General features: G+C 32.3%; 3 protein-coding genes and 1 long non-coding RNA gene across 6 annotated transcripts; 3 read left to right on the forward strand and 1 right to left on the reverse strand.

Moving 5' to 3' along the window:
- Positions 1 to 12,052: 12,052 nt before the first annotated feature.
- LOC118180128 (uncharacterized) lies at positions 12,053 to 19,563 on the forward strand. The gene is made up of 2 exons (XR_015043771.1): positions 12,053 to 12,425; positions 18,700 to 19,563. It is a non-coding gene; the product is annotated as an uncharacterized LOC118180128 (long non-coding RNA).
- An 8,097-nt stretch (positions 19,564 to 27,660) lies between these two features.
- LOC118180126 (uncharacterized) lies at positions 27,661 to 32,395 on the reverse strand. The gene is made up of 4 exons (XM_035349266.2): positions 32,256 to 32,395; positions 31,029 to 31,186; positions 29,987 to 30,559; positions 27,661 to 29,943 (listed from the first exon to the last, which is right to left on the reverse strand). Exons 2-4 carry the CDS (start codon positions 31,179 to 31,181, stop codon positions 29,614 to 29,616), a joined length of 1,056 nt encoding a protein of 351 aa, XP_035205157.2. The 5' UTR covers positions 31,182 to 31,186; positions 32,256 to 32,395; the 3' UTR covers positions 27,661 to 29,613.
- A 12,068-nt stretch (positions 32,396 to 44,463) lies between these two features.
- Cluap1 (clusterin associated protein 1) lies at positions 44,464 to 86,975 on the forward strand. Of its 2 annotated transcripts, none has more exons than XM_085826169.1 (11): positions 44,464 to 44,482; positions 45,702 to 45,813; positions 45,892 to 45,976; positions 50,293 to 50,475; positions 59,278 to 59,373; positions 68,255 to 68,338; positions 68,467 to 68,600; positions 74,254 to 74,395; positions 79,294 to 79,456; positions 79,915 to 79,979; positions 85,596 to 86,975. In XM_085826169.1, the coding sequence occupies exons 2-11, from the start codon at positions 45,713 to 45,715 to the stop codon at positions 85,746 to 85,748; spliced, it is 1,206 nt and encodes a 401-aa protein (XP_085682295.1). In that variant the 5' UTR covers positions 44,464 to 44,482; positions 45,702 to 45,712; the 3' UTR covers positions 85,749 to 86,975. The 2 variants fall into 2 exon arrangements, with proteins under 2 accessions (XP_085682295.1, XP_035223218.1); XM_035367327.2 differs by lacking the exon at positions 44,464 to 44,482 and adding an exon at positions 44,841 to 45,119.
- A 15,312-nt stretch (positions 86,976 to 102,287) lies between these two features.
- On the forward strand, positions 102,288 to 106,376 carry LOC146994464 (uncharacterized). 2 transcript variants are annotated; one of them, XM_085826170.1, is made up of 3 exons: positions 102,288 to 102,765; positions 102,957 to 103,309; positions 105,222 to 106,376. In XM_085826170.1, the coding sequence occupies exon 3, from the start codon at positions 105,307 to 105,309 to the stop codon at positions 106,249 to 106,251; it is 945 nt and encodes a 314-aa protein (XP_085682296.1). In that variant the 5' UTR covers positions 102,288 to 102,765; positions 102,957 to 103,309; positions 105,222 to 105,306; the 3' UTR covers positions 106,252 to 106,376. The 2 variants fall into 2 exon arrangements, with proteins under 2 accessions (XP_085682296.1, XP_085682297.1); XM_085826171.1 differs by having other exon boundaries at positions 103,066 to 103,309.
- Positions 106,377 to 144,179: the final 37,803 nt, after the last annotated feature.

Below are 144,179 nucleotides of genomic sequence, written 5' to 3' on the forward strand. Positions count from 1 at the left end.
AGCGCCAAAGGTGGGCTAAAAGGGAGTGTACTGAATCGGATAATTTCTCGCTTGGTAATTATTTTTTAATTATTTAAAATAAAAAGATAAGTTTAAAATGAGCAACTATAAAGGCTCTCCGCTAAAAATTTTAAATAGTACATGTTACAATAATATGTGGCTAACAAACAAAAAAAAATATTTTATTTAAAGCATTTTGGCGTTTGGAACCTAAACTAAAAGTAACAAATATTCTACCAAGGGTATCGAAACGCGTATACAATTTTAAAGTTACCGTAAAGTATTTTTAAATCTTTAAGTATAACATTTTCCCTAAAAATCTATATTTTTGTAGTTCAACAGCATAGAATTTTACAAAACAAATTTATAACCAAAATTGCTGTTATTAGTTATCGAAAAATAATCAAGATGGGATTTTTGCGTAAATGTCACTAAACTATACGAATTGCTATTATCCATCACGCAATGAATGGCTTTTTCATGTGGAAGTGTCCCTTTTCCTGTGTCGGAATACTATCAAAGCGCTGTCAAAAGAGCTTCTGAATGTAACCAAAAACACCCCATCTGGAGACCGAAGCCTCGGAGCAGTGCTTCACTTGTAAGTGCGGGTTTAGCCCCTCGCTCCTTGAACTAAACAGATTTTCTTTCGTTGAATGGAATAACCGGAGCGAAACTCCTTTTACTGCGTATGTTCCTACTCCCCGAGGTCGACGTAGAGAACTCTGCAAAGCTACTGGTTAGGATTTGTACCTAGGCAGTCTTGGCCACGGGGGGATAAAATTTATGAACTTGGTGGTTCTGAAGGCCTTGGGAAAGATCCCTTATTGGCCGGCCTCGGTGTCTGGCACGTCCTAGTGCGTCGTGGTACTAGTAGCTCGGGGGCTCCCTGAGTAATGTCCCGCTGCGACGGGCAGCCCGAACTACTGGCAGGTAGCAAATCAACGAACGACCAGTGCCCCGGCGCTGCCATGGGGTGCGCACCGCCTTCCAAGGGACGACAATGGAGGTTGAACTTCGCCCCGTCGGTGTGAGGGGGCGGAAACTGTAAAATCCGGTTAAGTCACGCGAGGCAGAGAGCCTTTAATTGTTGTTGTTACTCCGTATGTGTACAATATATGTTTTAAAAAATCACCGGTTGAAGAGGAAGAATGCATTCCAGAGAAATGTCAGCCAAAAAACTAGAAACGTATTAGAGACTGTGGACCCGAAGTCAGCAAAAGTAGCGCAGTGGATAATCGCACCGACGGTGCGAATAACTAACAGGCTATTCACATCACCTACTTTCACGCATTGTACAATCAGCCCAGCATTTGACGGTTCCAGCATTTGACGCCGATTTCCGTAAGGCAGGTGGTAGCGAAAGCGAAGGTTGTTAACCCTAACTCAGCAATAGAAAGAGTTGCGAATAGTTCATCAGCAAGAAAATAATTTGCAAGTATTAATTATCAGTTACAATGACGAGGTCAATCTATGTACATAATAATGTTCAGGAAATAATTAGATAAAATAGGGATTTAATGATGGTTCTAATTGAAAGCGAATGCATGTAATTAGTTAAAAAATCTTTAATGTATTGGCAAAAAGTCTACGGAAATTACTTAAATTCTTTTATTTAACAGAGAAATTTTTAGGCAAACTTAGACCCTAGTCTTATAGCATAGATTTGTCAGAATTTATTATTCAATAAGAAAACTTACTGAAAATTACAATATTCTTATATATTCATCACTTTTTCAGTATCCACACATGTTTATAGGTTCAAATGCCATATTTCAAAATCAAGTTATTTATGAAATAAAACCTTATAAAATCTGATAAATCATTTGTCTGTGCAAATTTTTAAATCTAAATTATTTCTCTTTTTTAAATTACATCCCATTATTATTTCAATTTAATTTATTAATGTGTTTGTACTAATATTTCAAAGTTTTTAAAGTACTTTTTGTGTGCTAAAAATGCCAAGTATTTCAATAAAAAAATAAGCAGGCATACAGGATTGTTAATAACCAGTATTACATGATTAAGTATTCATTTAATAGTTGATATAATCGTTTTAACTTATTTCATGTTTAAATTTTCTACACAGAAATCCTCTGTCTAATTTTTATTATCTTTTCTCGGACGAAATTTTTCAAAGAGGAATGAATTAGTCTTGATTGCGGAAAAAACATCTTTGAAGCTAACTGTATTCTAAGCAGTACAAAAAATGTAAACAAGATTTTACCCCCCCCCCCCAATCAGTCTTTAAACTATTCCAACCGTTCGAGAAAACGATAAACATTGCGAACATAAAAAATCTGCCCTTTTTACTACCTTGTACGAAGTAAAAAGGAAGTATTGTAATCACGAAAAGCTTCAGGCAGAATATTTCAACGAAAATATCCACTTTGACCGCTTTCGAATGCAATTTAACGATGTTTTTGCGTGATATCTGTACGTAAGGACAGAATAAAAGACTCTTTTTCTCCAAAAAAAAAACTAAAAAACTGCTTTAAAATAAATTCTGAAGAGAATTTTTCGTGGCATCTGTACGAACGTATGTACGTACGTGCGTACGTACGTATCTCGCATAATTGAAAACGAGTAGCCTCAGAACGTTGAAATTTTGTATATAAGACTACTATAAGATGTAGATGTGCACCTCGTATTTTGGTTTCAATCGGCCGCGCCAAACGTATATAAATATATTTATAAATATATCCACTCTGTTACCCGGCTCAGTAATCTCAGTTTCTTTACTCTTATATGTTTGTAAATTGTACATTTTTTGCTTTAAAAATGATTGAATTATGTTGTTTTTATCTTCCGGTTAAGGGTTTTATGCCTTTAGTAAATGTGTATGCAATATTTTTAGAATTATCAACAATTTTACAATTGTTTAATTGCCGCTAAGCTTAATTTGATGGCGGCCATTGCTCTTGTTTGCATTTGAAACAGCTGAGTAGCGGATTTGTTGCCAATCTAGAGAAACTTAGCTTCGCAACAACAAAGATAACTCCTTCATTTATTAGTTAAATCATGCTTAATCCTTTCTGGAATTTTTTCGAGGAAATAAGTGTTTAAGATTTATTTCGTAATTTTTAATATAGATATTTTGAGTTTTTATGTATTTTTGCCTTATCGCAAGGTGAGAACTGAATTAATTGAATGAGAAATACTCAATCGTCTGTGAAAAACTGTTACCTTTTTGTTTTGTTTGCTTAATTTCTTTTATACATAGTTCTAGCTTTATTATAGTATTTGAATAGAACATGTGGCAACGATTAGATAATTCTTTAAATGATATAAATTTTGTGCATTCTGAGTTATAATATGAACGAAATATAATACTGTTAAGTAAACCTAGGGCCAGAGTGTCGCTATGGTAAACAAAGTGAATTTTAAAGAATGCATTTATTCTATTGTGGTTTATGCGGTGTCAGCGAAGTAGGTTTAATTCAATCTAATAAGTTTAAATGAAATTCAAGAAAAAATGCGGATAATTTAATATTCCGTACAAGGAAGTCATGTGGTGTACACATCAGATTCTTTTATATATACTTTAATAAAAGGAAATGTGTTCATTCTTTTTATAAGAAACGGAACCCATTTTCCTTTCTAAACTTTAGAAAGTCGCCAACACTTAAAAAATGATAAACTACGCCAAGGTAGTAATTCGCCTTTTTTTTTAAAAAAAAAAAAGATTCACTACAACCCTTAGGCAGCTGGCGTGCATAGAATCCGTTCTTTTCGATTGGGTTCAAATGACACACACACACACACACACACAGATCGTATTTTATTCTCGAGTGTCAAGATGTAGAAACATCTTTTTACTCGACTTCTTATAAAGATCGGGTGGGGGAGAAAGAGAATGGTGAAAGGAGTTTTAGGAGGCGGATGAAAGAGAGTGAGGTCCGCACTAGCGGCGGCGAAATAAGGGAAGGTGTCAAGTTCAGTGTCGTTATAAGATGTAGCCGCGGGTGGTAAAACCGCAGAGTCAGTTTTGCGCGTGAATGAGTCAATTAAAGTTGTGATTTTTATGTGGAAAGGATGTCATAAGGGTAACGATGTTTTTCTCTGGGACGCAGGGAGTGCCTGAGAGTGCTGATAAGGCTATTACTGTGGGTTTGTACTGAATAAAAGAAGTTGACCGCTATCGTTTAATATACTCTTGAATAAGTTTGATTCGAAGGTCTCTGTGAATATAGATGTTGGGAATATACCAAGGAGAATTGATCATTTCTCGTAGAATTTTATTTTGTAGAATTTGTAATTGTTTAATATTGGTTTTAGCTGCATGTCCCCAGATCGGTGCTGCATAAAGAAGAGCTGGGCGCAGTATGGAGCGATATAGAATTAATTTGTTTGTAGTAGATAAGTTGCTTTTTTCTACCAAGAAGAGGTCGCATAGTAGCTGTGGTGATTTTAAATTTTTGTACTACGGACCGGAAATGGGTTCTGAAGGTAAGTTTTGGTCAAGGGTGACTCCAAGGTATTTGGTTTCCTTAATCCAGTCTATTTCTTCGTCAAATATTTCAGGGGGTGGAGGATAGTATTTCATGTTTCCTTTACGGAAAATTATTGCCTTAGTTTTATCAGTGTTAATTTTAATCCTCCAAAGGGTAAGCCATTTTTCCAGTTTAATGAGATAGCTTTGGAGTTGGTTTCTTACGGCGATAACTGTGCAGGCTTTAGTAAGTATGGCGATGTCATCGGCAAAGAGTGCAAGATGAACAGAAGGGTCTTTAGGGATGTCTTGTGTATAAATATTAAAAAGTGCCGACCCCTGTGGGACACTTGATTACTCTGGTGGTAGAGTAAGCAGTACCGATTTTGATTCTGAATGTTCTGTTGCTGATAAAAGAGGCTATTAAGCGAATAAAATGATCTGCAAAACTGAGAGTGATTAGTTTGTAAATAAGGCCTCGATGCCATACCCTGTCAAAAGCTTTCGCGATATCGAGAAATATAGCACCGGTCGGAAGCTTGCAGTTGTAGCCTTCAGTAATAATGTTGATAACTCTAAAAAGTTGATGGCAAGTGCTATGATGATTACGAAAACCGAATTGTTCTTCTGGGAGAAAATTCATGGAAGGATGAATTTTTTGGATGTGGAAAAGTAGGATTTTCTCAGTAACTTTAGACAGGTGGCTAAGTAAACTGATAGGGCGACAGTTCTGTGGGAGAGTTGGATTTTGTTGCGGTTTAGCAAAAACAATTATAATAGGTTGCTTCCATGAGTTAGGAAAATGAGTGAATTTGATAATGTTGATTATGTTAGTTAGGCAGGTAAGAGCGTTGATCGGAAGATGCTTCAGTGCTTTGGTGGAGATGCCATCGTGCCCTGGGGCTTTCTTCGTTTGTAAGGCGCTGATGGTGTTGGCAACGATTGTTGGGGTAGTCAGGAAAGTGAAGTTGTGCGGAGCAGGGGTATTAAGGAAGTTATTGACCACCTGGTTGGCCCGTTCAATATGGTTATCGTCGTACGGAGTGAGATTAAGAGTGAATGTATCTTCCATATAGTCCGCAAAAGATTTAGCTTTATCTTCTTCTGTATATGAAGTTCCACTAGGTCCATGGATAGGTGGAATAGGTTTATAAGGTTTCTTGAATTAGCGGGAAATTTCAAATAGGGAATTGTTCTCTATAGCTAGGTTATTTAGGAAATTGGTCCATTTTTGGTTTTTGAAGTTCTTGATTCTTCTGTTGATTTCTTTTTGCATAGAGTTTAGTTCGTGTTTGAGTTGTGGATCCCTGGTGGTTTGCCATCTTTTACGGATCCGGTTTTTCTCTTTAGTCCTATTTCTTATATCGGCAAGCAGGGGAAGGAAAGGCTTGTTCACATAAAAAGTATTGGTGGCTTCCTTTAAAGCAGAATTGATGCTGTTGGTAAATTTTGAGACTTCGTGTTCTAAATCTTCTGTATTGTTGATGCATGGGTTACCTTGTATGGAGTTATTCAGAATTTCAGAGTATTTGATCCAATTTGTAACTCCTATACTTCTGTCAAGTGAGGGGAGGTGAGGTATTTATTAATGGGGATTTCAAATACAATGGGGTTGTGATCGGAAGACAGGGCTGAAATTACAGAGATATTGCATCTGTTAGTAATGTTATTTGAGATGAAGAAGTCAATTGTGGTGGCGCTATTGTACCCGTAATGGGTGGGCTCGTCTGGAGCATGAATGTTATAATTACTTGATTGAATGAGTTTAAATATGTCATTTCCTTTTTTGTTAGTAGGTGCTCGGTTCCGACAGGGGTGTTTGGCGTTGAAGTCCCCTCCGACATTGGTAGAAGTATTAGAATTAAGGAGGTGAATCAATTCTTGTGCGCTGGAATTATTATTTGGTGGGATGTATATATTCGAAATTTTGAATTTTTTATGTTCTATTACAATTTCTATTGTGTTACTTTCGAAAGTGGTGCTGGGATTAGGAATTTGAGCGTGTTTTATGCTCCTTTTAACAAATGTGATGATGCCACCGCCTCTTCCTGTCTCACGATCCGTACGGTAGGTGTTATAATTAGCATAAAGTACTTTGAGTGCTGGTTTAAGGTCAGTCTCTTGTATGAGCATTACGTCAGGTTCAGTTTCAATAATGAGGTTGGATAATTCATCATTTTTTATGGTAAAGACCGTTAGCGTTCCAAGAGAGGATTTTTATGTTGCATCTGTTCTTGAATTTATTAGCATTAAAGATGATTTCATATTTTTTCAATGATTTCGACTACTGCGATTATTTTATCAAGAGGTGATTTCTTGATTTAATGTTTTTGAGTCCTTGTATCACTATTGTCCAGATTGTTTTTAGCGAAGAGAAGTCAAAGAGATCTGACAGGGAGGATTCTGCGGTAGTTTCTTCTGTTAGAATTTCGTTTTGAATGGAGGTTTGAGCGATATTTTCGTTACTGTTTGATGTTAGAGGAGGAAAGTCTTGTCTTCTGTTAGTCCAGGGATTGGTTGCTGGGAACTTGTTTGTATTTTGTTCTGGCCGGGCAATTTCAGAAATTGGCTGGGTGAGGACCTTTGCAGTGATAACATATGGCAGGCTGGTCGCGACTACGGGTGCATTCTATAGGTTTGTGATTGCCTCCGCAACGGATGCATACCCAGTCTCTGGTGCAGAGCAGGGAACTGTGAAAAAATCCCTGGCATTGTGGAGGGCCAGGTTTCTTGCGTAATGATTCTATTGTTATGTTCATATAACCTATGCGTTTGATTTTGAATACTTCCTTATTTTCTTCTGACTTTGGTATATGTACTAAGAAAAGCTGCATTGGTTTATTTTCTTTTCTGTTTCTTAATAGTGTAATAAAGTTAGCCTTAAATCCTTTGTCAAGAAGTTCTTGAGTGATGGTTTGGGGATCTGTGGTGATGGGTAAGCCTCTTATTATGACTTTTAAAACTTTATCTTCGGGCAATAAGTAGGTGTAAGCTTTAAGCTTTGTTTCTTCGACTATTTTGCGAATGAATCGATGTGAGTCAGAGTCTGCAGGCTGTATTTCAAGGCGGCGTCCTTTTAAGGTGCCAGTTATCACTTTTCCGGTTTGCTTGTTTAAGTTTTTTAAGAATTCATCCGCTTTTGGTACGTCATCTACGACAATAATTAGCACTTTATCAATTCTGCTTGTTTTGGGGGAGTTTGGTTTTCTATTTGCGGGAATGGTGTCACTTTTGTTTGATTGGTCTTTTGGGGTGGTAGTGAGCTGAGTGGCTGATTCATCTTCGTTGTCCAAATGCATGTCGTCTATTTGGTTCTCTAATTGTTTATATCGATTGCTGGTTTTGAGGAAAGGCTCCTCATGGGAGTCAGAATCCGTTTGTCTATGGCGCAATTTTCTTTTTCTTTGTTCTTTGAAACCACTAGTGGATGGAAGTATGTCGCAGAAGTTTTTTATCTCTTCAAATTGTTTTGCGAGCTTTTCGTTAGAGGTTCACTAGCGGACATAATCACATTTGGGTCGTTACGGATATCTTGGATATCTTCCACCAAGGATCTGGTAGTTTCGACGTCATTGGATAAAGTAATTTTGTGACTTAATATTTGGAGAACGTTGGGTTCATCATTGAGATGTCTCATGTGAGGATTTTCTGAGTTTGGAGGTGAATTTTCCATGTGTGTTATTATTAGTTACAGTTATATTTGTTGTGTACTATTGATTAATCATGTGAGGCAAATAAGTGGGAAAAAAGGCCTAACTAGAGGCCGTACCCGAAGGTACCCTTATCAGCACGGTGAATAAAAAAAATCAGAAGAAAGAATGAAATACGACTTGTTTTATCCAGCGAAGGGTGCAGCAGTGAAGTTAAGGCGACGCTTCTGCGAGGCGAAAGCCTAAGAGAAAAATGACCCAGAGCCCGTGTGGCGAGGTCGATGAACTCGGTACAGTAGCGGGGTTGGTAGCAACGCAAGGAAACGGAGAGCGAAGCGATAAGACGCCTATCTCGAATGCTGTCCCACCTCGGAATGTTCAAATGACGTATCTGAGAACTCAATGCGCATGCGTAGTTAATGTTGGTGCGAATAGCATCGGCGCAAAAGTAGAAGGGATAAACCTAAGCTTAATTTTTCGCCGTCGGGCAGAGAGACTTAGTGAGTGCAAAAGAAGACATATGTCAACTTTGGCAGTCTAGAATTTTTCAAGAGTATTCTTCCCGTAAAAGTGACAAACGTCATTTGGACCATTATCATCACTTAATACGGATTTCCAAAATCACGTGGCATTTGATCTGGATAACAGAATGATTTCCCCAAGAGCCCGGCCACAGTTTATGCGCACATTAAAATGCCCATAACGCCGGAAGATTTGATTATGATCCTAAGAGTTTTATACATGCTGTGAAGCTAGTTTGCGAAATAATTGGGGTGTACTTTTTTATATCTTGTTATGTACATATTGAAGCAAGGGAAAATACTAAGACTTCTTTCTCTACAATAAAATACTTTGCATATTGTGTACAGTGAAATGTCGAAACTGTTTAGAAATTTCAGATAACTAACTTTGTGGAACTGTAACTCGTCGGTTAAAAAGGTTCTCAAAAATTTGAATTCATGTAATCGCTATCTAGTATATGACATAACTGCATAAATTCGTTGTCAAAGGTGTCTCGAGTAACAAATCATATTTTTACTGAACGTAAAAAAAATTAATTTTAAATAATAAAATGTTCCCGGAAACGATAGCATATGTTCGTAATTAACTAATATTGTACTAAAAATGTATATTTCGGCAATATACCAAACGCATTTAAGATTACTTTGAATAAAATTTCTTTGCACATTTTACAGTACCTGAACAACATTGTAAGGTGTGTAGCTAGTTATATCTAGGTTGTCAGCAAACAGTTATTTATACAGGGAAGAAATTTAATGTCTGTGAGTTGTGTAGCAAATCATTTTGAAAAAAAAAAAACCCTGAAAGAGTGCATGAGAGAAGCCATGTGTGTGACATTAGTAATCAATTAAGGATAACAAACATTAAAATAATATATACAATATAAACAAACATGTTTATTCATACAGATCAGGAACCTCATGTGTATGAAGTATATAACAAATCACTTACAGTAAAGAATGAAGTAAACAATAATTTGCTTCTTCACAATGAAGAAAAACCTCGTACTGGAGAGAAACCTCATATATGTGATGTATGTAAAATGTCATTTACAGGAAAGGGTGTTGTAGTTGACTGTTGTAGTCGTGCCGAGACAGATAAGCATCGTTGTGTTAAACCGTAGCGTAGGGTTCAGTTGCTTCACACATGTCATCGTAGATCGACACATAGATGACACCCATTTTTTGTTTGTTTAACAATAAACTTTAATAAGTAAACAATTCTTGATTATTATACATTATATGTACAAGCATGAATAGGTAAGTCCGGCATGGTCTCCGCCGGATGAGAAAAACAATCTCTGCATCACGAAAGAAAATGGCGACTCTCATCCGCCCAAAAAAACCCCGACCGTCCCGTCCGACAACCAGGGTGCAAAGTCCTCTTCGCCCCCCTCGTCTTTTTGTTCGTCCTTTCTCCTTCCGTCCAACCAAGGCCAACTTATACTCAAGGCCTGCCAGACTGAACGAAATTCCGGTTCCCAGTTTTCAGTGGCTTTCGCAAAATTAATCACTAGGTGGCGCTCGCATTCTGCTACAATTTTGCTATACGCTCACTATTTGTAACGTGGTTCGTTATTAACAAAAAGTGTATTTTATGGCTAGCTGCTGTATATTTAATGGCTATACTTAACGAGCTTGGGTTTTTTGCGTAACTTTATATGCATATAGGTTTAAAATTGTGTATATACATCATTGAACTCAGTTCTGAAATTCCTCATTCTGCTTATTTAATTATGAAATCTTTCTGCATCTAATGCTGTTATTTTCAAAACTTTGTGTGGAATTTATTATTATCTTATTATTGTACTATTAATCATCTTCTGATTAATCTGGAATGGGAATGCTACACATGGATTTATGTCATGTAGGTAATGTATCAAGATGGCACTTATGTGTATGTGTGCTTAATAGTGATAATATTGTTTTGTGAAATTCAGTAATTTTATTTCATGTATACATTATTCTTGATAATGAACTGTATCAGTATCTCACGCTGCCAGCGTGTAAATAAATAAATTTTGTAAATAAAATTTTGTACACATGTCATTCTGATAAATGTTGTATGTGTGTAAAAATGTCTACCTGCTGTATATTTAAGTGATGCATTTAATAAGCTTGTTTTTTTGCCTAACTTTAAATGCATATATATCTAAAATTGTGTATATACCTCATTCTACTTAGCATTGTGGGCATGTGTGATGGATATATTATTTATATTCAGCCATTCCAAGTTTTCAAATTTTATCCTTGATATACAGAACTGAACTTTTCTTAAGTATATATTGTGATTATGAGAGTTATTATTTTTTTGTGTGCTGTTAAAATATATTTTATAATGCCTGTGTCTCTTTTATTTATAACAAACAGATTGATTTGATCAATAGCTTTATCAAAAATGTCATTATTTTCATTTGAAAAATTGAAGTTTCTCTAACACTGAAAATGTAAATTGATGCAGTGCACTTAATTCAGTTACTAGTTTCTTAATGTTAACATCAATGAAATTTAGAATACAAATGAAAGTGAAGAGAAACACAGCTGTGTAATATTAAAATTAGTCAAAAAAGCAACTTTGGCTTTGAGTTTCATTCAAAATCTATGCCACAGTAAGACCCCCCCCTTTTTTTTTTTTTTTTGACTAATAATTTTATAATGTCTTTGAATATCTGCAATGCAAATACTGCACAGAGATAAAAATCTGCATTATTTAAACTTTTATTGTTTAAGATTTCCTAAAAACAGGTATTTAATAATTAAAAAAAATTCTTCAGTATGTAAAATTTAATCTCTTTAAGTAATATTCTTACTTTAATCTCTTTAAGTAATATTTTTACTCCAATGTCGTGGAAACAGATATACAAATTTTAGATCACGGTGTATTAATATGTTAATTACATCTTTGATAGGGGATACTAAATTAATTTTTGGCCCAGTACAGCCGATAGAATTATTTTGAAAATTTTTCACTGAAATAGTACATGATCTGAAGCTATCTGTTAACTTCTTACTATATACATAATTAAAAAATAAGGTGTATACTCTGAATTACCTTTAAATTAGAATAAGTAGTTGTAATGCGTACAATTCAGAATAGCGCATGTCTAGATCAAAGCAGGAATTAAAACCGAGATTAAAATCGAGCTGGTGTTTATGTGTGAAAAAAAAAGGTGAGATAGCTTCAAATTCTATGCTTTCCTTCTAATTAAAATATTTTTACTAATAAGAAATCAACAATTTCTGACTACTATGGATTAATCGTTTTTAAACTTTGCATATAACAAGACAGAATTCGTTTTTGGTACTTTTCCGATCTTTGTAAACATCGCAAAATGTAGCAGAATTGCAGCGCCATCTTACGATCAGTAGGAATATCACTCAGGCAACCGAAAACACAAAAGAATATTTTCACACTGGCAGGCCTTGAGTATAAGTTGGCCTTGGTCCAACGAACCACCTCCTCCGTCGGACTAATTATTTCGCTGGCTAGGCTTTTCCTTCTCCTTCTCGGGTTATGGGCATTACAGGTATTTTAAAGGAACATATGCACACAGGAGAGAAACTATATTTATGTCAAGTGTGTGAAAAATCAGAGGAAACCATGCTTTAAAGAGACATATGCTTATTCACACAGGAGAGAAATCTCATGTATGTAATATATGTGAAGTCTCATTTAGAGAAAAGTTTGATTTAAAAAATCATATGTTTATCCATACTGGAGAGAAACTTCATGAGTGCAATGTATGTCAAAAGTCATTTGCACAAAAGGGTGTATTAAACATTCATATGTTTCTTCACAGAGAAGCGAATTCGCACATATGTGAGGTATGTAAAAAGTCATTTATTGAAAAAGTTAACTTAAACAAGCATATGCTTATTCATACAGGTGAAACACCATATGTATGTGAGTTATGTAACAAGTCATTTAGAGATAGTTATGTTTTAAAGAAGCATATTCTTATCCACACTGGAGAAAAACCTCATATGTGTGAGGTATGTAACAAATCGTTTAGAGTAAAGAGTCACTTAAACAAACATATGCTTATTCACACTGGAGAGAAACCTCATGTTTGTGAGGTATGTAAAAAGTCATTTACTGAAAAGGGTAATTTAAACAAGCATATGCTTATTCATACAGGTGAAAAACCATATGTGTGTGAGTTATGTAACAAGTCATTTAGAGATAAATGTGTTTTAAACAAGCATATTCTTATCCACACTGGAGAAAAACCTCATATGTGTGAGGTATGTAACAAATCGTTTAGAGAAAAGAGCCAGTTGAACAAACATATGTTTATTCATGTTGGAGAGAAACCTCATGTTTGTGAAGTATGTAAAATGTCATTTACAGAAAAGCGGGGTTTAAACAAGCATATGGAGGGAACTTCCCACACTGGAGGGAAGCTTCATGTGTGTGAAGTATGTGACAAGTCATTTAGACAGAGGTGCCAGTTAAGCAACCATATGTTTATTCATACTGGAGAGAAACTTAATGCCTGTGAAGTATGTAAAATGTCATTTAATGAAAAGGGTGTTTTAAATGAACATATGCTTACCCACATTGAAGAGAAACTGTATTTATGTCTAGTGTGTAAAAAATCATTTAGACAAAGGCGTGCTTTAAAGAGACATATGTTTGTTCACACAGGAGATAAACCTCGTGTACTTCATGAGTGTAAGGTATGTCACAAGTCATTTGGACAAAAGGGTGTGTTAAACAGGCATATGCTTCTTCACAAAGGAGAGAAACCACATGTATGTGAGATATGTAAAAAGTCATTCAGAGAAAAGGGTAATTTAAACAAGCATGTGCTTATTCATACTGGTGAAAAACCATATCAATGTGAGTTATGTAACAAGTCATTTAGGTATAAAGGTATTTTAAAGAGACACTTACTTACTCACACTGGAGAAAAACCTCATGTGTGTGATATATGTAGTAAGGCATTTAGAGACAAGGGTAGTTTAAGAAAACATGTACTTTTTCACACTGATAATTTGATGTAAATACCAGTTAGCTGTTTATTTGTTTCTACAAGAAAAATTCATGTATGTAATAGAAATCAGAAGTCATTTTTATTGCTGCTGTGTGAGTGCCATGCAATTTTACATCTGCACATTAAGAGTTATATTCAAGCAGCATTAATTAGATAAATTTATACAGTAAGTTATTTTACTCTTTATTTTCATAAACTTTCTTTTATTAAGACGATACAGTACAAAGTCCAAAATCTGGAATGATCTAAAATTCAAACCTCAAAGGCGCCATGGGTTTTTTTTTTTTTTTTTTCTGTATGCTTTACGTATATGCATTTCATTTTTCCTTCCATAATTAAACATGTGGAGATTTTCAGTTAAAAATTCCGATTCTTAATTTCACTTAGGCACTAAATAAAATACCTTGTTATGGAAAAACAATCATGTAAGCATAAATTTCTGAGATTAATAATTTTCCTCCATAGCTGAGTATCTACATCTCTAACCAAAACATTCACATATTTTATTTCTCTGACGCCAACCTGGCCAGTCATTATTTATTATATTTTGCTTTCAATACCACATGTTTATTAATACATGACAGCTTCAGTAATAACTCATGCAATGATGTCTAAACTTTTTTATATGTTAGTAATTGAATAACAAGAGTATGGCAACCTTTTATGCTAACATTGTGCTTGGCTATGATTATAGATTTTTAAATTCTCTAAGAAATGTTGACGAGGAAAAATTCAACAAAAATTTCTTTTTGTAAAATAGATTTTGTTAATGAAACTCATAGGCCAAAAGATTACATTTAGTGCTATTTTAATTAAAAATAACTGATATGTTATTCACCATAAAACCAGAAGCGGCGGCAGAATATGTTGGCACCGGAGAGCAGAATTAAGTTAAGATGAAATTTTTGGGATTTGGAGAAGCATCAAGCAGCAAAATTAAGGGATGAGAAGTTTTTGTATGATTTAGGGAAACCACTGGGATCCAAAGTTTAGGCACGGTGAAAACTTAGAACTTAGGAAGGTGCTTTGTAGCAGAATTTAGGACTCGTAGACACTGCACCAGGTGGTATCTAAACACCGGCCCTAGGTATATGTGGGATATATTATATGTGTGTATAAGTATATGTGGGAATTAATTTATTCAGGACTCAGTTTTAAGCATGCGCAAGAAATAAACATAGGTATAGTAAATAACTAAACTAATACAATTCAGGTTTAATTCAGTATGCAATAGGAGAAAGACAAAATTTAGGTAAACAACTTGGCTTTCATCGCCAATCTTGTGATACACGGCCAATAACATATAACGGATGCAATTAAGCTAAGCTAAAAATTATCTTTACTGATTCTAAAGCATTTCAGTTAATGTAGCAGACTGCACTGCTCCCTAATCTTTCAATTTGATCCAACTTATTATTTTTTGCAGATTGTTATTTTTACGGCTATTTTATAAAAACTAAGCTTGAACTTTCAATTATGTCGAAAAGAATTTCCAATTCTGGAGCTGCCAAAGGATCTACAAAGCGAAACCATGTTTCGATGTCCTTTAAACAAAAAGGGAAATTGCTCAAAAAAAATGGATAAAGCATATCTGTCTCAAAATTATGCAAGGAAGTATCAAATTGGAAAGTCAACTGTATATGACATAAGAAAAAGGAACTTTTTGAATTTTTTATGGAAGCAACTTAAACAACTTACATTGAAAGAAATGTTTAATAAAGTAAACAGACGAATATTAAGTTTTTTTTTTTTTTTTTTTTTGTAAATTTTGATATCATTTATATCATAATTGTTCTTTATTTCATAAATTATGATTTTATATTTTTGATTGTATAATTTCTGCATGCTATCTTACCAGATTTAAATTGATGATCTAATATCTGGAAAAATTCCAAATCCGGAATCACCGAAGTCCCGATGAGTCTGGATTTCGGACTTTGTACTGTATTTATATCATTAAAGAAAGTAGAAGGCAAAATATTTTAAATTAGAAGTTAATATGTACCAAATAACAAAAAATATTGTGACCTAAAATATGGCCATGCTACACACTCAAATTGTAATACACACTCAAAGTAACATTATTCATGGTATGTGAAAAGACTTCCTGTGAGAGGAAAACTTAAAAGTAGCATATATCTAGTCTAACTAAACAATTTTGACACTGGTTGTCGTAGTCATAATAAGATGGCCATAGAGAAAGGAACAGGAGTAGGTACCTTTCTGCTACTATGACTGACACAATGCTTCTGAGCTTTGGAAGCCGAAAGGGAGGTGTCACTTTTGTTTACATCCAGAGCATGTTACCTTGAGAGTAGTTTGGTAGTACTTCCAAACATGGCAATTCTTCAGAAATTGAAAAGCAGGGAGACTTCCTCATGAAAGAAACATTCATGGCTTGATGGGTAATAGCAGTTTGCATAGTGGCCTTTTCACACATTTTATTTACCATTAAGTAACCTGGATGAGCAATTTTGATTATGAATTTGTTTTATAAATTTCTAACCTGTAAAGAAGAATATGTTTTGAAGTTGAATGGTGGAATAATTATTAAGCAGAAAATATAACACTTTAAAAGTAGAAATACAAATATTGGAAGAGCAAAAACTGTTCTTATCTTTAAATGAAAATCTGGTTGAAACTTATCCAGTGCATAACAACATTTTCCATGAGAGAAAACGTCAAAAAATATTTGCACATAAGATATACTAATTTTTGAAAAATATTGTAAGTACAGTCAAAAGTCGTTAATTCAGTCACCCATAATCCGGAATGATCTATAATCCGGACCTCAAAGCTACAAACTTTCTGCGCATGCGTCGCTTTGACGCATGCGCGTAAGAACTTTACGGCTGCGAATATGTGTGTGCGCGTGCCCAAAATACGTTTACGCATGCGCGTTTAATGTATAACGGAAGGTATAAGCTAAGCTAAAATTATCTAATTCAGTTAATGTTGCAGATTGCGTTGTTCCTTAATCTTTGAATTGGATCCGGCTTATTATTTTTTTGCAGACTATTAGACCAATTTTATAAAAGTAAGCTTGAACTTTCGATTATGTCAAATAGAATTTTCGATATATATTTACTAATATGTAAAGGATCTACAAAGCGAAAGTATGTTTCGAAGTCCATTAAACAAAAAGTGGAATTGCCGCAAAAAATGGTTAAAGGCATATCCTTTGTTTATCTAACCATTCCGAAATCTGTTTATCAATTTCGCATCTGCTGCGGAGGGACGCCGCGGCGCGCAATGAATTGGAAGTTGATCTGTCAGCACTATTCTTATCTTCAGGCAGATGTTTTTACTTTATTTGGCTTATAATTCTTACTAAACGTAGTATTTCATCTCGATGTATTCCGTCTTTGATATAATTTAAATCAAATTCCTCGTCATTATAATTCGCTTCGGATAGCGAAGAAAGTAAAGCAAAGAAATAAATATTAAGCTTGTTTTTTGTAAATTTTGATACTTTTTAGATCATAATTGTTCTTTATTTCATAAATTACGGTTTCATATTTTTAATTTTATAATTTTTGCATGCCATCTTACCAGATTTAAACTGATGATCTATAATCCGAAAAAATCGGTAATCCGGAATTGCCGAAGTCCTGACGAGTCTGGATTAACGACTTTTGACTGTAATTCATTATGTATCCTTCAGCTGTATATGAAACATATCTTATTTCTTGATCAGTAATTAACAGAGTTGAAAGGAAAAAATATAAAACTAAAGTTCTCTCTCTCTTTTCTTAAATTTTATTTAGCAACATGTTTAATTGATAAATGGCCTAATCTTTGGAATATGGTAACAGGTAGTTTGGCGACATTCTGGTAAGGCAATAAAGGTTACTAGCTAGGACTTTAGCAGTGTACATGGATAAAGTCAAGAATGTGCGCAATGCCATTTTTGTGTAATTCTGTGATTTGTTTTAAGTGAAAATAGGTCGACGTGTACATGGATGATACCGTGTATGTGGAATTCTTAAAAACGCGATAAGCAGTGGACGATTCTTCACTTTGTCCCAATTTTACACCTAATCTTCGTCATTATTAAGCACTTTTGTTCCATTAAAGTTCTAGCATAAGCGTTACTCGGCTAGCAGATTGTTGGAAAAAAATGTTAAGTAAAAAAAAAAAAAAAAAAAATGCCTTTACTTCGTGAAAACAAAATGGCGTCCAAACAAAAACTAGCAGGTTGCTGTAGCAGGGTTGGTCGCCAAATAATCACCAAGTTACCATAATCCAAAGATTAACCGATGAATGAACATAATACAAAATTATGAATGAAAAGTCTATTTTATCCAGTAAATATACTGTTGAATGAAATAGAACCAATTTTTATTTCTTTATCTTATCTCTAATAAAATGAGTAGTGATCTGTTAATATTAAAACAGTTTCAAGGCCAAAAAAAAAAAAAAATTCATTGATATTATTAAATGGTATTTCAATATGGTTTTCATATTGTTACATTTTGGATTTCTTTGCAATGTGTAAATTTCAGAATGTTTGTGAATTTAGAGAAGTTAGTTGTTTTAACTGTTTCAAAAAATGGTGGAAAGTGCAGAATCACCCACTGCTTGGCGCGTTTTTAAGAATTGCACAGACTCGGTATCCATGTACACATTGACTTATTTTCGCTTAAAAAAACATCCCAGAATTGCATAAAAATGGCTTTGCGCACTCCCTTGACTTTGTACACATCGACCTATTTTCATTTAAAAAGTCAAAGAAAATTGACAAAAATCTGATTCTTCTTACTCTTGTAAAAAGCACCAAACAAATAAGTGGGTGATTCTTCTGCACTTCATCAAAAAATGATGCAATCTTGGTATGCAGACTAAGGCAATTAAGATTGCTGCCTAATTACAGTGAGGTTAATATTTAAATGTGAAATACATAATTATTATTCAGAGAACTAGTAAATTGGATAAAATTTCTGAGAGAAGTACTGAATATGCTGCCAAAACATATTTATTGGAAAATTAAGTTTGATAATAAATGTATCTAAAAATGTGTTTTGAGTCAAAATTGTGCTACTTAATGGCTAAATGTAAATATAAAATTATGCATATTAAAATATTTGTAATTCAACACATAGATCTGGCTAAGTATTTTCAATATGGTAAATCATGCAAGGGCCAAAGGGAAGAGATGTCTTTGTGGAAGACTTTTGATTGAAAACTGACTTTTTGGATGTGTATTAAAAATAATGCATCCAATTTTCAATTTAGTTTGTATTTATACCTTTTCTTATGTAAATATTCTGGGTACTTTTCCGTTTCGCCGGTGCAAATCTTTCCAAGCGGACTTTATTGGCGACAACATACAGTATACACATAAAAAATGTTAACAAATTAACATTTGAATGGTAATGTTTCTAAGAATTTTTTATTTTGAAGGTATAAACATTTTAATATTGTTTAAAATTTTGTAAAAAGCCAATAAATAAAGACGTTAATTTAAGAATCTACTATGCTTTCATGGTTCAACATCCTTATTCGCCAGTTTATATCACGTGACCCCAAGTGATCTCATCTCACGTAAACTACATTACAAAAAGTTAATTCTTTCAGTAATTATTTACATTAAATTTCAAGTTAAATCTGAATTTTGAATATATAAGTTTAAATGCAAGAATTATTTCGATTCGTATGAATAGCTTACTCAAAAATTATGTAAAACCGCAGTGCTTTACTTCGCTAGTGCATTCTCATTAGAATTGATGAATGACTTTGCCTCTTCTATATTTTTGCCTTCGGGTGAGCGGTGCGATTGTATCCTAATTGACTTAATTACCTGGAATGGCCTTAGGGTATAAAATTGAAAAATTCTATGTAATTCTTTGCCAGTACTGAAAGACAATCAGTTTGATAAAAAATGGCTGTGACTTGTTTTGAAAATGAGGCGTAAAAGATTAACAGCTAGGATATTCCGTTTGGCATCAGTTTTACCATTATTGGCGAAATTATCGCCTGCGCCGGCAAAACGGAAAAGTACCATATTCTGATATATGCTAAATTATAGAATTTCTTTCTTCAAAAAATGTAATAAATACACAAAAAATAAAGATTTGTGCTTGCCGAAAATGAAAATGAGTACATATGAGTACTTATACATATCTTTTGTAAAAAAACATGCTTGTGCCTTTAATTAAATATATAAGTATTTTAAAAATTATTTATAAATATATTTGGAAATAAAGACTTATTCATTCATAAACTCCTGTGAGTGTTACTGTGAAGAAATCTATTTATTTTATATATATAAATGCATAAAGATTATGAATGTAATATGTATAAATTTATAATGATTACGTGTATTATTTTAACTTTTATAATTGTTAACCAAATAAAATCAAATTACCTTAAAATTTCTTTCTGATGTAATAACAATAACTTATGAAAGCATTTCACTCAAATAAAAGCTGTTCAGAGCACAGGAAAAATATAGCATTTTATTCTGTTCAGAATGAAACGTTATTTAAAAAATGTATTCTTTCACATACTTTAAGCTCTGAAATATTGTAGAAACAGAAAATATATACATTTATGCTTATATTTATAAGGCAGTCCAAAGAGATGCTACCAATTTTGATGGTGAAGTTAAGTTTGTTTATTGCTCTGAATTCAAATAAGTACTCATAAGAGTAATTTCCCTTGGGCTGTTATTTTGTCTTTGTAGGCTATCTCCAACAATAAAATTTCACTTCCAAATGAATTTATGAATATAGGAAGATTCTCAACAGTCTTGCTGACACAATTGTCTTGCATTAGATTCCTGCTGACTGTATTGAGGAAATGAAAGATCCAATTTCCTGGCAAAGAAAGGAACGACTATTCTACAAACCACTAATAAGCATAAGACTCTTAATTCTGTAAAACTCCTAATTGAATTAGGATTAAAAGAAAGTTTGCCTTCTACCTATCAAATGAAGCCAAGGGAAAGGCCTTGGAGTTTCTTACTAGCTCAAAGCCAGTTGTTCCATATTTTCCTCTTCCTGTAGCCATGGCGTTATTTTATTTTTTGACTGGGCACGATTATCTGAATGCCCATCTTTTTAAAATTCGACTTAAGGACTCTTCAGTCAGCACTCTTAGTAACTCTGGACAGTCCATGGATAAGGAGAACGAATTAAAGAATATATTGCACTATTATCTTTTAATTCTATTGTAAAGTATTGGGAACCAAGATCAAGACTAATGGCTTAGTGGCCAAATATCGAGCATCTGTATAAATAAATGCTTATATTTACAATGTAGGTACAAAGTGTTTACCTCTAAACATGTCAAAACATTTTGATCTTAATGGCAAGTTGCTGAATGTTTTGGTAATTAAGAGAGGTGTATCACTATTTCAAGGGTATGTATGGGAAAAACCAGTTCGAGCCTCTCTTTTCCTTCCTTTCTCCATGCAGATAAATTTGTGTGTGTCGCTCCCCTCCACATCCCTAAATTTCAGTTTTGCACTGCATTTTGTAGAAGATACAGAGATGCACACTATTCTCAGTTTAAAAGATCATTAACTGTGCTGCTAATGCCACAATAACAATATATACCTTGAATATATATATATTTTTTTCTTCTTTCTTGCTTCATGCAAATATTTTAACCTTTTGACGTTCATCAATGAGCTGAACTAACACTCCAGTTATGCACCACAGTGGGCACAAATGAACACGTTATAAATTTCTGAAGTGCTAACAAGTGAGTCCCACTTGCAAAGTAGATTTTTGCCATAATGCACATAGATGAGATGGGGATTCTTCAAAATAATCCAATGTCTTTTATCATTATGAGGGAATTGAACTTGCAATTTAGTTCATTATATTTGGTATAGATTTAGTAGGAGTATTTGCTAATTTTCTACATAAAGGGGGGAATTTTTTGGGGCATAATTGGAATGCACATTAGAGCTAGAAATGGTATCAGAGAGAAAGCTGAAGCATTTTTTGAATGAATTCTCACAATTTTTTGATTGATCTAATTTTTCCTTGATCCATCATTTTATCAGGTTTGTTCCCACTGAATATATGTAGACTATTATTATAGAAAACTAGCACGCCACAAGCTACCCATGCCTCAGTTAACACGTTGAGCACCACATCAGCCATCTGTGACTGACACTTGACCTTTTTGTTTAGTCCTCGTCAGGGCACTAGACTTTTCGTTTAGGCCACGTCGACTGCCGCTGGCTGACAGCATGTAACATGATATATAACTATAAAATTTACTCCGTTTTATGGATGTACAGAAAATTTATTTAAAATTTACTTAATTTTGAATCATTACACTACTAATGGATTTCACTGAAACATGGTAAATATAAAAAGAGTTCTCCATTACAGCTATTACAAAATGTGACAACTCTCTTAGTCTTTTTTCTGGCCATTACTCTACCAACTTCTGCTGCATTTTTATCATAACATAATTTACAATATTTCCTTACTTCAGATGCTTTTCCCAGTTTTCTTTGGAGTTTATGTTGTCGTTTTTTAGATATTCTTGCATTTCTGTTTGATCGAATGTCTTCATTTTCACAACTTGTAAGGGATAGCACTAATTCTTTCCGGAATTCAGAAATGCTGATTTTCTGCTTCGTAATATCTTCCATAAATCGGCTATGAATCCATTTCGATAAAATCTTATCTTATTGGTCAAGTGGTAAAGAAAACAAAACAGGCTTGGCGCATAACATGTTGGATGAATTCCTATAGGAATCGCATTCCAAACATAAACTACCTTCTACTGCAAAAAGTATCACTGGCCCTACAATACCAGCACTTTTAAGCGGTGCTGTGTGTCCTGAATGGGATTGCCTAAGAAATATGTGTGGTGCTCAACATGTTAAACGCTGATAATACTTTGAAATCTCATTTCCTCACATATCCCAAGTGTACATGCAGTGTCTGTTTATCTTTACACAGCCGTTTTATGCAATAAGTGTATGAGGTAGTATATTCCAAGATTTTTTAAACCATATACTCCAAGTCTAACTGATTTGTTTACTCGTGTACAGTTTGCCCATTTATTAAAAGTTATCTGTGTAATAAATTTGGCTCTACTCTCTTTTGTGATATCACACTTTAAATGACCACAGTGTTTTATGATTACAACTGTTATCAATATTAATGTTAACTGAAAAAAAAAAAAAACTGAAAGTCCTGTGATAACTTTTACCACTGTGTGCGAGAGAGGAAAAATCACTTGTTTATTTATTTTTGTGCAGCTCAAAATTCAATACTTTATGTGATTATGGAATCAAATATTTTTTCTTGTTTTATATATAACCGTCACATAATTTATCAGAAATATAAATTGAAGTGTTACTGAGTTGTTTGTCCTCATACCAGATTTGTTTAGTTTTCTACATACTTACTCCAGATGTTGGATCTAGAAGTTGTACAGTTATCCCTTCAATTTACACAATACAAATTTACAGGTACCTACATGCACAAAAGCCTAACCATTCAAACTGGAACTTATTAATTAGAAATAAGGACTCCTCCAATTAGAAAACTTTTCTGACTCTCAATTCTTGCTTCAAACTATGTTCTCATAGTTAATTTATAAAATTATATTTTGGATTGAGTCGTAGCTAGGGTTTTCAGCGCCCAGGGACAACTGAAAATTTCGTGCCCTATACTGCTTGCCAAGGATGGAAAACATTTAATTCTAAAATGTCGTAACATCAGTTTGGCGCCCCTTGGATTCTGCGCCCGGGGACAGATGCTCCCCCTTGCCCCCCTCTAGCTACGCCTCTGGATTGAGTATTAATTGTACTTATGGTTTGAATCTAGCATTGATGGTAGTTTGGTTTATCCCCTTGATAAGTCGATTAATCTGCACTCAATGACAATAGCTGCTTATTCAATATTTAAAATTTACTTTTGGTTTTGGATTTTCGCGATTTAAGATTTTCTTAGCCGATTTATAAACAATAGTTGAAATTACTATTTAAAATGCTAATTACATTCTAAAAAATGTTTTCTTTCATGGTTTTGAATTTAATTTGTGTTCCTTTGAGATGGTATATGGAAAGATTTCCTATTATAAACTAATATAAATATAATAACTATTGCAGTTTCTCATGAAGTCATGCTTAAGTAATTTAAGTATTTTCTTGCATAAAATTCAAGTTACGTAGACATTTACAGAATGCATTATTTAATGTAACTTCAGTGAATGTATGTATGATTTCTCGTAAAATGTTGAACACTGGCTTTTCTAATTCCTTACTTTGCTAGAATCCAGATATATTTGCAAAAAAGTAGATCACGGTAATTTTGATCATGGCACATTTTAGGAAACATGTAAGAATTTTAAATTTACACGTGGGTCCTTAGCAAAGAAAAAACAAAGAGTTTACCTCATGCTACTAAAAGTATGTTTTTTTTGGGGGGAGTAAAGTTTATAATATGTAGAGTTAACATTTAAAAAAATCTCAAGTATCATATGATGTAGCATTAAAAGCATCAATCTTAACAATTTAGTTTGGGCTTTTTTAAAGATATTTTAAATGTTTTGTTTTTACAGTGCGCTTTCCTAACACAAAGGTAACTTTAGGAAAAATTTGCAATTTATCATAACCCACAGGTATTTACTTTCTGAAAATAATTTAAGTCTGTAGTGTAGAATTGGTGCTCCTTCGATTGGAGACAACTTTTGTTCCATTTTGGTGATGAAACCCCATTTCTGGTTACCATGATACTTTTAACTGTTTTAGCTTCCTGATTTTTTTTAAAGTGAAAATAAATCGATGTATACATGGACAAAAATAAGGCACTGCGTAATGCCTAGTTTGTGCAATTCTCTGATGATTTTTTAAGTGAAAATAGATTGATATGTACATGGACACCGAATTTATGCAATTCTTTGACTTCTTATTTTGGTTTTGTGTAGCGGCCATCTTGAAATGTTCCATTCCTAGCACCGACTTTTGCGTCAAAAAAAGAATCGCCAAAAAACAAGGGGCACCCAATTATAAACTTTTACCAAATTTAAAATAATCTTTACCTATAATAAAAGGATGAGTCTGTCTGTGTGTCTCGTGCATATTCACAAAGCCTACAGACCATTTCCCTACGGTCTGCTCTCATTGGATGAAACGTCTGTTTGGCGGTCATATTTGGAATGGCGAGTTATTGCCTTGTAGGCGTGGTTATTAACGCCAAGCAAACGGAAACAGCGTTAATTTCATTCGATATTTTTTAGTTTATGAATGAAAGCTTGGAAGAATTGTGTGGAATATATTTTAAATAACTTACTGATCTTATTAATAGTTTATTTGTATTTGAATTTAAACTTACGTAAAAAGTACGTAATTGTTTTACAAGAAAAAAGGTGCTTACATGGAGATAGCATATGCACTTTTTCATCATTTCTGTTAGAAAGAGTCTGATGTGTAAATTTCCATAGCGCATTCATTTATACAAATAAAATAAACCAAATGAAGATATTCAGTAAACATTTAAGGGCGTCTGATATCTATTCTTTTTTACCTAAATTAAGTATAACTAAAACTATATTTTATTCCATTCTGCGCTATTTCTATTGAAACGCTTTTCGGGATCTTGGATCGTAATCTTGCTACTGGTATCTACTACAGAGTACAAACCCGTAAATAAAAATAAGAAAAATTAACAAAAATAGAGAAAATAAATTCGTTTAATTTTTAACACCGCACCCGAAGGCGAAAAGACAAATAATGACAAAGTCATTCAATAAAGTTAAAATAAATATGTGTAGAGTAGAATTTATGAAAGCTAAGAACAGGCGATCTGGAAGTCTGAGAATTTTTTCCGCGCTCGTTACCACTGAGCTGTGGTTTCTCTGGTGGGTTATGCCAGTGCCTCCTAGATATAAAGCCGTCGGACTGGTCTGTGACGTCACGAGCACTAGGCCGTATAATATGAAACGGCGGAACTTCCGATAGCGATTTCTCCGTGCATACGAGTATGAATTTGCGTTAAATAATGAACTCTCAGAACAATCCAGAAACTATATTTCCGCAATAAAAAATTTATTTTACTATCGGAATATCTTTGAACATTACAATGCAAGAGCAATAAAACTCATTAAAGATGAATTAAAATTTCATATGTAATGTAATAAGATTTGATACTTAGTCCAGCAAAACTTGATCTTGAATATCGAATTTGGCTTTATAAAACGATTAGTAGATGCTGAATTTTCAAATCATTCAATTAAAAATTAGTTCTGAAAACCAAAACTCCTCAATATCTTAAAAATTTCTGATATGTTGTTTTTATCTCATCTATAGACATAATATCATGTTTTCATAAAATCATATTCCTTGAAAATCAGAATTTAAAATTTCATCAAGGAAAATTTACATTTATTAGTCTTAAATATACTCTCAAATGTGTGGAAATTATAACATATATATATATATATATATATATATGATATAATTAAATACTCTGGCTATGTTAAGAAAGGATTGGTGGACAGACTTCTTGATTTTCAAGTAGAGGATCATAAGGCAATTTTCCATACATTAAATAAGATTGCGGAATTTTGCAACACAATGAGGTGTATTATTACATTATTCAGTAACTTGAGGTAACAATTTTGTCCATGCAATATTAGCCTGATAAGAATTTAATTTACAGTTTAATTATATTTGTTTGAGTAACTCGTTCAACTTTACCATTAGTTTGAGGCCCGTTAGTAGTTGATAATTGTTTTACATTATGATTTCTTAAAAAGTGCTTAAATTTGGAAGAAGCAGCATTTCTATCACTTAAAATTTTCTTTGGTACTTGAATTTGAAAAATTTGTCTTAAACTATTTATGTAACTATCTGTAGTTACACTTTTAGAAGCAAAAAATCCATATTTAATGAGTAGCATGATCAATAATTAAGTGAATATACATTTTAATATAATTATAATAGTTTAAACCACCAACAGTATCAATAGATAATAATTCAAAAGGTTCACATTAAACCAAATCTCTTTTGTTTACTTTTCTTATTAAACTGACATACTTCGCAATGTTTACAAAAAATTTTAGCATTTTGGGCAGACAATTCCTGACCAATAATATTGACAAGATTAATATGAGCCTTTTAAAGTAATTTAGTACAAAGAGAGATTGCTATTATGATTTTGTATAATCCTTGCTTTTTAATAGTTAACACATCATTAATTTCTTTATACTTAGGATTATATTCATTATCTAAATTTTGATGCTCTTTAATTTCTTCTAATGAAAATAAATTAACTTCCAAACTTAAATGTTGACAAATAGGATTTCTAGTTAACATATCAGCTTCAATATTAGTAGAACTATTTTCATATTTTATATCAAAATCATGCATAGATAATTTTAAAGACCATCTAAATAACCTACCTGTAAGATCTTTAATGTTCTTAAGCCAAACTAAAGCAGCGTGATCAGTGTGTACAGTAAAATAATTACTGAGTAAGTATTAATAAAATTTATCTGCATCACCAATACAAAACATTCTAATTCAGTAATTGCATAATTTTGCTCATAAGACCTTAATTTTCTAGAATGAAAACCAATTTGGATGTAGGTTCCCATCCTGGTGCTTCCAACAGCTTCTTCAGATACATCTACAAACACATAATTACATATGTAAGATATAATAAAATATGATGGCTATGTTAAGAAATAATTGGCGACCTTAAAATTGACTATCCTAAATTTTATTTTCTCCCCCCTCCCCAAGTTCATCTGTTCTCCCAAATTCAAGATCTTTCCAAATTATTCAATTATATTTCCGAATTTCTGGGTTTACGCATTCATATTTCTAACCCTGTGATTAAAATATCATGCATGTAAATATATACACATAGTACCTACTAAGTTTTCTCATCGTACAAACTTCTAATATATCACATATATATAATAATATACAGAGATTACTTAAAAGTAACATACAAGCATACAGTTTATATTTTAAATGAAAAAATATTTTGATGTAAAAAACATTAACATAAATCTAAATTAATTGCTGGTATGTAATGGACAACTATTGCTGTTACCTATATAAAATAATACAGTACAACAAATGAAGTCTTTAAAATTATTTATTTATATAACATATTTAAATACAATTCCATAATTTTTAATATTTTAATACAGAAACAAGAAATTAAATTACAAAAATAATAAAATTACACATATATTTACTAATGCATGTTTAGAGAGCAATTAAAATTAAAAAAGTTAAATGCACTAAAATTATTTTCAGGCCAAAAAATTATATTGGTACATTTCTAATATATTCTTTGTTTGTTATGCTTACATAGCAAGTGTTTTTAGTTTTCTTTTATCTGAATATTTAGAAAAGCTATCATTTTTGAATTTACAATAATTGTTTAAAAGAGTATTTGTGCATGAGTATATAAGCAGTTGCATAATTTTACGTGACAAATGGTTTTTACAGGAAATAATTTTAATTTCCTTACACATAAGAATTTCTAATGTCATAGTGGATATTAAATTACGTTGGTTACATACTTGGAGGAAACTATTTTCATATTCAGGGCTTATGAGCTACTGTATGACAAAATTATGCAGTATTACATTAATGACATCAGCAGATGGGTACTTTAACCCACCTCTATCACAATTATGAATATATTTGAAATTGGGAGAAATTATTAGTGGTTTTTCAATAACTAAATTACCTCCACAGTCATCACATTTTAGCCTATTCATAACTGAGTGGCAACAATATCCAGCCAAGTATGCAATTAAAGGTAATTTATCAACCATAGTTTCAAGATCATTATCTGTGACATTAATATGCTTGAAATTATGAAAATATTTTACAACAGATTCATGGGAACTATCATTAATCAAATCAAAAAGAGTTAGAAAAGTCATCGATAACAATTGTCCCTTTACTTTTCAATATCATAGTTAGATTTAATACAGAACATGCACATAGTTTGTTTTTTACTTCAAAAACCTGTCGAAGTGATATATGATAATTTGTTCCAGCCATCCTGCGATATAAACTAAAACGATATTCGAATTTATCTGTCTGAATTTTACCGGGCAAAAAATACGACATGTTGAGTTCACCTAGACAATACCTACACATTTCTATCATACACGTTGTTGTTAATATAAGAGCAGAAAGTGTCTCTTTTGTCAACCTACCCATATCACTCTTCATTTCTTTCCATTTCATCAACCAATCAAGAAAATTATTTAAAAATACAAACTTCTTGTCTGATTCATTCCATACTAATGGTTTACAGAATTCATCACAAGAATGTACCCCCTTGTTTGGTGTTTTAACATACATTATTGAAAACCACGACGAAAATATTTTAATATATGCAGATGTTTCGTGAAAATTTAACAAATTATGCTTTACTCCTAATTCTTTCAGGCCTTGTGATGTTTGATCGTTGAAAATTTGTAAAGCCAGTTTCACACTTTGACGTTCTAAATTTGTAGGCCACAGAGCTTTACGAGATATTGTATATCCATATTTTAACAAATTACCACTTTCAGCTTCATACATATTTTTTAAATTAAGAAATGAAGAGGTACATACATTATTTGAAGACGAGTCAAAATTTGGAAAATACATAGCTTGTTCAGGGTTTTTCTGGTTTAACCAGTTGTTACGAACACTTTTAATAATATGAACAGAATCAACTGTATAAAACAATGGACGAGTTGCATCAACAGGATGAGGAAATACAAAATTTGATAATGGATTATTAAACAGAGATATACATCTTCTATTAATGGAATTATTGTCACTAACAACAACAATTACTTTGAAACCTATTGCTTCAAGACTAACAATTATTTTTTTCAAAACAGTGAACAAAACTTCAGCTGTCATTTTCTTCGATGGTAATATATGGACAACATCTTTAAAGCAGCACAAAATACTCTGTATCATAAATACATGTGCACTAGAAGCTAAGTTATCAACTTCCTGGCCAATTCCAACAATATCTCCACTTTTGTAGTCAAGAAAAGGTCTGATGTGAATTTCATCCATCATTAATGAAACATAATTCATGCTCTTTCAGATAGCAAGCTTTTTGCTTAGCATATGCCAAAAACAACATATCATCTGTTTCCTTTTGAGGATTTACATTTAATTTAGAACTTATTTTATGTATAGTACTTGGATGAGGCAAAATTAAATTACCAGATTGTCGGACAAATTTATATGCTTGGGGCGATAACAAATAAAACATAGAAGCTAAAATTAAGGCACTAGATGAATATTGACGATTTTGGGGCTTACATTTTACAAGAGAAAGTTGTTCAATCATGAACTCAAATAAAATTTTATCACCTTCATTTGTGAAACTTAAAAGATTTCATCAGGTTGATTATAATTTATATCGAATTCATTAAGTCTTTAGTTTCTAACATTTCAATATGATCAAGTATTTCATGAATTTCATTAATATTACTTACTTTTATAGGTAACTCATTATACTTACTACTGATATGAGTCAATAACTTATTTTGAAACGATACAGATAATAAAAGATCTGCAGTAATAAGGACTGCATAAAGCAATTTTACACATCTATCAGTGCATTTTAAATTCAAAAACATCAAGATATTGTCTTTGTGCACAAAGTTCCAAAATGTAGAAAATTTATATTGCATACAACAGGTTAAAAGTTCATTAAAGTCTGAAAATGTCCTCGATTTATAATACTCAGCAGCTGATAATTTACTATGAGCAATAGCTTTCATCATGAGGTTTGCTTCTCGTTCCATTTTTTTCTCATTCGGACTTTTTCTCGAACTACCAGCTCGTGAAGATAAATACGATGGACAGCCATCAAATATGCTAGGAAAAGCGCCTTCTTTTAGTTTTGGTCTCTGCAGTGAAGCTTTAATGATTTTCCCATTTTTTTCATCGGAAGCTGATGTTTCCCAGATGAGGTCATCAGGTTGAAAATGTTTATGGCACACCTATTAAGTAAAAGGAAGACATTGGTTATGCACAACTGTAACTAACTTCTTAAAACAACCAACTGTAAAGCAAGATTGAATCACTTTCCTTATAAATAAAAACATTCAAGCTTTGGCAATGCTTTGGGCAGGTTAAATTTTAAATGCATATATGCAAATTAATTTTTTTTTTCAAATATTTAAGGATCAGTTAACACTACATATAAAAAATCTGATCATGACAGCATAGTACCTCCTGCCTATTCTATGGCTTATACAGCAACGAGCTTCGAAGTATCATTAGCCCTTCATTGTTTGTAAATTAAATGTAATTTGTTGATTCATCAAATAGAAAACTATACACTGAAACCTATTTATACATGTTGGCGGGAGGTAAAAATTATAGCTTGCAGAAAGTTTTCATAGCAGGCTAAGAATATTCTACCAACAATTTATTGAATCTTAATAAATTAATTAGGATTACACCTACCCGAGAATATGGAGTTGCTGAGAAGTCCTTCCTAGGTATATTTCTTAGCCACCTCTCTCTAAGAGCATCATTTTTGGGAAAGGAAAATGTATGCACCTTTTCAGTACCTTTATAATTTCCCCGACAACCAGTTACACAGCATTTAAATGGCATATTTTCTGTAAAAACAGTACAAAAATCAGTTATATAAATACTAAATGTTATAACAATTTAAATTTGCATAATTATACATTGAAATTCGATACACCATAAACCAACGGTGGAGAATTTCAAATGTCATTCAAACATTTGAATAAATGAGACTTCAAGAAATTCGTATCTGAAGAACACTTAAGCTTCTATTAAGATATCTATTATTATACTGAAATTATTACTTGCATCAATGATGATAATTTTGATATTTAAAACATGCTGAAACAGTCAAATGAAAATAATATCAAACTTCAGGCGAATCATGTTTAGAATATTTAGAATATTGAACAGTAAAATATATACGTGAAATCTGAAGAAAGACTTTGTTTGGTAAACTAAACACTATTTATGGAATGTTAAGATGAATTTACTGCTTTAATATTTAAATACATTGTATGCAAATACACAGTATAAATTTAGAAACCACATAAAATACATCTTTCAATAGTGATAAGTTAATACATAATTAAACTCACAATAAAACAAACGTTTTTACTAGACTGTTCTTCAAATACTGAACGCTTTGATCACATAACTTTAAAAGTTTGCCATTCTCACTTATACTTACACTCATTATACAATGCACTCACATATTAGCTATTATATTTATTCTACACACTCACATATTAGCGTACATACGTTTGTTAACTGATATACATAATTATTAATTTAACTAGATTTATTGTATAGGTTTACTTTCAATTACATTTTTAAAAACTGTTAAGCTTTGTATAAATGATTAGGTTAAAAATTCGTAAAACAGTAATGAAATAATAAAAAAAACTTTTATAAAAGAAAATACGTAACATTAGATACTGCACACATAAAATTAAAACTTCGGTGATGCACTTAAACAAAATATATTAAGTAAATTCAGAAATAAGATTAATAATAATAATAATGGCTAATCAATACGGAGATAAACATAATAAGTATACGTGTGTTACTAATAATTAAGCAATTAATACTTGTAATAGCAAGCGTTTATTTCAATGAACAAAATATAAAGTTACATTTCAATAAATACGAACTTACCAAGTATTTCTTCTCCCCGACAGCACGTGCTAACATTCCAGTCTATGTACACCGCAAAGCAATGGCTTCCCAAACCTCGAGAACATCACGTGGGCCTACTAACTTTGACGTCACACTTGTTTCTACAACCTGTCCATTGGCTTTATAATCTAGGAGGCACTGGTTATGCACAACTTTTGGTACACCACGCTGAAATACAAATTGTACAGGCGATGAATCAAAAGTCGCCAAGCACTAGGTTCTGTAACCCTACGTTTCCAGTTTTAACCAATCGGAGCAAACAGCAGTAGAACGGTCTGTAGGCTTTGTGAATAAGCGTGTCTCGTTCGTGGTGCGCCCAAGCTAATAGACCCAGGGCTACGATATTTGGTACATAGGTGCATATAGACAACAGCCAGTGCACCTCGAAGCGATTTTATTTAAAATTTGAATGAGATTTTTATTTTTTAAATTTTATGTTCTTTAATGAAATCCCATCATTTTGAGACATAATATACACGAACAATGGCATATCAAGCATGAATATACAAGGCCAACTAGATATCTACAGGCCTGCTCCAATCTGATGATCACATGATCTGACGTCATAATCTTAGTCCTTCAATTTTGTAAGTTGACATTGCTTCGTCGTAGGACTAGTGCTAGTTATAAAATTATGAGGGTATACTTTTAATTTTTAGAAACTATTTATTTACAATCTTAGAATGTATAATCACAGAGAACTGCAATACCAGCATAGTTCTATTTTTCAATCCCTCTCCAAAGTGTTGCCAATTACAAGTTACTAAATATTAAATGTTACCATTTACTAATTATTAAATATTACATCTTCCGTTTTTTTAAAAAGTTCAAAAGTTTTAACAGTCTAAAATCAGTCCAAATACCTGGCCGGCTTTCTAATCAGTCTCCCACTTCTAGTTCTTAGCTCACCGTTCCTTGTTTCTGAGTTAGCAGAGTTTGGTAGTTGATCTTCTAAACTTTGCCCTTGAGAATATCTGGAATCATATCCTTTTACATCTGTTTTCTGTGTATTAACTCCTTGTTCTGTTCCTCTGATATTCTCATCAACAGCTAAACTGTTTCCTCTAATATCTTTTCTATTTCTTCTCAATACTGATCCACCTGATCTAAGTATATATGATCTAGGCGTCTTATGCACTTCTTCTACAACTGCTGGTTTCCAGTGATTATCTTGATATACCCGAACACAATCTCCTTTATTTAGCAATGGTAATGTTTTTGTATGACGATCATAATATGACTTCTGTTTAGTTCTTTCTTGGTTGATTTTTTCTTTTACATTTCTCACAACTTGAGGTTTAAGTAATTCTTCAGATGTAGGAAGAATCGTTCTTGTTCTTCTACTCATAAGTCGTTGAGCTGGTGATCCTAGCATCTCATTAGTTGGAGTGTTCCTATGAGCTAACAATGCTAAATAAGGATCAGCATGATCTGCTTGAGCTTTCTTTAACAATTTCTTCGCCGTTTGTACTGAACGCTCTGCTAATCCGTTCGCTATGGGCTGCTTGTTATATGTTTAAATTGGTATTTCTTTTCAAATTCTGAAAATTCTTTACTTGCAAACTGAGGTCCATTATCAGATATCACTATCAATGGTATACCGTATCTTGCAAAATGAGATTTCATGTAACTGATCACTGTCTGACTTCGAGTATCCGGTAGTTTTCAGATTTCAAAAAAGTTGGAATAGTAATCTACAATTAATAAATATACATCTTTGTTAATCTCAAATAAATCTGTCGCAACTTTATACCAAGGTAAATTGGGAATTTCATGTGGTATCATAGGCTCTCTTATGTTTTTGTTCTGGTATTCATTACATATAGAACATTTTGAAATTTTATCTTCTATCTGCTTGTTCATAAATGGCCAAAACAAAACATCTCTAGCTCTTTTCTTACATTTTTCTATACCAAAATGACCCTCATGAATTAAATTTAACATTTCCTTTTGCATAGATAAAGGAATAATTACCCTTCCTCCTTTAAAAAATAAATCATTTTCCATTGTCAACTCATCTCTGTAGTCCCAAAATACTTTGACTTGAGGTTCTACCTGATGTTTCCTTTCTGGCCAGCCTCTCAGAATATATTTCTTTAAGCACTGTAGTGTAGCATCACATTCACTTTCTTTCTTTAATTCATAAATTTTGTCATCAGATGCTGGAATCAGTGTACAAATTTTTGTATCTTCATCATTATCTTCTTCTGTTGTATTCAAATATGCTCTACTCAAAGTGTCTGCTATTAATAAGTGTTTCCCCTTTTTGTATCGTACATCTAGATCATATTTCTGTAAATTTAACAGCATTCTTTGCAATCGCTGTGGTGCTTTAAAAAGAGGTTTCTTAGTTATGCTTTCTAATGGTCGATGATCAGTTTCAACTGTAATACGTTTGCCATATATATATTGATGAAATTTAGAACATCCAAAAGTAATAGCTAAAAGCTCTTTTTCTATCTGAGCATAATTTTTTTGATTTTTTGTTAGAGCTCTGGAAGCATAAGCAATTGGTTGGTTTTCTTGTAGTAAAACAGCACCTAATCCTTCAGAACTTGCATCTACTGAAAGAGTTACATCCTTATTAACATCATAGAATTTTAATACGGGTGCTTTTGCAATCAGTTCTTTAAGTGTTTCGAAAGCTTTTTGATGCTTTTCAGTCCAGTGCCAGAGGACATTTTTCTCAAGTAACTGTCTTAATGGTGCAGTAATAGTAGTTAAGTTAGGAATAAATTTGGCTAAATAATTAATCATTCCCAAAAATCTTTGTAGCGAAGGCACATCTGTAGGTTCTGGCATTTTAACAATTGCTTCCACTTTAGAAAAATCAGGTTTTAGTCCATTTTCACTTAACTCGTGTCCTATATAATTCACACGATTAACTTTTATTTTACATTTAGCCTTATTGAACTTCAAATTATTTTCTCGTGCTCTCTGGAGTACTTTTTTAAGTCGTAGCTCATGTTCCTTTTCATTAGATCCCCATATTAAGATATCATCTATAATACATTCAACACCATCTAGACCTTCTATTATTTGGCTTAATTTTCTTTGGCAAATTTCTGGAGCTGAACATATGCCAAAAGGTAATCTTTTAAATTTGTATCTGCCAAAAGGTGTATTGAATGTACACAAATTACTACTTTCTTCGTCAAGCTGGATTTGCCAAAAAGCACTATTAGCATCTAAAACAGAAAATATTTTTGCGTTAGGCATTCTAGTGACAACTTCGTCAATGGTTGACATCGGATAATGTTCTCGTTTTATAGCTTTATTTAAATCTCTAGGATCTAAACATATTCTTATTTTGTTCGGTTTGACAACTGTAACCATTGAATTTACCCATTCAGTTGGTTCTTTTACTTTCTCAATAACATTTAAATTTTCCATTCTTTGTAATTCTTTCTTAACTTTATCACGTATAGCTATGGGTATTTTTCTTGGAGGATGAATGACTGGCGTTACATCTTGTTTTAACTGGATTTTATATTCTCCATTCAAACAACCTAAGCCTTCAAATACATCTTTGTATTCCTCCAGTAAGTCTTCAGTGTAAACAGACATTACTTTCTGAATCAAACCTAGTTGCAAACATGATTTTAATCCTAATATAGAAGGTACTTCTTTGTCAATAACTTGGAATTCCACAACATAATTATTTTTTCCATATTGGCAGTTAAGTACTACTTTTCCTAAAGTATCCATTTTATTCCCAGAGAATGTAACTAATCTTTTAATTTCAGACTTCTGTATCGGAACATTTAGCAATTTCAGTTTGCTTTTAGAAATAACATTGCACATTGCTCCAGTATCTAACTGCAAATTTAGTTTACTTTTATTTACATTAACGTCAACAGTCCATTTCTCTTCCTTGTTATCTGAATTAAGGTTTAATGTGCCAACATAAAATTCTAACTCTTTCTCAGAGTCATGATTTATTAATTTAATTTGTCTATCTTTTTTGTTTACCTTGACTGCTTCATTTTTTATTATATAGCTTTTACACTGACTCGCGAAATGATTTGCCTTTTTACATTTATGACAGATTTTTCCATATGCTGGACACATTCGATACTCATGAGATGTTCCACATTTAGAACAAACTTTTGTCTTTTGTTTATTGGTATTTACCTCTTTGTAGGTATTCTTATTATATTTACTTAGTTTCTTTTTCACTAAGTTTACAGCAGTTTCCTCATCCTTTATGATTTTCATTTGATGTGCACTTATTTCAGCAGATCTGCATATATCAAGAGCTTTTTCTAATGTTAATTCTGTTTCATGTAACAATCTTGCTCTCACTATATCATCTTTAATACCACAAACAATTTTATCCTTTATTAAACTATCCGTTAATTGTGCAAACTCGCATGTTCTAGCTTTATTTCGAAGATCAGTTACGTATTCATCTATGGTTTCTGAAGCGGTTTGATTTCTAGTAAAGAATAAATGTCTTTCATATGTAATATTTTTCTTAGGAATACAATATTCTGTAAATTTTGTTTTAATTTCACATAATTTAATTTCTTTACCCTCTTCTATGGGAAATGTATTATATATTTCAAGACCACGAATTCCTATTACATGAAGAAAAGTATTAACTCTTACCTTCTCTTCTTTATTATGTAATCCACTAGCTACTTCATATATTTCAAATGATTGCAGCCATCTCTGCCAATTCGAAGCCAGATTTCCATCAAATTTCATCGGCTCTGGTGGTTTTAAACTTTCCATTTTGAAAGCAAAACACTTCTGACACCATATAAAATTATGAGGGTACACTTTTAATTTTTAGAAACTATTTATTTACAATCTTAGAATGTATAATCACAGAGAACTGCAATACCAGCATAGTTCTATTTTTTAATCCCTCTCCAAAGTGTTGCCAATTACAAGTTACTAAATATTAAATGTTACCATTTACTAATTATTAAATATTACACTAGTGAGATAATTGTTTACATGTGTTTTTTCTTCTGAAAAATTTTGTATTTTACCGGAAAGTAAAATATTATATTGTGAGTTCGAATTTATAAGAAAAAATGTGTTTTAGAATGCCAAGAACGTGTAGTGTACCTAAATGCCGATCAAATTACGATAGCAGTAATAAACATGTGTCGACTTTCAAATTTCCTTCGTATCCTGTACTCTCTCAGAAATGGATAAAAAATATTAATTGCAAAGATTTTGTAGCTGGCAAACACAGTAGTGTATGCATTAAGCATTTTGAAGAAAAAATTTCTCGTTCGAGAAGATAAAGCTGTTCGTGATGATGGAACGGCATTAGTAATGGTTTTGCAAGAAAAATGGATCTTCCCTCTTCATGGATATTCATAACCAAAGGTAAGATCTTTTGGCTATCGAAATTAGAATTTTTAAACTGTTCAAAAGTGCTTGTATCTTTAAAAATATTGGACGATTTAAATGTAAGAGTTTTTTTCAATGAAAATGAAATTCCCATTGAAAAGTTCAAATGGATATTTGGAGAAGAAAAACTATGTGATAAATGGTTTAAACTTGAGACAGTGATTAGCCATTTGGATGGTTTTTCTGCTTCTGATATTCATGATGACTGCAATTTAAATTTAGATAAAATATCAGAACTACTGTTGAAATGTGCAGAAACAGAAAATAATCCACATTCTGAGAAATTTAAGTTTTTGTATGAACAGATTCAATTAATGCAAATGAAACAGCATTCGTATAGTGCAGAATTCTTTGCCTGGTCTTGTTATATATTTTATTGTAATCCAAACAGCTACAATATTATACGTAACAGTAAGTATTTTATATTGCCTCATCCGTCATACTTAAGAAAGTTATCTCTGAAAATTGGCCGAGCAGATTCTGGATTACAAACAAGTCACTGGATGTATTTGAAAAAAAAAAAATGTGAAATTTTAAATGATTCTGAAAAAATTGTCAATTTGTTATTAGATGTGATATATATAAAACCACAAGTTTCGTATAAAAGTGGTCGTGTTTAGGTTTTTCGGATAATTCGCAGATGGAGGCCACAACTCTGCAAACATTTATGATAAGCTATATTAGCAAAAAACAGAAATATTGTAGCAATGTTTCCCGTAAAAAACTTATCATCACATCAATTATTAATATTTACAAAACAAGTAATTGACCATGTACAGTCTTGTGGTTATCGAATCATAACTCTAATATAAGACAATAATAGAATTAACAGAAATATGTTCAAAATGCTTTGTGGTGGTGCATTAAAATCCTCATTTATAAACCTTACCATGCATAATCTTCCTATATTTACATTATTTGATACAGTTCATTGGTAAAAGTTTACAATTGGGTGCCCCTCGTTTATTGGCAATTCTTTCTTGACGCCAAGATCGGCGCCAGGAAGTCACAATTTCAAGATGGCCGCTACACAAAACCAAAATAAGAAGTCGAAGAATTGCATAAGATCTGTGTCCATGTACACATCAATCTGTTTTTACTTAAAAAAACATCCTAGAATTGCACAAACTAGGCATTGCGCCTTAAATATGTCCATGTACACATCAATCTATTTTCATTTAAATAAAATCGGGAAGCTAAAACAAATTTAAAACTATTGTGGTAACCAGAAGTGAGGTTTCATCTCCAAAATTTTTTTTAAAATGTCGCCAATCGAAGGGGCACCTAAAGCCAGTTCATTTATCGAAATCTATACGAAACAACTGGTTCAATCAGAACGATTCAAACCAAACATTTTTTATACCGTCATTTGAAAACTCAAATATTGTTTCCAATTCCAGTGTTCTACATTTAAAAAAATTGTATAAAATAGAAAAAAACGATAATATTAAAATGGCTCCAACTTTATCAAGGAAAGTTTTATTTCCGTCTTCTATAGAGGAACAGAATGTAAGTACTGCTATTAAACTTTTTGATGAAAAGACTTTAGCTGCTCTGCAAATTGAATCGCAGAATAATAGAATTCGGTATGGAAAAGATGTCTTAAGAACTAAACATTTTATTGATGTAATTTTAAAGTGGTGGAAAATTGTGAATGTTAAACACTCTAAAAAGGCCTTACAGTTTCGAGATGTATTTATGCAGCTTATAAGGACAACAGAAGATAAAAGCTTAGAATGTTTATCACAGTTTTGTTCGTGGCTTATATCATGGAACGATTTTTGCCCAACAACAAATAATTGTAAGTCACAAATTGGGTAAACTATCAAAAGAAGCCCAAGTTGCTCTTCTCCATACAACAGCAACATTGAATGAACTTTCAAAGTATTTGTTAAAAGAATTTAAATTACCTTTTATTCCTTCAGGAAAATTTCAGACAGATAACCTTGAGGTACGTTTTGGTCAATTTCAACAAATGAGTGGCTGTAATTATAATGTATCCTTACAGCAGATTATAAAGTCGGAAAGAAAACTAAAATTAATTAGTTTGCTTAAAATGCAATTTCTGAGAAAGGTTCATTTATTTTACAACATTTTTCTTGTAATGATATTGAAGATTTTAATGATGATCAACTTATTGATAAGGAATTTGGTGATGTTTTGCATCAATCCAACGATGTTAATGTTACAGAAAAAGATACAATGTGTCTAATTTACATTTCTGGATATGTTTGTAGATCTGTATTGAAGCATATAAATCGTAATCTCTCCAGGAAAAAATTAATTCTTGACGAAGACATGATAGATGAACATTGGGAAGATTTTGCATACTTAGCTGCTATTGATCGAGGTGGTTTATTTTGGCCAACAGAATTCGTGCTTTTCATTCCTCTGCATTTAAAATATTTTCAATCCTAATATCTGAAATGTATGAGAAATTATATATTTCATCAAAAAATCAACATTCTATATTAATAAGTCTCATCACAGAGAAAGTTGAAAACAAGATTATTTGGAATGATAGTATTTGTGAATGTGGCAAATCATTGCATGATTTGTTGAAAAGTTGTGTCACACGCATTTCCAATATATTGCAGAATATTTACTGTAAGGTTAAAAATAACAATTTAAAGGAAACCAATGATCAAAAAAGAAAAATGGGTAAATTAAGTAAATAATTCTGGAATTTAGGTGAATTTTTTATGTAATTTTAAAGTTAAATAATTAGTATTTGCAAACCGTGCATAACTGAGCCATAGAAACTTGCTGCTGCCTACTAGTGGCTGAGTGGTAAAATAGCTGAAAACTGATAGTTTGGTCTGGAGTTCCAATCTCGGCGAATGGGCTGGCTGATAATTACCTTATACGGGCAAATAGAATTGATAATTACCTTATATGATCAAATAGAATCAAAAGTTAATTAAGTTTGAAAATATTGACAAGTGTGATAGAAGCTGATGAACCAACAAAAAGGAAGATGTTAATTTTAAAAGTGAAATAAAAACTTGGGAAATATGGGATGATAATGCGATAGCAAGAAATCTAATGAATTGGACTGTGACAGCTCCATAAGCGTTAAAATAAGTGAATGAACAGAATACAAAGAAATGATGGGAGAAAATAAAAAATGAAATGGCGGCAAGAACAGAAGATATTCATATCAAATGTAGAAAGAATTAGGTCAACTGAAAATGAGTCAAAACGAATCTGTAGATGCTTACATGAATACAGCTGTAATTCTGAAAAGTAAAAGCATTCAAGTTGGGATGAAATAAGAGATAAAAAATTAATTTACCTCATACTAGAAGGACGTTAAAGTTGATTGTTGTTAAAATTATCAAAAGTAATAAAGAGAAAGATATAGCTTCAATTATACAAGCTTTAAGATAAACAAATTGTAGATCATGATTTAAAAGCAATTTTTACCAAAACTAAAGCAGAAGAAAAGACGAGCGAGAACAATGAAAAAAGGGTTGATCTTTACATTATGGTAACTTGGTGATTTTTTGGCGAAAATTTGGCAACCAACTCTCCTACAGCAACCCTCTGTTTTTTTTCCCCCGCCGCCATTTTGTCTTCACGAAGTAAAGACATGTTTCTTTTCTTTTTATCTACTGAACACTTCTTCCAACAATCTACTAGCCGAATTACACTTATGCTAGAAATTTTATCAAACAAAACTGCTTAATCATGACAAATATTCACTGCAAAATTGGGAAAAAGTGCACAATACAATACTCCTTACGCGTTTTTCAAAATAACACATACACATAAACCATGTACACGCCGACTTATTTTTACTTAAAAAAACATCCCAGAATTGCACAAAAATGGCATTGCGCACACTCTTCACTATATCCATGTACACTGCTTTTTTCTCATAAATTAGAAAAATTTCACGAAAATACATGACAATTTTCTCAATCTTTAAACCCGGTAAAAAGAACATATATGAAATTACCTGATCGCGAAAAAGTATTTACCCTTTCCAAATATGAACATTTCCACATATAAAATAAATAAAATATCCAAAAACTTTTACCTCTAAATCATCTATTATATTATAAACGTCACCAACGAATTCATACCACAACCGTCCATTAATATCACATGACATATCCCATGATCTCTCATTTCCCTCACGCAAAATAATGCGTAATCGGAACTGAGTACTGCTCACATTATTACCAAAGTCCCAGGTAGTAACCTTTATCGCCTCCAAAATGTCGCCAAACTACCAGTTACCATATTGTAAAGATCAACCGAAAAAAGATTATGTAGTATGATGTATGAAATGATAGAAGAACTAAGTTCAATGGAGGCTCATGAAGTCTGGAAATTAGTTGAAAGATCTATCAATAAGAAAATTACGATGTTTACGAAAACTACAAAATAAGATTTTTGATGTAAAAACTGCATATTTAAATGGATACTTGAATAAACCAATTTATATGAACAACCACCTGGATTTAAATCAGATTCAGACTGTCAAGCATTAATAGATTGGATTAAAAAAACAAAACAAAGTAGTAGTTCAAGGCACATTAATCGAAATCCTTTGAAGTAAGCCAAATCAACTAGCTAAATCATGTTTATTTTTGTAGACCTCAAATCAGGGGCTACAATGATAAGCCTGTTTTGGCATTCATATTTCAAAAATTTGAATGGCAAACTTTTTGTTGATGTGAATTAATGACGTTTAACTTAATAATTAATATTGTAATGATATGCTGGATTTTTCAATGCTTAATACTGCATGCATCTTTTACTATTTGTCTATTATTAAATAAATTTACAGTGTATATTTAATCAGATGTTCTTTCATAAGAATTTTTTATAGCATGATATGGTGCTCATTGGAGTAGATTGCATAGTTATGATCTCACTTTGTTTTCAGGGAATTTTATAATATATTTTTGGATATGCTACAAGATTTCTCGGATAATGTTCATGCTTTAAAACATCTTTAAAATAAAACTTTTTTTGTCATATATTTCCCAAAATGTTCACTTGTATGTTTATAATTAAAAAGTACTTTAAGATATTGGATTAAATGTTGAAATGTTTTTATGAGAAAGAAAAAAAAAATGGCTTTTGCTTCAATAGAATTGCATGTAAAATCATAAATGTAAATCAAAATTTTATTTAAATTAATATGTTTATGAATTTTGTTATGAAATATCACATATCTTTTTAATATTTAAGCAGTATAAATCAATCTAATTAATTTAAGCAATACAAATTAATGTAGTAGTATGTGGTGTATAAAGAGTTTAAATATTTTTAAAAGAAAAAAAAAAAGAATGTCTAAATTAATTGAATACTAAGCATCTGTAAACTATATCCATTTTGGTATATAGAATGATATAGATGATATATTGTAATATCAGTGAGTCGTAGAAACTTATTCAAGTTTATGAAGTTTATTTTTGTGGACCTCGCATCAGAGTCTGCAATAATAATGTTCCATTATTAATATTTAAAAAATTCAAATGACAACTTATTGCAGATGTGAAATGATAATTTCAACTGGCTAATCAGTATCTTATACTATCGTAATGACTCGCAGGATTTTTCATTGCTTAATATTGTGTATTTTTAATGAGATGTATTAAGAGTGTATTTTTAATAAGATTTTCTTTCATAAGAATTTTTTGGAGCATGATATGATGCTCATTGGGATTGATTGCATAGTTATGATCTTGCTTTTTTTAAGAGAACTTGAAATATATTTTTGAATATTCTGTGTAATGTTTTTGCTATAAAACATCTTTAGAATGAATCTTTTTTCAATATGTAGACTAAACTTCAGATATACTTTTAATATATTAATGTATTAATAAGATTTATGTATTTCACTTAATGTCCACATGTGTATTTATTATTAAAAAGCATCTTAGGATCTCTGATTGAATCTTGAAAAATCTTTATGGGAATAAAGAAAAGAAAGAGTTCATTTTGCTTCAATATCATTGCACCAAAAACAATTATAAAGCAATATTATATTAGAATTAATGAATTGATATTAATTTTATTATGAAATACTATATGTGTTTGTTTAGTATTCAAGCAGTATAAATCAGTCTTCATAATTTAAGCAATATAAAATCATCTGAGAGCTTTGACATATTTTTTCTTTTTATTACAAAATGAAAACATCTCATGTTTAGTTCATTACATATGTTATATTTTCATTGATATTATCATACCGTATAATTTTTATAAATAATTTTTGTGTCCATTTTATTTCCGTATAAAAGTTCAGATATGTTTCAGTTTAATTTAAATCAGCTCTGCTAAATTTACAATATGACTCAAATCTTATTTTTATTTTCTGTTTAATAAATCGGTATTTAGTATTTAAATATTATTACGATATAACATAGTACGTTATTATTCCTAAAATTCGAAATATTAGTTGTAAAAATTAATTTGACTTGACTTTTGTGTTGGAAATAAAACGCTGCGCACTACATAAATGAAACAGTCGGCTGCGTCTACCGTGGGAACGATCGCCTTCGATTGTGACGTCACAAATCAGTGGAGCAGGCCTGTAGATATCTAGTTGGCCTTGGAATATATCACTGTTGTCACTCAGAAAAATGAGAGTGAAAATTGGCGTTTTAAGAGTTTTTAATTAATATTTAGATTTGTAGGGGTTTTTTTTTTTTTTTTTTTTTAAGTGGACGTCGATTTTTTCCAAGACCCAGAGAAGAATTGTAGAAAGTTTGATGACGATAACTATAGTAGTGAGAGTTATTAGCGAACAAACGAACATACTTTCTTGCTATGCTGTGCATACTGGGCTGCTGACTGTGTTCTCTTAAACATATGAGGTAAAATATTATTAGTTATACTTTCCTTTTCAGAATTTTTTTTGAGTTTCTTTCATATCATTTATTACTTATTTCCCTGTTTTTGCAAAACTTTGCAGTATCTACTGCAAAGTTTTGCATGATTTTTTTTTTTTTCAGTTCTTAACTTCCTTTATACCATTTGAGTTCTTAAGATTTCGCAACGGGATGTTGGTGAATTTATTTATTAGGAAAATTAATATTTGTACTAAGGGATATTGCTTATTTCATTGGAATTATTTATATTATGTTTTAACTATATATAATTTATTTCACCTCTTTCTTACTACTATAATTACTTTGTATTGTTGAACTGCGGTGCTTAACCACCAGGGTGCCTGGGCGCCATAGCCCTACCCCTCATCGAATAACATGATAAAAGTTTCCAATTATGAGAAATATAACTGAATGTGTTAAATAATTAAATAATTACTTTGTATTTTATACTTAGACTCGAATCCTCACGGGCATAACGACTTCCTGTTGGAGTGCACCAGACTTTTATTTTGAGTAATTTGTGAATTTGTCAAACAAATGTGAACAATTTGTATTTTTTTGCTGTATTAAAGAAAATTAGAGCATCTCTGGGAAGCTGATATGTCATTCAAGGATCTCAGATGTTAGTGCAATTTTGTAAAATATTTACGTTTCCATAGCCCGATTTTCGTTAGGAAATTAAAAATTATATGTGTTATTTGATTTGATGAATCTCCCATTCCTAGTATAATTGTTCATGGAATTATCCTTATTAAGTATAGATTTACAAAAGCACTTATTGTATCTTTTGTAAACTTTTCGTGTAGGTAATAGAGTTTATCAAATAAAGTCTTCGTCTGTATTTCTGGTGGCTAAAGTGCAGAATCACCCACTTATTTCTTTGGCGCTTTTTACAAGAGTAAGAAGAATTGGATTTTTGTCAATTTTCTTTGAATTTTTAAGCGAAAATAGGTCGATGTGTACATGGATAAAGTCAAGGGAGTGCACAATGCCATTTTTTGTGCAATTCTGGGATTTTTTTTTTAAGTGAAAATAGGTCGATGTGTACATGGATACCGAGTATGTGCAATTCTTAAAAACGCGTCAAGCAGTGGGCGATTCTGCACATTCCCCATTTCTGGTTTTGGAAATAATTTCATTATGCAATAAAATCATGTTTCGTTTTCTTCCTTTGAAGTTTTTGATAAATTTGTTTATGTTCCAGCATTTACTGAAATGATGAGAGCTTTGGGGTATCCAAGATTAATATCTTTGGAAAATTTTAGATATTCGAATTTCTCTTTGGTAGCTGAAATACTTCAATGGCTCGTGAAAAGGTAATATTCTGTTTGTTTTCACATTCTGGTAACAAATTAGGATGGTTACTTTATATTTATAAAACCTGTTATTGACAGATATGATCCTAATGCCGAGTTGCCAGATGATATAGATACGGAGCAAGATAGAGTGATTTTTATTAAATCTATTGTCCAGTTCATGGTAAGTTTAAACATGACTTTTGATTATTTTTGATTCAGCTATGCAAGGAATTTCGTCTTGCATAGCTGAACCAAAGAATTGTTTCAAAACAAGTTTTCAAGTTTTTATTATTAAACTTTCAATCCATTAAATCTGAAGTATATCATTAATAATTACTTATTAACAGTACTGTATCTTTTAATTATCTTAAATATAAAATTTTGGTTAAATTATGGGGTAAATAAATCTCCTTTAAATGCTGAAATATTTTCCCAGAAACTGTATTAAGAGTCAAATTGTTATGCTAAATAATGGATTAATGCCATTAAGCTAGTTCTTTGACACATTTTATTACATGTTTCAATTAATTTTTAAATAATGTTAAAATGAATAATATTTTGAGTAAATTTACAGTTCATTTTCTTTAAGAACTGGCAAAATTTAAATTACATTTGTTGTAGACTTATATCTATTTTGCCTGATTTATGCTTTATCAAGAATGGGAAATATTTGCAAGTTTCAAGCAAAATTAATGAATACTAATAGTTTCACTAAGTTCAGATCCTGGTGAATAAGCTAGTTGCATGGAAGTTTTTCTATTTTTCCTCCCTAGAAATAAAAATAGAAAAAAGGACCCCTTTTCCCTCTTCAATTGAAGCTTTCCTTTATAGTCTGTGTAGGTGTAGCATTTTGTTTGCATTTATTATTATAGTGCAGCCTTTTAAAATGCTTAGCATTATGATATGTTTTTTTTTTCTTTTTATTATAATGGTCAATGATTAAATCTAGTTTTATCATCCGTATCTTGTAAAAGTTTTAAATACATCCAGGACTTAATTGCAAAAAATAGAAGTGACAGAGTTCTGTGGAAGGCCATCAGTAATAAGGAGCAAAAATAAACATGCAAAAAAGGTCTGAAAATTGAATAATAATAATAATTTTCAATTTAAAAGTGGTCTGAGTCTAAAAACATGTAAAACAGAAGTAATCCAACATATGCCAAAAATAAAGAAAAGAAAAACTTTAAAAACATTTCAAAGCTTTCAAGATTTTATATTATGCCTAAGGGGATTTTTTTTTTTTTTTTTTTTCCTTCTTCTTCTTTTTTTTTTTTTTTTTTTTTTTTTTTTTTATTATTTATGCACGCATACATGTTTTAAGAGCATTTGTACTAACGCCCCTTTGAGTTAAATATATTTGAAAATAGCATATCTTTAGAATTTCCAATAGATAGTCTTGCACATTGGAGATGAAAATGTTTTCTTTCGTACAGTTTTGCTACTGCTCGCTTTGAAATTGTTGAGTTTTTTTAATAAAGAATCCATTAAAATTTTACAAAATATACGGTATGATAATAAAGCAGACTTAAAATTCGAGCTTCCAGATGCCTAATATTTGAGTAGAGGACTACGTTATTCAATATTTGATGGCTCTAGGTACCATTTTTTCTCGCAGTATGAGAAACATACATATGTTCATGCAGGTTTTTCATTATTTAATTTCTTTAAATATAGTACAGGGCAATAATATTTCGTGATAACAATTTGAAAAGTGATTTAATGTTTTTAGTGATTCAGTGCAAAATGATGTTTCAAGACTAATAGCCCTTCTGGGCTAATAAATGAAATAATTAATAATTAAATTTTAGATTTTATAAAATGTAAAAGAGACACATAAAAATTCAATAAATTATTAAATGAATGAGAAATAGTGAAATAATAAAATAAATTACCAGACCGTGTATTAGGCTATGGCTGGAATAACAGTTTCATTCTAAAACTAAGAAATAGCTTAGCTATGCTTCAGCTGAATTTAAAGCAACCAACAAAAAAATATTAAAGTGTAACTCATTAAATTTAAATGCTGGAAACATGCAGGTATAGGAAGAAATTTTAATGGAGATGTCCAGGAAATAAAACAAAAAGGAGTCAAACATTTTCTGACCCCATTCTCCTGTTGTTTCTAGCTGCAAAGCAGAATGTGATGGGAAAAAATTTTCCAAATCCAAGGGTTGATCTGTAAGCTGAAAATAAACATAAGGTTCTGTTCAAGTGACAACTGCCATCCCTTTTGTTTGGTTACATCACTCCAAACAGCCTTCAGATGCTCTTTTCCATGGGAAGTCATTAACAGTGATGTGAGCAATGGCTTCTGGGAATGAAAAATTTATCAACTATCAACTATTATTTACAAATTTATCAACTATTATTTATCATAAATTCATTCCATTTCCTGAAGACAACCCTTTGACTACTAATGGGACATGCATGTCCCAGTTTAAACATTAATGCTGTGTTAAAAAGTACTTAGAATCTCCTGAATTTTGGGGATTATCTTCCAATAGTTGGGAAATCAAGATGCCACTGTGCTCATTGTAAACAAATGGACATAGAGAAAAGAGTAAATATGAGTTGCCAAATGTGTAATATTGGGTTATGCAAAGATTGCATTACCCTGTACCATGCAATGTAAAATATATTTCATATAATAAAGTTTTCCGGAATAATAGGTATGCTTATAGCAAGTCGATCGCTACAGCTGGGAAATATGTGTCCTAGCCTTTCGTTTAACAGTTTAAGCTGAGGGCTGTGTAATTTGATCTGCATGTAGTTCCACACCAATGAATGGACACACTGCATATACTTATTATAGTTTCCCTGTTTAATTACAGTAAAAGCTCAACTATCCAGAAGGCTCGTGAAATGACAGATTCTGGTTAATTCAGCATATAAAAATGCAATCCTTGGTAGAAAAATCAAATGAATGAAAGAAAACTTTTTTTTTTTTTTTTTTTTTTTTCTAAAATGATAAAACGTCCTTTCATTTAACAGTTTAAGCTGAGGGCTGTGTAATTTGATCTGAGTGTAGTTCCAAACCAATGAATGGACACACTGCATATACTTATTATAGTTTCCCTGTTTAATTACAGTAAAAGCTCAACTATCCAGAAGACTCGTGAAATGACAGATTCTGGTTAATTCAGCATATAAAAATGCAATCCTTGGTAGAAAAATCAAATGAATGAAAGAAAACATTTTTTTTTTTTTTTTTTTTTTTTTTTTTTTTCTAAAATGATAAAAACATGCATTTTGTTTGTTATTGATTTGAATATCTAACATCTACATTTAAATTATATGAGATTTCAAAAGAAAAAAAGACATTTCAGACTTAAATGGTGAAGTAAAACATCATATTGGGATACAAAATTCTGTTGACCACGAAAATTAGTAGAGATGTCGCCAAACTTGCACCAGTCATTCCAACAGAAATTTGAATGAACACATTGCTCTTCATTTAGTCAGATAATAAACATATAGAAATTACAGATGTAACATATAAAAAACTAAGTTGCTTGTCATAATTCTTCATGTTGCGCTGCCAGCGTTTATCCATTTTCACAAAAGTAGCACTTTTCTTGATGCCAGCAAATATTTTACTGCTTCATGTTCTGTTGAAATCAAACCCCAAATTTTAATCAGCTTTTCAAAATGCAATTGAAAAACAGATAAATAGCAGTTAACATTTTTTTATGAAATATATTTTTTATTATGAAAATTAATCTGACTTTTTGAGAATTAATTGGGTTTACATAAAACAAGGCAAAGATCTTGTGATAAATTGTTATGTCATGCTTATTCATTATTGGTGCTAAATCCAAATGCTTGATGACAGTTTTTTTTTATTCATGTTTTCTAACAGAGTTACAAATCACTTATTTGCATAGATTTTCATAGAAAGGCTCATTTGAAAATTTTCCAATTAATTGAATGCTGGATAATTGGGCTTTCATTGTAAATGCAGACTTAAATGCTCATCCATTAAGGTTTCTATCCTTCAGACAAGTAGATCCCAAATACTTTACTGTAATTAATTTGTTAGTTTGTTTCATTGAATTCACATACTTCAAATTTTAATTGCTGAAAGTTGAAGCTTAACTTGTAAGTCAGCTGTTATCATGAAGCAGTAAAATATTTGCTGGCATCAAGAAAAGTGCTACTTTTGTGAAAATGGATAAACGCTGGCAGCGCAACATGAAGAATTATGACAAGCAACTTAGTTTTTTATACGTTACATCTGTAATTTCTATATGTTTATTACCTGACTAAATGAAGTGCAATGTGTTCATTCAAATTTCTGTTGGAATGATTGGTGCAAGTTTGGCGACATCTCTACTAATTTTCGTGGTCAACAGAATTTTGTATCCCAATATGATGTTTAGGATTGTGATCAGGTTCAGAATGATTTTTCTCTGTAACAATCTTTCATGATTTTCTTATGTAATTTTATATTATGAGGTATTAAACTCTCTGTAAATATTTTGAATCTATGTCTTGCAGGCTACTAAAGCGTATATAAAATTGAATGCAAGGAAGTTGTATATGGCTGATGGTTATGCTGTTAAAGAAATGTTGAAATTGACATCTTTACTCTATGAAGCAATGAAGACAAAGGTGGAAAATGATCTGGAATCATTAGATGAAGATTCCCATATGAATTTTAATTTTGACATATCTTCAAAAGTAAATTCCTTATTATTTTTAATTTTTAAAAAAAATGTATCTGAAATTTCATTCTGTTATCCGTTTACTTTAATAGGGAAGCAAATTAAAAATTGTTTGTTATGCCTGGAATTGACTCAAAATGGATGAAACTATAGAAGTATTTTAATACGTAAATTATAAAGAAGTGTCACTTTAATTTACTTTTCAATGGCAGAGTTTTGCATTCTGCTTATTATAACTGTGTATGAAACTTTGTTGTAAAATAACTAGCCTGCAGGGTGAATGAAATGTAGCAAAATGGGAATCAATGAAAAAAACTAATGACATGGTTTTTGGGAGGGAGGCATAGACTGATAAAAATGTGTTTGCACCACATTATGTACCAGTTATGGTTTTAGAAGAATGAAAGTAATACACTAGCGTATTCAAACTACATTTTATCTAACTTTATTATTTGATCACCTAGAGATATGTTAAATGTCGGAAATTCCTTGTTTGTTTTGTGAAAGTGGAAGGGCTGAAACTATTGATTAATGTAATTTCTTTGAGTAAAGCGAATGTAATTTCACAGAAATATTTAATGATTTGGTACTATTCGGTTTCGAGGGCCGTAAAAAATCGCCAAACTATTGTTGATGCCAGTGCTACCAAAAGTAATTGCGGCAACCCTAACGCAAGAAAGGAAGTATAATAGTAAATAACTATCTAAATATTGATGTTTTAATTTAGACGAAAGGTTAATTTCATATAATATTTCGCTACTGAGTTATTGCTAAAGCATAATGTCATTTCGTTGGTTGTTCAAACATAATTTTCTGTAATGAATGATCCCTGTTCTTTGAAAAAATTTTCGGTAAAGTGCTGAATCGTCTGCTTATTTCTTTGCCGCTTTTTACAAGGGTAAAAACAATTCGAATTGTGCCAGTTTTCTTTTACTTTTTAAGTGACAATAGGTTAATGTGTACATAGATAAAGTAAAGGGTTTGCACAGTGCCATTTTTGCGTTCTAGGATTTTTTTTGAAGTGAAAATAGGTCGATGTGCACATGGATACCGAGTATGTGCAATTGTTAAAAACGCGTCAAGCAGTGGGTGATTCTGCACTTTACCCAAAATTCTATCGCAGACTTTTCATCATAGGCAATTCCCAAATTCTTAAATACATGGGATATCAAAAAAGGAATTAAAAATTAAACTAGTATTTCAATGGCATCTTAAGAAATATAGAACTATATAAACTTACGCAATCTGAAATCAGGGCGTACGCGAGATTTGGCACGCTGTTAAATGGGCATGTTTGCTAGATTTGGCGCTACCAATAGTACCAATGATTTTAATTACAGACTAAGTATTACTCAAGACAGAAAGGGAACACACCAAAATGAAACAAAATTAGCAAAGCAATAAGTTTCACCTTGTGTGTGGCATAGATTTTAGTCAAGACTCTGCCATTTTTATGAAGAACTTTTATCAAAATATGAGGGTCACTCTGCAGTTTTTGAGAAACACATAGGTTATTAAATTTACAATTAGGAAATTTTAGGAGAGTTTAGGTGGCCTCTTCGAGCATCAGTGCACTTCTGCGGGCAAATTTTTCAAAAATCAAGTGCCTTAATCCAGCAGTTCCCAACCTTTTGATTAACACAACCATCTAAACAAAAACTTAAAAAAATTAGTACCACCACTACATTTTACAAAGTTTCATTTTCAGTTTCTTAATAGAAATATTAAAAAAAGTATATTTTGTCATTTCCACAACGTATTGGCTATTTATATTAAATATGCGCACATAAAAAATTGAGATTAAAAATTTGTTACCATTTTAATTATCAAAATTTAAGTTATAATACTTTAATAAGAGATCAGTTTCTTTATGTCTCATCTTATATAACTTAGCATAAATTAGTATCCACTTTTAATTTTGTTCTGTATTTATTTTTCAAATATATCATGGAAGAAAATCCTTGTTCACACAAATAGGTTGTGCAAAGAGGCATTAAAAATTTAATAGCTTTATTTGAAATGCCTTTAAATTTTTTTGGGGGGTTCGGCCAAAAGTTAACAAGTGTGTTATTTTTTAAATCTTCAATTAGTGTTCGATCACAGGAAATTTCTATCAGTTGTTCTTTTTTTTCGTAAAATTTCAGGTATGTTTGAACAAAATAGATTTCTAATCCAATTTTCTTTTCATAATCCTCCTGAAAATGTATATTGAAATTATTTATGAATGAAAAACAAGTATTTTTAATGTTGGATGCATATAATTCTTTTATTTTCAAGTTATTTTGAGTTAGAAAACTTCCTAAAGTCGTAAAATGCTTAAAAGATTATTATCCAATTCTTTGATTATCAGCTTGAGTTTTTTTTTTATCATTGCATTTATTTTATCTCTAATGATAAACAAATTAATTGTTCGTCCTTGTTATCCAAATTTAATTCCTTTCTAAAAATACCTTAATACTTTCCAAAAATATCGGCTAAATATGCTAAATGCGCCAACCATAATTCATTAAATAATCATTTTTGCAGTTCAGATTTTGAATCACAGAGAAAAAATTTGAATTTCTGATTGAAGTTCAAAAAGATGATTTAAAACTTTGCCTCTGAATAACCACCTTACTTCGGAATGTAACAAAAGCGTTTCATATTCATTCCTATCTCTTGGCATAAAATTGTAAATATTCTTGAAATTAAAGCTCAGCTTTTAAGAAAATTTACAGTTTCACACACCATGATTCAAAATGATTTTCAGGTTTTTGGGGATTGTTTTTACAACTAAAGCTTCATGATAAATGAAGCAGTGCATAAATTTAGTTTCAAGTGCAATTTTCTGTATTTGAGAAGTAACACCGGAATGTTTTCCTGATAAAGCCCAAGCTCTGTCACTCCATACAGCAACAACAATGCACTTATTCCAAGGAATATCTTTTTCATACATAAAATTGTCAATTACCTCGAAAAGTTCATTTGAAGTTGCTCTACCATGAAGATATTCACAAAACAGCAGTTCGTTTATCTTCTTCGAAATGTATGTAAACTAATAATTGAACAAAGTTCATTATATCAGTACTTTCATCCAGTTTCAGTGCAAAATACACACTGTGTTTTACTTTTTGAATAAGTGTCTGTTTTTATGGAATTTGCCACTTCATGAATTCATCGACTTACTGCATCATTTGATAACAGAATATTATTAAGTTCATTAGCTACTTTTTGATTGAATAATGTTAAAATAATATTTTTACTGCTGGTAATATAAGGTTTTCTCCAATAGTATAGCCTGCCCAGTCTTGGGAATTCTTAGGCTTACTAGATAACTAGCTTCCAAAGCTCTTTCGCTTGAAGTCACAAAACCTTTCATTACTTGTTTACTATTTATTATATAATAGTTCATTGCAAACAACACATTGAGTTTGAGGGTCCATTTCATCTCCATTCCAAGTAAACCCAAATGATAAATAGCTTTAATTATATTTTGTATAAACAGTTTTTCTTTTCAATATTATTAGTGCTGGTAGATTGTCCTGGATCGACCACCTGTGAATCATCACATTTCTGCTTAGTCAATCCTTCCCATTTTCCCACAATATATTACGAGCTCTTGAAAAACAAATGACGATATTCTCAAATCACGTAGAAAAATAAGGAATACAAAGCAACAAGAAGGTCAAATATCTGCTTTTAGAGACAGCAAATTAACATAAAAAAATTATTCTAATTGAAAATAGAGCAATATGAGCCTAGAAATGGTGGGGACATAAAGTGTAGACATACTAATAAATTGATTAACTATAAAAGAATAACTTAGATACTGTTATCTTTTTAAAAGAACTTATTTTTATTTCCTATTAAATATATCATCCATTTCTATCACGCCCCTTGAAAACATCATTTTTGACAAATTTTGCTATATCTATGGCTAATACTCTATGGCTATAATACTTGTGAAAATAAAAATAGATAATTTTGCTAAAAATTTAAGCAGCTATTGACCTTGAACATAGCTCAGATCCCATAAGTTTAAGAGTGTTAGAGAAAATTAATGAAATAGGATGTTGACCTTGAACATAGCTCAGATCCCATAAATTTAAGAGTGTTAGAGAAAATTAATGAAATAGGATGTTGAGATATTTAATTTTTGAATTTAACTTCTTTGCGTACCTCTTTTTTGTTTTTCTGTTGTGTACCACCAGTAGTACATGTACCACCGGTTGAGAATCGCTGCCTTAAACCATTAATTTCTTGGAATCAAGGAAAAAAGTGCATTTATGGCCTCGTCAATCTCAGCTTCAGAATGAAAATTACATCCACATAAGTTTTTTTTTTTTTTTTTAAGATTAAAAAATAGCCTAAAGTCACAAATAGCTAGGTTGGGTGAATAGGATGGATATTCTATCACTTTGATATGTTTTTGTTCGAGAAACTCAGCTGTCAATGCTAAATGAGAAGATGCATTGTCCTGGTGAAGCATGAGTCGTCTAACATTTACTTCTTAAAGAATGTCTAGAAGACACTTAGTGGTGTACCAGTTAGCTGTGACTATCTTCTGTCCTTGCACCTTGATAACTTTGACCAGTCCTGTACTTCTTAAGAAAATGGCATACGTTACTTTTTTCATGATTTGTCTTTTCACCATTGTGAGCATGGGAAATCTCCCATGCTCACATGACTTGCTTTTTCTCTTTACTTTCTTTTCTCACTCCTTAAGGGAAGGACAGTGATCTAACTCTCCTTTTGATATGTATTAGGAAAACTAACAAATTGTAATCTATTATTATGTATAAATAAATGTATTTGTAATTTTGCAATTTTTTGTCTACAACCTCTTTTTTGGATTACATCACTCACTAAACTATGATGATGCTGTGGTGGATATAAGGTAAGAAAAATTATTCTACACTCTACTTTGGCAATTTGTTGTGAAAATGTTTATTATGAAAAATATTTACAACAATTCTGACATCCTTTTATGACACGCTCAATTAACATATTCTGTATAGCAGAAACATATCTGGGATTAATGCTGACAACACCCTTTCTGTGTGTTCTTCATCTTGATGACAATTGCGATCTCTTTGAAATTCTGTAAACCATCTGAATACAGAAGTACAAGATGGATTTTCATTTTCAAATGTTAATTGTAGACATTAAGTGCATTCTTCTTGATTTAATCTCACTTTGAAAGTACAGAAAATTCTAAGAGAACAATGTTCTCATGTCAACTCCATTTATCCCTTCTGCCTAAAATTTATTCTGTGCTAATGTAGTTGCAAATGGCCAGTGAAAAATCATCTGCTACGCTAATATTAAATAACTGAAAATTTAGGTGTTTTATACTTTTTAAACTTTGAACTTTGACTCAACTTATGGTTACGGACAAATTAACTAAAAAAAAAAAATAAATAAATAAATAATAATCAAAACAAATCTAATTCATAATATATCAAAAGATCAATCGAATAAACAATCGTATAGTGGTATTGGTTTAGTACCATAGGGTGCGTTGTGAAGCCCACTAGGGAAAAATCAATAACCCCAACTCAATAAAACTCCTTGTTTCTTAAAAGCTTTCCGGCTCAAACAAATGGAGGGACATGACAGACCACAGTAAATTACACACAAGATAAATACACAAATGCAATTAAAGTTTAAACACACATTTATTAAATTCTTGAATATATTGTATTATTAGTAAATACTTGGGTAACTGATCAGTATCCCCTACCACATATTTTTCTATGCAAAATAACACATAATACCACACCGAATTACAGCTTACATTAATTAAGATTAACATTATCAAATCATACTGTATCATAAGTGTAACACTAGTATTTCTCCCATTTCATCTTCTAACTTTAAGTATTTATCATGGTAATTCCCTTTAAGAACACTGATAATTTCCACATCGATTAATTAATTTAAGTAATTACTCAAATTTCAACAAACATTAAAATGACGACTCTTGCGTGAGTATTAAGATAATTATTAAAGTAAAACAAAAAAAAAAAAAAAAAAATCACTCACGGGGTGAAGTCCATACCGCACACTCCCATTACTCGGGAATACCTTCATATACTGATTAATAAGGCGATTTGACAGCTCCACAGATCGTTCAGCGTCCAAAGTCTACTCGAGCATCACATTATTCCTGCTGTCTTTTATTCACAAAATCCTCGTTAATGGCGACAGACAGTTCTTCCGAATTTTAAAGATGACTTGGTTGAAACACCACTGAAGCTGTCCTTACAATTAATAAATTCCAGAGAACGGAAGGATGAAAAAATCGACGCAGCTGACACAGGCAGAATAAACAGCATCACACACCTTAGACGAATCCTACACGAGTCTCTTTCATTCCGGAAGCCTCGAAACCCACCAAAAACATAGAGCACCTTTGGAACAAAATCTAATTAGGAAGTAAAAGTCGGGAAAAACAGGAATACTGCATCAGGATCACCACAAGAATCTGCATTACAATTCTTGGAAAGAGAGAATCGAAATTCTATGCTGAGCTCTACGCCTTATGCCAACGCAAATTCTCGCGAGCTAAACGCTGAGAGAAAATCATATCCGCTGCTCTCTGGTTCACGCCGCCCGCAGGGCAAACATCCCGATCTTTTTTTTCCAGCTTAACTTCACATCCAGGACTCAAATCAGACTCTAAATCCGATGCCATAGCTGGCGCTCGTGAGAACAAGACCAGCAAGGGGTCAAGCCCCCACTCTTTCTCTTTGCTTGAAAATCAGAATCAGAATGAACTCTAGCCTGGTGCAAGCACCCAGGAAATCTCAGTTTCTCCGCTTCTGTAAGTTCATAGGCCTACAAAAAAAAAAAATAATAATAATCAAATTAAATCTTCCCAATCCCGGAATTTTACGTTATCTAAACTGAGAAAATGACACACCCATGATGAATCAAACACCAGATCTGACAATGCAGTCTAAAAAACATATGTACACACAACGTGAGAATTAAAGTGAACCCCCCAACTAACGAGCAGAACTAAGCTTTACGAGAATCCAATTACCTAAACTTAGTACACCCCCCACTGTCTTGAAGTAAGCAAAATTACAACTATAACACAGCGAAAGCAAGATGATTTTTGTTTCAAACATCATTAGTAAAAGGCAACAACACAACACCCTACTGCCTCCATTGTTAGTAAAAAGGCCATAAACCAATAAACCAGGTGGCTCTTGCAACCGTTTCCTGTCTTTGTTACACTACACTTTCAAGAACTGCCAGTTAAATAAGGCTTTAACAATTTAAGAATACTCTTTTTACCAGATTAAAATATACATGAGTACAAACAACAACAACAACACAAAAAAAACTAGAATAATGATAACTTAAAACATATATTAATAATTAAAATTTGCAACATAACACTAAAATTGTTCATATTTTCAAACTTAACCATTAATTTTTTTCTGCCAGTTGTTGTCAGAGCATATCTAAAAAATTTTAGAGTGATCTCTGTACTTCATCTTAATTATGTGGCACAACCATTTTAGATGAATGAGTATTATTATTTATCATATGACATTATCAGCTTATTTCTTTTTATATGCCAAAAAAATACCTGCACATTAATCCATTTTAGATACACTTTTTGGCAAAGATGCTGTCAATATGCATACTAGGCATTTCATACTGTTACGAAATGTACAGGCGCGGTAAGATAGCTTCCCCGCAAAGTAGATTTAGGGTTGCCATAAAATAGCAAGGAAGGCAGGGTTTACGCATTTCTTGATAAATCGGCGATTTGGCGACAAAATTGCCGATATGCCATGGATGGATGGAAAACCTTCTGGAACGAATTCTTACCGGTTTAGCCCAGAATGTTCTCGAACACAAGCTGAAAGCTGTATAAACCCTGCTGGTCCGCAGTCAGTTAGTATGCACCTCGTTGTGAGGGCAAGTGAGAGTGCCTGGCATAGAGTTTGAGTTAGTCAGTATCGAGTTGGTGTCCGTCTAGAGGAGTCGATCGAGCTGACAACCGGGCAGTGAGTGCCGAGTGGGTCGTCGAGTTCACCGAAGGCGTCTCTTAGTGTATCGCAGTTAGTGCATTTTTGAGAGAGCGTGTTGAGCTCCGGGAACAACTGAACCGAAGAGTCAGGAGCTGTGCTCTGTGTGTCGTCGAGTCATTGCGAGTTGTAATGTGGAGAGTCTCGAGAGTACATAGAGTTCCGAGAACGACAAAGCAGAGTCGGGAGCTGTACTCTAGTGCTTTGCCGTGAAGCTGTCTCCACCGTGATAGCCTGATAACCTAGAGGTTGTGTCGCTGATCGTGTCACCGTGTTTATAGTAGATCTTCGACGACTGTAAAAAGTGTAATTAGAGCTCTCGTGATTAACATTGCCTAAATAGTGTGTTTCGATACTTCATCAAGTGTCGTCGTTATTCACTCCAAAATCACACGAACGTGAAGGAAGAAAATAACGTAACAATTGGTGTCAGAAAGGAGAAAAACGCAACAATACTTATTTCTTGATGTGATAAATATCATATTAACTACAATATTTGATCAGCTCAAAGGTCAAATACATGAATGAAGCTCTTATATTAACTTTTTTGTCGTAACATATAGTGTGTTTAAATTGTCTAAAATTCAATAACAAATTCACACAAAAAAATGCATGATATATTCTTTAGTGCAAAAAGTGCATTTAAGGAGAAATTTCAGATGATTCATAATTCATCTTATTTGCATTCAATGTTTAGATATGTTAGAAAGAATTTGCATTATTTCATATACATTAATTATATATTTTTATAAGCAGTTTTACAAATGTTATACCTTGTTTATCTTCCTCAGTTAGGAGATCTGAAAATAACACGACATCTTGCATCTGAAATAACAACGAAAGGAGCTTCACTGTATGATTTGTTATTAAAAGAAATTGATTTAAGGGTAAATATATATACATATATATATATATATATTTTTCAGTTTTAAGTCATTATTAAGTTGTGCAGTTTTTCTTATAATTGTATGTTATAAATTGGTATGCATTTGAATTTTCACTATGTATAATCAGATTATGTATATATCAGATTTAACATTTTATATGAATATTAAATCATTATTTACACCTTTAAATATAGTCTTTTTTTATATGAATACATGTGAAAAACATTGACACCAAAAATGAAATCTGTATTAAAAAAAAAGATGCATGTAAAAGAATTACTATGCAGAAATCATAATTCAGTTTTTCTCAAACTCAAACATGTAATGTCTTTAATAAATTGTTTCGTGAAATAATGATTTTGAAGTTTCATGTTTTCGCATGGTACCAGCAATATTTTTAATTTATGTCTAATAAAGGGACCTTTCTTTGAATATGTTCTAACATGCTCAGCTAAATTTAATTATTGAAAATTTGCTGTCTCATAAAACCATGTTTTCTCTTAATTTTTTAACATAACTATAGAATTATAATCATTTTAGATATCAATTTGCTAATAGCCTTTCCTTGTTGAAAAAAGATCATGATAGGATTTTAATGTAACAATTTTAAGCCTGGAAATGTAACCTGGAAAACCAGGCAAATTCAGGGGATTAAAAAATTGACCCAAAAAAGTCAAGAAATTTAAATATATTTATAAAAATCTGGAAAAGCCAGGGAATTTTATATGGCAATCCCCAAAAAAGCGATTTTTCTTTTTTCTTCTTTTTTTTGGCACCGATGTTGGAAGTGATTACTTTTTTGGTGAATTATGTATTTATTAGAAACTCAATATAGCAGAGAGTGGTTACTTGCATGCATGAGAATAAATAATACAAAACATACCTGTTGGGAGTTTGGAACACAAGTGAAGTTTTATTGGAGTGCACAGTTATAGAAGAATATAAAAACAGTGGCACCATCTATGGGCCAAGAACATATTTAAAGCTAACCTTTTTTACACTCCCACTTTAGGTTTAAATATCATCCTAATTAAATACAATGAGAAATTACATCAGCACACATACATATAATAAAACATTAAATTACATTGGTCTTCATTTTAAACCCATCATTTTTGCAGACATTTCATGTTTTGCACTGTTTACAAATTTTGTCAAAAAGTCTGCAATCATATCATTAGTAGTCTTATATTGTATGTCAATGTGCTGAAGTTTCAAAGCTTCTCGCACGAAATGATGTTGTATATCAATATGCTTTGATCTACCATGATACACACTATTTTTGCTGAGATTAATAGCACTGTTGTTATCGCAGTATAATAATACTGGCTTTGCAGTAATAATCCCAAGTTCTTTAACAATTTTGTTGAGCCATATGGCTTCTTTAGTAGCTGCAGAAAGAGCCATATATTCGGCTTCTGTTGTACTAGTTGCAATGGTTGGTTGACGCTTACTACACCATGACACTGCACCACCTCCGATGAGGAAAACATATCCAGTGGTTGATCGTCGATCCCCAGCATCACCTCCATAGTTTGAGTCGCTGTAACCAAGGACATCAGCACTATGGTCCTTTGAAAAAGACAATGTAGCATCTGTAGTGGCTCGAAGATACCGCATGATGCGCTTGACAGCATTCCAGTGAACCCTTGTCGGATTATTGGAGAACTGGCTAAGGAAATTCACAGCATAAGTTATATCTGGCCATGTTGCTTGAGCTGCATAAAGAAGACTCCCAATGGCAGCCTGATAAGGAACAGGTAGCTTTTGTTCCTTACTAGTTGGTATCTGCAGTTTAGATAACACTTGATTTTGGTCTAATGGTGTTTTTACACCATGAGATTCATGCATATTATATTTGCAAAGCATACTCTCTACATACTGAGTTTGACTAAGGCTAATGGACCCTTTAGTTCTATCTCGTTCAATTTTAATTCCTAAGCAATAATTTGCTGGTCCCAAGTCTTTCATTTCAAATTTTTCTTTAAGTTGTTGTTTTACCCAATTTTTAAGTTCTATGTTGTTACTAAAAATGAGTAAGTCATCAACATAAATAGTAACAATAACAAGATCTTTATTTTCATTTATTTTAATATAGACACAACTATCAAAAGAACTTTGCCTCAGTCCCATTTCTATTAAACCCTTTTCTAACAGTTGGTACCATAGTCTACCACTCTGCTTTAAACCATCTAATGCTTTGTTTAATTTTAGGACCTTTCCCTTTAAGTTTTGCTTGTAAAATTCACTGAAACCGTCTGGAATTTTCATATAAATGTCTTCATTTAGAGTTCCCTGTACAAAAGCCATTACAGCATCCATTTGGTCAATTTCCCAATCATATATAGCTGCATAAGCTAATAAAACTCTTAATGTTACGTATCGGACAACTGGTGCAAATGTTTCAGTATAATCTGTTCCCTCAATCTGAGAATAGCCCTTAGCAAATAAACGTGTTTTATATCTTTCAATCTTGCCTACTGAATTACATTTAATTTTGAAAACCCATTTACAATCTACAATGTTCTTATCATAAGGTTTATCTGTTATTTCCCATGTTTTGTTTTTAATATGGCCTAATATAGTCTCCCATATAGAATCCTTCCAATGGTTTGCATCATTGCCCCTTAATGCTTCATCAATGGTTTTCGGTTCAGAATACATACCATTTGTTGCTGCTGCCATAGCTTTAACAAAGCACATTCGATCTAAATTTGGCATTGGCATTTCTGGCATCCCGTGTGTGTCATAGTCCGTATAACTATTTGGGAATCTAAGTTTTCTGTTTCTAGTCAATGTAGGTAGCTCATCAACTACACTACTGTTATCATGGCTATCATTTTGAGCAGTATTATGTTCATCGTGATTAGATTTAACACTAGCATTAACTAATTCATGATCAGACTGAGTATTATCATTAACCATGCCTTCCAATTCACCATTCTGATCATCAGCTATTGCATTCTCAGTACCTGAAAATGTCGTAATCACGCTCCCACTGAATGAGGATTCATCATAGAATTTTGGCATATTACTTGCCTTTTTGTAGTACATTTCATTTCCCAAAAATTGTACATCTCGTGCATTTATTATTTCATAAGTTTTGGGATCTATTAATCGATAGCCTTTTCTATCCTGACAGTACCCAACAAGCATTAATTCCTTTGCTTTTATATCCCACTTTTTACGTTTTTGCTTTGGAATGTGAGCAAATGCACGACATCCAAATACTCTCAAGTATTCTAAATTTAGCTTATCCCCATACCATTTTTCATAAGGGGTCATACTTGCAACTGCAATAGTTGGAGATATATTTTTACAGTGATTTGCAGTTTGCACTGCTTCAGCCCAATAATTTTGATCAAGGTGAGCATCCACCAACATTGATCGTGCTCGCTCTACAAGAGTTCTGTTACTACGTTCAGCTACACCCATTTGCTCTGGTGTAAATGGAATAGATTTTTGATGCTGAATTCCATTTGATGCTAAATAGTTATCCATCTCATTGTTTACATACTCAGTACCATTATCTGAGTGTAAGATTTTGATTGATTTGCCAGTTTGCCTTTCCACAAATGCTTGAAATATTTTGAATTTTTCAAAAACTTCAGATTTATTTTTCAAAAAATAAACAAAAGTCATTCGCGACAAATCATCAATAAAACTAATAAAGTAGCGAGAACCACCAATTGATGTAACATTCATAGGCCCACACAGGTCACTATGTACTATGCCTAATAACTCTTTTGCACGCTTAGCTTTTCCCTTGGGAAATGGTTGTCTATGCATTTTGCCTTTAATGCATGACACACAATTTAACAATTTTCCGTTAAATGTAAAACCTTCGACCATATCTTTTAATCTGGTCATTCCTCCTTCACTTAAATGGCCCACTCTTTTGTGTAGTAATTCATTTGAAATATTTTTATCAGTAATTAAAGCCCACTCATTACATAAATCAAGAGAATACAAATTATCTCCCATACCTGTTCCAGTAGCAACTAAATGTTTACCATCATACACAAAACATCTTTCACTTGTAAAAGTACTAACCATTCCAAATACTTTATTTAAATACTTAATGGACAGCAAATTGGCTGTTAACTTTGGAACAAGTAAAACATTACTAAAAGTTACAGACTCCCTTTTTTTATTTCTAGATAAGAGGAAAGTTATTTTACCCTTACCCTCTACTTCTATTACTGAACTTCCTGTTTTTATTTGATGAATACTAGCATCCTGATAATCATCTAATAATTCTTTATGTGGAGTCATGTGGTAAGAAGCACAAGAATCCATGTACCAAATATTGGGATGTGGATTAGAATTAGCTACACTAATTTCCACTACATAAGCTTCTTCCCCTTTTTTATGTTTTAATCCAACATTAGACTTTTTGTTAAACTTGTTTTCATTATATCTATCCTTTTTGAGAGGTGACTTCTGACAATCAGAGCTTTTGTGGCCAAACAAATTGCATTTAAAACATTTTCCTTTAAAGTACCTTTTGCTTCCGATATTTTTATTAACAAATGCGTATTCCTTACTTTCATTGACTAGGGGTTTTGAATCTTCAGCTAACAAGCGATTTTTAACATTGTCAACTGTTATTGCCTCACCACAATTTTTCAAAGCCATTATAAGAGGTTCAAACCTATCAGGTAAATTAGCTAAAATTATTCCTGCAATTAATTCTTCATCAGGTTTAACACCAGTAGATTTTAACTGCTGATAAGATGAAATGACCCTATGTAAATAGTCAGACATATCCTTACAATCAGTATAACGGGTATTCACTAATGTTTTAATTATTGAAACCTTTCTTGTGATTCCCTTATCCTCATATGTTTCAGCTAATACTTTCCAAGCTTCCTTTCCACTTGTTAAATCCCTTATATCATTGAAAATAATTTCACTTACCCCTTCAACTATATATGACAGAGCTTTGGTATCCTTTACTGGATCTTCTTTTGTACCCTCTACATAAACCCATAAATCTAATTTAATAAGATGCATTTTCATGGAAAATTTCCAATCCATGTAATTTTCTCTTCCACTCAATTGCTTGTGACTAAATGAACCTTCTCCCCCTGTCATTTTTTCCTTTTTTAACTTTAATCAACAAGAGACAAAAAAAATTATAATTTGAGATAAATTCAAATAAATTTTCTATTGAATTAATTTTATTCTCAAAGAAACATTTGCCCAAATAATTAACAGTCAAAAATATTTGTACTAGTTAAGCTTTTGCAACCATGTGCTATGGCTAACCCTAACATAACCATGTGGTCAATTCTGGTTAAAGTAATTCTAAAAAATTTACAAATAGAATTAAATAAACAAACTAACTTAACTATACACTAGATTATTTATCCTCATTTCTTAATCTGGCCTGGGCCCATAACCTATTAGAAACTCAATATAGCAGAGAGTGGTTACTTGCATGCATGAGAATAAATAATACAAAACATACCTGTTGGGAGTTTGGAACACAAGTGAAGTTTTATTGGAGTGCACAGTTATAGAAGAATATAAAAACAGTGGCACCATCTTTGGGCCAAGAACATATTTAAAGCTAACCTTTTTTACAGTATTGCGTGAACATCATTCAGGCAGCCAGCACAGAGCCAATTTTTGCAGTTCCATTCAGATTGTCTTTTAGAAAGGCAAAGCCTTGAGAATTGAGAGACTTACATGTGCATGTTGAATGAAAAAATACCTTCCCATTCTTGTAATCAGTTAAATGGTTTAATCCTAGTGTATGATACACATGGAATTTGGTGACATTATGATGAGCAGAAGACCAGACATTTATGATCAGCACTAAACGGGTCATTTTGGTGTTTGCGACAATTTTAAAAATCGTGCCAAAGCTGTACCGTACACTAGGATTTTACCGAAAAATGTTTTAAACTTTTTTTAAAAAAATAAATGCCTTATTTCTCATTTTGCACTAAAAAAAAAAATAAATAAAAAAAAATAGTAATCAGTCATCTAGACTAACCATTTATCTAACTATATTCGGCAAAATATCGTTGATTATTGTAATCAATTTTTAATCTTGAACCTTCAATTGCTGTGAGCAGTCTGAGGATTTTCTAACCGTCGTTTCCACCCCTAAAAATGGTCCCTGTCCTTCCGCCTACCTTAACAAACCCGTCCCACAAGGTAACATATCCAGTTAAACCATAATAAAGTTCTAGCATTATTATGGTTTGAGTTATCACGTGTTTTACTTTTTAAGGTGTCTGGGAGACCACTCACAGCAGATGCGTACCAGTTTTAGTGGACAACAGACATTATTTATTGGATGCTTATTTTTTGTAAAAGTGATAAATATGGCTTCAAATTTTACAAGAAAATGCCCCGTATATCTCATTAAAAAAGAAATATCTTGTCAACAATATTTTTTATGTAAGATACTCTGATTCTGAAGAATATGTAGTATTCACAGCGAAAGTGAATCTGAGCTTTCTGCAGATGAATATCATAATTTTTCTAATGACTGTGAACAAAATGATACTTTTTATGAAAAAAAAAAAAAAAAAAAACACTTCAAATGGAGCAAAAAAGAACCAAGTCGAGCAGTACAAACACCAAAACATAATAGTTCAGCTTCCTGGTCTGAAACATCCTGCAAAAATAGGCTCTAGAGCAAAGCCCGAAGATACTTGAAATTTATGTTCATATATATTGTTCATATATATCCTGATGTTACAAAACTGAAAAGAAAAAAGATTTATGCTTTTATTAGCTAATCAACTTATTAAACTGCATCTGAAAGTTGGGATAACTTCCACTGTTTTGCCAAGGGAACTGAAGATAGTGATTAGAAGAATCCTTGGACAGAAGGAAATTCAGAGAATGGATTTCTCAAATCGAGAAGAAAAATTAAAAGAAACAAAAACATGTACTCTGTGCCCACCTTGGATTGGATTGGATTATTCAATTATGGCAAAGCACACGAGGGCTATCTGCCTAAAGGGAGGGATGCCTTTGTGGAGGACTTTCTAAGGGAAACTGGCTCGTATACACGTTACACATGGGGAAAACCACGAAAACGCCCATGCAGCCAGCCCGTTCGCGGGATTCGAACCTCAGACCGAACTACCAGTGTTCAGCGTCTTTACCGCTCGGCCGCTGGTGGACTGTACCCACCTTGTAAGAAGAGAAAAGCAGCATACAAATACTTGGAATGCAAGGAACCAGTGTGTCTACAGTGCTCTAAAAAAATGTAATTTTGACTGTATGTTGTCTTATGATTTATCCTTGTAAACAAAGATATACTAATATATTATTTATTAATAATTAAATTCATTGTTGTAGAATTATGGTTTAATTGACAGTAATACTTAAGTAAGACACATATTTTCATGCATGTTTTATAAAATCTTTGTTCTTTAAAAACTTTGTTCCTTAAAACGAAGAAAATAGTAATTTTTCATATGAAGTTAATTGCGTAAAATTAAATAATTTATGTTTAAAATATATTGATTTAAATGAATTAGAATTCCATAAATATGTGTAAAGTATTTATAAAAGTCCTTAAAAAGCCATAAAAATACCTATTTTTACGCGTTTCTTTAAAGTGGTCTGTGAGACCGCTCACAGTAATTATAAAATTCTCACAGCATTTAAAGTAATTAACTTTATTTAATGTTATTCGTATCATTTAATGTGGCTACTTGCTTCTAAATTTATTTATTATTAGTTAAATAATACTTTAAATACAAATTTCAGGTAATTTTCTCTGGCATACTTCTGAAACTAATTTTAGCAGTATGATGACATACCATCACAAATTTAATGCACATATTTTTGCTTATGTATGCTGCTAAATAAATATGAAATACTTAAATTTATTTAAAAATATCATTAAATAGATTTATTTCTTTCATTTAGCTGCAAAATGTCTGAAAAAAAAAAAAAAAAAAAAGGAGGACATTTTTTAACCCAGATTGTGTAGATTCTAATCTCAATCTTCAGTGGAGGAAACTATTATAGTTATAATAGTAATGCTTTGGGGATTATATACTATATTTTATATATATTTATAAGTCATATGTAATTGCAAATTTTTGTGTTTTCAAGCAGTATCATAAATAATTTTTTCTCAGCACAGCCAACGTGCACTATACGGATAGACTAGAATTTTCTTAAAACACACTTGGAAAATGTGGAAAGTCAGGGAATTTCATTCTCCTGTTTGAGTGGCAACTCTACAGTTATTAACAGTCTAATTTCAATATATTGTTCTGGAAAAGGGAGAAATAAATATTGTTAAGAATTAATGGCCTGCATTCAAATGCATGAAAATTTTTTAAATATTTCAGTATTCTGAAATAAATAAACAGAAATTTATATCACGAACAATTTTAATGACAAGGAAAATTGAATGGTAGTTCTGAATTGAACATTTAATGAGTAAATACAGTTGTAGCCATGGAATATTTAGTAATTATTTTTAGCTATCCTTTTAGTTTTAACATCTAAACCTTATTTCAATATAATATTATTGAAAAATTTAAAATATTAGGGAAATTACCAGAATTTAAGAAAGAGTTATGAAGAAATTCATGAAAATAGAGCCATGTGACTACTCCAGAGGAAAACTGTGATATGTTTTTAATTTGTAAAATTGCACAACATGAGCAGAGTGTAATGAATGTGCAGAGTGTGCTTTTGAAAATTTTTTTAACCTTGGAAATGACCACATGTTTAACTGTTGTTCTGAAAAGCATTGATTACTAATTAAATGGATAATTCTGCATGCCCTTTCTGTCTCTTAGCGGCTTTGTCTTCATCTATCTCTCTGTGTCATTATATACTGCAACATTTTGTACCCCTGCCATTTTTTTAATATTTCTATTTTCTTAAACAGGAAAACAGGTCTTCTGTGTTGTCAAAACAACTAGATATTACTGAAATTGAACAAGGTATCAAAAATGCTACAAAAGGATTAGAAGTAAGTAATGAATGCATATTTCCATTTTTCTCTTTAAAAATAATTTGCATTAGAAAAACTTCTGTCTTATTAAATTATAAAAACTGTTAATATATATTTCACTTTATTTCTTTTCATTTTTATGTAAGGAAGAAATCCAAAAAACGAATACTATGATAGAAAACATAGCTGCAGATGAGGCAAATCTGGAAGCAAAAATTGAAAAAAGAAAAATGGATTTGGAGAGGAATCAGAAAAGATTACAAACATTAAAATCAGTCAGGTAAATAACCTTACTTTATTGAATGTAACAGTTAGAAGTATATATAGTAATTATCAGCTTGATAGAAAATAATGTTATATGCTTTAAATTATATAAATAATTAAAATACTTTAAATTGTGAAGTATATTAGTAAAAGTATTATGAAGGATGTATAACTTTCTTGTCCCCTCTCTTCCAATATTATAGAGTATTTTTTAAATATTAACATTATGGATCATCTGTTGAAGAATATGATAGAGAAAAGGGGTAATGATAGTGTTATTAATGAATGTTAACATTATTGATGTTAATATTGTTATAATATTATAAATATCAGTACTATTGATCAGTTGTTGAAGAGTAGTACCTAGAAAAAGTTCTGCAATTCTGTTATTTTTTATATATAAATGGCTACAGCTTATTTTCCTACATGTTTTAAGTATACTTCAAGTCATAAAACTGCTTAATCTTATATTTCATGATTTATTTGATTTTTCATCTTGTTCTTTGATTTTCATTAAATTCAGAATCAGTATTAAAAATTAAAATATTTAACTGAAAATTCCCAAGCAAAATAAAAAGTTCGAAGAAGCAAAATGAATTATTTCATTTTTAGTTTTAGTTTTGAACACACATAATGCAGCTCCATGCACTTTAAATAGAAATAAAACTTTTGTCAGAATTTTTTTAATTTTTAATTTTGTCAGAATTTAAGTCTTTCATAAATTTATTCCCATATTTTTGTGAAAGTGTATCAGAAAAATACAACTGAAATATTGCTAGAGGGTTGCATTGATTTATAAGAAAAATAATTCATTATATTTGTTATAAATCTATTTTCTAAAATTTTATCCTTGAAATATTTTTTGTTTCTTCTCTTACTTTTCTTAAATAAACTAAAGATACACTAAAAGCAGAATTAATAGGTGATGATGAATCTTTAGTTGCAGAAACTTTGTGGAGCACTGTTTATACGACTTTTGTGCAAGTCTTTTACATTTATGCATCATGTCTTGGTCCTGATTCAGTCCTATTTATTTTAATGCTAAAATATTTCTTTTACACATCACATAACTTTGGTCATACATTGCTTTTGTGTGCATACACTGCACTGGTTTTACATTTTGCACCTTTCATGTATTTTTCTCAGAAATGGAGATGACTTGATTTCTTGATGCTGTGTTAAATATACTAGATGGAGTCGAATCAACTGATACAAAATGTCACAAAAGTGAAAGGCACTATTGTTAAAAGATAAATTTTAAATTTAAAAAAAAAGTTGATGTGAATACTGGTTTGATGAGAATTGAGTTACCAAAGAAACTGGATATTCCTTTGGCAATGCTAAAAGCTGTTGTTTATGATAGAAAAAAGTTGAAGAAAAATCAGAAACTTGTGGACAGTCTGCTTCAAAGATATTGTGTCTACAAGACGGAAAGTTTCCTGAGGTTGAAGCCATTTTGCTAAAATTTTTCATTCAATGTCATGCATCCAGTATTCAGTGAATGGTTCCATGATAATCGTGAACGTAATAGAAATAGCATTTTAACTGAATGTGAAAAAAGCTTGCTTTTCAACTGGATGACTGCATAAATTTAAACTGTGCCATGAAATCTCATATCAGCATTCCATCTGAGTTGGTTGAAGAGTGGTTCAAGAATTTATCCACTAAAATAGATGGATATGAATTAAAAGTCACTTTCTGCTCTTTTCTTTGCACTTATGCCTGCAAAAACCCTAGCTTTCAAGGTGATCATTGTCATAGAGCTAAGTAAAATATGAAATGTCTCACTGTTTTACTTTGTGCAAATGCTGATGGCACAGAAAAGATGACTCTTTTAATCATAGGAAAGTCACAGAAACCAAGCTGCTTCAAAAATATTAAAACTCTGCTGTCAGAAAGCTAATAAGAAAGCATAGATGACTATGGACAGTTTTACAGAATGGCTGAAGAAAATAGCTAAAACTACGAGAAGACAAAACTAAAATTTTACATTTTATGGGTCATTGTACTGCCCATCATGAAATGATAGATTTCTTGCAGAATGCGAATGTTATTTTCTTCCCGGCAAATTGCAAAAGTGTAGTACAAACTTTAGATCTGGGTGTCATTAAGAATTTTAAAATGCTCTACAGGCAAAGGTTGATTCAAATAGCTCTTCAAAGCATAACTACAGGAAATAAGAAAAAAAAAAATAATTGTTCTTTAGGCTATAAATATGATTTCACTCGCCTGGACTCAAGTAAAACCATAAACAATTAAAAATTGCATTATTAAGAAGGATTTTCGAACCCAAGTGAAAGTGTTGATGATTAAAATGATGATAAAACTCTGATTAATGATGAAAAAGATTGGAAATTACTGGGATTAGACATTACAATGAAGGAATACGTAAACTGTGATGCCAATTATTTTTAAATTACAGTTGAAGAGCTGATTGAAAACATTGTACAAAATGAATATTTAAGTAATGGGGATAAAGAATAAAATGAAGAAGTCATTCCACCTTTTCAAAATGCTGTCTACTGCATTGATACCCTCAGAAATTTCTTTGTGTGTAATAACACAAGCAAGAAAACATTTAAAGAATTGAATTCGCTTCACAGCGCTTTGCTTTAGATTCAGATTCAAAGGACACCACAGTCAACAATTAAGGACTTTTTCTTTAAAAAAAATTAAATTTTGCTTTAAAATGTTTTTGGAAAAAAATTTGTTGTTCAAGATGGCAATTCAAATAAAGGTATGAATTTCTTTTTTTCCAATTTTACATAACTACATACAAAAATTTGCATTCTTATGATTTTAAAAATATTAAATTTGTATTAATATCATTTTTAAAATATTAATAATAAAAATGTTTAAATTGTTTAATTGTTTAAAGTGTATTAATATTAAATATTTATTTAACGTACTAAGTTTAAATTTGCTTGAACATAGTTAATATTTTAAACAAATTGAAAGTAGGATAATAAAATTATGTAATATTTGTAGTAGATTAGTATTATCAATATTGGGCAGCCAGTATATATATATATATATATATATATATATATGTGTGTGTGTGTGTGTGTAATAGATTCTGTAGTAGAACACAAGTGGTTGTATTCACAATGAACAGCTAGAATTTTGATGTCGTAGAATGCTGAAATGCTGATCCACAAAGAATAAAAAATTTTGCAGTCAAGGTATATTTATTTAACTTTTATTTCAGTAAACATGTTGTGTCCGAAAACAAGTTGGCACATTTATTGTAGCAGACAGACAGCAGTGCAGCTAGGACAAAGTGTTGAAAGCAAGTGTGTTATGTTCAGAGAAAAATCTTAATTCAGACTGAGTTAGTTTTCGTTCTCAATGCATTTTGATTGGATGGTTAATATTGCTGTAAAATTACTATTGGCTGTTTGAGTTTTAGTTTCATTTACATCATCAGAATTATGTAAGAGTCATATGACATGGATTTTTCTCGAAATGACGCAGTGCAAATAAAGGTTACTAATTTTAGAATACAGAAGGGAATTAATTTTCGCTGCTAATTTAATCTTTTTACATATCCTTCCTTTAAAAGAAAGGTTGGGACAGCAGGGCGGAAGAAAAAGCATTAGAAAGAAAGCATTAGCATATGAAGAGAGATAATTTAAAAAAATACAAATCCTGAAATTTTGTGCAAAATAATTATTTCCATAGCAGCAAAATATAAACTTTGATAAGATTTTAGAGTCCTATTAAAAATTTTCAGTCCAAAAGTCTTTGTGTTTTAGAGCCCGCATAATTAGATTTCTTCAGGGAAGGCTTTGCACACAATATCTCTTGTAAAAATTTTGCACACACATTATGTATTTTGAATAATCACAAATTTCAAAACGTTCAAAACAATTAATTTTTGGTATTATAACTTATATTTTAACATCATAAATTTTATGGTCATAAAAATTATGGTTTTTACTGTCACTGTTACATTGCCAATTTTCTTATTTTACACAAAACCAGAAGACCCCCATAGCTTTCTCTAACTCAAACATTTCCAGCTATTTGGACATCACCACTTTAACGAACTCATGTACTGAATTTTCATGAGTGGTTAAGGGTTGCTTCTGGCAGTTGCATATAAAGGCCTTCGTTCCTTGTTTAAAGGCAACTGATCTTTCAAACTGCACTATACATTCCATTTATATACATAAAAAAATAACTACACTCCATTATATTTAAAAAAATATAAAATTTTATATATGAACAAAAGTAAAAGTGGAGCCTTCATAGTTTGTATCTTCCGATATGAGGAGGATAAAAGAACAAATAACAGAAATAAAAACAGGGCCTCTGTTTTGTACCAGAATTCCCTCATCATACTCTTACATTCATTTATTCTCTTTTTAGTATTTTTATATCCATCATAACCATGCTCAGTATTTTAAACGTATTTTCTAAATTATAATCAAAACATTTCTGTTTTTCAAAATTAACTCTTTCATTTTTCAAAACAAATCAATTCTTAAACTTCAAATTTTTAAATAGTAATGTCATTTCTAATTATTACTACAATAATTTTAATAACCTTCCTTAAATAAAATAATTATAAATCTCTAAATTCGTTATTTAATTTGTAAAACAATTTTTTTAGTATCATAAAACTTGAATCGATAAAAATAGCACTAAAATTTTAATAGCACTAATATGTATAACATCAGATACCTAAATTTCAAAGCAGTACTCAATTAAAAATCACTTGCTTCATAGTAATAGTTTAGAGTACATCATTTTTAAAACAACATTTATATTATTCTAATTAATTATTTCATAAGTAACGAAAAATTTAAACATACTCAAGCCGCAGAAAATATCAAATAAGATGCGCCAACAAAATTAATAAATGCCAAATGATTAAATGACAATTTGAGAATACTTGTGTTTTCATTCTTTCAACACTTGTACTATGTTTTTATCTTAAAACAATAAAATTAAATTTCAGGAATTTTAACTAAAACTTTTCACACAAAATTTAAAATCACTGAACCAGCATTAGGTCTCTTTCTCTGAAATAACAGTAATTCAAATACACATTGACCGAAAGAAAGTCATTTGGATAAACATAAGGCTGTCCGTATATTACAACGTAGGAATCAGAAATGGATTAAAAGGATTTCCCACGCTTCAACACGCGTGAGGTACTTGACATTTGATGATCTCCGTAAATTTTTGATGCAGAATGGGAAGTATCTCACATATGATACTTCAAAACACTTTTTATAAACACAGACTGATGGCTGGTGTATTTAATCATTTTGTAGTTTACTATAGTTAACTCCTATTAAGCTTAAAGCACTGATTACTTGCAAAGCACTTAAATCATTGATGATCACACAGTATAATTTTTTTTTTTTCTCTTTGTAGGCACTGGCAGAACACGAGCGAGATTATCAACACAGAAATTAAAAATAGTCATGACACAAACTTGCATCACAATTCGTTTCATTACTATTATTTTATTAGTTATTATTAAGCTGTTTTCTGTATTTATTCTTAAAAGTATTGGATTTGACTGAATAATATGCAAATGACCTAAAATCATTAAATATATATATCTCCATGAGTTTTGATCATTAAACATATGCAATATTTCCTTCCATAAATTTAAGAAAAAAATTGAACCTTCAAATTAATTATATCTCTTATAGACCAGCATTCATGGATGAGTATGAACGATTAGAAGTTGAATTAGAAGAACTGTATAAAAAGTATGTTATGAAGTACACATGGTTGGCCTACTTAGAACAGCAGCTTGAAGAACTGGAGAAAATAGAACAGGAACTTATTCTGGTAAATATTATATAATTTAGCTTGCTTATTCATTTTGGAGTAAAGTAAGCTGAAGCGCAAACAGTTAAATTTTGACAATGCAGATTTTCTCGACAAGGATGTAAGATATTATTACATTTCTTCAAGCATGTTATTGTATTGTGTTACTAGTGAATAGTGTGCCCAGCTAGCAGTTGGAAGGTGTATGATTCAAAATCTCATTAAGGGCACAATTGTTTTTCAAGTTAAGCAGCATCAAGAGTAAAAAAGTAGCAGACGATAACGTGTCACCATCTGGATTTGGTTACCTGAGTTTTGCACTTCTTTCTATTTCTGCATTTAAGTGAATGAGAATACAGTACGTGCCAGTCATTAAAATCACTTCTTTTCAAAACATATCTGAGTTTATTAATTAGCTAAGGTTAATAAACGCCAATTTCAATGTTGCAAATTACATTATCAACGTTGAACTTACCAAGATAGTAACTAACAATTAATCTAATAATTAATACTTAAATCATTAATTATAAAATTAATCCTAAAATTAAATTATTTGTGAAACTTGGAACTTAATTTTTAACCCTGAGGAGCGTAGTCCAGAAGGGCTGTCAGTCCCAAAATGGCATTTTGTGGTGGTTGACTATAGATGGTGTATCACTTTTTAAATTATTACCACCAAATATTATCACCCTGTATTAAATTTAAAGAAATTAAATAATGAATCTTCATCAATGTATCTATGTTTCTCGCATTGGGAAAAAAACAATGGTATCTACAACCGTCAAATTTTGAATAACGTAACATTCCACCTTAACATCGGCACCTGGAAGCCCTAATTTGAAACTTTGATTTTCTTTTATTATTTATTTCATACTTTGTAAAACTTCAACGAATTTTTCACTAACAAACACAATGATTCCAAAGTGAGCAATGGCAAAACTGTGCAGAAAAAAGCATTTTTATCTCCAGCATGTGACATAGTATATGATTATCAGCTTAATAGCTTAATGAATATTTTATGCTTAAACTGATATGCCTTCCTCCCCAGGTCATAGGGTCATATAGGTCATTATTACACCTTGCACATAAACAATAAAATAGGAGTTTGAAGAAAATTGGCTGTGGTATTTCAATATTGATTTTGGACAAATACTACCCCCCTTACAAAGTTTCTTAAAGTATGATTACAAATTTCATGAAAATAGTCTTACCTTGTGGATAGGGAAGATTTCTGAAAAAATGCTTTATTGTTGATCCACATTAAGTATAAATTCCAAAGTGTTGTTGCTGCTAATTTTCATTTGTCTGACCTATAGTCAGCCTAAGCCCCTGAAATTCCTCATGGCAGAGAAACGCAAGATTCATGCCTGTCATTTGCAACAACTTTGAGCACCTAACAGGTGACAGCTCAATTTAGCTCAGTTCCACTCCCAGTTTTGATGGAAAGTACCCTTGGATGGGTGGATCCAAGGTTCTTCCACCCCTCTCCCCTACCACCAACTCCTCGAGAGGACTTTTGGCTCACCACTTAATTATAGTGCCCCTATGCTGCACGGACACTATACATTTACAAACATCCATGCCTTCTCTGGAATTCGAACCCAGGTCCTTCAGCACAGCAGTGAATGACCCAGAGTGGCAAAATACATATTTGTGTTTTATTTGTTAAAATCAAAATATTCTAAAATTGATTTCATAATAAGGGAAGATAAAGAACAATCTTCAGTCCTAGTCATGATTTTTACACTGGAACCTAAGCTCAAGGATTTTTATAATCTTAACTAGGTCAATTTTCAAGCTACTGAAAATAAAACCTTTGCCAGCTTAAAAATTTAAGAAGTGCATCAGCGGCATAGCTAGGGTTTTTGGCGTCCGTGAACAACTAAAGATTTTGCGCCCCTTTCTCTGTGCCAAGAACAGAAAACATTTCATTCTAAAATTTCGTAACATCAATTTGGCACCCCTGAATGCTGCGCCAAGGGACAGATGTCTCCCCTTGCTACGCCACTGAAGTGCATAGTCCAGTTTAATTGCATGAAATTTGCCCATTTAGTCGCCTGTATTAAAATACCTCTTTTTAATATACCTCATTCATTACCATGTATGCTTTGCAGTAGCATATCTGAAATGAAAATTCAAAGATGATTTGAAAAGTTTTATATATAAGTTTGTCAGTACAGGAACAAGAAATCTAATAAAATTTTATAATTGCAAGGAAAAAGGCCAAGCCAACTGTATAAAAATATGTTGAAGAATAGAAAGGTACTATGGTTCTGTTGGTATTAAGGAATTGTGTAGCTCAGTGAAGCAGTTTTTTTGGTACATAAACACAAAATTTGATAAGATTTCCCACATTAAAAGAAAAAAAAGAAAAAAGAACTGTCCTGTAATAAGGTCTTGAAAACTAAAACTTTGTACAAGACTTCTCATATATAGAGTTAGAAGACGCTTGGACATTCCCCATACTTCCCTTGTCTTTCACAAAAATATTCTTATCTAGTATTCTAAGTGAAATACAGAACATTGCAAAAGTCTTTCTGTATTTCATATAGGATTGGTGATTCTGCTACATAGAAGAATAAATTGTTCTTTCTAGAGCTTGTTAGCAAGGAAGGCCTCTCCACCAAGCCATTGTAAAAGTACATTGTCAAGAAAGGCTATTGTGTTGAATGAAAAACAGTATATTAAATTATTCCTATAAATAGTATGCTTATGGTGCTGGTTTTTCTCTCAGTGCAAATAAAAGCAGGAAATTTGAAACGGCATTTGTACGTGGTATTCAGTCTTTTTATTTCTTACAGTAATAGTGCAGATATTTAAAAAAAACTTATCATTAGGTTGAATAAATAATTCTACTGTTCTAAAGAATGTAATAAATAATGTGAAGAACATTCTTTTATTAAATATGGTAATAGTTTGTAAAAATTGGCAGTCAAGTTTTGTGAATTATATATACAGTAGAAGCCCAACTATTAGCTTATTGGAAAACTCAAATAACTACAATAATTTAAAATTATACAGACTTTTGTTAAACAAAAAAATTAAGCATGTGAAAGATTTCTGAAGCCATCATAAAGCACATGTAGGACTACGACTCAGGACAGGAACTGTTTCCTAACTGCGTGATTTAATGAGCATAATGAATAAGCATGACATCACAATATGATCATAAAATCTTTCTCTTGGTTTTATATAAATCTGTGTAATTCTCAATAAGCCGGTTAGTTAGTCCCCCCCCTCTTTTTTTTTAAGGTATGTTAAATGATATTGATCAATTTTCCCCTCATATTTTGAAAAAAAAAAAAAGAATTGATCACAATTTTGGGCATGCCTAAAATGAAACAGTATGCAGTGAAGTATTTACAAAATTGCTGAATCATACCATAAAAAAATTAATATGCAATGATGGGCTCGATATGCAACTTTATTTGAAAATGGATAAACAGTAACATGGAATATTATGAGTACAGTGATTGAAGTTTTTTTGACATGCTATATCTGTAACTTGTATTTCTTGTTTATCTAACTAAATAAAGAGTAGTCAGTTCTTTCATACTTTAAACAGAATGACTTGTGGAAGTTAGGTGGGATCTCTGATAATGTGCATGGTCGAAACTGGATTGAGTTATCTTATGTTCATATGCTTAAGGCATATGAAAACGCATTGCCGTCATGTCTGAAATATACTCTTTTTTCAAAATCTTATATAACATTAAATGTAGGCTTTTGATATTCGAGCTGATAAGAAATAAGATAACTGTTTTTTTTAATTTTATAAGTTTCTTCTTTCACTTATTTGGTTTTTCTAATGTGACTTTTTTCTTTATATATATTCAACTGTTTTTAATTTTCATGTAGCTGTCATTTTCCAAGTTTTCCGGATAGTTAAGCATTTGATGTATTATATTATAAATAAATCTCTTAGACATATTATTAAAAATACTAATTACATATAAGTTAATTAAGAAGTATTTAAACTGCTTTTATTAAAATAATTAATTTGTTAAGCAGTTTGCTATTTCAATTTGAAAGGTAAATTTAAAATGATTACATGATGTCATATGGCAATATTTCTGAGAGCTGGAAATCTGCCAGGAAAAGGAAATGTTAATTAAAAAATCTTCATTTTGAAATGGTAACATGTGCTGAGCCACACAAATTGTAAATATATAAGTTGCATAATAACAGTCATAAACTGAAAATATTAAATGATAAATGTTTTTAACCTCAAGAGCAGTCATTGGCATATTTTTTAAATATCCTATATTGTCAATAATACTGATGTAAATAACATATTTTGAAAATTTCTCTCAAAAAAGGAGGTAATACAGTTTTTAACAGATATTAGTGGCATCATGTTAAGCAATTTCTTATTTTTGAGTATTAAAAAATATCCAGTTTTTTTCTTTCTTAAAACAAATTTCAACTTTGGAATAGAAGTATGCATCACATAACTGGCATGAAGGAAGAAAATTAAGTGCACAAAATCTAATTTCAAAATTTCTTTTCATTTATTGTACCATAGAAAGTTCACTTTATTCATACCTATAAAATATTTCTTATTAATAAATTTTCACACGGACGAAGATTAAGATAAAAATAACAAAGAGCTTTTCTAACACTGTAAGCTTTCTTCTCATTTATTCATAAATTAGCTACAGTTACTCTTGGAGACTTCAGGTGAACTTGTTTACAAATTATTTTATTTTAAACATTCTTCCTTATTTCTGAGAGATTTGTTTTTGCAGGTGCATTACTCTCAAGTTGCTTAAAGTGAATTGAAATTATTTTAAATTGATAAAAGGAAATTCTTGCTTTATAAAAAGTTAAGAGTGTGAGAAAACAGAATTTACATATTTGTTTTAATGTAATTTGATGATTTTTTTTTTTTTTTTTTTTTTTTTTTTTTTTTTGAATAGCAAAGAGAAGAGGTGACAAAGCGAATGGTTGAAAAGCTACGTCAAGAAGACTTATTACGCAGTGAAGAAAGTGGTAACTTGGATGACTTTCTCATAGTTAATGTGGAAAATGAAACCCCCCACAGTGCTCCAAGGGAGAAACTTCGTCGACCACAACCAGCACGTAAGCAAACTAATTTCTGTTTATTATATTGCAACATTTAAACTTGTTCTTAACAGTAAAAGGGTCAAACTTGTATATTGAAAATACAATTACTCTATTTTCAATAATTTAAAAAAAAAAATTACCAAATACGTGTGTATGTGTGAGCGTTATGTAAAAAAAGAGGGTGGGGGGAAGAAACTATTTTGAGTTTTTCTTGATTTTTTTAAAGTTTTTAACATTTTAAAATATAGGAAGAGGAAAGAAAATTTTAACCTATTAAAATATTTAAATTTTTTATTATCACACAGTTTCAGTGATTTTTTATTATTGAAAGAATTATTATGGTTTCTATTCTCTCAGTTCTACTGATACAACTGATTTTTAAATTTTCTAATTTCTCTCTGTTTGTTTTATAAAAAAAAGCTAAGTGTATATGATTTTCCAGTGTAACTTCTCAAGTGTTTTTGTATATTTAGCATCTGGAGTTCGAAGAGAAACTCATCGAAGAGTGTATGGTTCCATGAGTGGTGGTGAAAAAGATGTATGTTAATTCATTTTACTTATATTATTTAAGCTTATGCATTTAGATTAATAAGGAAACTTGTCTCAAAATATTTCTTCTCCTTTATTAAAATACTTAAGATTACTATGGGCTCAGAAATAGGGTTAATGAAATGCATATTTTTTTTAATTTGTAAAACTAGAAGTTCATAAAGTTTTTTTATACCTTTTATTTCAGTTTTACAGAAAGCAGAAAATGTTATTATAATGAAAGACTAATTTAATGCTACCTATTGATATAGTGTGGAGTGATAAATTTTTGATACTGTACCGCATTCAGTTTTATTTTTGTTACGAACATTAATTTAGATATAGTATTGCACTGGTCAGTTTTGTAAAGTATACTCTTTTTACTGAAGTGAAATACTAAAATATGGATTAACTAAGCATTTCTAACTAAAAAGAATTAAAATTACTTTAGTAATTTCTGATTATCTCTCTACACCTCCATTGAAAAGTTGCAAATTTGTTAATGACTTTAAAGAGTATTTATGAACTCATTGGCAATTAATTTTTCACCAACCTAATGCACAAAAGGAAACAGCCATTTTCAAAGTGGTGCCATATTAAGAACTCTATAAAAGAGCAATCAATAAATAAAACTGAAAAGGCAAGAAACATCAATAACAACATTCTTATCTATTTTGAGAAGTCTTTTTGTGATCTTTTTTTGCACTGTTGTTCTACCTATGTACACAGATATTTCTTTTCATTTAAAAAAAAATAGATAATTGCACAAAACATCACATATAATTTGCCATTGCGCACCGGCCAACAATAAATAAAGTGAAATATAACTAGATACTGCTATCTTCAAACCAATTTCAAACCTGTGTTCTAACATTCTGCTTTGAATTTTTCACCGTACGTTTCCATAAATAAAATAAAATTTGATCATTCAATTATTACAAATGCAAAAATTTGCAAAATTGCATTTTCTATTATTGGGCTGAAATGTATATTTCTGCAGAAATGTGGAGTTCAGCCCCGTAACAAATATGATGCTTCCTTTTTCATCAGTTAGCAAATTTCTCAGTCCCATTATGATTTGTTATGAAAAAAAAAATCTACTCAATGTAAAAAGAAACAATACAGAAAATTGCTGATTGAATTTCAAAAGTGCGTGTCCACCTATACTTAAACAAACATGTTTTGCACATATCTCAGTTGCCACATAAATATCTTTTGCCGACATTGTGAGTTTTCACATAACTGTTTTGGCAACATACTGCATTGTGTCATAAATACTTTTTCATAAATTTTTGGTAGGGGTGCAGATAATCAAAAAGTAAAAATTTTCACATTAATTAAAAAAATTCATATTATAATATTTATTTCAGAATTCTTTTCATTATTATAATGCAGCTAACTTGTGTGTGAGAAGAGACAAGTTTACACAATTATAATAAATTATTATGATGTGGTAAAAAGTAAGTGCATTCACACTGAAAATTGTTAACTATCAAAATATGTTCATCTTTTAGACATGCTGTATATTCTCTGATGCAACATAGTGCAACCATAAGTATTAAATGTGCATGTGTAATTTGGATGAATTTATTTAGTTTGACAGATTAAATATTTGTTTTCATGTTATAGTTTTTTTTTTTTTTTTTTTTTTTTTTTTTCTCTCTAAATACATTTAGTAAATTAGAGTACTCAGAGGGTATATGTAGACATAAAAGTTCTTAAAATGGCATTCTCAGAGCCTTTTATGTAGCCAGGTTGCTCTTTACACACGTAGTTTTCTTTTGCTGAGATCCCTTCTAGATAGGTTTAATTATTCTGGCAAACCAGGTTGCTGTATCTTCAGTCAGATCTTGTATTATATTTGCATTAGCTTAGCAGTTATAATTTTTAATATATAATAAGTAAATCTATCAAATTAGCTTTGATATTAAATCTGTGCAGCCACCATGTAAAAGCCTGTGATGTATAATTTAATATTGTAGTGTGCGAATGGATTGAATACGCACAGAATGGATGATAGGTTGATAAAATTAATTTTACTAAAAAAAACACTTTACAGTTTTGGAACTTTCAACAAAAATACTTGGCCAGCTTGTCTCAGTTTAAGCTTAATCAGTAGTTACACTTCGAACAACTAAGAACGTTAAACACAATGCAATGCAAAGCACATCTGAAAGGCAAAGCTATCACAGATTTAATACTTTAAATTCAGCTGTGAACTAACAACTGAGAAAAACTGTTGGTCTTCCTGGCCTTATATAATTTTCCCCGGCTGCTGTGAAATACCTAGTACTTTTCACTTCTTGAAACTACTGGGAAACATATAAAAAAGGCGAGATAGAATTACATTTACTAGTAGGGAGTAATAACAGTTATTCAATTAGATTACCAACTGTAGTCATACTGGACCAAAATGTCGCCAAGTTTGGCGACAAAAACTAGTTGCCAAACCATGAACAGCTTGCTAATATCTCGCCAATTTAGCGAGATAGTCATTTTACTCGTTGTTATAATGACTTGCTCCTGTATTCTTATTTATCTGGCAAAGCTTGATCTCTTTCAAGCATTTCATGATACATTATATAAAAGGTATTACAATTTCACATATAATTATTTATATATGTACAAAGTTTGTAAATATGTCAGTACAAAGTCAGAAATCCAGACCACAAGCAAACTTCTTTTTTAGGAATTTTTTGTATGCTTGCATATCTGATATTTTTTCATAGCAATCATTTAGTTTCATAAAAATCTGTATGATCAATAATTTCACTCCGTAGTTGCCTTTTTGCTTGGCATACATCTCAAACGGAAACATTCTATATTGAAACATCATTGATTTTACACATAATAAATAATTTATATCTCTGATGAAATTATTTGGCAAATGATTATTAATTATTTTTTGCTTTCATCACCGCATGACTATCATCACATGACAGCTTGAGAAATGTCTCATACAAAAACATAAGGAATTTTTTAAAAAAGTATTAGTAATTGAATATTAAAAAGCATGGTAACCTTCTATGTTTACCTTATGCTTGGAATGATGTACAGACTTCAGCTAACTGCAGAGCATGTGGGTTAGGAGCAGTTTAACAAAATTTCTTTCCATATGCAAAAATTAGGTTTTGTAAATGACACTCATATATCAAAAGATTACATTTAGTGCTGTTAGAATTGAGAATAACAGATTTATTATTCAGATAAGCTCAGGACTGGCACTAGAACTTGTGATGCTGCACCAAGTGGCAGAATATAGGGAAAGCTTTTTTATTTATTTAGCGAAGCCCTGAGCAATAAAATTAAGGGATGCCAAAATTATTAGAATTTGGGGAAGGCACTAGGATGCAAAATTTTTAGACTTTAGGGAGGCAGTAGATTTAGGACCCTCAGAGATTGAACCAGGCTGCAAAATATCTAGTGCCGTGCTGGATAAGCATTAAATATATGTGAAAATATATTTGTTTGGGACTCAGATAAGTCTTAAGCATGTGTGGGAAATAGGTATAAGTGTAATAAATAACTAAACTAATAATAAGTCAGGCATAACTTAATCGGTGGGCAATGAAAGCAAGAAAAATTTAGCGGAACAAAATAGCTTCAGTCACCAATCTTATACATTCCCAATGGTGTATAGTGAATGCTAGCTAAGCTTTATGATGCTGCTGCAAATGTGAAGGTTTTCGGATATCACAAACAAAAATCAAAATTTTCCAATTAATGGGATTTGTGGAGAAGCGGTTATAAATGAAGATTATATGGTAGAAGTTTTTCATTGCAATGACAATGAAATCATCAACCTAATCATCATTTAACCCCTTCGAGCCGGGTAGCGAAAACGCGCGCTTATCGCGGAGGCCGGCAGTGTCTTCCGCGAGCGTCTCTCCAGGGCCGGGGGCTTTTTTGCTACTAAGCCTAAATCCATGAAATTTCCGAAGTATCAACGCATTCTTTAATAATGCTCTATAGAGTATTTAAACGGCTTGTGCTTTATAGATATTTTTATATATATACTTTAATTACCTTATTTCTTGTTTAAATGCATATTTTACACATTTTATTTTAATTACTCACAATTTTATGACTTTTATAATCTGAAAACTAAATATATTAAAATTCTGTTTTCGTATGAAAAATTTGAAAACGGGGATCTACACACAGTCCTACGTTACATTCCTTGCACTCGTAATAACTCATTTGCCGTTTTGGAGGATTTTTCCGGGAATGTGAACAAACGAAGCATCATCGTCTCATTTTCTTATCAGTCTCTTCTGAAAAAAGTTTTGGAAAATGTCTTTCAGTTAATCTTTCAGAATCAATATCAGAATATCAGAATTTCAGAATCAATATCTGAAATATTTTGCATCATTTCTGCTATTTCATGCTCTGTTAAACATATTCGACACTTCAACATTGAAACAGTAAAAACAGAAAGAATTCACGTCTAACAAGATGTAATTATTTTCTAAAAACTGAACTGTAAATGGAAATACTCAACGCTTTAGCGCATATAAAACTTCTACTTACAATAAACAACTACCACGTGCGAATAAAGTGCGATTTAAAGAGACGTCATAAATAAATCACGCCATTCGGAAACATTTAGTTCCCCGTTTGTTTATATAATCAAAAACACGTGTATGTGAGTCATGCTTCTCTCATTTCAAGTAGAAGGTCTAATGCACATGTATCTGAAACCATATGGACATACAGTGCCATCTTGTGGCAGAAATTATAGTTTGAAAAACGTTCCAAGGTACTGGCACAAATACGTGACAGTCGGTAGAGAATGCAACAATGCTCTGGCACGCCTCGTGTCGGCCGGTAGATAAGTGTGTTCATTGCTGGCATGTATACGTGACAGTCGGCGCGAAAGGGTTAACAAACAGATGCTGAAATATGTAGTAAATCCGTAAAATATGGTTACTGATAGTGAAGAAAATGACAGTTTCTTCAGAATAAAAAAATCTCGATGGGAATTCTCAACACGGTAATTGCAGCACTTGAATTTTGTAACTGAACAAGAAATTATGTCTCTCTATAGACATAATTAAAAAGAAAATATTAGCACAAGAAATGAAACAACTTACAGAATTTACATTGAAGGGAATGTTTAATGAAGCAGAAAAATAAATATTGAGCTTTTGTCAAAAAACTGTGATTTCCATAAGCTGAAAAATGCTTCATTATTTTATTAATGAACTATTTCATATTTTTAATTTTGTAAGTTCTTCATGTCATCTCACTACATTTGAACTGATGATCTAATATCCAGAAAAATCCAGAATCGCCAAAGTCCTGACGAGTTTGAATCTCGGGCTTCGTACTGTATATATAAGTAAAAAACATATGTAAATCAGAATTTTAACTTTAATTTGTAATAGTTCCTTAACTCTTCATTTTCATTTGGTGTTTCCCTTTCTCATCCTAAAAATAGTAATTGTTTATAATAAGTCTTTCTAAATTGCATAATTTCGAAATCAATCTATGTCAACTAGCTATTTTAAGAATTCATTATTATGTATTTGAGTATTTTGACATAAACCATATTCTGTAAAATATTGTCTGTTGAAGATGTTCCTTTTAATCCTATCTTATTATTTTACCATTTATCTCTGATCAGGATAGCCTTGATACTGATTCTGATTTAGACCTGGATGGAGAAGAGGATGATGGGTCAGAAGTTACTGATGATGATCAAGATCTGGAGAATCTTTCAGACCTAAAAATTTCTGCTACAAATGCTGCCCATGCAGACAGTGATAATGACTTTTAATTGTAGTTGCAGTTTTTATGGTTAGATTTTACACTAACTAGTTCTAGTCAAGCATTACAGTCATAGTCTATTTGAGAAATTTATCTTTCATTTTTGTTTAATTTTGTGAAGATTTGTTGTTAATTTTTCAGCAGAAACCACATATACGTGCTATAATTCTTAAAGTATATGAAAAGCAAAATGTAAATTTTTCCAATTAAAAAAATATTAAGTACCTGCAGTACCATATTATTTTGCTGATGACAAAAGTGTTTCAAAAATATTTTATGCAGTGTTCAATTGTTTTAACAATAACCAACAAAGTTTTCTTTTTAAAAATATATGAAGAAATGTTTTTAATGTAATAATTTATTTTATTTTATTAATTATATTTTTCAAAACAAATGCTATTATAATGCATACAAGCTTTCTGATTTACACATATATACTTTCTGATACAATCAGATTTGCTTTCTAATTATTTCTGTAGTTTATTACATTATTTTATATGCTACAACTTATGCAGTTGTTCTTTTCATTTCTGTGTGAATTAAATATACATTTTCAATCCAATAATATTTTTCCATAATGTTCATCAAAACATATTCTTAAAATTGTACAGTTTTTTTGTGAATTTATTTTTATATGCATCATCATGTTTTGCCTTTGATAAATTTTATATAAGCTGCATGTACAAGTTAAAACTTATTTAAAAAAGGCAGCAACAAAAACATAGTAAGAGAATTTATTTTGCCTTGATAGTTAAATGCATGTGCCTTTGAATTTTATGTAAAACCTATCCGTACATTATTAGTATGCACATCAGATGTACAGTCTGTAACAGAATTGATGATCATAACTTCAAGGGGTAATAAAAAGATGACAACAGTAATAGCTTTCTTAACATAATGCAAAATGTTACTATTAAATAGAGTAAGAAAATCGTAACTTTTGCCATATTCTATTACCATTAATTTGTGACCATTAATTTTGTTACACTCTGTACATGCAAATGCATTTCATAATTTATATATATTGATACTCTTTTACATTATTAAGAGAAAGAAAATTTGTGTTTTACAAATTCCGTCCATGTAATCATGATTGTTATTTTTTGTGAAAATATTTTTTTAATCACTGTTAAATACTCTATATCCAAAAATTCAAGTCAAAATGCTAGTATCCTGTTACTTTATGCACATCTTGTTATTATTGTTTCTTTCTTTGTAAATAAAATACATAAATCTACATGTTGCCAAATATTTTTTTAATAAATACTTCTGACGATATTGAAGAATGCAAGGACTCCTTTTACAGATTTTTTTTTTCCGTCACTGTTGTCAGATATAAGAATTTTTTGCTTTTCAAAGAATGCCAAGGAAAATGAGTCAAGGGCCACATAAGGACCAGTTCAACATGCCTGTTTAGACCAACCACAAATAAACTCATATTTCCTCCATTATCTGGCAAGCATTACTACATACCATAATAGCATTTTTATTTTACAGTAGTTCTTTCTCCAAAGTGTTTAATGATACAAATTATTCACAAACACTTAACAGCCGACAAATGTCTGAATTTTGCAATTTATTAACATATTCTGCAACTGCTTGCAAAACACATTATATTTTTCATAAACATCACTTTTTCCAATGATGTACTATAAAATTACAGTTAATTTCATTATAGTGCAGATAATTTATATGCTCACAATATCCTTTATTTTAAATGAAATTTCATGTCATTACAGAAACACAATTTATAGGAATTTTAGTATGTTTTTATTTATTTCTAATGGTAAATTATAAAGAAAATTGTAGATGAATCCACAGTATAATATATAAATCGACTTTGTGTCTTGCCTCCCAGAGGGATCCTGCAATAAGTGCAGGGCAACAACTCGCATGTGAAGCAGCCATTTCCTCTTGAAGGTTGCACAATTTACAAATTGGGGTTGGGAAAATGTTCATTAAATGCAGATGTTTTAAAAAGCAACCATGGCCAGTAACAAGATGAAAGATAAACAAATTTCTTTCTGGGCGTAATGGAGTGTCAAAAATTCTGTTAATCCATAGTTTATGACTGTTCCTTTTGATAATCTGTTTCCAAAAAGCTTTTTTGTATTAATTTTTAATTAATGTAATAATTGGCAGTGTAAAAAAGATGTGGTTGTCAGCTATCTGGAGAATATGGGCCCCTTTCTTTGCCAAAAAAATCCGCCTTATCATTTCCATGAAGGCCACAGTGTGATGGTATCCATTGCATGGCAACTTCTTTGCCTTCCTGAGCTAAGTTGCTTAGAAACTGCTGATATTTTAAAACATCAACAGACATTGGTGATTCAAAAACAGAAATAGCTAGAAGAGCAGCTTTAGAATCACAGTGTATGGCATATGGCAACCTTTGAAAAATATTCAAGTTCACATTAGAGTTGAGATAAGGCTATGAGTATGACTGTAATCTCAATATCAAAAGTAGTCCTATTCCTTCCAACAGGATTATAAAATGAAAAAAAAAAGATGCCAGTGCCTGCACTATTACTGTCAGTCAAAATAGATTCATCCATAAACACATGTAGCCATTCACTCTCAGAATATAAAGCATAAATGGTATCCAAAGACTTAGATTTAAAAATTTGGTCATTCTTTTCTTTTTTGAGGATTTCGTGTAACAAATTAATTCTGACTACATTATTTTCTTATATCAGTTGCACATTGTGATTTCAAAAAATTGTCAGCTTCCCATCTTAAGACCTAGCTGATCTCTGACAGAAAAGACTGCCTGAAGAAAACCATTCTGAGTTTTAAGTTTTCTCTCCATCAGTAAAAGGAAGTAATTCCACAGGGAAAGCAGTCTGATTCCCTTAATTTTTTTTTCCCCATAGGATTAGTGCTATCTCTTCCACAATGGACTTAATGCACATATAATATGTAGCTAGTAAAAGTGCATCAACTGGGGTGGTTTTAATTGCACCAGTGATAAATCGGAGAGCTTGGCTGTGAATAATATGTTTAACATAAAATCAAACATTATTCAAAACTTTAACAGAAAGACTTAACAATGATATTCCTTGACTTTTTTTTATTAAAACAATTTTTGAAAAATATTTACTTAGAAGTGATTGTTGTTGTCTATGATAAAGCATATTCAAATAGTGCCATGGGCAAAGATGATGGCTCTGGCAACCTCCAAAACGTTATCATCGTAGAGGTTTGGTCTCTTAAACAAGACTCCAATTTTTAACAATTAAAAAAATAGGGGGACAATAAAAATGGGCACAGCTGTCTGTGTCCAGGTAGGTTATGGTTGCCAGTGCCAGTACATAAACTGGTTGTTGGTTTTTAATGGAATAGCAAATTAAAAATAAAGAGCATGGAAAATATATTAAGATCAACTACTCATATTATTGGGAACATATTTTACAACCAGTTTTTCCAATAGAACTGCATTGAGACAAAGCAAGCAGCCAAACGTCAAAATCCACCATTAATTTCCTGGAAAAATGGAACAAGAAACATACAGCAAGGACATACCCTTCATTCATATCCCTACAAAATCTCCTGACGTATCATCCATGTATTTTTGTGCTTTTGGACTTTTAAGAAGTGAATTGTTCAAATGCCGACTTACAACCCTGCTTGGACTTTGGAAAACTGTTGAAGAGGAATGGGATAAAATACCTTTTCGATACTAAAAAAGGCTGAAGAATAAAGTGTATCAAATGAAACATTTAAAATGCAAAAATTTTAGGTAAAATATTTTTGTAAATGCAATGAAAATTGTCTAAAAAATGTGCAAACAGCTTCTGTAATCCCATGACAGAGAAGACTAGTGATTCTGCAACATTTCCGTTTTGCGGGCGCAAACGATAAAGTTGCCAATAATGGTACAACTGATGCCAAACGGAATATCTTCACTGGTAACCTTTTATGCTTCATTTTCAAAACAAGTCGCAGCCATTTGTTATCAGATTGATTGTTTCTTTCAATACTAGCATACAATTACATAGAATTTTTACACAAGATAGTTAAATTTTATACCCTAAGACCATTTGCGGTAATTAAGTCAATTAGGATGCAATCACACCGCTCACCCGAAGGCAAAAATATAGGAAAGGAAAAATTAAGGGTTCAATTCATCAATTCTAATGAGAATGCACTAGCGAAGTAAAGCACTGCAGTTTTACATAATTTCTGAGTAAGCTATTCGTACGAATTGAAATAATTCTTGCATTTAAACTTGTATTCCAAATTAAGATTTAACTTGAAATTAATGTAGATAATTACTGAGGGAATTATATTTTTGTAGGTGTAGTTTACGTGAGATGAGATCACTTTGGGTCAGGTGATACGATGCGGTGAATCAGATATTGAACCATGAAAGCATAGTAAATTCTTAAATTAATGTCTTTTTACAAATTTATTTTCTTTATTTATTGGCTTTTTGCAAAATTTTAAATCATATTAATATGTCTATGCCTTCAAAATAAAAAATTCTTAGAACTAAAATTTTTTATGTGTATACTGTATGCTGTCGCCAACAAAGTCTGCTTGGCGAGATTTGTGCCGGCGAAACGGAAAAGTACCGTGTAGTACAGTCAAATAACGAAAATCCGCGTTGCCTCTCAAAATATAAACATTCAGTTTATAGGTTTCGGAAATCGCACCATGGAGTACGAAATATCCAATAAAAAATACTTACCGGATAATGACATCATAATTACCGAAGAAAATGAGTCATAACAGAATCATGATGTCAAGTCCCCTCCAGTCTACATCAAGGTAAAAAAGCAGATGATTCACTTAACTCTTCCTTCAAGTACACAATTCACGTTGTTGTACTTTCTGAGCTTTGTTATTTCACGAGATTATTTAGTGCTGCCTTTTTTTTTTTTTTTTTTTAAATCCAAATATTTTGTCGATAAATTAAGAATATTTTTAATTTCAGCACTTTTTAATACAATGACAGATAAGAAATGCACTCATGATTTTACTACTTGCAACATTGAAAAACGTAATCACATTGCACTGACGGTAATACAAAAAGTGGAAATTCTGCAAAAGATGAAAGACAGGTGCTTCTCCTCAGTTTATAGCAGAATCGTAAGGAATTGCGACACGGACCCTGTATGATATACAGAAAAATAAAGGAAAGCTGTTAAAATTTTACAGCAACAGTGATTCTAACACTGGAATCTGAAACAGGAAATCTTTACACGAGGCAAAATCGGCAAACCTCGATGCCGTCTCGTACCAGTGGTTCCGGCAGCGGCCTGAGAGATGGGGGTACCAGTTTCAGGACTGCTTCTGAGAGAAAAGGGAAAGCAGATTCATGCTGATTTTAAAATGGAGGAGCTTATATATAATCAATTTATATATATAATAATAATTTAATGCATATAATAAATTATTGTAATAATGTATATAATAGTTTAATTAAATGTATCTAATACGCTTTTTTTATTTTGCACTTTTAGCCTGAATATTAAGATTTATCTTTTCTGTCTCAAAATACTAAAATCCGCACAACCTCTGGTCCCAAGCTTTGTGGATTTCTTCACTTCTACTGTATTTCTGTTACAAAGTTTAATCTGTAATTCAAAATGACTGATAAATTTTTTAAGCACAGGTAAATTCTTGTTGAGCACATTTCTTGCAGTGGTTAATGTATTTCAGAATTTCCATTTTAACAGCGTCCAAACAAACTGTTTTTACCAAATAACAACAGACTGAATTTTGCAATAAACCAAATTATTTTAGTACTTAGATATGGATTTCAGTACCAGAAAATGGAATGCTATAATATTCTCTCTTCAGAATAAGATACAAAGTTTTAAAATTCCCCAGTATGTTTCAAGTAAGAGAAATTTTGATATAACCTAATAGCTACATGGAAAATTTCCTTATGAGGTAAAGATGAACAGAATATTGTACTTCATCTCAAAATTCAATCTAAAACTGACAGTAATTTAGCTTTCAGAGTTTCCAGATTTTTAAATTCAGCAATTTGCAAGAAAGAAACAAACATTTTCTTCACAGCAACACATTTAACACTTGAGTACAGCTTCAGAATGAAAGCATTACGTGTCTTACCATTTGGTATCCTCTCTTTCTTTGAATACCTACTTCTAAGTGTCTCTTTATCAAATAAAGTAAACAGATGAAATATATATGTGTGTGTGTGTGTGTGTGTGTGTGTGTGATAATTTACTCGAAGCAGATGACCAAGGGCAGCTGGGAACTGCTGAGCTTGTAGACATGTTAGGTTATTTGGAAACACTTGAGATGTGAAAATTGTGCAATGCCCTCGTCGGGGCTCGAACCTGGATCTCTCGAGTATGAGTCGAGTGTTCTAACTGTTGCAACACAATGGCATGCTGGAAGGAGGGAGAAAATAAATGTTTTTCTAGAGAATACATTCCTTTACCATTATGCAGTCAGGTGACGAAAGTGATGAAGACACCGAAGCAGAAATTAAAGATTCAAAAACATTTCTTTTCACAGTCCTTCATTTTTTGGTAGACATACTTTGACATAGTTCGTTGCAGTAATTTAGAATATACACTCATTTTGGGCATTACACACATTATAAAATTTATCTGCGTCACATTATGTGATAAACAAAGGAAGAAGAATGCTAACAGAGTGGCATAGACTATTCAAAGAGAGCAAGGAAAGCTAATGCACTGTAATTTCTAGTAATAGCGGTATTTATATTGAGCACGTGTATATATAAAGCTAAGCTGCTATTGATTGTTTTTGAGTTTCAGTTTCATTTACATCCAGCATTATGTAAGAGTCATGTAACATTAGAATGGTCTAGAAATTTGGGAGAAAAGGGCAAATATAAGAGTTAATTTAGAGGTTGCCAATTGTTATTGTTTTAGCATACCAATCATATTTTATACTTACATTTATATACACATATAGCATCACAAAAAATTTTGTATTAAAAACATAATTATTCAAAGTATTTTGATGCAATATGCTGCTGAAAATTGATCAGTATTGACAAAAAATACGAAATTTAGAACCCATTTTACACAAAGACCCCCCCCCCAAAAAAAAGGTGAAATTCAATACCAATAAATTACGAAACACATCCTATAAATATACAAAATAAGAATTAAAGAAATGTAATATTAAAATCTAAAAATTATAAGTACCTGAAAAAATAAATGAGGAATATATTAAATCTGATGTAACATTATCAAGAGAAGAATACATCGGACTCAATCGTACTCCCCCTTCTATTTCAAAACCCTTGCATTTCTGTGTTCAAAATTAGCATAAACGCATAATGCGTTTATGCATGCGCGTAATACCTTTACGCATGCGCGTTTAATGCATAACGGACGGTATAAGCTAAGCTAAAATTATCTATTTCAGTTAATGTTGCAGATTGCATTGTTCCTTAATCTTCTAATTGGATCCGGCTTATTACTTTTTGCAGACTGTTAGAGCAATATTATAAAAGTAAGTATGAACTTTCGATTACGTCAGGAAGAATTTCCAATTCTGGAGCTGCCAAAAAATCTACAAAGCGAAAACATGTTTCGATGTCCATCAAACAAAAAGTGAAATTGCTGCAAAAAATGGATAAAGGCATATCCTTTGTTTCTCTAACCATTCCGAAATCTGTTTATCAATTTCACGCTGCTCTGCGGAAGGGGGGACATCGCGGCGCGCAATGAACTGGAAGTTGATCTGTCAGCACTATCCTCATCTTTAGGGCAGATGTTTTTATTTTATTCGGCTTATAATTCCTTATTAAATGTAGTATTTAATCTCGATATACTCCGTCTTTGATATGATTTAAATAAAATTTCTTGTCATTATAAATATCACGAATACACATCAAATAGTTTTCTGGTTGCAATTTCCTAATTTCAACTATGCGCAATGTATGCTTTATGCATGCGCGCGTTGAAAGAAGTAAATTATAAAGTAAACAAATAAATATTAAGCTTTATTTTTGTAAATTTTGCTACCCTTTAGATCATAACTGTGCTTTATTTCATAAATTACGGTTTCATATTTTTAATTTTATAATTTCTGCATGCCATCTTACCAGATTTAAACTGATGATCTATAATCCGAAAAAACCGATAATCCAGAATCGCCGAGGTCCCGACGAGTCCAGATTAAAGACTTTTGACTGTAGAAATAAATTAGTAAATCAAATAGAATAAATGAATAGTAATAAATTAGTAAATGAAGTAGAATTTAGTATTGAAATAAAAATAAACTGAGAACATGAATTTAAAACATAACTCTGAGGATGAACATATTCTCCATGGGTCTTGGAAAGGGAAAGTTAAACTTACTTATATTTCAGAAATATATGCTCTTACATCTGATTAGAAAGAAAGGAAAAAAGTGGATAAAATTATAAGAAATCAGCTATTCACATTTTGAAAATAAAGGAATGAAAATTTACATTACATCAAATGCAATGGTTGAGGAAAGCTAATTATTACTAACGCATAAACTTACATACGTAGTTTTTTTTTTAAATATAGGATTCTTTCGTCATGTACATGTGGCATTTGTCTTCTTCAGTGAGTTTCCATCCATGTTGTATGCATAGGAGCAGTCTACAAGGAATTAATAAAAAACAATTAAGCAAATTTACATTTTACTTAATCTAAAGTTATATAGGACTTTTCAAACCCATCAGTACTCATGTCAATTTAAACAGGCCACATTCTCATACATTAAATTACATGAATCAAATAAAAAAATACAACAAGTATGTTGGTTTTTATTTGGTATTTATTAAAAAATTTTTATTTGGGCAAAAAATATTACACCAGTGTGCAGCGGCGTAGCTAGGATTCCAGGACCCAGGGGCAACTGAAGAATTTGCACCCCTTTCTGTGTGCCAAGAATGGAAAACATTTCATTAAAAAATTTCGTAGCATTAGTTTGGTGCCGCCTGGATGCTGTACCTGGGAACACCCTAGCTATGCCATTGTCAGCATGCTTTTTATATTAAATCTTTAATGGCATACTTCCTAGCATGAGTGATACATCATCACATACACACAATTTTAAAAAGTATGACTTAGATTGTGCCTGTATAATCCACTTTTAGTATAAAGTACCTTATTACACAAGATGCATAGGAAAGTGTTTTCATTAACAGGTTTTTCATTTTTATGGAGCAAACAATGTTTGTTTAGAGAACATCTGTGTTTAAACCTTTTATCACACACTTCACACTGAAACGGTTTTTCACCAGTATGAATACGATAATGATCTTGAAGCGAAGATTTTTGAGTAAAAGATTTTTCACATACCAGGCATACGTAAGCTTTCACGTTAGCATGGTTTATTTCATGCTTATACAAGCCACTTCTTGAACGAAATACCTTATCACATTTTTTACATGGGAATGAAGTTTGGCCTAAATATTTTCTCCCCATGAAACTTATTTTACATTCCTCACAATGATATGGTTTTTCGCCGGTATGAATACGATAATGTTGCGTAAGAAAAGTCTTACTTAAAAAAGATATTGCACATACATCACAAACATAAGGTTTCACTTTTGAATGAATGGCAACGTGTTTAGCAAGATAACTTTTACACGAGAACAATCTGCAGATGAAATCCCCAAACTTCACATGTGAAAAACTCCTTTTCTTATGAAAAGTTTATTTGGCTAGACTCATATTTAGCAGGTAATAATACTTCATCAGTCATTTCACACATTAGAACATCTGCTTGAAGTAGCAATTAGTGTTGCAAATAATTCGTCTGTTCGGACTTCTTTTATAAAAATATTACATTACATAGAGTTTGTAATCTCCGTCACTGAAATAATCAGTACAGCAAATGATGAAAAAACCAGAAAAAACAAACTAATGTTTACATATTCTTTGCTCCAGCACCAATCGTTTACGCACACTATGTGTTGCCAAACGAAAATCGCGTTTTAATTACATTTCAATATATATAATTCTAAAAATTTGCTTGGAAAGAGAAAAAATTACAAATCTTAATTTTAACACACTTCACAAATCTTAATTTTAACACACTTCGTAAATCTTAATTTTAACACATTCTTGGCTGTTTCTACCCGTCTATGATTAGCCGATCTCAATGAAAGTGCTAACATGCGACAAGTTGTAAAGAAGTATTTGCGGGTTTCGAGAAGGGGAAAAGCATTTGCAAAGAACGGCTATACCACGGGGTCTATCCGTGGCCTATATATATTCTTTGGCATTTGTTTACATTTGTGTTGGGTATGGAATGTGTGATATTCTTTTCTGTGTAGCTTGCGTATAAATACATTTTTAAATGTCACTAAAACTCTGGTAAATGTAATGGGGCTAAGTGCAAGTTTAAGCCAAATATATAAAACTAAATCCATGGAAAAATTACAAACCGTTATTCAAAAATAGCAGAACATCAAGAAGCACGTACTGATACACAAATAAAAATGAGCTGACGTTAAGGGCAGGAAAGTTACTGGTACATATTTCTGCAGTCCTGAAAATCTCATAACTCCTCCTATTTCTAAGATCTTCTGCAATCAACAAGTATTTATACTGTATTTTTTATTACGCAAAACTCGAAGCAAGTGAATGAGCAGATTTTGTTACAAATTAATATGAAGTGTTTATTCTGTGCAGCAAAATACTTGGAAGCACTTCCGCAGAGAACCCGGTAAATGTAAACATCGCCAACTTTGGCGATAATAGTTCAAACCTGGTAACTCATCGGATTTATCCTATTCGCTTGTTCGAAGTTTGCAACCATTCCTCTTGGGTTCATTTTGTTATATTATTCTTCTCTTATTTATTATTATTTTTTCTGAATTTTTTAACAACGATTGGACAGAAATATTTTCGTAGATAGATGCCGGTTCTCGGTTCGGGATGAAAGGAAGAAAATACGGCGGGAGGGGTGAATGCTAATTTGTAACACGGCTATTCACGCTGTGTTCTTAATTATTAACAGCTCTAAGAACCAGAAATTTAAATAACTAAGTAATGCTTTTATTTTTATTATTGGTATTGTCATCTAAAATGAGAATAAATAAATTTTCTGGCTTAAATTTTAACAATATATTGTTAATGCTTTTCTAACAATAACCTTTCAGAGGATGGCTGATGTGACATAAACAGATGATTAAATTGAAATAAAAAATATTATTGATTATCTAAGATGACAGAATAGTTTGATGCATCACCATGGTCATCAAAATTAGCAAACCGCTGCTGGTGTAAGGAATATTTTGTTTTCTGTATTAACTGGAATTTAAGACAAATTTTTTCCATTTATCACGTTTAACCGGTTAATTTCAGTACATTAATACTAATTTATATTTTTGAAATGAATTTTTATTTCCGTTATAAATGCTTATATATTATCTTACACTTAATATATTCTTTTCTGTGCTAACTTGAATTTAATACAAATTTATTTAGTATATCACGTTTGACCAGTTAGTTTTACATCTACATGCTTATTATCTGTGAATTTTTACTACCATATGCTTAATATATTGTTTTGTCTGCTAACTTGAATTTGTCTGCTAACTTGAATTTACATGCATTAAAAATCACGTTTGTGGCTCGTCTCATTGCCGATGAAACGCGAGCTTGGCGAGTAAAAATGCAACGGCGCCAACGGGTTCTTTCCCGAAGCGCCAACGAGTTCTCTGCGGATGAAAACCCAAGTGTACTTTGGAATGTGGAATTAACAATGTCTTAAAACTGTCACTTTTTGCATAAAAATTCTAGAACAATCAAATTCATGTAATATATACGAACAACTTGTATATATGCTTATTTTCGTATTTTGCAGAATGTAACAAAATTAATTTTAATAGACGTGTTTATGGAAATGATAGCACTTGTGCATGACAAAAACGAATATGTAATGCACATTATGTATTAATAATTTCATAAAGATAGCCATATTTGTATTTGGGCAAAGTATTAAACTTGAACAGCATTGTAAGGTAAACTGAGGTGACAAAAATCATGGTATAGCAATATCCAAATATTAGCATCGCGTACAACATGTATAAATGGGCATTGCTTTGGCAGGACCTTCATTTGTATTCAAATTATTCCTGTGAAAAGGTTTCTGACATGATTATGGCCGCACAACGAGAATTAACAGACTTCGAACGCTGAATGGTAGTTGGAGCTAGACGCGTGGGACATTCCACTTCGGAAATCGTTAGGGAATTCAACATTCTGAGATTCGCAGTGTCAAAAGTGTGCCATGAGTACCTAATTTCAGGCGTAACTTCCCACCATGTACAACACAATGGCCGACCGCCTGCACTTAATGACCGAAACTGGCGACGTGTGTTAGAATTGTCAGTGTTAACAGATAATCAACACTGCATGAAAGAACCGTAGAAATCAATGCAGGACGTACGATGGACGTGTCTGGTAGGACAATGTGACGAAATTTGTCTTTAATGGGCTATGGCAGCAGAAGAGAGTGTCGAGTGCCTTTACTAACGGTACGACATTGCCTGCAGCGCCTCTTCTACGTGATGGCCCAGATGATACTTTCTATTTCCGAATTGGCATCAGTTCAACCATTTTATCAAGTCCACCAATCATATGGCTGTTCATTTCTCATTTCGATGTATTCCAGAATTGTTTCTTTTATGCATTGGCTCCGGGAAGCTATTGCGTTTGATCCGAAACCATATTCGTTCATTATCTTTGATGTAGCAATTCTTTCCGAATACATAATATGTCAACACAAAGATTTCAGCTGTGCTGAATTTGTTGTTTAAAAATCATGATGATGATTGAATAGTCTTTGAAGTATAATATACACTGCTGTCATTTGTTTTTTAGTCACAGTACCAAGTGATGCCATTTGTGGTCATTTTTTGAACACAGCGGAATAGTACCATGTGTTCAGAATGATTGAACATAGCTTACTATTCTGAATCAGTTTAACCCACTTAAAAATACCAGCAAAATTTCTTGCTTTGGGCACAGAAACACAAAGAACAGAAGAAATAAAATCAAAATGAATAATAAAAAACAATACTACATATGACAGTGAAATGGCAAAATATAAGTATAGGGTAATATGATGACCAATAATCATAATAAATTGAAACGATAATGAAATATAAATTACTATACAAGATTAAAGGAAAAAATAATGAAACAATAATTAAATAAAAGCAAATTACAATAACAATGAAAAACGAGAAGAGCTCTAGTAAATGCACTGCATAAAGAAAAATTACATGAAGTTAATTCACCCACCTGTCTCTCATTCTCTTTCGATGTTTGCATGGCTGCCTTAATTAGCATGCTATCTGCCATTTGCAATTAGGAATAGAGTTGGTGAGAAAATGCAGTTATATGCATTTTCTCACCAACTCTATTCCTAATTGCAAATTCATTTTTTGACATTTGATGCTCAAATTCATAATCAGATAATCATAGAGGAAGGAATAAAAGGAGTCGCTTTCTTCCCACTATAGCTGACACAGTGCTACTGAGCTTTGATAGCAAAGGGGATGTGGCATTTGTTGACATCCAGAGCATATTATTTTGACAGTGGTTTGGTAGTACTTCCATACATGTCAATTCTGCACAAATCGAAAAGCAGGGAGACTTCTGCTTCAAATGTTGTTCATTGTTGGATGGGTAATAGTGACATTTCTGCATAAATCACATTTTGTTTATCTTTCAGTACGTTGCAACAGTGATTTTAATTATGAATATTTTTATAAAATTCTAAATTCTGAAGAAACATTTAGGTATACAGTACGAAGTCTGTAATCCGGACGTCCATAATCCGGAATGATCTATAATCCGAATCTCAAAGCTACAAACTTTATGCGCATGCGTAAATGCATAATGCGTTTATGCATGCGCGTTTAATGTGTAACGAACAGTATAAGCTAGGCTAAAATTATCTAAGGCATTTCAGTTAATGTTGCAGATTGTGCTGTTCCTTAATCTTCTAATTGGATCTGGCTTATTATTTTTTGCAGACTGTTAGAACAATTTTATAAAAATTAAGCTTGAACTTTCGATTATGTCAAAAAGAGTTTCCAATTCTGGAGCTGCCAAAGGATCTACAAAGCGAAAGCATGTTTCGATGTCCATTAAACAAAAAGTGGAATTGCTGCAAAAAATGGATAAAGGCCTATCCGTTTCAAAATTATACGAGAAGTATGGCATTGGAAAGTCCACTATATATAACACAAGAAAAAGGAACTTTTTGAATATTTTGTGGAAGCATCTTAAACAACTTACATTGAAATAAATGTTTAATAAAGTAAACAAATAAATATTAAGCTTTTTTTTTTGTAAATTTTGATACCATTTAGATCATAATTTTTCTTTATCTCATAAATTACGATTTCATATTTTTAATTGTATAATTTCTGCATGCCATCGAACCAGATTTAAACTGATGATCTATCATCCGAAAAAAACCCTAATCCGGAATCGCCGAAGTCCTGACGAGTCCAGATTACAGACTTTGTACTGTATTTTGAATGGTAGAAAAAATTTAAAGCAGAGATATAGCACTTTAAAAGTAAAAATGCAAGTACTAAATGCCGTGGCGGTTCATGGGTTATTTAAATGGAGGTTTACAAAATAAATTAAAAAAATTAAATTTGCAGATACAACAAAATTTACAAGTCAAATTACATTTGCACTTTTTCAAATTAAAGGAAAAGAATGCAACTAAAAGAAATGTTGCCATTGGCAAAAAAATTGTAGTATTTTATTTCTTACAATAGACTATAATAAATCTGTAATATTGTTTACTCTATATCTTTGAACTGTGATTAGAAAACGGTCAAGTACAATTTTTGTAAATTGATCTACTCATCTGTCATATTTTGGGGCAAATAAATCAATAACCTTTTCATTGAATTTAGCTATGTGATTTATCATGCCTTTTCAATTGAGATCATGGCTAGAGTGCTTAGTCTGACCTTGCTCGTAGTGCTTCTTAAAAGTGTCTTAATTCATTTTAGAGTTAAGTCAAGACAGTAGCATGTGACAACTTAGATATCCCTCATATTGCTATAATTTCTGCCACATTAGCTAAATTGCATTTCTACACCACCAGATATCGACGCCGGAGTAACTGAATTGATGTTTTGTATCTGTGCAAGGCTCATCACTGCAATTCATGAGATTTATTCTTATTTAAGATCTATGCCATGTTATGGTAGGGAAGTTATGCCATTCCATACCATGTTATACGCAGGATGCAGCTTATGCCCAGGGGCCTGATTTAACTTGCTTCGCACCTGAGCCTTTAGAGTTAAGCATCTCTTGGCTTCAGCAGAGGTCACTGAAATAGTAATAATAATTAGCAACAGTTTGTAGGTCTCTGAAAATATATACAGTACAAAGTCCATAATCCGGACACTTAGGGACCTAAGCAATTCCGGATTACGGGTTTTTCCGGGTTATAGATCATCAATTTAAATCTGGTAAGATGGCATGCAGAAATTATACAATTAAAAATATGAAACCATAATTTTTGAAATAAAGAGCAATTATGATCTAAAAGGTATCAAAATTTACAAAAAAAAAACTTAATATTTATTTGTTTACTTTATTAAACATTTCTTTCAATGTAAGTTGTTTAAGTTGCTTCGTTTTTTTGTGCTAATACTTTCTCTTTAATTCTATAAACAGATTCTTAATTTCTTGTTCAGTTACTGTTCAAGTAACTGAACTGTTCCACTGTTCAAGTCCTGTAATTGCTGTGTCGAGAATACCGACTAATTTGTCAATCGAAATTTTTTCGGCTAATCTTTGGAATATGGTAACAGGTAGTTTGGTGACATTTTGGTAAGGCGATAAAGGTTACTAGCTAGGACTTAACAGTGTGCATGGATAAAGTCAAGAGTGTGCGCAATGCCATTTTTGTGCAATTCTGGGATTTTTTTTAAGAGAAAATAGGTCAACGTGTACATGGATACCGTGTACGTGCAGTTCTTAAAAACGCGGCAAGCAGTTTGCGATTCTGCACTTTCTCCCAATTTCGCACCTAATCTTCGTCATGATTAAGCATTTTTGTTCCATAAAAGTTCTAGTATAAGCATAATTCAGCTAGCAGATTGTTGGAAAAAATTTTGAGTTAAAAAAAAAAAACATGCTTTTACTTCGTGAAAACAAAATGGCGTCCAAAACAAAACTAGCAGGTTGCTGTAGCAGGGTTGGTCGCCAATTTTCGCCAATAAATCGCCAAGTTACCATAATCCGAAGATTAACCATTTTTTCGTTTTCAGTAACTTCTCTGTCACTTTCTTCACTAACGGAAGCGCGTATGTGTAAACGCTTTACGCGCATGCGTAAGTTTGTGGCTTTGAAGTCCAGATTATAGATCATTCCTGATAATGGACGTCAAGATTAGGGACTTTGTACTGTAGTTATTTTCTGAAATAAATTGTAGAAGACTAATTGCATCAGTGATATTTCTGAAATCTGACCTGTAATTTACTCCTACTTCAGTTTTCAGATGATCCATTTGTAACATGAAACTTGTTTGGTCAAGAAGAGAGAAATAGTAGAGAAGTGAGGGGGGGAAAGCAAAATCTTTCTTTTACTTCCGTTCGTGATAACATTGTAGATGTCTTTAGCTGCCACAGTTATATTTATATGAATATTTTCTCTCATTTACTTGAAGTTTCATATGATTCTGATATCTCTGTCACTGTGTCCATTCTCTTCCTTTTTTCTCTAATGACAAACATTCCTTTCCACACATTTATGCTGAATGCTGAGAAATGCCCCCGAATTGTAATTAAAGGACTCTCCTCAGATTTTTCTGCATAATAAATCCATTAAGATGTAAAATAACATCCCTGTTATTGAATGCAATGAGATACATTCCGGTGACGTCGGAGGTCACGTGATGTAAGGACTGCTAATGTAAACAAACAAGCTTGTGCTGTTGTAGCTGTGTTGAAAAATCGGAAACTTTGTTTATTTTTAATTAGTTATGAAATTTGCATTTCAGTTTTAAGTATTATTTCAAACGTTAATTAACTGTTCATTCATTTGGTTAGTATAATTTTTGCCACTCTTATATGTTATTGTTATCTTCATGATACTCTCTTGTTCGCTGCTTTACCATGTTCTGATTGTTAATATTTATTTATGAATTCTTTCCTTGATCTGATAATTCATTTATCATTTTCCCATTATAGTTTTAATCTTTAGTTTGATTTCTAAATTCCTGTTTACATTTCCAGTTTTTGAGTGTTGACAATGCCTACTACATGTTGTGCATACGGTTGTTCAAATAACAACATGAAAGACAGATGTAAAGAAAATAAGATTTCCTTCCATCTGTTTCCTAAGGATGAAAATCTGCGTAAAGAGTGGATAGTAAGAATAAAAAGGGAAAACTTCAATCCAACCCCCACTACCAGAATTTGCTCTGAACATTTTGAAGAAGAATGTTTCACATCCCAGCCATTCACGAACAGGAGGTCATTATAGGCAGATGCTGTGCCAACGAAATTTATTTTTATTTCGACTAAAGGAACCACTCGTAAGCGAACTAGTTATGTATTTGGTGAACCATCACAGGAAAGTTCAAGAGGTATTTATCTACTAGTTTTATCAGAAATACATAGAGCATTTGTATGTGAAAACTAAAGATTGTATTTTTTTTTTTTTTTTAATTTTCTACACTTTTGGTTTTAGAAAAAGATAAAAGCATAATTGGTGTGCTATGAAATTTAATTACTTTCTTCCTGTTTCAATGTTTTTTGCAGCTGATAGTTTTCGAAATGAAAATTGCCTTGATCGCAACTTAATTGCTGTCTATGGCATGATACATATTATTTCGTATTTGACAGGGTTTTTATTGCTTATGTGTTAAGGACTTGTTGTTTTATTCTTTTATCATGTTTCTTACTTCAATTCTTACAACTTTGGTAGACACTTCACTGACGAAGCAGTTAGCGAGGTTTCCACCTAATTTTAATACTTATTTCTATAATATGACACTTTCTATGCTTATTTCTTTGGTGTTTCTTACTTCAGTTTTTACCACTGCTAATAATACTTTTTAATAAATTCATTGAATTTGATTTCTGGGTTGTTATTATTTACTTCACCAGATTCTGATTACTAGCATCACATTGTAAGGTATCATATTAGACGTTAGCCTTAAGTTTATCCTTGCAAATAGCTTACTACATAGAAATTTTAAGCTTCTAAATGCTTCAGTATTGCTGATTTAAAAATAATTTTTATTGTTAGTTCGTCCTCTATTTTGTATACCTTATGTTTATTTGCATGTAAAAGTTTCACAAAAAAATTGAAAATTTAGTAAAATGTCCCCCAAATTTAATTACTAATCAACCAAGATGTAACATGTAATGAGGTATGAGAAATATGTGGAAAGATTTCAATGAGATGTTTCAGTTGATTAGTGATTCAGTCTTGGGAACTGCTTTAATAAAGAATTCTATATATTACAAAAGTATTTAAATAGTTCAACAAAAGAATGCCAAATAAATGAGAGAACTTTTCTGTTATATATCTGCCATGCAAATTTTGGTGTGTGTGTGCGAAGTGGTATATGTGTACACACATACCTCATTTTTCTGTTATTCACACATACACATCAAAATGCATGGCAAGTGCATAATGGAAAAGTACCTAAATCAGTTACATTGATACCTTTCTGGCTAAGAGAATGCATTTTTTTATTAAGTTGTTGTACTGTAATCAGAATAGATATTTTAGAAATGTCTTTTCATAATAAAACGTTATTTATACTTGTAGTCAGATATTTTAAATTTATCAGTTATTTTGGTACTTTAGCTAGATGCAAGTGATAAATTAGATGTTTGCAACGTGTAGCATGGTGTAGTGTCACCAAAATGGGGGAAGGGGATTGTTATTCATAACATATATACTTTATACCCAGTTGAGTACCTGTATTTTATACATATATTTATTCCCAAATTATTAAAAGCACTGTTTTCTTTTATTATTTCTTTCTTTCATTATTATCTTTATTTTTCAAATTATTAAAAGGACACTTATGCATTTATTTTGGTCTTGGAGCTTGTTGTCTACAATATATTTTTTTATAATATTGAATATAACCCATCCTTAGTTACATATATACCATCTTGAAATTTTCATGTATAATATCTAGAAATTGTAAATATATTTAAAAAAATAGTAATAATATGACTATGAATGTTGTTTGCCTGTCTATCACAACATTAAAAAAAGAAAATGAAAAAAAAAAAAAAAAAAAAGCATATTGCTTGACTAATTGCTGATTAGGAAAATTCCTATTCACCAATTCCATAACCACAGAATAGTTATGGTTGAAATCAACCATAACTATTCTGTGGTGTAGGAGCTGCAATTCATGCTTTAAATTTTGGACATTACTATTGAAGAAAAGTATTTATTTTAATATTAGAACTTTTGTTTTATTTAAACTGTCAAACTATTTATTACAGTACATATTTTCTTTTCCTTTTCAGAGCAAATATTCCTGTTTGCATAAGGAAGACAGTATCATCACAAACTGACGAGTCTTTTTTGTTAATTTTAAACGAATTTTGTCAAATGAGAGACCAATTGGATGCTGCACAAAATAATGTTTTATTGAATGTGTTTTCTTCAGCTAATGAGAGGATAAAAGTAAACATGAAATGCGTAACAGGTTTCTCTCATGAGACGTTTATGACAATATTCAACTTTTTAAATTTATCGGAAGATTTGTTAAAGAAAGATAGAATGCCACCTATTGATCAATTTTTCATGTTTCTAGTGAAAATTCGAACTGGAACCACAAATGAATTCCTAGGAATAATTTTTAAGATAGCTTCTTCTACAGTTTCAAAGATTTTCAATTGTGTAACGAGAATTGTTTCTACTAAGCTTAAATGTGTGAATATATGGCCAAAAAAGGCCCAAGTTAAAGAGTTCATGCCTCTGCAATTCTTACATCAATATCCAAATTGCCGAGTAATCATTGATTGCACAGAGCTCGAAATACAGAGGCCATGCAATCCTACAGAACAGCAACTAAGTTTCAGCTACTACAAAAATGCCAATACGCTGAAAGCACTAGTCGGCATCTCTCCTTCTGGAGCAGTCACCTTTATTTCAGATTTGTGGTGTGGTGCAATATCAGATAAAGCTCTCTTTTTAAAAAGTCAGTTACTTGATTTGCTCGAGGAAGGAGATTTAGTATTAGCTGATAAAGGATTTACAATTAATTCAGAATTATCTAAAAAAGGGTGTCATTTAAAAATACCGCACTTTTTGAAAGGAAACATTCAGTTCACTCTTGAACAAAGAAGTGAAAATAAAGCTATTTCCAATAAAAGAGTGCATATTGAACGGGCAATAGGAAGAATAAAAATATTCCGCTATTTTGAGGGAGCTATTCCATATAATAGCCTACGTAATTTAAATGAGGTGTTTTTTATTGTTGCATTTTTAACGAATTTTAATAAACCTCTGATAAATGTTTTACCATTAAATTCTGAAAAAAAAAAAAAATAGTTAGATGGTTAATGTATTCCCAAATATGTGTACATATATTTTACTTCATACCATTTGTTAATGGAAATATTTTTTGTTTTATAAATCTGTGTACTTTTTAAAATCTTATATAAAATGATTAATTTTAAAAAGTAGTTTTATATTCTTTTGTTATATAATGAAAAAATTAACATAAATCATCAGTCATTTGAAGATAAAAATGTATTATCATTATTCTACCATTGTATTTAGTTTTATTATCGCCGCTCTATGAGAAATGTAAATTTCGATATGCATGTATAGAACAAGGAAAATAATTGTATAATATAAATAATAAATCAGAGGTGCAATATAAAAATTAACACAAATAAACACATCATCAGAACTCCTTCCATATTAGCAACATAACTTTGATAAAGCAAATTCCAGTAAAATTTCAACCAGTAATACATTTATATGGCTAATCTTTGGAATATGGTAACAAGTAGTTTGGCGACATTTTGGTAAGGCGATAAAGGTTACTAGCTAGGACTTTAGCACTGTACATGGATAAAGTCAAGAGTGTGCGCAATGCCATTTTTGTGTAATTCTGGGATGTTTTTTTAAGTGAAAATAGGTTGACATGTACATGGATACCGAGTATGTGCAATTCTTAAAAACGCACCAAGCAGTGGGCGATTCTGCATTTTCTCCCAATTTCGCACCTAATCTTCGTCATGATTAAGCATTTTTGTTCCATAAAAGTTCTAGTATAAGCGTAATTTGGCTAGCAGATTGTTGGGAAAAATGTTGAGTAAAAAAAAAAAAAAAAAAAAACATGCCTTTACTTCATGAAAACAAAATGGCATCCAAAACAAAACTAGCAGGTTGCTGTAGCGGGGTTGGTTGCCAAATTTTTGCCAAGTTACCATAATCCAAAGATTATTTATTGATTTGTTTTATTGCTATGTATATACTGTATATACTCGCATATAAGTGACAAATTTTAAGAAAAAAATCAAAGTTCATAGTAGGGTTCGACTTATACACAGAACCTAAAAATATATCCAGCGGCATTGCCACCGATTGATGGCACGTCGGAGAACTTGATTATTAAATATATCGTTCATGCAGTATTTTTTTTTTATTTATGTTTTTTTTTTTTTTTTTTTTAATTCAACATCTGATGTCGCAGACCAATTCAATCTGTACGATATCTGTGAGGCGCTCTTTAGTTAATAAAACCATATCGAATCAGTAACTGTAACATAGAATTTGATGATGGCAGAGAAGATGGCGCAGTCTATCCAAGTGAGGCTTATTATCTGCTAAAATGGAAATTAAAAAAATTCACATCGTGAATTAAATTTTATTGTGAACATTGGAATGTTGTTTTTATTAGTGGCAATGGCATTGCTCAACAAGTTTGTTTTCCCAAAAATGTTTCTCAAATGTAGGAGAGTGAACTTATACAGGGTGTGTATAATATATATACACTGATATATGTATAAATAAGGCAAATTGGCAGGGCTTTTGTTTGTATTCAAGTTATTCATGTAAAAAAGTTTTCAGTGTGATTATAGCCACACAGTGGGAATTAACAGACTCTAAGCATGGAATGGTAGTTGGAGCTAGATGCATGGGACATTCCATTTTGGAAATAAGGGAATTCAACATAGAGAGGTAACAAGAACGTGCCGGGAATACGTAAGTTCAGGTATAACCTCCCATCATGGACACAGTGGCCAATCACCTGCACTTAATGACTGAAACAACACTGCATGAAATAACTGCAGAAATCAATGTGGGATGTATGATAGACATGTCTGGTAGGAAATTTGGTTTTAATGGGCTATGGCAGCAGAAGACCAAGCAAAGTCTTCTATGTCAGTGGCAAGTAGCAAACTATGTATGTGCGATGGCAATAGTAAAAAGTATGGTCATTACTTACACTTTCTCGGTTCAAGTATAATACAAAGTCCGAAATCCGGACCTTAAAGCCACGAACATTTTTTTTTGGGGGGGGGGTATACTTTACGCATACGCATTTGATTTTTCCTCCCGTAATAAAACGTGGAGATTTTCACTTACAAATTTCGATTGTTAATTTCACTTAGGCACTAAAAAAATACCTCATGGAAAAACAATCATGTCAGCATAAATTTGTGAGATTAATAATTTGGATCCTTAGTTGAGTATCTGCTTAGCATACATCTCAAATCAAACATTCACCTATTTTATATCACCAACAGCGATCTGGCGAGTCATTATTCATTATATTTTGCTTTCATCACCGCATGTTTATCAATACATGGCAGCTTCAGTAATAACTCGTGCAGTGATGTCTAAACTTTTCTTTTTCATATATATTAGTAATTGAATAACAAGAGTATGACAACCTTTTATGCTAACATTATGCTTGGCGATAATTATAGATTTTTAAATGCTTTAAGAAATGTTGACAAAGAAAAATTTAACAAAAATTTCTTTTCATATGCTAAAAATAGATTTTGTTAATGAAACTCTTAGGCCAAAGGATTACATTTAGTGCTATTTTAATTAAGAATAACTGATATGTTACTCACCATAAACCCAGAAGCGGCAGCAGAATTTAGGGAAGACAAAATTTTTGGAATTTGGGGAAGCACCAAGTGGCAAAATTAAGGGATGAGAAGTTTTTTATGATTTAGAGAAAGCACCTGGGATCCAAAGTTTAGGCGCGGTGAAAATTTATAACTTAAATAGGCACTTTGTAGCAGAATTTAGGACCCGTACAGACTGCACCAGGCGGTATCTAGCACCGCCCCTAGATAAAACCTTAATATAGTAAACAAATAAATATTAAGCTTTTTTTTTGTAAATTTTGATACCCTTTTGTTTAATCATAATTGTTCTTTATTTCATAAATTATGAATTCATATTTTTAATTGTATAATTTCTGCATCCCGTCTCACCAGATTTAAATTGATGATCTGATCCAGAATCGCCAAGGTCCCGACGAGTCCAGATTTCGGACTTTGTACTGTATTGGCCATTGTGTTACAGCTTGTAATTTGATTTATTTTAAACTCTTTCATATAGAAAACAATATCAGTCTGTGCACCTTATAGATCCATTTTAACTGAATTATTTTATTAGTAAGATTTGTTAAGTATCACATCAGATTTTAAGAAATGGTCAAATTCCTTTTTCCAATGATTTAAATCAAAGAGCTAAAGTTGTAAGAAATTTAGCTAGTTTTCAGTCACATCAAACATGCTAAGGAAATATTGATTTCATTCTGATCCCAATACATAATTATACCTTAAATGAGTTAAGTCCACCAAAGGCTTGATGAAAGAATGATCAATTATTGATGATTATTTAAAGTAATTACAGCCTTAATGTAAAATGGTATGCAGGTCCCCGAGAACAAATTCTCTATTATCCACTATACTGTGGGGGTATCACTGTTACCAACAGCTCATTGTTGCCTGCTTTTATACATAAAGGCAAGTTACATATTTATATAATTCTTTTTACAGCTAGAACATGTCAATAATAGCATATTGCTCACAATGTATATATGAGATTTCAGATATACTGCCAAGATAAAATTTAACATCTTAAACAGAACTTAATGTAATGATTAAAATAAAAATTTTTAAGTTGTTGTTTCAAATTATTCCAAAATACAGGATCAAAATGTATAATCTGTGTATGAATATAATTTGGATATTTGTAATAAAAAGTAAACTGGCATTCTGTTAAATTACTTATCGCTAATTGCCCTTGAATCTGATAAAAGTATGCATGAGTTGTTTTAAGCTTCCAAATTCCATCTACATTGTATAAACAAAAATTTGGTCTTTTGGCAAGCTGATTCAGCTCAACATTTTCAGGATTGTAACAGCATTTTATTTCGACAAGCCGAACATTTTCTTTGTTAAAAAGTAAGCCATCAGGTGATGCACACAAAAATGGAATACGTGGGTTGGTAACAACCCCAACTTTTCTCAAAATATAAGATTCATTTTGGCTCCTGATAAAATTTCTAATAACACTTTCATGTCTGGAACCAAATGAGACTGCTGGCAATTTGCTGAGGTCTTTTTCATGATTTCTGTATATATTTGCTGCCAGTGTATCAAAGTCTGCCATCCTGTGAGCAATACTATGAAAGGCAGAAGCTGTTAGTCTTATCTGACGGTGGTTCTTCCACAAATTGCTCTCACTCTGTTCTGTAGTTTTAAGCTCTATCTCCCATGCTTCTTCTAGGCTACATTTTAAGTTTTGATGAAAGTAAAACACCTCTTCTATATTTAAGAAATCGGGCATTTCAATATTTATCCTGGTACATACCAATGCAGGTAGGGGAATTGTTCCGACTTGAAATAGATGGTCTGTACATTCCAGTACAGAGAATATTGGGAAATTACAGTTTTCTCCAAAAAGTGCTGAAAAGTTAACAGAATTCGTGGTTGAATAATTGGAAGCATGTGGCTTAAATATATCTGAACTCTTTTTTGGTGATAAGAGTTTTGGCCTTGGTTGATGCCATTTTTGTAGCTGTTCAGTTGGGGCTTCATATAATTTTTTTTGACTATAATCAACTAATGCATAAAGCAATGCAAAAACATGCTTGCAACTTGCAGGATTAGATCCACCAGGACACTCACAAATAGCAGTCTGAATCTATAATAAAAAATATGGACATTAATGAAATTCTGGGACCAACTATGCAAAGTTGTTACAATTTATTCAGTGGGTTTCAAAGTCCAATAATTTTTAAGTTATGAATCACACACACATTCATATATGTAAACTTAAATATGTGAAATATTTAAGTTTACACATAGAGGCATTCTTGTGTTCATCTCATGCAGCCAATAAGTGACCATTTATGAAAATGTTGAAGTATTTTGTGTTTTGGAAATATGCAACATTTATATTTTTGTTACTATGCAAAATTATTTCAAAGCACCACAATGCAACTGTATATTTCAAAAAGCCACCAGAATATGAGATGGTATAGACAATTTAAGAATAATACTTGCCTATGTAAAGGCAACGACTTTAGATGGCCAAGCATTTCTAAAGAAACAGTGTCGAAAAAGTTACAATACATGTTGGGAAGATTGGGATACTCATTTCTATGTACATCATAAAACTAGAACAACACACATTGAACATTTATAGTTTTATCAGTAAAATATGAAATATTTCTACTTGATTTCAAATAGTATTAATTAACTTAATAGTTTTTTAATAATTATAGTTTTTAAAATTATTTTCAGTACTTTTTTGAAATCTTATGAATCATTTGCAATAATAATTCTGTATACTGCAAGAGGAAATACATAAAATAATGCTCATGTATGTTGTTCTACAATAATAATGTAATTACTATTATAAGTCACAATTTTATCAGCCTGACAAGCACAAGATGGTTTTCAAAAATGTTAGACTAAAATGTCTGGAACATTATAAATACAGTTGCCCTAAAATTATGTGACGGTAGTGATACTAATATGATACACAGTTCAAAATTAATACATAATTTTGTACCCCTTGAAATTTAATTGTTCATAACTGATTCTAAATCTATAGATAGCATGAACTTCATATTAACATTTATTTTTTATATTACAGTAAAAATGTCAAAAAGAAAATTGTATTGATTTGCACAACTGAGTTCGCTGTAATTCTAGCTGTGAAATTAATAATTTTTTTATCATAGATATTTCTTTATTTTATAGTAGAAAGCGATAAAAAAATACTACATTTATGCGTATTGATTAAAACTAGATTCTAACAGCCACATTATTAAAACACAACGTAACGAAATTAATAAAAATTCAGTGGTATAATATGTTCTCTATGGCACTCAATTAATAAGAGAAAATTAGCTTGGTGTTTATGTTTTTGTAAATAAGCAGATCTTGCGTGAATTCAACTATTTCAATAATTTAGAACAACTATGCATAAACTATTAACAAATATTTACATGATTATGTTTGCATTTTAAAGTTTGGAAAACATTATTCAAGGTCTCGGGAATATTTTTCAACTATTGATATACACTTAATATTCCTAGGAAAGTAAAACATGAATATTGGTAGGTATTATGCATAAAAGAAAATTTATGAATCTTACCTCATTTTCTGCAGAAATTTGCACAGACGTTTTATAATTAACTGTTTTCTTCATTTCTGCCTTAACGCAGCTTACTATAAATACCCTACTATCTGACATTACTTGAAAACAAATGTTATTCACATGCTTTTCCTTGAACAAGAGAAGGTCCTTTTTATTGACATCAAGAAAAGAGAAATCACTTCCAAGAGTACTTTTTAATTTTTCACAATAGCTGTAAATTTCTAAATTAGAAAAATCAATTAATTTTAGTGGTACATCTGCTATAGACTCCATCGTAAACAGCGCACGTGCGGAGATTGTTGTCAATAGATCACGGGACCACTTTTTTCCTCTTCTTCTCTTGCGGAATGTATCTCATTCATTACAAAGAATGTGCAATGGTATCGCTGTTAATTTACCAGTTTATTATGTTCAAGTCCTACACACTGCTATAGGGAAAAATATATTTGATGTCAAATACATGTGGGACATGAGAGTAAGAATTGCATCTTACAAAAGCAGGCCTGGCCCAGTGCAATGCTTTAATTGCGAAAGATATGGGCATACTCAACGAGCATGTACAAATACTCCCTGTTGCGTTAAGATGTCTGGAATCTCACAAATCATTTGAATGTCCTGTAAAAAATCAAAAAGAAGTTAAATCTCAGTATGTACTCTGTAAAGGATTACATGCTGCATGCGATATTAATTGCCTTAAACGTCCTGGTAATACCAAGAAAGATGATACACCTAAGATGACTAATTCAATTAAGAACTTCAACCCAGTGAGAAAAGATAGTAACTTCAAAATTGTAGCTACTAATATCTAATCAGAAACCTTCAACAGATCTTGTGCAATGGTATCTGTAAGCAATATTGAAAAAACTAACATCTCTAAGAAACTAAAATATTAATGAAAACAGATCCTTCATTGAAGTCTTTGAAGATTTCATGGACTTTATCACCAATGTTTACCAACTATTGATTTTAAATCAAAAGATAATTAACTAAGCATTGCACTGGCTGCAGTTAAACTCTTTGCCAGCCGTGATTTAAAATAATTCATGTACTCATGTTTCTCTCCCTTCTCTGAAATTTTATCAGTTTATTATGATGTTGATTTTACTAACCATCAGGTTATTTTGAAATTGCTATGGTTATCTTCACCGTCTTCAATTAACTGATACATTAACTTGATGAGCTTCTGTATATAGACTTTGTACGTATTTTTCACATTTTCACTCAAGTATTTAATCAAGTTATTTTACTTATTTATCATCACGCAATGTTACTACAGCAAGATCATGCCTTAAAATCTGCTATTGCAACCCGAAAATATGCTTATAATTTGCTATTGCAACTTCTGATGTTCAACGCCAATGATAGATGACAGCTCCTCCTAGACCCATTTCTTGCCTCTGATAGATTTCTCAGCACTTTTAAGTGCTCGATTTCATGACTTTACTTACTAGGCTTTAAAATCTCAAGTGAAGTATGAAAGGGAAGGCTTTTGTTGTGTAGATTTTCGGAGAAAGCAACTATCTAATGACTGCTGGAAAATGCGTACTTGTTTTCTAATCAGTGCTGCATCAGTTAGTGTTTTCTGAAGCTGATTGTATAACACATCAACATGTGGCATAATAGTGTGAAATATTATAAGCTAAAACAATTACGAGTCTTCTAAACATGTGGCGATTGGCCTCTGCTTGGTTTATTGCTACAGCTTATTTAAATATTTTCCATCAACTGTTCCTTATATTCCTGCACTGAATTGATGGTTCAACTCTTAAAATTCCATCCAGTAGATGAACCGTGAAGTGTTCTTTGTCTAATAATTTCATATAGAATACTAATTATCTTTGAGAATTATTGAAAAAGTTAGCAATATTACTCAGGTTGGAAAAAGTAATCAAACTTACTGATTCTGACTGATTGCTTGCCCAGCAATAAAATTGAGCTGATGTGTGTAGCAATACACAAATTGTGCATTCTTGTAGCTACATTAAATAAAAATTTGAATACCAGTGTTATGACCTCTCATCACGCTTGTAAGGTCATAGCTCTGCAATACTTATTTCTTGGGCTTAAAAACTGTTTTTTTTTCCAAACTTGCCTGGGTACATTCAGTTATAGATTTCACATCATGCTGAGGTGGATTTGGTTAATTCCCAGAATCTGTCAATTGGTTATCTTTTACTTAAAACATCAAAAAATGACAACCAATTGGGAAATTAAGACATCATCAACACATCAGTAGTTTCATCTGCTACTATTACTGAAGCAAAACTTATCAACAAACAAGCTCTCCTTTTTATGTGGTTTTAACAAACACTGAGCATGCAGTCTAATAAATCATTTTGAATTTATTTTGACATTCCTTTAAAATAATATACATTACATTACAAATTATAAACTCACTTTAGTTTCTCTTAAACTTTAATTTGACATTAAAGACATCTATGACCTATTCTGTCAAAATTTAAATCTATGTAGCTATACGCTGTAAGAATATTTATTATCCATACTACTTGACAATATGCCAGTTCTCAAATTGTGCCATTCAATATGGCATTAATTGATCTTTCAAATTAAAAGTAAATATTTCTTCATTGATTGGCCACTTAAAAGCAGCATTTTATTATTCTCTAAGACGCAGTCATCATGAGGAATAATGCTGTCCATAAAGAATAATAAGTCCATTTTTTAAGGCACTTCAGATATCTGCAACGAGCGGCGCCAGTAACAGACTTTTCATCATGAAACGTTATAAAGGAATTCCTTTCAGTATGATTTTCGATACTGGAGCCAATCTGACCATCGTCCGAAGAGATTTGGCTCAACAATTAGAAGGTAAACTCATCTGGAGGCCGCCGTCGGTTACCTTCTAGTCTGTGCCCGGTGATAAAATCCACATCGATGAAAAGTTAAACGTTAACATCAGGTTTGAAAATGCCGTCTACCATCACACCTCAAGTGTGGCAGATATTACAAATCCTTGCATACTCGGATTAAACTAAGTATATAGAATTTTTCTTTCGACTTTTAAAATACCGATCTACATTCTCCCTCTGAGGATATAACTTCATTTGGAATTAAAGATGTAGGAAATAAATCCGTCTACCAAATCATAGCTCAAGACGTTATCATATTATAACGTTGCGCGCCTCCAACTTGCACGCAACCAAGAGGTGACTGTGAAAACTTGTACAAAAGATAGAGCCTTGTGAAGGGTTTAAGTCCCTTTTTATTCAACGTAATAAATTACAATTGCGTCTTCTTGACGCTTACAGACTGTGCCAACTTGGCAGTCAAATAAAAATAATAACCTGAAAAGAAAGTAAAGACAAGATTCTAACTACGAGGCTCTCTAAAATAACTAACTCACTGCGTTTTACAATACCGCTGCTAATTCAGCAGACTTGAAGCTCACTGGAACGATTACCACTACTTCCCGCCAAGCACATAGGCCGCAACGCGGGGTTCTTCAATTCTCGCTAACTACCTCCGCGCTCGCTAAGTAGGAATATCACACCGAACTCGTTTCCTTCTATTTAAATCAGAATACTTCCGCTGATAATTTGAATGCTTGCGCGTTCTACTCAAATTTACATATTCTGGCATTGGCAGTTCCAGGGGAAAGTAAGGCTTGAAAGGAAAGATAGTTTAAACTTAAAATAAATGTTAGTTAAAATAAATATAAACCCTACATTTGCCGCTGCCAGAATTTGGAAAACTTGGAAGCAGGTCCTACAAACGACCTGTTGTAAGTTTCTCTAATTCTGAACTAACTGGCGAGAACCTCGTTTACACAAAAAAAAATCTTATGTAACAATTATACTAAAATTCTGTTGCTCGTTACAAAGCTTTCTTCTTACAGCAACTTTTCCTGGACTTCATCAATCAATCTTGGTCTTTCCTTCCAGCATCTGGAAGGAATAAGTATCAGTATCTTTCTACATACATTATAATTTACACTTTCTTGACACAATAAATTTTTGTTTTTAAACGATTCGTTTTTCTTAGTTATTGCTTACTTCACATTCATTCAATTTTTCAAGCATTAATTTAACTTTACCCTGGCTCTCCACCGTGTGTGGTGTCAAACGGGAATATTCGTGTTTTAGTCTTACAACACTTCCCCTAACCACCATGATTTGTTAAAATTCAACGACCAAATAGACACACCTTACTCGACATTCTACAACTCAATGAGCTACTCTAATATTCTTAAAAATTCAAATGTAGGTGGAGAACCCTACAAAACACATTCATTCTAACTTCCCCCTCATTCATCTTTAAACATGCAGGCTTTCGCTCTAAAGCATGACTTTATCTACAATTTACTACTTAAATTTTGACTTCATTGTTTTTAAGCATTCACTTTTAGCATCTACAATTTTATGCTTCTAGACTAACTTCTACTTTTACATAACCTTCAAGTATTTACATACATTTACAAATTTTTAATACATATGCTTTTTACAATTTACCATAAAATGAATAAGAGAAAATAAATTTTTACTTTACTCATTCTTCGCCAAGCTGGCGGCACTGAAAGTAAAATTCTTATTAATACAAGAATACGAAGTTATTTTTATCTTCGGCCAAATTTTGGCTTTAACATAACATAATTAGTCTTTCGACCAACAGAAAATGCTTGTTTTTAGCTTTTACACTTAAAGAAAATAATACTTTTGCCTTAGCTAAATAAAGTAAAACAAAACTAAGTCTCAACCGAGACATATTGACTTTCGTCAAAACATAGAACTTCGTACTTATGCATAACATTTCGGAACAAAAGAGAGAAAAAAAATTTATAGAAGGTTTTAACTTATCTTTGAGTTTTCGATGCTTGAAACTCCGTCATCCGTTTTTGGCAAAATTGATCTCAAGTTAGAGGTTTCATGGATGTCAATCTTGTCCTTATTGATCTCCGAGTGTCGTCCACGTTGCTTTTTCTTTTGCGTCCTCTACATGCTGGCCTCTTGGCGGAGTAATCGTCTGGTTGTTGATCTTTCCGCTTCTGCCTGGGACTGCTGGTCCTGACGTCCTCCGGCCTGGAGTCCTTCTTGAATTTCTTCTGTTCCTCGTATTTTTGTGCCTCCTGCTGGCGTTTCACTTTCCGGAACCGCGGCCTTGCTGGCACCTGACTCTGTGGCCGTGTGCGCGTTCTCCTTGATGTGTAATTTCTCCTGCTATCCTTTGTAGGTGGTGTTTTTCTCTTTACCACGGTTTCTTTACACGGTTCATCTGTATTTTTGTTTTTCTTAAACGCCGGAGTTTGAAAATCATTTTTTCTTTTTGATACCGACGTCCGGGTTGTAGAAGTGCTAGGTCTCTCTTCAGTTCTCTGTTTCTTGGATGGTGGAATAGTTGTTGTAGTGTTTGAACCTTCTACTTCGTTTAGACTTGAGTCCTGCAAGAAACTTTTAAGGATTTCAAAATCATTTGGATTATAGTATTTTTTCACCTGGTCGGGACTTGCTTTACAGATTTCCCCTCTGTCGTTCTTAAGATATAATACTACCCCTTTGATTTCCTGAATTACATAGGGGCCTTCAAACTTTGGAGCTAGCTTTGCCGTAAAATTGTCTGGGCACTTGATAAAGAAAATTTCCGCTTCAATACTTTATCCCCAACTTTAAAATCTGCTTCACGGCGTTTTCTATCATAAAAAAGTTTCTGCCTATTTCTTGCCGTATCCGAGGTTTTAAGCACCTGATCAATCAACTTTTGCACATCTTGTTGTTTAAACTCCTGCTCTCTTTGTTGCACAAAGAATAATTTATCTAAAGGCGTAATTAACTTTCTGCCTAAAAATAATTCTGCTGGAGTTTTTCCCGTAGTATCATGATGTGCCGTTCTTAAAGCATAAGCTAATTCATTTATGTAGCCATCCCAGCGCTTGTGATGTGTGCTAACGTAACTGCGAATTATTTTTACAATGTTTTTATTAACTCTTTCTGCTATGTTAGCCTGTGGTCTATACGGAACCATTTTGATATGGCGTATGCCAAGTCCATTGCATATGTTTTCAAATATTTGACTAATGAATTGTTTTCCGTTATCGCTAATAACTTTTATCGGTGCACCGTATTTTAAAATGTATCTGTGTAAGAATGCATCTGCGACTGTTTTGGCTGACGCGCGTTTAAGTGGAACAATTTCTATCCATTTTGAAAAATGATCTACTATTACTAAAAGAAAACGATTTTTATTTAACTCGCTCTGGGGGAAGGGACCAAGGAGATCTATGCCTAAAATTTCATTCGGAAATGTAGCGCGAATGCTATTTAAGTACCCGGCCGGGCTGTAATTAATATCATTTATTAACTGACATTGATTGCAGGACCTGACATACGCCGTTACTATTTTGTATAATTGCGGGAAATATACCGCCTCGCGTACCCTTTTTATAGTCTTTCTGACCCCGAGGTGGCCCGCTGTTTTTTCTTCGTGCAACTCCTTCAAAATGCTTAATCGAAGCGAGGCTGGGATGACTGGTTTATACTCAATATTTTCGTTTGTTGTTTTCGTATAGAATAATAAATTATCTATTATTTCATAGTTTTTTGCTCTATTTCTTATCGCATCGATATCTGTATGCTCAAAGCTTTCGGGGTCTTTCAAATAAGCATAGATATTTCCAAATTCAGGATCAGCTTTCAGTTCAGTAATAACCGTATCTCTAGAATCTAAAATTTTTGAAGTCAACACAGCGCATTTAAGTTCATTTCCTTCGTCGTCCAGTTTTATACGAGAAAGTACGTCAGCTACATTGTTTTCCTTACCCGGTTTATATTTTATTGTGATATTATATTCTTGGAGTTTTAAAGCCCATCTTATTAACCTGGGCGTTAGGTTTTTTCCCGAGTAAAGTCTACCAACAGCCGCATGATCCGAAAAGACTGTTACTGGCGATTTGCCGAAATAAACTCGAAATTTGTGTACAGCCATTAATACGGCCAATGTTTCTCTTTCTGTAGCTGTATAATTCCTTTGTGTCTGATTCAATGTTTTACTAAAAAATGCCAGCGGATGGTTATTTTGCATAAGAACCGCACCCACCGCATAGTCTGACGCATCTGCTGCAATTTCCAGGTTTTCGTCCCCCTCAGGGAATTTTAAAACAGGGGCATTAATAAGCGCTTCTTTTAATCTTTCAAAAGCTGTGTTAGCTTCCGCTGTCCACGTAAATTTACTCTTTTTTCTTTTGATTACTAAGAGTGGTTCAACATTATTAGCGAAATCTTTTATGAAAGATCGATAGTAAGAACATAATCTAAGGAAAGACGAAAGTTTCTTGGCGGTGTTGGGCGGTGGGAAATTCTTAATAGCTTTTATTTTTGAATCTTGCGTTTCTATACCCTTTTGCGAAATTTTATAACCGAGATATTTAAGTTCTTTAGTTGCGAACTTGCATTTTGAGGCGTTAATTGTAAGACCGGCCTCTTTTAATAATTTAAAAACTTGTTCGAGGTCATTAATGTGTTGTTCCAACGTACTACTCGTTATAATTATATCATCTAGATAAATTAAAGTTGATTTTCCTAGGACAGGCTTTAGAACAATGTCCATAGCTCTCTGGAATGTTGATGGGGCCCCACACAACCCAAAGGGCATGCGTAAAAATGCATAAGTGCCCGATTTTGTTATAAACGCGGTTTTGTGTATATCTTCGGGTCTCATAGCTATTTGATAGTAGCCAGACGTTAAGTCCAAAGTAGACATATATCTTGTCGATTTGATCTGTCTAATGATCTCGTCTATAACCGGCAAAGGGTAAACTGGAAATTTAGTAATGCTATTTAGTTTTCTGTAATCAATAGCAAACCTCCAAGCCCTTTTATCCGAAGGAGGAAACTCGTTCTTTTTCCTACATAGTACGACTGGACTCGCGTACTCACTATTTATGGGCGTTATTATTTTATTCTTTAATATCTCCTGAATATGTTCCTCGATGATTAGGTCTTTTTGTTTATCATAACGACACGGTTTAGTCCTACAAGGTTTTTCGGCATTTAATTGAATCTTATGAGTCACGATTTGGCAGTTTCCTGGTTTTTCTGAAAACAAATGAGAAAAATTACTCACCACTTGCTGTATTGCTTTACTTTCCTGGTCATTCAGATGGCTAAGGTCCACTTCAGGTGTCTCCACAGGTTCCACCACCCTCTGGTCCATCTCCAACACCACGGAACTATCTTGAAAATTTAATTTGGCCCCCGCAGCCCTTAAAAAGTCCATACCTAAAATAAGAGAGTGTTGTAGGTCTTTCACCACAAAAATTAATACTTTGAGATTTTCCTCTTTTACCTGTAAGTTTAATGATAATTTCCCGATGCAGTGACATGTTTTTCCTTGCGCTGCTATAACTTCCGTATTTCTGGTTTTAAATAGTCGTATCCTATAAAAATTCTTTTTGAAGAACATTTCACTCATAAAATTTCCTTCTGCTCCTGTATCTATGAGGGCTTCTACTGGTACATCGCCAATCAGGACTTGTATAATTGGTAGCTGTGAGTTTTTTACGATGACCGTGTTTAAATGTCTATTTGAGGGTTTTTTTTTAAAACTTCCGGGGTCTGGACCCTCCCTTTCACAGGCCCCTCTAGTCGTTTAAAGCTTTCCTTTCAATCTGTGTCTTCTGGGTACGCGGATGTTTATTTTCAAATTTTCTTTTTGGGCCTTGACCTTCGAGTTTCGATGCGTTAGCTTGATAGTTCTTTCCCCCATACGAGCGATTTCCATTTCTGGTTTCCTCCTTCCTTCGGGTACTTTGAGAATATGTTTCCCCTCTCGCTCTTTCCGCGATTCTGCGATTTTGAAACTTCACCGCCAATTCGAAGAGTTCCTGCAATGTTCTTGGGTTTCTAATTTCAAAGTAGTCTTGGACAGCGGGTAACAATCTTGGCAATATTATTTCAATTATCTCCGCATCGGGTTTTTTTCCATACAGCATATCCGTTAGCTTGATTTTTCGTAAAATAAAGTCCGTCAATTCTGCTGTATCCCGTTAGTAGAAACTATATAGTTCGGCTTCCAGGCGTGCGCGATCTTTCACTATGGGGAAGGCCTTTACTAACGATTTTTTGAAATTTTCAAATGTATACGTCGGGCTTCCAAATTCACCTAGAAGAAATTTGCCTATATTTTTCCACCATAGCGCGGCCTGTCCTCTTAGTGCTGATGTGGCGATGGCAACTTTTTGTCTCTCAGGCACAGGGTAGAGCTGAAAGTGGTTTTCTAGACCTTCGAGAAATACCGCCACCGAATTTTTTCCGTCGAAATGGACGTTTGGCTTGATTGACGCTCTCAAAGTCTGGACCAGGTATCCAAATCCTTCTAACTGAGTTGTCATTTCTTGGTTTTGTCCAGCGGCTTCCATCCAATTTTCGGCCATTTCAGTTCGATAAGTGTTCGGGCGCCAATATAACGTTGCGCGCCTCCAACTTGCACGCAACCAAGAGGTGACTGTGAAAACTTGTATAAAAGATAGAGCCTTGTGATGGGTTTAAGTCCCTTTTTATTCAACGTAATAAATTACAATTGCGTCCTCTTGACGCTTACAGACTGTGCCAACTTGGCAGTCAAATAAAAATAATAACCTGAAAAGAAAGTAAAGACAAGATTCTAACTACGAGGCTCTCTAAAATAACTAACTCACCGCGTTTTACAATACCGCTGCTAATTCAGCAGACTTGAAGCTCACTGGAACGATTACCACTACTTCCCGCCAAGCACATAGGCCGCAACGCGGGGTTCTTCAATTCTCGCTAACTACCTCCGCGCTCGCTAAGTAGGAATATCACACCGAACTCGTTTCCTTCTATTTAAATCAGAATACTTCCGCTGATAATTTGAATGCTTGCGCGTTCTACTAAAATTTACATATTCTGGCATTGGCAGTTCCAGGGGAAAGTAAGGCTTGACAGGAAAGATAGTTTAAACTTAAAATAAATGTTAGTTAAAATAAATATAAACCCTACAATATTACCAGCAAGAATGGAAATTTACTGCCTGATTCCATAGCTGAAAACAAAAATTTTCGATACGGTATAATGAAATAGTATAAGAACTGTTACACTCCTCAAAGCGAACTAGTAGCCTCGGACCTCGTCCACTTAACAAGGTTCGTCATGGCGGTGAGATTTGCCAACGTTAGTGGTAAAGCGAAAGTCATTAGGAAAGTTGAAGTGTTTGCAGCATGTAGTCCAACGACTGGGGGGGGACATTTAGATACATTTCTACAATTTTTTACAAAAAAAAAAAACAATATTGAGCTGTCTAGGACTCTCTATTTATTCGAAACGGCACCTTGTACCAAATAGGTTCAAAGCACCTTGTACCAAATCGGATTGCAAGTTCAAATCGGATGATGGAAAAAGCATTCCGATGGCATATGATGCTTCCAGGATCCGTGACGTCTTTAAAGAACTGCATAGCAGTCCTATAGGAGGCCACTTCGAAATAATGAACACTTTCCACAGAGTTCCACATTGCTTCTATTGGGGTAATTCAAGGTATAACGTGCAAAAGTGGTGCCAATCTTGCGATGCCTGTGCAGGTCGCAAAGGACCCAAGAAACGCAGCCAAGGGAAGTTGCAACGTTACAATGTAGGAGCACCTTTTGAACGTATAGCATTTGATATCCTAAAACCTCTGCCATAAACTGCTGATGATAACAAATGCATCTTCGTTGTCATTGAAGTGTGCAATTATATCCACAAAAGTATAGATAAAAATCCATACATTAATAATTACTTTGCTATGTTTCTTTCTTTTCAGAAAAAAGAATAACTTCTGTTACGAAATTTGCAGGTTACATTTTGGTTACAACAGATTGTGAAATTTTCTTAGACCTAAGGGAACTTACAGAAAAAATGATGAATTATGCGCTCTATATTAACGGAAAAATGAAAAGTGTTACTGATGTCACCATCCACGCAATTGCAATGAAATCAGCAAAGCTTTCAAGATACTCAAAAACAGATAGTAGAAGGGCGAATGCTATGAAACTATGAAGCAAGATAAAGAGCTTGGAAGGTAGAGTCGTAGCTAGGGTTTTCAGCGCCCAGGGACAACTGAAGATTTCGCGCCCCCTACTGCTTGCCAAGGATGGAAAACACCTAATTCTAAAATGTCGTAACATCAGTTTGGCGCCCCTTGGATTCTGAGCCCGGGGACAGATGCCCCTCTCTAGCTACTTCCCTGTTGGAAGGAATATTTCTGAATTAACCAACTTTGTGAAATCTTATTGCCTTCAAAAAGCAAGACAAAATGCAACAAAAGTCAGGCGAAAAGAGTAGAGGAATTCATAGATTTCTTATGTGTCAGATTTAACATACTTTATGGGGAAAAAATGGCAAAGAGCATTCGGGATATATAATGATCACACTTTTCCGTTCTGGATAAAAATGACCGAGTAATTAGCACCACAGAAACAATTGCAAGTACTATAAATGAGTGTTTTGCTATCTCATCCAGCAGAAACCCCACCGGCATTTCTATCTGTCATACAACATTCAGAAAAATTTCCTATTCCATTTAAATCTTCCAACTTGGAGCCTTTAACTGTGCTTTCATCATGCTTGAGCTAAAAAGAGTTCCTTTTTGGAAACAAATATGTCTATTCTTATTCCTGATAGGATTACTTATGGAAAGGTGAGACATATCTCCAACAAGTCTTTGACTGCCCTTGATGTTATTCTAGAATATGGAAGGAGCAGAATTTTTCCTTTGCACGGAACAAAGTTTTTCTCATTCCCGTAGGTAAGCCAGCGGCCGAGAGGTAAAGTCGCTGAACACTGGTAATTCGGTTCGGGGTTCAAATGCTCACGAACGGGTTAGCCACATGGCCTAGTCTAGCATTTGGAAAGATCAGCATAATCTTACGTATCAGAGGAATTTCCGAAAAGATATAGTAACCGTTGACATTATGCTATTTCTGGAAGCTTTTATCCATAATGCTTTTCAAGAACAATTTAACATTTTATATAGAAAAGACCTATCATAAGACCTGGAGGTATGACATTCTGGGTCATAAATGGTTGCACGGTAATCTACCAGTGTTAATGCAAAATATCTTGAGGGCTAGGGTTTCTCAACGGAAGTTTAACTCTCTGTTCTCAACTGACATCCCTCCAGAAAAGGTGTGCTTCAAATAAGTGTGACTCTATTCAAATTAAATATCAACAACATGGTTGGATGAAGTTCTTCCGACCGTGTCTGGAATTTTATATGATGATGACATTCAAATAAATTGCCAAAATGCGGACATGAGGTACGTGTACAGGCAACTGCAAATCGCTTTTAATCTTTCGTTGAGAGTGGAGATTTCTTTTCCAACAAAAGTGTACCCAAAGGATATTTTTTGGTTGGGAAATATAAATCCACGTCTAAGTGACAATTTATGGACTTTCTTAGTGCGATTTAAACCGGTTTCCTCCTCATTATAAATATTACGAATGCACATCATATAGTTTTCTGGCTGAAAGTTTTCAATTTCGACTCCTTTTTCATTTATAGTTAATTGTCCTTGCCTTATAACATCGATACCAATGATAGAATGTAAAAAAATTTCGTTTTCTGCGATAACTACAAATAATTGATCTAAATGAAGAACTATCAATTTTGCATTCACTTCCCTACAAGTTGAATTTTCCCATTGCCAAATCCCATAAACTGTAGATTTGACTGTTAAAAAAAATTAATTTAATTTTAAAAAAAATGGGACAGTTCTACATCTCCCGTTCTACGCGGCCGATTGACAAAATTCAAATTACGTTTTCCATGTCCTGAAAGCGCGACTTAGGATACATATTAGATTTATACGTATATAAGCTTTTGTTCTAACATAGGCATTTTGACAAAAAATCGGACTTTTTCTAAAATAACATACCAATTTTTTTCCATATTTCGGTTCTACGACTCAAATTATGCCTAGATATTAAATTTTGTAATTTTTGTTGAGAAACTTTGTTGAGAAAATTTAAAAATTTATCTTAACGAATTTTTTCAATTTGGGCCTAGAATAATGCACTTGGCAAACTTCTTAATTTATAGTAACCTATTTTCCTTTCCTTTTTCTTCATCATCCACGAGACATCGTTCATAGTTCATACTTCAAAGTCATCATTCACAGTTTCAAATAATTTTAACAAAGTGCGCAAACCACATTTTCGTTATTACCGTTTATAATAAATACGCTAAATTTCAAAACGCGCCAAAATGTAAATTCAGGTATATCTTAATTTTAAATTTAAAAAATGTAATTTTTTGCAGGTATGCTTATTAATACATCAAATTTAAGATTATGGCAAAACTTTTATAGGTTATAATTCAAAATTCTTTTCGAAAAATTTATAAAAATTATTTAAAAATACAAATTTAAAAAATAAATCATGAAACATAGGCGAATTTTATTTGGAATAAACATAAATTTCGAAGTATTAAAAGAAGAATCAAATAAGTTTAATAAAAAAAGAGATGTAAATATGTATCAAATTCAGTTAACATTGAGAGGCCAAAATTTCTAGAGCTAATTTTTAAAAACTACTCGTGCGATTTTTACAAAACTTGGCAGTTCGGCATAATTTGAGTTTTAGCATCGAAATATGGAAAGGAAAAAAAACAAGTCATTTCAGAAAAAGTTCGAGTTTGTGTCAAAATACCTGTATTAGAAAAATGCTATATATGAATCTAATACATATCCGAAGTCACGCTTTCGAGAGAAGAAAGACGCAATTTGAATTTCCTCAATCGGCCAAGTAGAACAGGAGATATAGAACTGTCCCCCACTTTTCTTCCTCGCAGTGTACGTCTTCCAGATTAACGTTACTTGACTAACAGTATCAGTTAAAACGTCTGTTTGCAAATTACCTAAACTAAAAGTTTTATGCATTTCTTTCTGACAAGTCTGAGTACTTGGAGTTACAGTTTTGGCATTATGGATATTTTTAGGAGACATTTTCCAGCAAGTTGCAGCTTCATGTCCAAATAAGTTACATTCAAAGCACTTAAATCCTTTACTCTTATTGTTACATTTTAGTCCGATGCCTGTATCACCGTAATAGGTATAGTAACTTAATAACTCTAATCGATGTGTTCTGTGTAACTGTAAACTACCCCGCTCTCATATGCCTTCCAGTAATTTCGAGAAATACAGAGGCTATTCACACATTTTTTAGACGATGTATATTGTATTCACAAAACTAAATTACATAAAATTCTTGTGTTTTAAACGTTCTATTTGACATCCCTTATTCTGAACTATCTTTCGACACCGCAATTTTCAGGATAATAATGCCTTTTGAAGTGGCAGAAGAGGTATTCTATACCATTCCTCCCGAACAGCTTTCCAGAGTCCTGTTAAGGTTTTGGGACAACGTTTGGATAATGCAGTTTTGTCCGAAAGCACAAAAATCCATAGGTGACACATCGGGAGATTTAGTAGGGATTTCAGTGAAGGGTATGGCCTTGATACCAGTTTTTTGTTCCATTTCTTTTAGGAAATTTACAGTGGATTTTGATGTGTGACTGCTAGCTTTGTCCTGATGGAGTCTCACAAATTGATGGCACTGTGGGTAAAGCGATGGCATTTCATTCAGAAAAATTGGCGATAAAATATGTTCCTGATAGTATTTGGAGTTAATCTTGACATTTTTTTGCACTCTCTTTATTTTTAACTTGCCATTATAAGAAAAACCAGCAACAATCATGAATCCCTTAGAAAAACTTTCTTTCCATTTTTTGAACCACGTACTTAAATTTTTTTCTCCCCTTTTATTATAATAAATGGCTCTTTTTTATTACAATCATTTAAATACACCCATGCTTCATCTATTGCGACAATTGTTTTCCATTTTTCTTTGGATAAGTGTTTCTCATATAGAATTCTGCACAGCGTGTCCTGCGTTGAGCGATATGCTTTGGAAGAAGACGATGCACATTGCGTTTTTTCGCTTTCTTAAGATTTAAATCAACGTTTATCATTTTGTTTACAGTGGACAGAGAGCATTTTAATGATTTTGCAACTATCCTTTGACTAGGGGGATTTTCTTTTAACATTAACTTTAATATTAACATTTCTTTTAACCTTTGCAATAGTCGAAGATGTCCGTTTTTTCCTTGGATACTTGTTTGGAATTTTTGTCCTACTTGAGGCTCCAATTTGACGTTTTTTTCCTTTCTTGTTGATGATATTACCTATCGACGCTTTAGATATCACAAAACCATGACTCTCACATCGTTTTTGGATAACGGAGTATGCATATTTCTCTTCTGAAGGAGCGTAAATGTAGCCTTCGAACCACTGCTTTGTTAAATTCGCCATTTTGAACAAAAACAAAACTTTCAAGCCACAGACGATAATTTTGACTTTTAAAAACATAGTACAATTGCAATTACTTCTTTTGCAGCAAACGATTTTTTTATTACCGCTTACCAAAATCGTCTAAAAAATGTGCGAACAGCCTCTGTACTAGACATTTCTTGGCGGCCGGTTGAAAACTATTTAAAAACGGAAAGAGCATCTGGTGACAATTGGTGTTAGCTGTTAATTCAACGTGAGTTCAGAGAACTGAGATATCTCCAGGTTAGCTTTCCTCTTCAGATGCGCTTTGCATCGCTTTGCGTTTAACGTTCTTAGTAGTTTCAAGTGTAACTGATTGTACTCTGAACACCTGTTCGAGTATTACTATGGAAAGTTCTAGAACTCTGAAGTATTTCTTTTGATAAAATTAATGTTATCAACTTACCATCGGACGTGTGTGCATTCAATCCATTACGACCCGTACGCACGCAACAATATATACCTACCTACAGTTGCTTCATTATTTATTAATAAGCATTTATATTTCGGTTTCCTAAATATGAACGCAGCTGGGCTAGAAATTCAAATTATTCTCTCAAAAAGGCCTTTTCTAATGCACTGGAGTGTATTGAAAGGTATATCTAGACTAACCGTTGTTTCTTAATTGAACACATTTTTATTCTGATCTCACAAAATTGTCTATATAAATATCTAGATCGATACGAGCAAAATTCACATCGATTACTTACAAAAGTTAGAAGTATTTTATAATCTAGGACATTTTTCAGGACATATCCTGAGCGTTGCACAAGCGAAGCATTGCATTGAATTTTTCCTGCTCGATTAAGGATGTATAATCATTGTAGATCGCAATCTGTCACCTCATAGATTATTTTATTATTTAAATAACTAGTAAATAAAAAATCTGGAAAGGTTCAGATTTTAATGATCGCCCAGAAGGATTTGTTAATTTATTTTACGCTTTCTCTGAACTCACTCTCTGATATTATCCTCACTCCTGCTAAACCCATTTCTTTTTGTCTTTTTAGCTTTGTTATTAAGCATCATTTTCTTCGCACTTACGCCATATATAATTCAATAGCAAAATTACAAAATTTTAACAGCAGCACGCAGTATACGTTAAGTATTTCTGATGCAGCATTAAGTGTTGTCATGCATTTTTCAGTTTTTTTAAAGTGTTCAACATATCAATGTTCAGTTTTCTTATTAAAATGTCTTTCCAACCCCCCTTTTTTTGTCTTTTTTGTTATTAACGTTTTGTGTGTTTAATTTATTTATTAAATAAAGTTCTTGGCGCTTACGCCACATAAAATTCGATTCAACAACAAAATCACATATTAAAAAAAAGCATATCTTTAAAAATTTGCGATAGACAGTCTCGCGCGCTGAAGATAAAAATCTTTTTTTCGTACAGTGTTCCCACTGTTCGCTTTGGAAACAAATTCGGAACTGTCGGAAATGTATTCGTCTTGCAGTCGAAAGGTAAGGATTTCGGGCCCGGCGAGGGCATTTTCACGTTTTCTGCTTCGATAAACCTGATGACTACAAGTGGCGCCTTAAAATATAGTGGACGATAATTCTTCACTGCGAAGATTTGGCGACTGCGTTCCTTCCTAGCCACTTGCCCTTTAAGTGGGTGAGAATCTTAAGAATTTTCTCCGTCCTCCGCGGTGTAATTATAATCGAGAGCTTAGGAATTCGAATGCTGGCGAGGACGCTACTGACTTTTCATGCTTCCTACTCTAAAATAACCGATATAAATGAACACATGTGTGACGCCCACCGTCTGTCCATTTTTTCTGAGTATATAAATGAATTTCGGTTTCTGAGAATATAATAAAGAAACGTGAATATTAAGCATCAAATCTCAAAATGACAGCTACTGAAAGTGACAAATATTTCTCAGATCATAAATAATTATTTATATGAAGCATTATTTCTCTAGAAAGGCAACTTTTACAGTTCATTTTACTGCGAAATTATGGCTCAACTGTAATTTAATAGCACTGACAATGTAAGAGATTAAAACGCATATTCCTTCCTGTAACTTAATAAATAAATAAATAAAATAAAAAATTCTTTGATTTTCTTAATTTTACCTATACTAATAACATTTGTAATCTGCAAGTAATTACAATAACAATTTTTATATTAATATTATTTAAACAATTTTTATGTAAAATACGAGTTATTTAGAGTTTAGTAAATATTTATTTCATTGAAAATTTCTTACTAAAATTATTTAAATTAATATAACTTAAACACTTTTAAATTAATATAGTTGAAATAGTATATTATTAAATTAGTATAATTTAAACAATTTTTATATAAAATATAAATTAAAAATTGAGTAAATATTCTATAAATAACAATTTAATCTAAAATATCTTTCCCATGCCGAAACAAATTTTTAATGCCAGAAAAATAGGAGTTAAAATTAGTAATGAAATAACAAGTCTGGCCTGGATATCAATATTTTTTTGTTGAACAATATTTAGGAATGGCTTTTATAAAAGCTAAATTCGAAATAAAATTAAAGAATACGCATGCTTTCAGCTGTGCATATTCGATAAAACTAAACTGCTGGAATTGAGAACAAACATCCTTAAAATATTTGACAACGGAAGTTCTCCGGTAAAGGCAGTGTGGATATTCTCAGGGTTGGGAAATTGGCGAAGTCCTCAAGGCGTCTCAAAATCAATATCCTCAGGACATTCCGCATATTGCGGAGCGTAGCAGCTTAAGCAAAACATATACAAATATTAAATTACGATGTCCTCAAGATATTTTTGGTTATCGTAAATATGTCCCGGGATACTACGACTTTAATAGGACATTCTGAGGATATTCTGTGCTTTGGGGGTTGTGCCTCTATGAACCTTGTCAAAGAATAATTTTAGCTTTCAAAGTTTTGGTGTTATTTCTTATCAAAATATTAAAAAGAACCTCATTAGAGAAGGAGGAAAAGACATATCCGCAGAAGATTACAGTTCTATAAGTTCCGCAGAAGATTACAGCGCCAAGGACTATAAAAATCTCCCCGTTACCAATAGATTATTTTTTTTATGATAGCGTATGTAAAAATTATGGTTAGAATCTTTGCAATCGGAAAATTATATGGTGTTAAAAACATACTTTATTTATTGCATTAACAATATAAAATAACACTTAGAACAAAATATTACTAAGAATTGCATTTAAATTTATTTGTTAAGTTACACCGTTTGTCACTCTAACGAATAACGTCTTTTATAATATACAAATTAAATAACAGACAAGGGTGACAATGTCTGATAATTATACTTAGAGGAGAAAAACTGCTAAAAGTAAATGTATAATAGCACCCCACACAGATGTTAAAAATATTCGCTTAAAAAGCTAAACAACGCATTTTCATTAAAAACCAATTTAAACTGCATGGTTATGCAGTTTAAATAACAGTTTGGTATGTAATTAATTGCATATAGAATAGAAATGTGTTAGGTGTTTTTATTCCAAAGGGTGCAAATACACAATTATTTATAAATACCAAGAACGTGAATTAATCGAAGAAAAATAATAACTATATATATGAGGTAAAAATACTTTGATCAAATTGAAGTATTTGATTTTTTATAATATATTATATCAGAAACAAACAGAAATTAATAAAATAAAATATAACAGTTTGTAAAAACAGTTAATCAAAATATTATCAATCTATCGACGTTAACAAAGGTTGATTAAAAAAAAAAGCAATTTTTACTGGAAAGTAACTTTATTAAAAATTGCTCATGTTTTGAAGAAATGCTTTAAACAATATTTTAAAGTTAATAAACAGTTTGAAAATTATTATATGTGTATTCATAAGCACAGATTAAAATAGTTACAAAAGTAGCTTTGATTGCAGTGCAAGAACATGCTTGTAAATTTTTAATGCCGGTCCTAAACGGAAACCGAAATCTTTTAGAATTTTTTCCTTCTTAAAATGTAAAAGAAATTGTCCATTTACTTGCTTTTCATGAAAAATGTTAGCTTCTGCAAAAAATCCTAGATCTTCAAAAAAGTGCTTTACATCAATTGCATTCCAGCTCTTTACGCAAGGAATACACTTCGAATTTCGAAGAATAACTTCTATGGGTTTCTTCTTCATCTCTAGGTATCTAGAATAGTCGATTTTTCGATCGTGATCAGGTGTCAGGTCTTCTAAAGTACCTAATAATCCTTTTTGTAAGATACATCGATGACAGTTGCGATTTAATCGAGATGGAAAAATAGTTGAGCAAGATTTATGAATGCACAAATTGCAAATACGACAAATAAGCCACGGTTCGCTACCATTTGCATAAAAAATATTGCCAAAATTGCAGATATCGCATTTGTAAACCATCATTTTCTCCATATTCTCTCGGAATTTCTTACTGCGACTACTTTTGCTGCCTCTGTTATTGCCAGTTATTTAAACTACAGTATCGTTTGCGAAAAAAAATAAAAATTCAGGTTCTTTCATTATAGCTTTATTATACATAAACTATATCATAGTCTTGAGGAACCCGATAGATAATAAAAGTTTTTCGCTAATTAAAAAAATGTGATCACAGACGATATCAGTATTATTTTATCTTAAAAAGAATGTCTTAAGTATAATTTGCAGTTTAATTAACGTTAGGGTTAAATCGCAGAATAGGCTGCATCAATCGACGCTGTGTTTACTTCTCTTATGCTTGGACACGCCTTTTTATGACGTAATATTGGTTACGCCTCTTCTTAAAAACAAGTTATAAGTACGCTATAGCTTCGTATTTAAAGAAAACATTTAAATTTTATATTTTAACTGAGTTGAAGTGTTAGGTTTATAATGTTCTGAGTGAGATTTTTTAAATTATAAATCTACTTTTGTATGTTGTGTGGTAGTGTTAGCATTTAACGCAACGAATTATTGTAGCCTTGGCTACTAATGTTTAAAATTAATTTATGACTAGGAACAGCATGAATTATAAACAAATAGCTAAGTTATTGCATTTTATTTTCCAGCTATCGAAATGCGACGTTACGAGCAACGTTTTGAAACCAAAACCTAGCAATCATGAATCAGAACTTGAACTCGTTGCCATTCAGCTTAAAGAAATTTAAATATAAATATGAACTACTTATTGCCATTCAGCATAAAAGAAATATAAATATGAATATTAACAAAATATTAAAGTTAATTTTATAAAATAATTAAACACATGAACAAATATATGAAATAAAAAATAATTATTTCTCATGCAATAACTGGGCCACTACACTACTCCCCCACCAGTAACTAAGTTACGTTACGAAGATGGAGAAATAGGTAGTAACTAGCATTGCATTATTAACCAATATCAGAAGAATTTAGAGTCAATCCTGGAATCTAACAGGTAAACGTATACTTCTGCCTGTGCGAGAACGTTTTTGATTCGCATGGGAATTTGAGTCCGGTCTCTGCAAGTTACTGTAGTCAGGTTGTATCAACTGGGAATTTTCCTCAGCTAAAATATATGCTGGTTTCAAGCGATCCAAGGATACATTAACATGTTTTCCTTTTATGCTAATAGTAAAATATTTGTCCTTGCGATCAATAACAGGAAATGGTCCTTCATAAGGAGGTTCCAGAGGTTTTTTTACCCGATCTATTCGCTGAAACACATGAGAACAAGTTTTTAAGTCTTTATGTACAAATATCAGTTCAGATGAATTTTTGCGAATTAGTCTCGGTCCAACAACTTCCATCTGCTTCTGGAGTTTATTAGCAAAAGTCTCCGATGCTGTCTGGTTACTTGGTTCGCTGAAAAACTCTCCAGGAAGTCTGAGACTCTGGCCATAAACTACTTGCGCAATAGAATGATTGTTATCTTCTTGAATAGCAGTACGCAATCCCAAAAGTACTGTTGGTAACGTGTCCGTCCAAGATATGTTGTTGTGGGCTTTTAATGCTGTTTTTAATGTTCGATGAAGGCGCTCAACTTTGCCATTACACGACGGGTGGTAGGCAGTAGTGTGTTGTAAATTGATGCCACAGATTGTGGACAAAGCTAGTAATGTATCACTTTTAAATTGGGATCCACGATCACTAATGAGTTTGCTTGGCGTTCCGAAACGCGCAATCCAGTTGCTATAAAAGGCTCCTGCGACGTTCTCAGCGGAAATATTTTCTAAAGGAATTGCTTCCATCCAAATCGAAAATCTATCTATGCAAGTAAGACAATAAATATTCCCTTTAGATGGTGGAAGTGGTCCTATGAGATCGATATGGATGACAGAAAATCTTCCTGGTGGTACTTCAAACTCACCTAATTTTGTTTTGGTATGCCGACTGATTTTAGCTTTTTAGCAAGGAATGCAGGTTCTTGTCCACAACTGTACATCTTTTTTTATGTTAGGCCAAATGAATTTTGATGTCATTAATTTCATAGTCGATTTTATTCCTGGATGTGATAAACCATGAATTCGTTGAAAGACGTGTTTTCTGAAAGCCTGAGGAATATACGGCCGAATATGTTTAGTTGATGTATCACACCACAAATATTTCCCCGAAGGTAGAGAACATTGCTTGAAATTCAAGGAAATAGTGGTTTGCAAACTCTTCAGTTCTTCATCTTGAGTTTGTTCATCAGCTATTTTATCATAATCTATCGATGAAATTTCATTAACTCTAGATAATGTATCCGCCACAATATTATTCTCACCTTTTACATATTTGATATCAGTCGAAAACTGGGAGATGTATTGAAGTTGGCGAGCCTGTCTAGGTGCTGCTTTGTCAAGTTTTTGACGAAAGGCAAATATTAAGGGCTTGTGATCTGTATAAATTGTAAATACTCTTCCTTCTAGATAATGCTTAAAGTGTCTAACTGAAAGATATATGCTTAATAGTTCTCTATCATAGGTGCTATATTTTTTATGAGTATCACTTAATTTTTTAGAAAAAAATGCTATTGGCTTCCACGAGGAGTTTTCATATTGTTGCAACACTGAGCCAATCGCCGTATCTGAAGCATCTGTAAATAACGCCAGAGGTAGTTCAGAATTGGGAAAAGACAACAGTGCCGTGTTCACCAGGTCATTCTTGCACGTTTCAAACTGTTTTTCAGATTCTTCAGTCCTTTCGATTTTACGTTTGTCCCTCTTTTTAGCTCCCTTGAAATACGCATGTAACAATGCTTGATTCTTCGCTGCATCCTTTATATAACGACGATAAAAGTTAAGTATTCCAAGAAATAAAAAATAATTATTACTCATGCAATAACTGGGCCACTACATTACCTCTCAGAAATGTATTATTAAGAAACCAAGCGATTGATAATATTGAATGCATGAATTAAAAATTATAACCGTAACTTCTGAAAATACAGAAAAGAATTCTTTTGCTTAAAGAATGTTTTGATTATTGATAAGTCGGAGATCGGAGATCATCATTCGTTAAGTGGTGTTCGACCCGAAGGCCTTTACCACTACATGTTTATCAATCCCCTAAGGACCTGTAAAAGTTCGTAAAATTCCATAAAAATGGAAAAGTCCTGTGCACTTGTAATAAAAGTGCAAAGTCTTCAGTAGTGAAGTTGATCAGGGGTGACGCCATATATCGGCCACAGATGAAGTCTTCGTTGGATAAGCAATAATAGCGACTAATAATTTTGGCATATCTTTTCGCAATGGCATATCTTTTACACATTATGATTTGACACAGTATCGTACAGTAAAAATGGAAAATAATACATACAAGTCACAGAAATTTTTATGCTTTCGTCTGAGGCGAAAGTACCTATATCTTAATACTCATAGGGACTGTCACGTGATATGCGAATTTAATGATGATAAATTCAGCAGCCTTGGTACCGGGCAAAGTCCATAGTAAGATGAAAATGATGATAAAATACGAAACCACTTTTACTCTAATATCAGTAATGTGGCGTACATGATTAATTAATTTTCCAGCTTCAGTGCGTGGAGTTTCAACATACACGGGTAGGTTAACACCTATGCCATCGCGCATGCGCTGTATTTGTTTGCATTTTAGTACAGGAATGTTTTGAGATTGAAGATCTTCAATTTCTTTTATGTCTGTGTCATTTGATAACCCTTTGATAACCCTTTTATTATGCTTCTAACCACTTTGTCAGAGTCCAGTAAAAATGTGTGATGGGGAATCTTTCGAGAATCAAGCCTATCCTGAACTTTGCTATTTCTTTTATTTCTTTACGTAATTCTTTCCAATTTATTTTAGGGTCTGTGATAATAAGTGGTGGAAACCAGCGTATTTACGCGGTTGTTTAAATCCTGTGATACAATAGTCGTGGTCGTTAGTCGTGGTGAACTCGCAGAAGTATCAATTTCAGTGTCTTGTTCCATATTATCTAAGTTTTCTTCGCTAGGAAGAGATCAAATTTTGTTTGAGTTTTTAAGGGGGGTAAATCCTCTTCAACCGAGGAGTTACTGTTATTTCCTGTGCGTTTTCTGGGAACCTGTTCCCATTCATCTTTGGTTTTAGTGTTTTGTGAAATGGCTATTTTTTCGACTTGTTTTACAAGGCTTTCGGGAGTGTTATATGTATCATTAAGGGTTTTATGATACTGTTGCCTCAGATTGTTTAGCACAGCTAGTTGCTCACTATTCGGTTTGCCGTCGACGAAATTCGCCGAATAATTTTCAATTTCTTTTTCCAGGGTAAGAAGTAAGTCCTTAAGGTGCGTATCCTTTACCGTTTCCATATCGTCTTCGTAAAAAAGCAATTATAGCGCGTGAGACGAACTCTCAACTTAGAATCAGAATGACCAAAAAGGACAAATTACAGCTAGGAAATGATGTTGCACTTTTGAAGAATAATTAGGCTTAGCATCGCGCAGCACAAAAACGTTAATTATTTTACCAGTTTCGCTCACAATCAGAAATACTAAGTCACACTAGATAAAGTAACACTTAAATTATATTAAAACACACAAAGTCACAATTCAAATGAACTTAGAAATACAAAATGAAAGCATGAATTGAAAGGCTCACCAACTTCCAAGTAACATCTAAGTCTCGCTTACAACGTTTGAGAATGAGTCTGCTGTTTCAAATGTAAACAAGCAATGGCCGCCATCAAAACAATTATTAGGCTTAGCGGCACTTAAACAACTTTAAAATTATTGATAATTCTAAAACTATTGCATACAGATTTACTAAAGGCATAAAAACCTTAACCGGAAGATAAGAACAACATAATTCAATCATTTTTAAAGCAAAAAATGTACAATTTGCAAACATGTAAGAGTAAAGAAACTGAGATCACTGAGTCGGGTAACAAACTGGATATATATAAAAATATATTTATATGCGTTTAGTTCGGCCAATTGCAACCAAAATACGAGGTGTACATCTACATGTTATAGCAGTACTGTATACAAAATTTCAACATTCTGAGGCTACTCGTTTTTGAGTTATGCGAGATACGTGCATACGTTCGTACAGACGCCACGAAAAATTCTCTTCAGAATTCATTTTAAAGCAGTTTTATAATTTTTTTGGAGGAAGCGAGTCTTTTACTCTGTCCTTACGTACAGATATCACGCAAAAACATCGTTAAATTGCATTCGATAGTGGTGAAAATGGATATTTTCGTTGAAATATGCTGGCTAAAACTTTTCGCGATTACAATACTTCCTTTTTACTTCGTACAAGGAAGTAGAAAACAGGCCATGCAAGGGAGGATTAAAGCCTTAACGACAAATGGTAAATGGATTATTATACACCCGAACGAAAACACCCGAATACACCCGAACCGAATACCAGCAAATACACCCGAACGAAAACCTATTATAGGCTGAAATGGGTATATAAGACTAAAAGCTGTACAGAAGATGTTTCACGTTATAAATTAGTACTGGTTTCTGAATTATATCGGCTAAAATATACATAGGCCATTAGAGACAAATAAACTGGAATTTTTAGGAAAAATTTTGAATCTCTTTAAAGTTTAAATTCTTGTTATACTAATTCTTTGCATATGCGCATCTCAAAGTGATTTCGCAAGGTAAGTCATTTCTAAGAATTTGATGAGGAGCATTGTTAATCTCTGATTTATTAGGTTTCAGTGATTAATAATACTTCTTTTCCACAGGTTCTTTTGCGCGCCTGTCGGAGCTATATTCTGAATGTGTGAGTATATGTACTTTCCTCACGGCACTCCTTGTCTTCTTCAAGTACTTCGTAAGCGAAAATAATCTGCAAAGCGGGCGGACGTGTTCATGAGTTGCAGTGGTTACGGGTGAGGTTCGAACGCGGAACCTTTCCCTTTACAATCCAGTACGCTGACCACTCAGCTGCACATAGCGTAAACATGGTGAATTGAGATTTCATTCAGAAACCTTTAATTTTATTCTGGTGTTTATTTTTATTTAATTCCTGAATCAGAGGCTGTAATTCGATTGGTTATACTTAAAAAGTCACCTAAAAATGCATGCATTCAGCAAAAGCGCCTTTGCATATAGCAATAAAAAAGGAATTCTACGTAGAATTTTAATGTTGAAAGAGCATGAAACACGGTCCTGAGAAAGAGTAATAACTAATAAGTCGCTTATTTAATTTATTACTCTAATTGTTTAATTTTTTATTATGAAAAATATTGTGAATAGTAATAATGTTTCATTGGAGATCATTAAGATTTGAATGTTTTATGCTTTGAAAACGAAAATTTAAACATTTCTTACTTTACCAAACCTTAAAAGTTTATAAAAATGTTTAGCAGGTGTCCAAGCAGTACACCTTTATGCACATTTCAATAACACACATTTAGTGACTCCAACTGCTGTACCAAAGGGTCCGGGTTCGAATCCCGGAGAATACATGGATGTACGAGGGCATTTCGAAAAGTAAAGATACACCGTACGCCAGAGGAAAAGAAAAGTTTTGGTGAGCAAGTTGGCAACACAGGTGTTAACCTTGAACCGTTAGCTTTCTCCTCGCGGTCGTTCGGCATTTCAGCTTTGATTCTGGTTGGAGTAGGTCGTGTTTAAAATGGCTGCGCCGATTCAGAATCCCGCCAAATGCGAAGTGCGCTCCGTCATCCGTTTTCTTCATGCAAAAGGTCAGCGACCAGTGGATATTCACAAAGAAATTGTTTCTGTTTATGGGAACATTATGAATCGACAAAATATAACGAAATGGTGTCGTCATTTCTCTGAAGGTAGGACCGATGTTCATGACGAACAAAGAACAGGTCGGCCATCTGTGAGCACTGATGCCCTTCTTCAGAGAACAGAGGAAGCAATTCGTGCGAATAGACGTCTCAAATTGAAAGAATTGCATCAGATCATACCGGAAGTATCAATGACAACTCTTTATAAAGTTGTGACTGTCAAGTTAAAGTACAGAAAATTGTGTGCGCGCTGGGTTCCAACAGGCGGCAAACCTTCTATGATTGTGGGATACAAAAGCGTGTGCACCGACTTAACAAATGCTTGGATAACGGGAGTGATCATGTCGAAAAATAATAAATAATCCAGTTAATAAGATGTAACTGACGTTTCCTAAATAAATGTTTTTTTAAGGAATGCGAGCCATTGTATCTTTACATTTCGAAATGGTCTCGTAATTTGTCCGTCCCTTCATAGGAGGCAATAGTGGACAATCTATTAGGTTTCTTCGTAATAAAGAGATCCTGTTGCTGGCCTTGGTAGTGAACAACGGCTAGAGCTGCCATTAAAACACGCACACACAGTTTAATGTCATTCGAACCACATTGAGCTGGAGCAGAGTTTAAGATAGTAAACATTTGGAATTTCTTAAGAAGAGAACTTTTCAATTTTTTGTTGAAATCTTCAAAATGAAAAGGAAATCAGTAATGAAAGCTTTTGATATATAAGTGGCTAGAAAACTGTTGCAGGATACAGAAGCTGAAATTGAATAATTGTTATTGAAACCCAAATTGTTGCAAATATTAAAGACATTTTCTTCTTTTTTCCGGGGGGAGGATTATTAGTATGCATAGAAAAACATAAACTGTCTCAAATGATATAAAAAGTAAACTGTAATATGTTTCTAATCACATGAGAAATAAAATGATACAAAGCAAAAAAAAAAATTTTTTTTTTTTCCTACTCGTTTCAGAGTTTAAATCTTTGAAGGTGAAAAAGCATATGAAATTATCTAGACTAAAAAAGCGTGAACGGAATTTATCAGATCACCAAAAAGAGCATTAGTGATACCTGCCTAAGGGAATGTTAACGTGGAGGTCATTCTAGGAGAAACTGCACCATATTCATGTAACACATTGGTAAACCATGAAAAATTCCCATCTCCGCTAGACCATCTCCGGGTTTTGAACCCAGATCGAACTATGCGTTCATTTGTTTCATTGTTTAGACGTCTGACAGGCATGTTTTCCGACGAAGCAATGACATCTCAGATAATGTTTAAATAAATTTTTATAATAATACGTATCGCGCAAAAGTAATAATTTTTAAATACAGTTATTACATTTTTCCGATACGTGTCGTTAAAAATGCAAAAGTTCTCCACTGCTGTCTGCCTGCTTTTGTTTGTGTATGAAAATGGTAAATTACGCGAAGGTTACCTTCCTAAGACGATTTAAAAGAATTTTGAAGGTCTTAACTTTTGGGCACAGTATAATCTCTATTCCGAGTAAAACAGAGTAAGATGCAGATCAAGGCTCCTCATACAGTACAACAGTTTTACAATCGATGCTCTGCATGCAGTTTACGCACAATAATTTATATACAAAAGCAATAATAATACACAATAATTTATAGATAAATTTATATATAATTCAGGAGCACATATGACATTGCATACTATATTATACTGCAATATTGACCATCTTTCAATAATAGTATTACAATAATACCTATATTTCCGTGGAGAACGTTTTAAGGGAAACTGGATAGTATTCTCTTCGCAAAGAATCGAACCACGGACTTCTCGGATACACGCCGAGCTTGCTGGCCTTTACACTACGAAGGCATGCTAAGAAAGTGGGAGAAATATCATATAAGTTTATGGAACAAGAATTGAGTTATACGCAAAATTCTTTAGCAAACTTTTGTAAGTATAAAAGCAATTTATCACTTTCAAGAAACAGCAAATAAATTAAAATGGCAGTATGTTTGGAAAAAGAGTAACGTCAACATACAACGCCCTTTCTTAAGCAGACGAGGAAAGCAAATGGCAATAATAACTATTAATGAAAAAGTACTGAATATAGTGATCTTCTTAAAATTACCTCCATAAATCTTCGAAATAAATATTTTACACTTTTTAACAGTATTTTACAAGATTTAATGCGGTACAGACGCTTAATAACTAATAAGGTTTTTTTAGCTTTGATTGAAAACCTCAGGGTTCAAAGAGTTAAACATACATAACTTTCCTTTGTCAGAGGAAAATTATCCTGGCTATCATAATTAGTAAACCTAGCAGAATAATGTCTCCTGATTCAGGAGAAATCTCCCGTCACCTGAATCCTCATTTCCCTAAATATACTTAATCTTTTCATTTTAATTAACTAATTAACTGAATACTATACACACTAGAGGAAATTATAAGTTATATATGCACAATAAACTATAGTCTCTCTCTCTTTGGAAGCATAAATTGTAGACCTTACGTAGAAAATGAAGTAGCGAATACTCGCTATGTCTTTGAAGAACTAATACTGCAGAAGAAGGTTTTCAAATAACCTTTTGATTTGAACTAAATTTAACAAGATGTACCCACTGGGTGCTCACAATTCACCACCACTTGTGGTTAAACTAAATTGGGGGGGGATTTATAATAATAATAAAAATAAAAATAAAAAATAAATAAATAAAAATAAAAATGTATAATCACAACTAAATTAGGATATTTAAACGACTGGCTCCTTAGTTATCTAAACAGCTAGATTAACAGTAACAGTAACTACACAGTAAAGTCGAGCCTAGAATATCAGTATAAACTGAAGGGTGGCTAACACCAACTAAAGACCTGATTTCAAACACAGAATATAAACTGAAGGGTGGCTAACACCAACTAAAGACCTGATTTCAAACACAAAATATAAACTGAAGGGTGCCTAACACCAACTAGAGACCTGATTTCAAACACACAATATAAACTCGGACTAACTCAGCTACTACTCTTCATGAACTGTGGTATTATACTGGATTTCAGCTGGCGATGCTCCTCACGTACTCTTAAAACGCAGCTTAAATACAGCTTCTGAACAAACTTAGATTTTGCATACTACGTCATTCAAATTTACATTCCGGCAGGAAATAAAATCAGGAGGGAAAAGAAAGTTAAACTAAAAATAATTGGTTAAGCTCTTTATAAAACATATAATAATAAAAAAATAAATAAGGAGGAATATGAATTAAATTTTACAGTAAACTTGAACAGTTTTTGCAGTTAGACGTAATTCAATCGTCTTTCTGAGGATACGGCTTGAACTCGTCCTCAAGTAATAGGGGGACCGGAAAGTGATGTCGCTTTCTTACATTAAATTCAAACGAATAAATTTTAACACGTTTTTATTTTAAATCAATAATGTAATCACTCTCGTTATCAACAACCTTCTGCTATCTAGTGTGCAGATTTTTAACCCCCAGACTGATATCAATTGGCTTTTGAGTAAAATATCTCAAGATGGCATTTTGGACTTAAGTCAAATTTTCAAATTTCTTGGCACTAAGAAAATGTTGTAGTGATCGGAATAAATGGAAATCTGAGTGTACGATATCGGGCGAGTATGGTGGGTGATGCAGCTCCTCCCATCCCAATTCATTCATTTTTTCCAGTGTTCGTCTTGCACAGTGCGGTCTTGCATTGTCGTATTGGAGAATGATGCCTTTTCTATTGACAATCGCCAGATATTTTTCGGTTAAAGATTGGTTCACTCGATCCAATTGTTCACAATAAAGATCTGCCTTAACAGTTTGTCCAGGTTTCAGCAAATGAAAATGAACAATTCCGCGAATACTCCACCAAACACATACAGAAGCACCTTTTTTGGATGTAAACCCTTTGTAACCCCTATTAAAACTGCCTTTTGCGTTTTGGATCATCATATAGGACACATTTTTCATCTCCAGTAATCAAATGATCAGGAAACGGTTCTGTATGGTGACGTTGAAGCAATACGTTGCATGTGATGGATCGGTTGGCTTTTTTCTCTTCGGATAGTTGTGGGGGACTCAAACTTTTGCTTTGCTTATTTTTCCATTTTGCTTTAAATGTTCTTGGATGGTCGACCAAGGTTGGTTAAGAATGTTTGACCATGGATTTGCTTCCACTTCTGCCCTTAGCATTTTGTTGTCGACATGCGCAGAAACGACATTACTTTCCGGTCCCCCTATTATGTATAAAATGGATAATTAAATTGAAATTCTAATGCATTTACAAGGCGTACCTGTGGCAACTGTAGTTTGAAAAGGGATTTTGAATTAGTTGAGATTCGCATTAGAGAGTAAAGAACATCCATGTTACAAAAATATACTTTTATTTACACAATAAAAGCGAGCAGGAGCATGCTTAATCAATCAATCAATCATGTTATGTTATGCCGAACTGTCGCTGTTTTGAACGCAATGTTTGATACTTTGATACTTTTGATATACCTGTTTCAGCAGAAATTATATCCATATAATTATATTACAGACACCTCAAATAACCCTGGTTGGGGAGACATAACATACAGTGCTTCGCAGAAATACCTTGACAAGGGACTGCAGGAAGATTGTGTAGATGTGGCCCAGGCCAGTGTAAATGAAAATGTCATACTTTGAAACTTCGAAATTGGCTGGAAGAAGTTAAGATTATTTACGGGTTAAGGTTATTTATAGCATATATTGAACTGTAACTGGTGAAACTATAAAAACTTAGTAGTGGTAATGGACTATTTGTAATCCCCCGCCCCTTACAAAAGATTGCTCAGCAACACAGCCTTCACGCTATCAGGCTATAATGATGCCTTTTCTATTGACAATCGCCAGATATTTTTCAGTTAAAGATTGGTTCACTCAATTCATCAAAATAAAGATCTGCGTTAACTGTTTGTCCAGGTTTCAAAAATTGAAAATGAAAAATTCCGCGAATATTCCACAAAACACACAGAAGCGCCTTTTTGGGATGTAAACCCTTTGTAACCCCTATTAAAATTGCCTTTTGCGTTTTGGATATATATATATATATATATGTTTCGTCTCCAGTAATCAAATGATCCATTTTTCGTCTCCAGTAATCAAATGATCAAGAAACGGTTCTGTATGGTGCCGTTGAAGCAATACGTTGCATGTGATGGATAGGTTGGCTTTGTTCTCTTCGGATAGTTATGGAGGACTCAAACTTTTGCTTTGCTTATTTTTCCATTCTGCTTTAAATGTTCTTGGATGGTCGACCAATGTTGTTTAAGAGTGTATGACATGGATTTGCTGCCACTTCTGCTCTTAGCATGTTGTTGTCGACATGCGCAGAAACGACATTACTTTCCGGACAACTGTGAAGACAACGTCACTGCAAAGCACGGCTCCCGACTTAG

This window comes from Stegodyphus dumicola, chromosome 11 (genome assembly GCF_044657685.1).
Source record: "Stegodyphus dumicola isolate Sdum_Otavi_A_Nest chromosome 11, ASM4465768v1".
In the NCBI taxonomy this organism is placed as follows: Eukaryota; Metazoa; Arthropoda; class Arachnida; order Araneae; family Eresidae; genus Stegodyphus; species Stegodyphus dumicola.

Bases quoted from the DNA above. Each gene is read 5' to 3' on its own strand.
- LOC118180126 (XM_035349266.2), bottom strand. From the start codon at position 31,181: ATGCCATTTAAATGCTGTGTAACTGGTTGTCGGGGAAATTATAAAGGT. The intron at 30,560-31,028 runs GTAGGTGTAATC...TTTACTTAATAG, and splicing joins CAGCAACTCCATATTCTCGG to GTGTGCCATAAACATTTTCA. The intron at 29,944-29,986 runs TTAATGAATTCG...TGATGAAATCTT, and splicing joins AAATGTTAGAAACTAAAGAC to TTAAGTTTCACAAATGAAGG.
- Cluap1 (XM_035367327.2), top strand. From the start codon at position 45,098: ATGTCATTCAAGGATCTCAGAT. The intron at 45,977-50,292 runs GTAAGTTTAAAC...TATGTCTTGCAG, and splicing joins AATCTATTGTCCAGTTCATG to GCTACTAAAGCGTATATAAA. The intron at 68,601-74,253 runs GTAAATAACCTT...TATCTCTTATAG, and splicing joins CAAACATTAAAATCAGTCAG to ACCAGCATTCATGGATGAGT.
- LOC146994464 (XM_085826170.1), top strand. From the start codon at position 105,307: ATGAGAGACCAATTGGATGCTGCACAAAATAATGTTTTATTGAATGTG.